The sequence below is a fragment of the Oryza sativa genome, chromosome 5 (genome assembly GCF_034140825.1).
Source record: "Oryza sativa Japonica Group chromosome 5, ASM3414082v1".
Taxonomy (NCBI): Eukaryota; Viridiplantae; Streptophyta; class Magnoliopsida; order Poales; family Poaceae; genus Oryza; species Oryza sativa.
In genome coordinates, this window is record NC_089039.1 from 8,469,453 (window position 1) to 8,599,974 (window position 130,522).

Consider the following 130,522-nt stretch of genomic DNA (forward strand, 5'->3'; position numbering starts at 1 on the left):
TATTATAGATCATGTAAATCTATGTGTTGAGGGCTGCTATACGTACGATACTCGTATGACTAACGTTTCCCAGCGAAAGCCCATAGCGTTTTTCAACTGTTTTCTAGTGATGCAACACACGACGTTCAAGTCATATGCATAGTATTTTCCATTTGTTTTGTACTTCGGTTTCCTGCCAAATAGGTAATCTGAACACCTATATATCCAAGTATGTGCATAAAATAATTTGCTAAAATAGAGAATGGATAGAATATAATATATAGGAAGATAAAAGGTCATGCAACAATGTAGATGATGATTGGTGATTTGGTGGTAAAGCGGTGGCTCAAGTACAAGCGAAAAAGACGGTTAGGGTTGAGCGAATAGGGGGAGGGAAACTCTGACAAATAAGATGAGCACAAACCCTAGCCATATCTATTGCACTAGCTGAAATCTTTGTTTACATACGAACTACTTTCAGAAAATACAATTGAACCTCAACGTATGTTTATAAAAAAAATAACATGTAAACACATTCGGTATAGAAGGAGGTTAAATTCACGCAAATGCACGACGACAATATACGGTAGTTTATTATACTGGAGCTTCAGTTTTTTAAGCAGCTACTTATAACTGCTTGTTGATGATTAGTGACATTATAAAGTTCATTTATTATCTCTGTCATAATGAGTCTTGTGATGAGAAAAATTGATGAGTTGCAACCCGACTAGTGAGGCTTGAAGAAATGCTAGTTTCCATTTTTGATTTTTCGCACATATTATTAGCCACATAAAAAGACAAATTCATCAATTTTGCTCTTGCCCCGGTATTACAAGGATTGAATGAATTTGATTGATCCATATCCTCTTCCACTACTAGGAAAAACATTATCGCAAGCGGCCGAAAACGGTCTTCGCAGGCGGGGCGGCCATCCGCCTGTAAGCAAACGACTGTGAAGATCGCCGATCTTCGCAGGCGGGGCGGCCGTCCGTCTGCGAAGATAGTTTTCGCAGGCGGACGTTGGCTAGTCCGGTCCGCCTACGAAAATAGAAAGTGGCCGCCTGCAAAAAAAAAACATCCGCCTGCGAAGATAGGTAGAAAATTTTAAATTTTAATAATAATTTGCCCGTAAATTATTTTTAAATTATTTAATAGAAGTTCTTGCAGGTAGATTATTATGTACATATATTGGAAGATTATCAAGCACTAGCAAAATGCCCATGCGTTGCACCAGGTAATGATAGGTCTGAACTATTTACCTGAAGAAAATAAGTGGAATTGAGCTGATGGCATATCTTTGCATCTCGTGCACATCTCAGGAACAATTATCCTATCCTATGTGTGAAATGAGTCAAAGTCCCACGACAGCTCCACCGCTAGTGTCTCTTGTCGCTAGTGTGTCTAATATATCGTCTCGTGGAAAATTTTATTTTTTTTACAATCCATAATTTTTATCACAAACAAATATTAACGTGCAAGTAAGCGGCCATGACGACTCTCTTATTTTGAAAGTGCAAGAAGGCTAGTCCAATGTTCTGTGCGACAGTGTTAACAGTAAAATTTGGTAATCGGCAAAGACGTCATCGGCTTAGAATCATTATCGACTGCAGCATCTTGGAATCAGCCGATGGGAGTTATCAAGTCACCAATAGTCGGGTTCCTGCTATATTCGGTTAAGGAAATCAATCTACTAAAGGAAGCTTATCCCTAAGTGACCGAGTTTAAAGAGGATGCGGCATGGCAGTTTATCTATTAATTAGGAATAGTTTGTTAGTTTTCTTTTATCTTTAGGTTAGTTTCTTTCTTGTCCGACAAGGACTTGTATCAACCCATGGGTATAAATATGTACACCCGGGGTCTATGTAATCTATCTTCATGATCAATACAATTCGGCGCATCGCCACCTTTTACCTTTTCTACTTTATTTTATCATCCGGCGGGACTTGGCACCTGACACGGGGCTGCATCGGTGTTCGATCTCCGGCGAAGGGGTAAGTCCAATGCTCCGCCGGCCCAGGCAATTGTATCGTTTACGTCGGCGTCGTTCAAGGCTGCATCAGTACATTCGACCTCTTGGATTACTCTGGTTTGGATGATATACTTGCCTGCCTATTTATCATATGTCTCTGTTAATCTAGTCTTAGCATATCAATTTAGCTCTATCGGCTACTTCTCGTTTTAGGGTTTCTGCCGGTATCGGCTAAATCGCGTTGCTAGATTAGACTAGCTTAGACATCTACCACCCTGAAAACTCAGTCAACGGCTTGATTGTCTAGATATTATGTTTCTTTTCATACTTAGTGCTGCATCAGTTAAGTTTGATCTACTAAGTCGTGCTTAGAACCATAATCTCTAGCCTGCTTCTTGATTGCCAATAAGGGTTTCATCGGGGTTTTAGCCGGTGATTTATCTGGACGTTGCATCGGCTCATAAGGATTGCATATACATATAAGTTGGATTTAGCCGATGACAACAAAGGCTTCACTGTTTAATCTAATCTTGTGGATTTCATGACATCGGACCTCCTGCCGATGTGTGCTTTGACCTTCGGATCGATGCTTATTTATCATATCATTATTTGCTGATTGGTTTATACTGGATTATATTGTTATTTTATTACATCGTCGTCAGCTGATTGCCTTTATATCATTATCTACATTGGACATATAGCCGATTGCTTAAACCCTATCGCTATCGGCTGGTATCGGCATCGACTATTATCGGCATCGGCTGGAACTACTCCATCGGCTTGTCAGCCGATCGGCTGTTTTGATCTACTATTTGCATATCTTGTCAGTTGCAAGATCAAACTGACTGGCACACTCACATCTCACCAATCTTTGGACCTGCACTGGAGTTAAGCAGATCTCCCAGGCCGGTGTGTTCGATTTTTTCGTCAACAGACAGTAATCAATTTCTCCTTGTGCAAGCCCTTCTTGTATTCAGCTATCTCTTTTGGAGTCTTGCCCTTCAGCTGGTCTGACCCTGGTGCTAGCCTCACGGTATGCTGTGTTTGACAGATCCGAGTTGGAGAAGCCGATAGGTTCTTTTTTCTTCTTAGCATCCATGTATTGCATCCTACAAAAGAAGCTTGTTAGTAACAATCACATGGATTTGTATTGTACATACTTTTCATATAATTAATTAAAACTCATCTACTCACATGCACCAAACACCAACATAGTTGACGTTCATCTTATCCTGATGATATATGGCGTGGAGATCTGAGAAATCTAGCCATACGTAACCTTCGGCGCTGAAACAATCTGCCGGTGATCGAGCAGTTATATGGCCGAAGCCTTTTTTGCTAGCATGCATGTAGAAGGTATGTAACCTTCTCATCTCCCATGGTCCTTTGTTTAGTGCCCAATCCGGCAAGAGTGCTTTCCCATGTTCGTACTTTTCCGGGCAATCGTCAGTTACCAAGTATGTTGGCCCGGCTAGTTCAGCGGCCTTCTGGGGGTCATCATCTCTGAGTTTGGCACGTTCCTTACACCCTCTGAAAACAGTTACCATGAAGACGGTTACCAATAACCAGTAGCAGGTTTAAATGGATCATAAGTAGAATTATTTATCCTTGGTCTGTGTGCGAAGATAAAATATGACTATCAAAAGTAGATGGAGGGAGTACTACGATTCATTAATATTTTACATTTCTCGATGCCCATATAGCCAATCTTGTGTGGAAGAATGGAGAGTCACGCATTAAATCCGAGAAAGTCATTAAGATGATAAGTTGTTGGATTGAAATATGCCTATCAAAAATTGATTATCAAAAGTAGATGGAGGGAGTAGTTTGTTACTTCCTTCGTATTATAGCAACCTAATTTTTCTTTATCTCTCTGCCATATAAACATATGCTTTGTCACTTTCTTCATCTCATAATATAACAACCTACTCCCTCTGTCCCATAATATAAGAGATTTTGAGTTTTTGCTTACAATGTTTGACCACTCATCTTATTCAAAAATTTTTGAAATTATTATTTATGTTATTTGTGACTTACCTACAGTACTTTAAGTACAACTTTTCGTTTTTTATATTTGCAAAAAAATTTTGAATAAGACGAATGGTCAAACGTTACAAACAAAAACTCAAAATCCCTTATATTTTGGGACAGAGGGAGTAGTATAGAATAAGGGCCTGTTTAGATCCCCGGTAAAATTTTTCACCCTGTCACATTGAGTGTTTAACACATGCATAAAGTATTAAATATAAACGAAAAAATAACTAATTACACAGATTGCGTGTAAATTGTGAGACAAATCTTTTAAAGCTAATTGATCCATGATTTAACAATGTGGTGCTACAGTAAATATTTGCTAATGATGGATTAATTAGGCTTAATAAATTCGTCTCGTAGTTTACAGCTAGAATATGTAATTTATTTTATTATTAGTCTACGTTTAATACTTTAAATGTGTATTCGTATAAGTTTTGGCGTATCACATCAGATATACGGACACACATTACACATTTGAAGTATTAAACGTAGACTAATAACAAAACAAATTACATAATCCGCATGTAAACTGTGAGACAAATTTATTAATCCTAATTAATCCATAATTAGTAAATATTTACTGTAGCACCATATTGTCAGATCATAACACAATTAGGATTAAAAGATTCGTCTCGTAACTCATACGCAAACTGTGTAATTATTTTTGGGAATTATATATTTTTTAAAAATATTTACGTGTGTTTCGATGTGACGGGACAAAAAAAATTACCGGTTCGTTTCCTTTGTTTATGTAGCCTATAGTGGCAACGCATGCTGACGTTACGGTGTACCGCCGTCGAAAACCACCCTCGCTATCTCTCCGCGTTGTCAGACGCACGCCTCCCACCCCACCCCACCCCACCCCAAACCAACAAACGCCGTGACAAACCGATTCCACGCACAGCACGGAGGTGGGAGAGGACGACACCCCGTCCCCCCCGTGTCCAGCCACCACCACCGCGTCGTCGTCGTCGACCCAGCCATCCATCCCACCCACACGTCACCACCCGCGCATCCTCCCCCCGTGCTGCGGCGGCGGCGGCGGCCGGCGGCCATGGACATGGACAGCGTGGAGTGCCTCTCCCTCCCGGACTCGTCCATGGACGTGGACGACGTCGACGGCGGCGGCTCGGTGCACCACCACCACCACCACCACCACGCCCTCCCGCCTCACCTCCCCGCGGGGGTCGCCGTCGGGGTCGGCCCCGGGGGGCGCGCGTTCCCCAAGGCGAATGTCGCTGGGGTTGGTGGTGGCGGCGCCGCCGGGGCCCCCGCGGCGGGGGGAGCGGTGGCCGGAGGTGGGGGCCCCGGCGGCGGGCCTCCCGCCACCAGCGTGCACGAGCTGCTCGAGTGCCCCGTCTGCACCAACTCCATGTTCCCGCCCATCCACCAGGTGGGTTTGCGCCCCTCTCTCTCTCCCCGCGCCTTCGATTTGGGGGGACGTTCTGTTCTGTAGCGCGCCTGGATTTGAATTGAAATGGGCTTGCGCTTGATTCAGTTGGGTGCGGATTTGTGGGTTTCGATTCGCAAACGCGGGATCTTTGCGGTAGCTTGCTGTCGTTTCGAGTTAATTGGCGTGTTGTTCGCCAATTTGATGCAGTTCGAATTGGGGAAATTATCCCCTCTATATGATTGGGTTGTGCGATTTGGGTAATCTTAGGCTGGGGATTTGAATTAGGCCCATTCGGTTTCGTCGACTCTATTTTCCTCAGCGATTTGGGGGCTTTTTTTGTGAGACATCCTTGCTGATGTGGTTTATTTGAGAAATATTTTAAATGAAACGTAATTTCCGTTTTGGATCTGAATTCGTGCGCGCTAATGTCCATCGTATTCCTTGTGTGCTGGTTAATTTGGACCCTTTTGTCGATAATTTATTGCATTTGTTGTTTACCCAAGCTCCAAATGCCTTGGAATACTGGGAAAGAATTGTCCCTTTGCATACTTGTTAGCTTATCGATGTCAATGTTCTGTCTTGTTGTTAGTAATAGTTGATTCTTCTAATTATTGGGACCTCGTTGAGATGCTCCCTTCACAAATGGGTGATTAACCAGTCTTGCTGCAAATTTAATGCCACAAAATTCTTCCATTTGATGCCTCGATACCTTAGTTAGTGATAGTGTAGACTGCATTAACAAGGGAGAACATTCATCTTGATGGAGGTGAGCTGGATTTCTAAAGATAACTACACAAGATTGTGGTCTGTTAGAAGTTAGACAACTATCCCATGGAAGACGCTAATAATTTATTTTACCTGATTAATTGTTATTATGGTTAGTCTGGCACTCATTTTATCGACTTGATAGGTTGGTTGTTCTGCTAGCTTCTTTAGGATGAACTTGTCCTTGTAATTGATTAGTAACTATATTCTTTTTCCCCTAGTTTGTCCTAGTGGGTGTAGCACTGATAGTAACGCAAGGGAGTGAAGTCGCATAGCTAATTTCCATTGTAATTTGGATACAGTGCACTGGGTTCATCTCCCTCAATGGCTAAGTTTTATGAAACAAGTTGGTTTAGGGTTCCTCAATCTATCATGTCTTTTCTATATGGTCCATTTGATCTGAGCTCTTCTTGCTGATGTGGATGGAGCATATCAATCAGCCATAGCGGTCACTGCATCTTCACTGGCCTTCTCCCTTGAGCCTGGCCTTCTTCCTTCAGTCCTTGCTGGCTCTGGCCTCCTGAATCATTTCTATATATTTCTCTGTAGCCAATGAATGTTTTGGAGGGCTCTAATTGAAGCATAATCTTGTGTATCATGGACATGGTGAGGTATGGTCCAAGGATTGAGGATATGGGGCAATGGGATACTGTAGGATTCCTCTTAGGCTGTTAATTCTTTGCTTGATTTGAAAACACTGCATGGCTTGATCTGCAAATACTAAACGTCCTATAAAATTGTAGTGGTTATGATATTGTGTCAACAACTAAAGAATGAGAAGCCAACAAATTTACATAGGGTGTGTTTAGTTCACGCCAAAATTGGAAGTTTGGTTGAAATTGGAATGATGTGATGGAAAAGTTGGAAGTTTATGTGTGTAAGAAAGTTTTGATGTGATGGAAAAGTTGGAAGTTTGAATAAAAAGTTTGGAACTAAACAAGGCCATAATGCCTACTAGTGATCTTTATCTTCTGCTGCCGCATGGGAATCTTACTGAGTTGCTGTGACTGCTGCTTTGCTAAACGCACCCTCTCTTTGTCCTCGAGCTATGACTAAGGTGGCTGCGATGGAAGCATGGCACCATGCACTAAACCTGTACTGTTGTTGGAAGAGGAAAAACAAAGTTTCAAGGAATGATGGCAGTTCAAGGGAACACCTCTAAGTGTCTAGACATTAAGAACTCTAAATTGACACAGCGAAGCAACTGCACCCTTGCTACCATAGCGTGGTTGTGGCAGAGCTGTGATGATGGCATGATACCCTAGAAGGTACCAATCATCTTCTACAGTGAGGCAGGTGATAATGGATGACAGTGAGGCAAATACTAAGGAAGCTCTTCCGGTTGTTACAGCCTCACCATTGTTATGACGCCCTGACATGATGCTGCATGGAGAACTGTCAAAATTGGCCAGTTAGTGGAGCATTTTTTTGCTCCATCTCATGATTCAAGACGCCACTGATCTCAAGATTCAATCTTCTTTTCAGGAGGTACTCCAAATTGGCCAATCCTTGTGTCATGAGAACTACTAGCAAGGTAGGATGCTTGCTATTTGTCAGTTGGTACGGATCTCTCCCCACATGATGGCCTACAACTAAAACTCTATAAGGCTCTGATTCATGGGTGGAGAAGAGTAGAGTAGATAACTCCTGTGTATTCAATGCCACAAATTTTTCTGTAAGCACCTGTCACCTAACAAAATAGTCACCTAACAAAATAGCAATCAATAATGTACCATCTGTCTGTGCCAACAACTACACGATAAAAGCCAACAAAATAGGAAAAGAATCCCTAAAGCACTAATAAGTAATAATCTTTATCTTATCTTCCGTTACTGCGTGGAGTTCTTTCATGTGATTGCTGTGCACCCTTTCTTGGTCCTTGTCGTAGGGCAAGCCATATCACCACCCTTACTAGTTTGGTACATTGTTAATCAATATTAGTATAATTTTATTTTGTTCCCCAATGATTATTGGTGACATACATTGTCTTATATACATTGCATCTGAAGTAATAGATGAGCAAGAAACTATGATTGAGGGTATGCACCTGATGTAAAAGGTACATTTCAATTTTCAATATGGGCTGTTCATTGTGAGAAAAAAACTAGCATAGCTAATCTAGTTTGGGTTGCGTGTGTTTTGATGGTGTTCTTATGTTGTTCATGCTTAGAGATGATCAGAATTAGGACTATGATCATGCAAAATTATAATGATGGACAGTACATCAACCAGCCATCTACTAAACATCTAGGGCCTATTTGGTAGCCCATGCTGCTGCAGCCCTGCAGGTGCACTGCAACAGCCATAGCACTAAGGTACAGCGCTGGTATACTAGTTACTGTTGGTATAGCTGCAGCCACAGCCCCATCAAGCTATGCTGAACAGCCCTCTAGTCTGAATATCCAAATACTACATTAAGTCGAATGGTACACATCATCCAATATATGCATATACAGTTGTGTCAACTCAGCTTATTTGCCTCATTTACCTGCATATATTTACATCTGCTAGCTACAGTCTTATTAGTTCCCTCGAACCTATAAAAATGATTATATATGTATGCAACAATTTATCTGGCAAATGATCATTATTGTCTTTCCTCACAATAGATTGATATGGTAGTACTCACAGAGTCACATATTGTTCTCTTACACGGTATTGTATGATCTTTATTCTACAATAGCTGTGCTAGGCACATACCAGAGATGAATTCACCATTCTTTATGTTTAAATCCTGTTGCTGCGTACACTCCTTTCTTTTCTTTTCTTTTTCTAAATTATATGTACTTTTTATGTATCGAATTTTGGAAAACTACATTCCAAAGGACAAGTTCCAATCTATTGTGCTGCTGTCGAAGCATCTTTTACAGAAAAATCGATAACGATTATGTTGCACTAGAAATATTGGGCCTCATCTAATATGTACTACTGGCATAGTTTTGTTACTTGGTTGTCACTAATTTTATTTTTTTACAGTGCCAAAATGGACACACTTTATGTTCAACATGCAAGGCTAGAGTCCACAACCGGTGCCCTACCTGCAGACAAGAGCTCGGTGATATTAGGTGCTTGGCACTGGAGAAAGTAGCAGAGTCACTCGAGCTTCCTTGCAAGTATTGTTCTTTAGGTTGCCCAGAAATTTTTCCATACTACAGCAAGATAAAGCATGAAGCACAGTGCAGCTTTAGGCCATATAACTGCCCTTATGCTGGTTCTGAATGTGCTGTGGCTGGTGATATTCCTTTCCTTGTTGCACATTTGAGGGACGACCACAAAGTTGATATGCACAGTGGCTGCACATTCAACCACAGATATGTCAAATCTAATCCACGCGAGGTTGAGAATGCGACCTGGATGCTAACAGTAAGTACTATAATAGCTCATAGTATTCATTTTTGGATACCTATTTACAAACACTGTTCTTATGATCTTTCCTCTCAATCAGGTGTTCCATTGTTTCGGGCAGTATTTCTGCCTGCATTTCGAGGCGTTCCAGCTTGGAATGGCACCAGTTTATATGGCCTTCCTCCGTTTCATGGGGGATGAGAATGAAGCGAGGAACTACACCTACAGCCTAGAGGTTGGTGGTAATGGCAGGAAGATGGTGTGGGAAGGCACCCCTAGGAGCATCCGCGACAGCCACCGGAAGGTGCGGGACAGCCATGACGGCCTCATCATCCAGAGGAACATGGCACTCTTCTTCTCCGGCGGTGACAGGAAGGAGCTGAAGCTGAGGGTGACCGGCCGTATCTGGAAAGAACAGACGAACCCGGATGGGGCCTGCATACCGAACCTTTGTAGCTGATGAGCAAAGCGTACGACAGATGAAACGATTTGTTGCTATTTGGCTGGCTTGTTATTTTTATCCATTGCCATGTCCTGTTTTCGATAGTCCAGTGATCGTGCCAGTGCTGTTGTATGTTAAGAAGCAAATTTTAGAGGTGTAAAACATTACTGTAAAGTAATATTGTGTATATCGAATTCAAGAAAATCCCACAAGTTGGCCAATAAACGTCTGTCATCCATCTGTTCTTATGCTGTTTACATCCTGCCTCGTATTCTTGCTTTCTTGAGGTAGAAAACAGGACAGTTTTGCAAGGAGACTGAAGTTCTGGATAATCTCTGGTGTTTATCTTGCAAGATTGGTCTAAAATAACCATGTACGTAGAATAACATTTATTGGTATGTAAGGAATTTTTGTCTTCTGGAACTCTAAAATACTCCTAGGAACAAAGCATGGCCATGTGGCCTGTATCTAAACTTCTGAAGTCCCAATCCGTGGTAGCTGAACTGCTACGGCAAGGCGCTACAGTGTATTGGAGTAGCAATTGAGCACTCAGATTAAAACCCTAAAAACAAACGGTTCAGATCAGCCAGGTACTGTAGCATCAATACTTCACTTTTCAGCTTGTACTGTCACATTTATATTGTAGAGGTTGATCATATCCCTAGGATTGTGAAGGGATGGTGCAGATTTCTCATAATTTAATTTACTACCTGTGCCTTTTGTACTCTAATACAGAGGATCCCAATCCGTGGTGGCTTTTGAGGGTTCGCATCTTCTGCTAAGAGCAACCACAATGTGGCATAGAGGCTGGTAGTAAGCAATAAAATAACCTTACTATTTAGGAACAAACATTGTGAAAGCTAGCAATAGCAATTACTAGGTAGTATGGCTACTACCAGCAATAAGAAACTAAACTATATTATTAGTACAGTGAATAGTGTAGGTGCAGGGTGTGGGAGGCTAGGGATTGGTCTTTTTTTCTATTGCGGGGCATACCTTATGTTCACCTTTTGCATTCACACATTGTGGCATATGTATTAGCTACTACCACTGATTCTTGGGCCCACCTTATTACCAAGTTTAGCAATAAGCATTTCTTTTTGCCTCTAGGGAAGAATGGCAAAGGCGCACTTATGAAATGTGAGGAGAGTTACATGCTATGCCATAGGTACAGTGATAAATATTGTTTGATTAATTTTTTGAGGCTGTTGTAACGATTGATCTCGTGCATCCAAACTTGATACAACTGCTGTAAATAGATAATGACATGGGGCACTGTAGCTCTCCGCCATTCCAACTCAGGGCATCTACAATATAAGGCACGGGTAGTAGTAGCCTTACGTAGGCTATACTGTCTAAAGCCACATATAGGAAACTCTACCCCCAATAAAGGATACTCTCAAATGGTTCTACAAAATCTGAGGGTACTAGTATCCCACAATACGTGTCTCAGCCCACAAAGCCACAGAGTTATTTTCCTCTTCTATCCTTTTTCTATTTAGCCTTTTCTTCTTTTGTTTTCTCCACCTCCTTGCCTTTTTCCTTTCGTCACCGTCTCTCTTTCTCTTTCATCGCCGCCTCTCTCCCTCTCTCTCGTTGCCGCGCGTCTCTGCCGTTCTCGTGGCCGCCCGTCTCCTCCGCTTCCGCCGCCGCCCGTCTCTGCGTGGTGGCCAACGGAGAGCCGCGCGCAGACGCGTTGGTCGACGGCGAGCGGCGCGAGGGGTGGGGTGGCCGACAGCGAGTAGCGGGTGACTGACGGCGCGAGAATGCAGGAGCGGGTGGAAGACAGTGTCGAAGCTTCTCTTCACTGCCTCTCTCCCAGATCTGTCATGCCGGCAGCCGGATCTGGCATGCCAGCGGTCGGATCTAGCCGACGTCGCCTCTCTCTCTCCTGCTGCCCGTCACCATCCACCACTCCGACGAGGGCGCGGGGCCTACTCCGACTCCGCCCACCGTTGGCTCCGCTTCACCATGCAGAGGTGAGAGGGGCAAGAAGGGAAAAAGTAGGGGGAGGAGGCGGGGGACGGGGCACCGAGATCGCCCAACGGTAGCATCGATTCGTGGCTCAAGAAAAGAGGATTGGAGGAGGTAGAGGCACCCGTTCCCCTCGTGAGGATCGCACCTCCCTCCAGTGGCACGGCTAGTGGACGGGAGATGAACGGCATGAGCAAGGATACGAGTTCAAGCTACGCATTGAACATGGCCTCATGGGATACGATCCCGGCTTTTGAACACTGTGCAGACAGAAACTGCACAGTAAGTTCCAAATACAATACCCAGCACAATCTTCACCAAGATCTATGGATAGATGCATTCCTGCAGTAGAACATAGTGCTTTACGCTAGAGATGAAAATGGCCAGAAATGAATATTACTTATATGAAAGCAGCTGTCGGGAATTTACTATATCTATAAATTTAATTATTTATTAACGTAAATTTGACGTTGACAGTAATTAGAAAATTAAAGTTTATATGTAACTATTACTAACCAAAAGATAGAAACGATATATATTTTATATTATGTTTTAAAAAAACCGTCTTACATGAATTTTCGTACTAACTCCATCCCCAAACATAGTAATTTTAAATTTATACCCTTGCCCTGTGCAGCCAAAGATTCGATGCACTGGAGGCACTTCAGAGTTCAGAGTTGCAGTCATTGTCCTCTACTGAGCTGCTCCGCCGTTGACTGCAGCGGTGACACAACGCAGTTACAGGTTCGGACGGCATGTCGGCACATCACCACAAGAGCTACAACCACAACAGGTACTCCTCCACTACGGACAGTAGGTACAAGTACGTAGTATTGCCTTGTAAGAAAAGGTTACACGCACACGAATACTAGCAGTATTCGTACAAGCCGTACAGGTACAGCTCGGTGTAAGGTTCGTTTGCCAGTGCCCACTGCCTAGCGGTGGGCAGCAGACATGCGCAGGTGGATGGATGGCTTTTTGTTGTTTTGCTCTCATCAGTGCCAGGGAACCTCACACGTTCGCCTCAACATTGCAAGCCTCTTGGACTCTAATGTCTCGTGCCTTATACTAGTAATTACTCCCTCCGTCCCATAATATAAAGTATTTTGAGTTTTCTTTTTTACTGTTTGACCACTCGCCTTATTCAAAAATTTTAAAATTATTATTTATTTTTTTGACCTATTTTATTATCCAAAGTATTTTAAGCACAACTTTACATTTTTTATATTTACACAAATTTTTTAAATAAAACGAGTGGTCAAACAGTGCAAGAAAAAACTCAAAATCACTTATATTATGGGACGGAGGGAGTACTACTCTCCCCGTCTCATTTTAGTGTAGCTATGAGCTTTAGTAACACCAATTATTTTATAATTAGTTTTTTCATTGTTATTAGATGATAAAGTATAAATAGTACTTTACGTATGATTTATTTTGAAAAACATTTTAAATAAGATGTACGGTCAAATGTTGAACACGAAATCTACAACTACATTTAAAATGGGATGGGGGAGACCCCATCCTAGTATGGACTAGATAAGGACGGTTCATTTCATCACCAAAATAAACCCGATTAAATTTTAGCTTTACTAAATATTTGATAAGGTATTAACAATCTAAACTTTGTTCGTATTAGCCTCCACTACTAAAGTTTGATAATTCTATAGCCTTTCTCGCAGAAAATTGATAAAAGTAGCAAGCCAAACATAACTTAAATATCTCAACATTATTAAATATTGACACTGGTAAAATTTATCATTGCTGAAATTTAGTAGGAATAAATCATGCATGAAAGTGAGCAACCCCATATAATAATAGTAATTGAGCGTATGCAATGCCGTAGTATGCCGACGTTCAAATGGTCTGTCCAATATTTGTGACACTTCCAAGTGGAAAATGACTCACATGTCTCACATGTGAGGAATCTCTTTGACTATGGTTGTGTTTGGATCCAGGGACTTTGTTCCTATCATATCGGATGAATTTAGAGTATTAAATATAGACTACTTATAAAACTAATTACATAAATGAGAGCTAATTCGCGTGATAAATTTTTTAAGCCTAATTAATTCATAATTAGCGCATGTTTACTCTAGCATCACATAGGCTAATCATGGATTAATTAGGCTCAATAGATTCGTCTCGCGAATTAGTTCAGTGTTATAGAATGAGTTTTATTAATAGTCTACGTTTAATATTTATAATTAATGTCCAAACATCCGATATGATAGAGACTCCCTATCTAAATAGGGTCTATGGCACCATAACGAAGTAGTCATTTATTAAAAAAAATGGGATTAACAGCACTATGTACATATTAAAAGTTGAGTAAATTGAGAAAAGATGAAAATTTTCATTTTACAGCTATGTACTTTTGTGAAAAATCTGAAAACCAATACTGAACTTCAAAACCAAATAATATTTATTTAGCCTGTGTTTACAATACTTTTTCCCCTAGCCCAAAAATTAACTGGTTTTGAATGGTATTGTGCTAACATGGCTACGTGTTCACTACTAGTGGTAAAATCAAAAGAAAAAAAATGAAATAATTTCACATGAGAAGGAAGAAAAAAAAATTCTCCATTGCAAAGGCAGCATGAATGTTACTACTACTCCATCCAAAAATACAAGAGGCTTTATGGGTAAAATCCCTAATCTTTTAGATAAGAGATATTACCATCCAAATATCGTACCTCTTGTCACCGTATGATTTAATCAACAAGTTTGATCATTGGGTAGGATTATTATTACCAGAGTAAATGAAGATGAGAAACGATTGGCCGCACTCGCACGTGCTCCATGGTTGACACTATAGTGAGTGTAGTGATCACCCAAGTGAGTGACCAGCAATGCACTAACCACTCCCCTCGTCTGTATCCTATCATTGTCTGATCTCTCAAGATCCAACAATTATGCTCACCAAACAATTCAGGCTACTAAAGTAAATTACAGCAAACTGCCGCGAGACACGGTTAAATGTCCAATCATGTCCACTAAATATCAGCTCAATCTGGCGAATATGCGAGAATAACATTTTCAACTTGCATTTCTGAGAATATTTCAACTTGCATCCAAAGTCATAAGCATCTAACTGGAACTGATTCCGATGCAAAAATGTCACAATTATTCTGCAAGAATGGATAAGATTACAAGTCCAAAACATAATTTTGATAATACATTGTAATTATAAGCTTTAATTTCCTCACTATGGTTGCTTAGCAAAACAAATTGTCCAACTGAACATCTCAAGAACCAAATCTTTCTTTGGCCTGGACTCTGAAAACACCTAGAAAATCTATTAAAATTACAACAAGAAGGCTGCAGAAATCTACCAAAGATGAGAAGATTCAAGAGAAAAATACACACTCAGAAAATCATCACAGAAAGAAGAAGAATTCTAAGTTACAAATCAAACTAACTTATCTTACAAATTTGACACGAATTCACTGAAGAGATTGACAGGGGACACCACCGATTAACCCCAAAATGGGCAAATGGAGGAGAGTCAGATCTTGGCCTGGTCTTGGTCAGCACCGGAATCCGAGCACGCGGCCGTCCGCCGGCGAGACGCCGATGCGGCACACCTTGGCGGCGACGACGTGGTGGGTGAACACCCGGAGGATGGTCACCTTCCCTTTCACCACCAGCAGCGAGTCCACCTCCATCACCGGCAGCGCCGCCACCTGCTGCTGCTGCGGCGGCGGCTGTTCTTGCTGCAGCGCCACCGCGCCCACCGCCGCCGGTGAGGGGCCGGAGGCGGGGACGGTGATTGTCTGCGCCGGGGAGGAGGAAGCGGCGGCGGTGGCGGAGGAGGTGACGGCGAAGGCCGGGACGGTGAAGCTGGTGGCCATGTACTGCGTGCGCCCCCCGTCGATCTGGCCGGCGGGGATGTACATCGAGCCGACCTCGCCGCCGGCGTAGGCGACGCGGAGCGAGCTGTCGTAGTGCGCGAGCGGGGAGCGGTTGGGGTTGCGGACGGAGGCGAGCTGCTGGAACGTGAAGGCGACGGTGCCGTTGCGGGAGGCGAAGGAGGGGAGCTGCACGGCCGTCACGGCGATGGCCGGCGCCTGCGGCCGGTAGAGCAGGAACAGCGCAGCCGCGGCGCCGCCCGCGGCGAGCAGGATGAACAGCGCCGCCACGACGCAGGACGCCGCCACGGAGGAGAAGGGCGAGGGGCGGTGGTAGCCCGCGGCGGCGTAGTAGCGCGGCGGCTCCGGCGATCTGGCCATGGCGAATCTTGCGGTGGTTCTTGGCCGGCGAGGCGAGGAAGGGAAGCGAGCTGAGAGAGTGGGAGGGTAGTCGCTAGTCAGGAGTCGGCTAAAGTTCACCGCTTCACACGACACGAGCGGAAAAGCGATGGAAGCGAGGTTGGTGTGTTTTGATGGTGTTTTTAGATGGTTTTGGGTGGCTGAAAAGGTTTGTTTTAGTGGTACCAGTAATACTGTAGCCGAGCACTTTGACTCGAGTTGACTTGAATTGACGCTTTACCAGGTTGCTATAACTATATGTTCCTTCTTTTCCCTTTTCCTTCATTTGTCTTCTACAAATCGAATGTTCGATATTAAGAGTGTGTTTGATTGTATCTGTTTAGTCTGGCTCATCTTTCTCATCCAGATTGAGCTCGTCCTAGTTAAGGGGATACACATCCAATTGTTTGGTTGTTTGTATTAGTCTAGCCTGGCTTGTATGAGATATTGTTTGGTTGTCTGCACGAGAGATACGGTTCAGAGGAGAATTTGTTTGGTTGGTTGTATGATACGCATGTATGATGATCCAGAACTTAACTTTTCATATATCAATCTTCTTATTGTTAGTAAAACAATTCATCAATTGAGCTAATGTAGTGGCGAACCACGGGTGGTGTTCTTTTCTCCTGAAGATGAAGATAAAGATGAAGATTAAATGTTTTACACAAAACAAGGTGGTATTAACATATAATTAATTGAGTTTTAATTATTACAAACTTGAAAAATATATTAATTTGATATTTTTAGAGCAACTTTCATATAGAAAGTTTTTGCACGAAACACACCGTTTAGCAGTTTGAAAAACGTACCACGAGTATCCAATTTTTGTTGGAGAAAAGAACGAGGTTTATATTAGTGACTAATTACGGGCTTAGAGAATGAGAACGGTAGAAAAAAAAGAAAAAGCGCTCTCGCGTCCCGTCGCACTCCTTGCCACCGAGCATGACCCCCACTGGCAGCCTGCTCTGGCGAGCCCGATTGCTCACCATCGTCGTAATCACCGCATCCATCACTTCCTGCCGCTCGCTGCACGTCTTGCTCCACTACTCTCTAGTCGCGCCGACACGTCGCTCCCTGTCATCGTCGTGGTGGCGATGATTGCCGCTGTTGCTCGCCGCCGTCGTGGTGGTCGCGATGGTTGTTGCTGTGCTCGCCCCGTCGCCGTCGTGGCAACCAGATCTGACGGGAAATGCTGGAGGTGTCAGATGCGAAAGGGATTATGTGGCAATAGCGCGGACACCAAGGAATGGATGGGGGAAGACATCGGTGATCGCGAGACAAGGTCGATTGTGAGCTTCCAAATCTAGAATCCTCTCCTAGTCTTCTCCTTCCTCCCGCCCATCTCCTTCCTCTCGAATCTAGCTGAGGTCGAGCCCGGCGATGAGCAATGCAGCAGCAACAAAACCTAGCCTTTTCGTTTTCGGGGAGAAATGAGAAAGGGGCAAGGTGGTGACCAGTGACCCCTTCGCACCGCTTGCACACGCGGCTGCAATACGTGCACGTGCGGGTGCAGCGTTGCTGCACGCGTTGGGCCAGGACAAGCAACGAAGCTCAATTCGCCCGTTCCTACTTAGCATATCTGAGGGGGCACTTTTGCATCTACTCGTCCTGGCTCCAAGACATTTACAGGCAACCAAATAGGCTGCAAGTTGCGATGAGGGTGAGATTGCAATTTGTGCAATCTCACTATGTGGAGAAAGTCTTAGCCAGCTCATACTCCTTACGATATTAGTGTACTATTAAGGAAAAACAAAGAATAGCATGGGATTAACTGAGATACTGTAACGTCCCGCCTCTCCTAGGCCGGGCCCGCTTACATCTGGCAGCTTTCATAGGTCATAGATTGCCCTCACAGACCAACACATGTCTTTTCTGCACACTTTGTCCTCACTCGGGAAGAATTTCCCGGTCACCCTCACAGACCAACACATGTCTTTTCTGCACACTTTGTCCTCACTCGGGAAGAATTTCCCGGTCAGTCACCCATCCTAAATTGCTTCAGGCCAAGCATGCTTAACCCTGGAGTTCTTTGAAAATCGGCTTCTGGAAAAGAAGTTACAACTTGTTGATATGAGTATTCTATTAATCCTATTAAGCCCTGTGCCGGAATGTTGCAGATACTCCCAAATCATTGGTTCATTAATGTATTTGGCTAGTGCAACGAGGCCTCACATCTCATTTGCTACGAGCAAGATGAGCCGGTTTTATTTCAAATCCGGGAGATGATCACTGGCAATACTCTGGAAAAGGTAATGCGCTATCTTAAAAGCACAGTGGGCTATGGAATTCACTATACTAGGTACCCAAAAGTACTAGAGGGTTATTGTGATTCAAACTTGACATATGGTGCTGATGAGAAAAACCACAAGTGGATATGTGTTCACACTTGGAGTTGGCGTTGTTTTCTGTAAGTCTTGCAAGCAGACCATCTTAACGAGGTTAACAATGGAAGCAGAACTCACAATATTAGACACCGCCACGATTGAGGCCGAGTGGCTTTCTTGAGCTCCTGATGGATTTGCCGGTGGTTGAAAAACCAGTACCAGCTATCCTGATAAACTGTGATAATCAAACATTGATTATTAAGGTGAACAGTTCGAAGGACAATATGAAGTCATTTAGGCATTTAAAAAGAAGACTGAAATCTGTCAGCAAGCAGAAAAACTCAGGAGTGATAGCGTTAGACTATGTCCAGATAGCTAAAAATTGGCAGACCAGTTTAGGGACTATCACGTAATGTGATAGATAATACATCGAGGGAGATGGACTTAAGACCCACTTGAGTTACACAATAGTGATAACCTATCTTATGTGATCGGATATCCTGTGAATTAGGATGACAAAACAAACTATTGAGTGACTGCGAGGAGAGACCCTGAAATGGGTCCATCTCTATGATGTACTTCTATCCTTTTCTGTACGGCAGGATGGTGTATACCTTAATGTCATCCGTGTGGTTTTCTTAGGCAGAGATATTGTCCTACAAAACATCTTACAAGCAACACAACTATATAAGTTCGACTGCTAGTCACAGTCTATGATGTTTGCGTGATCTCCAGAGAAAGGCTTGGAATTTGAACATAGGGGACGCAAATGGTAGCCTAGTATCAGTTAAGGAGTTGAGTAAAGCCTGACTACACAAGACTAATAATTCAAGGTATAGCCCATTGTTCAGTTGCGGTCTGGTGTATCTCCTTTTCTAGGTAGAAGTTCAACTTAACAGTCTCCACCGAAACACTGGTATAACAAATAAGTGCAGAACTGAGAACATTTCCTGTGAGCCCTGAAATTTAGTAGGGATTGTTGGAATAAATAGGCTAAGCCCAATTTATTTCCAGTAAATTTCATTGGCTCACAATTAATGTTATAGCATTAATACCACCTTAGAAATTCAAGTGAAAAAATCTCAACTTAAATACGGAGTTATTAGAGAGCCCATATTGACCAATTGAGGTGGTGGTAGGACTGCTACACGTGCACGCGCGTGCCGATCCGGGTCGGCCGGGGCGAGGACGAGGCTTGGCTTGCGTGGCCGCTCTCTCGTTTTGCAACGGCTGATTAATTCTGTACTAACAAGCGACTTGATTTCGCTATTAACCATATAATTGAATCGGATTGATTTTGAGATTACTCCTGAACGTTACTCGTTGGTGCGCAGTATAAAAATGCCCACCAGGACAGATAGAAGGGCTCATCCCATTCTGCTCAGTTCATCTCTTGCTTGATTCTCCTCGAACTCTTCCTTCTCTGTACATGTGTAGCCACCACGTCCCCGGTTCTGATCACCTGCACGTATTGGTGCTCATGACGAGCAGGTGCCTCCAGAACTCCGTCCGCTTGCATACCTGCACGGGTAGGTGGGCGATCAAGTTTTTAGGAGTGTCTGGGCATGACTGCTCCTATTCCCGATCTGCTTCTACTTCCTCGACTACATTGCAACCTCTTCGTCGGCCTCTTCTTCCTCTACATCAACATGCCGAACACTGGTACTGGTGCTATTGGTGGAAGCATAGGAAACGACAGTGGCATTGCTGGAAGAGACGGCACTGAGAACGACAACACCAATGGAGACAATACAATTGCTTTGTCATCCACTGGAGCGTTCTCCAAGTATTTCTCAATTCTTCTATTGGTGCTGAACATGTTGTTAGAAGCTTTTCTCTCTTTAGCATTTTCATGTTTATCACCATGATCGCTTTCTTATATGAATGTCATGATTATTACTCAAATTTTCTAGATTAAAAATACCAATTTATGACCATATTTTCAACACAGTATTGATCTACAACAGGTAGTATGTGTGTTTATAGATCTTCAGTGAGTTCAACATAGAAAGGCAGGAGTATTGGAGTAAGAAGAGGATAAGAAAAAAGGAAGATGAATCAGGAGAAAAGAAGTTAACGGGATGACTGGTGACCAGTGGCGGAGGACGGCAAAAAATCTAGGTATGGTGGTGTGCCCATGAACTAGCACGAAAATTAGATCATGACAAGAAGAAAGGGAAAAAAACAATCCCAATGCACGAAATTATATGACGCAATCTCAATTCTCAAGCATGGCAATAAGCACTAGTCATAAGTTCATAATTCATCACCCATTTGTAAAAAGTGTAAATAGAAGAGGCACTCATAAATACCTCAAGATTGCAGTTGTCAACAATACATCACATGTAAGAACGAACTAGTGAGGATAGATAGACATGTAGTGATGTAGAAACTGCAAAATACTAGTAAATAGCAAAGATTGATTAGTATACTATAGTCTCCTCTGCCTGCCTCACTGCCTGGATGCCTGCTGGCTGCTGCCCTTCTGCCGTGCTGTGCAGCTCAGCCTGCGCTGGCCGCCTGCGGGCTGCGGCCTGCCTCCCGCGGCCGCCGCACCGCTGCCCAGTGCGGCCGCGGGAGATCAAGGTATGGCGAGCGCCATACCTCGCCATACCGACTCCTCCGCCACTGCTGGTGACGTTTAGTCTTCGTTAAACCTCCGTTACATGATAATTACGTGCGGTTACCTTGCTACGTGCGGTGCGGTGCCCTGCACGGCTGCACCTGAGCCGAACTGGTACTACAAGAGGTCGACGCGACGCGCTGTGCAGAGGAGGCGCCAAGGAGAGCCGCGTCGCGTCAGGGCGTGCAACACCGGAACCAGGACGAAGGCGAGGAAACGCGGTTCCCTTCCCTTTCTTTGGATGGACTGGACGGAGGAGAGTTGGGCTTATGGGCAGGATTTCAACAGTGAGGACGTATTGGGCATTGGTAACATGGGCCTGCGGCCGAGATATTAAAACTGGGCCACGATTGAGCTGCATGGTGGAAAGAAGATCGGACGGAGGCTGATGGCTGGAATAATTAACAATGGCTTACTCCATCCGTCCCATAATATAGTAATCTAGGCCTGGATAGGCTATATTATGGGAACGGAGAGAGTAGTTATATATGTTTAGAAATAATAGATTTATATGTTTAAATAATATGAAAATGATGTTGATATAATAATTTGACATTGCTTGCATATTAAGTTCTAAAAATAAAAAAAATGTAAATAATATGTCATGTTTGCATGACATTTAAAATACTCGAGGTAACAATTGCTAATGGATGATGATGTGGTACAATTGCATCTTGAGCTTTAAAAGTTAGTGGATATCAATTTTATAGTAAGATAGGATGTGGCTGCACAGAAAAGAGAGAGTCGGTATTGTATCAGTTAGTGAGAAGTTGTATAGATATATAGAATTCCTCATTACATAACCGCCTGGGAAAACCGTGTGGCCTTATTAAAAATCATGACCCCGTTCGTTTCAGGATAAATTTTTGGATTAAAATGATACGCTTTTTAAACTGCTAAACGGTGTATTTTGTGTGAAAATTTTCTATATGAAAGTTGTTCTAAAATATCAGATTAATCCTTTTTCAAGTTTGTAATAATTAAAGCTCAATTAATCACACGTTATTATCACATCGTTTTACGCTAAACACTTAATTTTTATCTTCACCTTCAGAAGATTCAAGAACCACTCCAAGTGTCCACGTTCACTATACAGCTCTCTTGCTTGTCTGTTCTCTCTCTCCACACTTCCTCTCTCCCTCAACTCCTCTTCGCCTCTCGCTTTCCTGATCTTTTCCTGCATTGACCTTGATTCTGGTGACGAGATAGCGGCACCAAAGGGGAGGTTCATATAGGCGGCGTAGGGGAGGGGCACCCGTGTCCAAGGAGAGGGCCGACAGTGGTGGAGGAACAGGACTGTGGCAGCATGAGAGTTCCAGCACCCGACCACTCCTGCTCGTTGGTTTCGTCGGTGACGATATGGCTTGGGCCCGACGGTGGGGACGATGAGAGTTCTTGTTTTTTTTTTTTGTGGATTTTTTATTTGTGGATTGTGGCTTCCCTCGTTGTGATTGTGGCTCTTTTTGTTGGATTTGTGGATTTGCTAGAAATTGATGTACTGATCTAGAAATCGATTTGCATATGGATTTTTTTGATTTGGCGGGAATTCTCAGGTTTGGTATGAATTTTATTATTTGTTCGGCAAAAAGAACTTTGCACATCGGTTCTCTTAACCAAGCCGTTTGAAAAAAAATCAATCTATTAGGTGTTCCTTTCAAAGAATCACATTTAAAAATTTAAATCGATTTTTAAATACGGTTTGTTATTAAGAGGGCTGTGTGAAAAAAAAATCAATTTCCAAATGCAGGTGTCGAACCGCCGGTGAAAATATTGATTTCTAAAGTCGTTGGCTCATTGCAGAGGGGGACGGTAAAACCCGCCTCAACAAATCGGTTTTGCCCACCCAAAGAAATCACATTTGTAGTGTAGGATTGATAAAAACCAAATAAACCTACCAGAGGAGGAGGGGGTGAATGGTAGGGAAACAAAAACCCAAAATCTTTTGCGAAATAAAATATTTATCTCAAACGGAGTAGATGACGAAGTCCTGTCACCGCCAGTCATACTGCCCACTACCCACCGATCAGATCATCGTTGTATGACTGGTCAGACCGTGCGCACACCTGCGGTCAGACCGCCGCACTCTCGCCGGTCAAATCGCTACCTTGCCTGCTGTTAAACCGTCGGAAACTAGAAAAAACTGGTAGATGATAAACTCAAAGATGTAGATTGAATCTTGACTTTATTGCATTAACTAGTGTTTACAAAGTGCACCAACAGTAGTCCTCACTAAAATCTCGAACTAAACTCGAAATCCTAACTTTCTCTCAACTCAAGTCTCTCCAAAACCGATACTGGAAGGCTACACCCTCACTATCTATTTATACACGAGGTAGGTTGTGCAAAGCCCACGAATCTAACACAACTTAGGACTCCCAACCACGTGGGAAACCCTCTCTTGCAAGTATACAACTTATCCCTTTACTTATCTCCATCAATCTTCCCAAATTTAGACTCCCTTCCAAATTCGACTCCTCTTTCTATACACACACAATCCCTCTTATATACCATATGGATTCTTCATCACCACGTGCATTGTTCTCCAGCCTTTTAGCATCCCGCATGATCTCTTGATCTCTAGACGTCTACTTCTCCCAAGTCAACTCTAATCTATCACCGACAACACTCTCCCAAGGCCTCAAGCAACACCTGCACATACAACAACCAAGAACCCAACTTAACTGACATTAGTATAACAATATTATCCATATGCATAGGAACCATCTATAAGTCAAATCCCTGAAGGAAACATCCAAAACCGATAAGACAACCTGAAACCGACAATGAACAGGAATCTGCCGGTTAGGCCGTCAGGCTGGCCAGTCTGACCGGCGGCACCACCCGGGGTCAACAACAACATCACTTCACAAAAGCAATCATCTATATAACTCTGAAATATCATCGCAAGAAACCAATCTTTCACACATGAAACATTAAAACCACCAATGCTTTCATCACACAAAATCTAAATCAACTCCTTGATTTTACATATAGTAGGGCATGTCGATAGCACCTGCTGTTACGGTAGATGTCATGCGTCCATCCGCTGTCAACGTGTTTAGGGTGTGTTTGGAAAATGGGTTAGGAGAGGTGGGATTGGGAAATGGAAATGAATAGAGACATAGTATGAAATAGGGTGAGAAGAATAAATGGCTTACCCTTTAAGGGATGGGAAATCATATCCCAAAGTCCCAAACCCATGTCCCAAAGACAACCTTACAGCTTAGTGACCAACAGTAAAAGAAGACACCAAGGACAAGCCCATGTTGGATGGCTATAAAGAAGGAAACTTGATTATCTTCCGATACGAGGAGCAAAGCGAAAGTTTAGAATCTAACAAAAAAAAATCTAAGCAAGCAAGTTTAGAATCGAACAGATCACCACCAAAGCATGCATTGGATCCATGCATGGCATAAGGTACTTGCTTGCAGCATGCAACTCATGTCGGCCTACTGAGCACAATATATTATACTATATATTTTTTCAAAAGGAAAAGCAGCCTCCAACTCTTTTTCTTCCTTCTTCCTCTACGTTGTCGTAGTGTCATCGATATGATGTTTGGGCCACCGCCGTCCGCCGGTGATAGCATTAATATCCCCGACATGCCAACCATTCGTACCATTTTCCCTTTCAAGTAACCCCACTTACGGCCTTACGGGCATCTGGAGCCGAACAAGCTATTGTGCGCATTATTCGTGAAGCATTTGAAGTCGTACATATCATATCCTTGGTTTGAATCTGTCTTTCCTCTTGGTTCCATTCCATTCGGCATGCACATTGGTCTCAGTGATTCTCTGGCTGCTTAATTTGTTGCAGGCGGCGGAATGAATAATCGCAGGAGCGAGCTGGGAGGATCGGCGATGCAGAGCGTACCGCGGACATGGAGTCATCAGCGGTCTGATTCGACCATCAACGATGTCGCGATAACCCAGGCAGTGATCGGGAAGCTCGTCACCGGTGTGGGCTACCTGTCGCTGACGTGGTCGACGGTGGTCCTCCTCGGCGGCTTCGTCTCCACGGTGCCCATTAACGAGTTTTGGTTCCTCACAGCTATCAGCCTAGTGCTTGCATCCACGTAAGTGGCCTCTCATTCATTTGAAAGCCCAGCCATTCGTATATGCCTGTGATTCGTGCTTTGACAAATGTTCAGCTGATTTATTTAAACATATATATACGCCTATGATACATCTTTTTTAGGCAAAACAAGTACTTCCTCCGTTTCACAATGTAAGACTTTCCAGTATTTCCTCCATTCATTTAGATGTATGTTAAGATTCATTAACATCTAAATATACGTGAGTTCTTACATTGTGAAACGGAGGAAGTAACAAATATAATCGGCAATAATGCTTTCTGTTAGCAACTTTTTTTTTTGTCACGCCGAGCAATCACATTAATGTTGACACCTAATGCTTTGCATTGTTACGGAGTTATCAACAGCCTCGAACTAAACCAAATCAAATCAAGATGGGTTTTGTAAAATTAAACCAGCTAGCGGAGCTTCTTAGTTGGGATAGGGATAACCACTCGTCTCATGGGCAAACGGAATATTTTTTGAACAAACCTACGAACGGGTAATCACACTCTCGTGACAAGGACGGACGGCTTTCAACATAAACCGATGAAGATGGATGAAAACTAGACTAGAACTAAGTAAAAAGTAGATGTGATAATGAAAAATGATTCAATTGGCTAATTGTGTTAAAATTAGATTGGTGTCTCAATTGAATGGGCCTTGGCCCTTATAAAGAGGTTGGTCTTGTCTCCTACAAGACCTCCTCCATGTTAAAATCAAGGTAGAGACCAATTAGAACTTAGAAAGTACTTTCCCAAGCAAGAAAAACCAAGACCCGATGATATTCTAGTCGGAGTAAGACTCAGCCGGTCTTATTGGCCAGATGCCGCTGGTCAGACCGACCACATACCTGCGGTCTGACTAGCCTCAAGGCAATGGGCAGATCGGCCTCCCGTGGTGGAAACCGGGTACTTCCAAATCTGGCCATGTTTTCCTATTTCGTGTTTAGGTGTCAAATTTGGGCGTTAACACTTCCATCGAGTGTTAGATGAGAGGCACACGAGCGGATGTCACGCCCAGAAATTCATTATCCGAATTTCAAGCAGAATATGTATTAAAATCTCTGTCCAGGACCAGCCAGAGTACATAAACGACAAATTAATAAACAGATCCACATCTTACAAAAATAGTAAATAATGCTTACAAACTCAGCAGAAATAAAGAAATAATCTAGACTTAATCTTCACGACCAAAAGCGTTGCATCCTCCATAAAACCACAGGCATCCTCAATGTCCGGAACAAGCTCAATCCTCATAGAACTCACCATGTGAACCATTCTCTGTCTCTGTATTAGGAAAAATAAAGCAAGACTGAGTACCAACCACCGTACTCAACAAGTCATACCAACGGGAAGGTATGATGCAAGATATTCACAAAGGAATGGCCATAAGATATTTGTAATAAAAGCAGCATTTATAAATCATAATTTGAATACAGTAAAACAATATATAATTAAGCAATATTAAAATATCACTGCCCAACGCTAAACCACATTGCAATAGGCCCAACCAAACCACCTAAACTACACCAGTTCATTAAGTCATATTATTAAGAATGAGACTAATCACGGTGAGCTGGTTGACCGCCCAATAACCGGCACGACTATTCGAATAGTTTTAACTCTGATCAGAGGTGTACAATTTTATCCACAAGACACGATTCCACACATGTTACCATGCGCTGAAGACTACCGCGATACTGCAAAGGGAGAAACCGTGACAAAACCCTTCATATAACTCTCCCTAACCGAACATACCCACCTCAGCTTTCACCCCCTCCTTTTTAGCCAAGTCGGGCAGTCCCCTCTCGTGCCTAGGTAAATTCGGAAACAACAGAGACCAGAGCTAGGTCTGAACTTCACCATCGCCTCTACCCTTGCCATGGTATGTCAGCTAGGTTAAGTTATACTCTAGATTTAGCTTGGAGCCCACGCTAGCCTGTGATAAGTACGGTTATATCTTCCAGGGATTCCCGAGAACCAATCCTTAATTGTCATGGCACGACTTCCAAAACCATACACCCACAACCCACCATTAAAGCATATTTTTGTTTAATTAAACCTTAACCATGGTGGTACATCATCATATAGTTAAGGACTAATTATAGTGAATCTCATTATGAACTAATTGATCTAAGCATGGCTAAGCATTCCTAAACCAATCATCTAGTCAATTATATCCCAAGCTATCAATGGCATAAGATATCAACAGGCTGAGTACGATAGGCATCCATCCCACATGACATTCTAAAATAATGCAATTTAATAGAAAGCATGGGATTTTATAAAATAGGTTCAACATGATCAATGTTGTATGTATGACTTGCATTGCTCTTGAGCTGACGGAACCGCAGCAACCACTTCAAAATAAACTGGAGCGTCGGAACTGTCGGAATCTAAACGACAAACAAAGCATACAATAATACATCAAATAAGTCTGTGGTGGATATTTTAATGAATTCACTGCAACTTTAATGGATTAAAACGGAGCTCAGATTATTTAGATATGAATTTTAGAATATGAGATGTGTATTTACTATTAACCGAAAAACCTTAGTCCATTATTACACATTAAGAGAAATAAGTCAATGAGTCAACACCAGTAAGCAAGCCTCACGGGATATCAACTCAATGAGTCAACCCACCGTGACATGGGACCACTCAAACGGTCAACTGAACCGACGAACGGAACTGATGGCTTAGAACGACTCTAAAACTAAAGAACGACTCGGGACGACCGAACGAACGAGGCTTTGGACTATACTTCATGCGAACGAACGATTAACGACTAGCGAATGGCTGCGGCAAGACCGGTAGACTTAACTCGGTTTGCGGCAACGACCCGGTACGGCAAACGGTAGGCCGGTAGCGACTCGGGTTGACGACTGCGGCTAGGCAACTCGGCTACCGAGCGACAAGTGGCGGTGTCACGATCTAGCAGCGATACGACTATGGCAAACGGTGATAACCGGCGGCAGCGGTGGCAGCGCGGGACAGCGGCGACGCTCAGCGGCTGGCACGACAGTGGGCGGCAGCGGCGCACGGTGGTGGCACTCGGCAGCGGGTGGCTGCGGCTAGTGGTTGCGGCAGCACAGCACAGCGGCGGCGCGACTGCGGCTAGCGGCTGCGGTGGCACGGCACAGCGGCGGCGGCTTGACAGTGGTGCAGCAGCGGCGGCGGCACAATTAGGATTAGACCCACTACGCAAATAGGAAATTAAAAACCTAAACTAGGAGATCACGGTTAGGAACCTCACCAAACCTAGATGATCGGGGAGGAGGAGATGGCAACGATGATCCGGCGGCACACACGGAGATGACAGCGACGCTAGACAATGAGGGATTAGGTTAGATTAAACCCTAGGAACCTCACACAATGACAAACCATACCGGCGGGAGAGGAGGACGGCTCACCAGCGACGCAATGACGACGACGGCGGGAGGCAGCTAGCGGTGGCGACACAGCGACGGTGGTGGCTAGGGCGTAGGGGAGGCGATGGCTAGGGTTTTGCGGTGAAGGAAAATAGAAAAAAACGGAGGGGTATGGGAACTTAAATAAGAGGATGCGGAATTAGAGTAGGTTTAGATTAGGTGGGCCCGGCGGCGCGCAAGGGGAGGGGGAAGGCGGCAGCCGGCCGAGACTGGGAGGGGAGACGCGCACGTTTAGTAAGAGGGGGAGAGGGACTCAGCTAGGGAAAGGGGATGGGATTTGGATACGAATAAGAGGGGACCAAAAAAGGAAAGGAAAGGAAAACCAATGCGGTGCCATTTTGGGAAAGGAAAAGGAAACAGGACCGGAAAAAGAATATGACTCGGTTCAACATACAAAACGAAACCGTGGCGGCAACGGGGTTGGTGGATACTGTCGACGAGTGATACTCGCAGACCGGAGGAATAGGGTATTGGGGTACGTTGGAACAGGGATCTACGTAGTATGATATCAAAACAGACAAAAGACAAGGATTATACTGGTTCAGGCCCCTTATCAGGTAATAGCCCTAGTCCAGTTTATATGGGATTGATGATGATGAGAACAGATTACAATTCAAAGAGAGTAACCGAACAGGTGATACCGATGAGATCGTAGTCGAGGGATTCGACGAGATCTCCTGGTGAGTTGGCTCTGTGGACTCCGGCTTCGTAAACTTTGGTGGGTGTGTTGGCGATGAGATGCGATGCCCATAGCCTATCCCTAGGGGTCCCTTTTATACCGTGGGATACCTTGACCCTCAAGTAAGACTTGGAGATTATGTAAACCGACACGATATACTAGAGATTTTACCCCTTCCGAGTAAGATTTCAGCAATTCCTTAACTCGTAGAGATATTTCCGATAATTTGAGGTAAATTTCTAACGGCATATCCGGAAACCAACCGTATACGTGAGGGTATACCTTATTGGTATATTCCGTAAGTCGTAGGACAGAGGGTATGCCTTATCCTTAACACTGACAGATACAGCATACCACAAACGGGGAGAGTGAACTGGGGACGGTTCACAACCAAAGAAGAGTGGGGAAAGAATTATTAATTCAACTCCTAACATTTTAAATTAACTTCATTAATTCCTTTGCTCTGAATATTCTGTTGAACATCCTGTTAGTGATTTAAAGCAAAGAAAATTCGAAAAAAAATCTCCGTGACAATTCTGATTATTAAACACATTGTTATTTAGAGTTTCCTCCTGGTTAAGAAAGTAATTTCTATAGATGATTTAGCAATGATTTAGCAAATACGGAAAAGGGGAAAACTCCGGGTGTGACAGCGGTCGCCCTGACCAACGCAACAATGCTTGTCCGCTTGGGGCCGACTTACAATAGACTCATTAGCGTCAACTAACAAGATGTTATATATCTATCAAGATTTCTTGTTAAACTTTTTATGTACCCAAGGTTACCCTATCATGGGTGATATTAGTTAGTGATATTGGTGAACTACTTTTCTAGCTAGTTCCGCCCAGGGTTCCCCTAACCGTTTTCGGGGTGGTTACCAACCCCCCCCTATGAGGGATGTTCGGTTCCGATCTTCCGATAGGTATTAATAAACAGTCGATTTGGGCGGAGTCGTGACACAACTCGATCCGGCTTCTGAACGAACACGCTACTGAGCCCCGCAATCGCAGCACCACGTCTCTTCTGGTTATCAACCATGTCGAAACCTGGTTGACCTCGCCGAGAAGGCTAATCCCTGCAAGCGAATCGAAGAACACAACCAAGAACAGGATAGATTGCAACCAAATTGCATATGAATGATTAAGCACTCGAATTTGGGGTTCCACAAACCGATCTAGCGGCGAAATTGTTCTTGACAGAATAATCTAAGCAAAACTCAACTCTAAACGATGACGGCTACCGAATTAATATGATTAGGAACGTCCTAGGGTTGCCCTAGGGCGCACACCCCCTTGGGCTAAGCCCACGACACAATTACAAGGCCCAAAACCCGAGTCAGATTCCGTCTGGATGAGATACGTGGCTTGTTTTGCAGATTCCTGGCAGCTCGGTAGGTATTTTGACGTGGGACAAAAACCATCTGAAAGTAGACTCCATAAGCTTTCCAACAAGTACTCGTGAACACCGAAATTCCTTCTAGATCAGCGGCTATGTTTGTTTGAAGTTGATGCTGTTAGGAGGCCCAAATCCGAATACAAAACGTGTACAACTTGATCTCTTGTCTTCTATGGACCAAAAGTGACGTGGTGAGGTAGAAGTAGACTTGGAGAACGTCTTGGTTTTGGTCCCCAATCAACTTCTTTAATCATCCATGCATCAGTTACGCTCGGTCTCTTTTCCTTCGCCCAAGCAAGTACCTCTGCAAACGAAAACACACAAAACTCATTGTGTAGCAACGTTTGTTCAAATATATAACAAGTAAATCTAATGTAGAACATATGCACCTTTATTTGATTAATACATAAGGTAGTCATGGTTATATCCGAGCTAGTTATATCCTCATCACCCCCCTCCCGCGGTAACCGTGAAAAAACCGCGTAAATTTCGGTTTCAAAAATTTGAATTCAAAATCTGTGGTAGCACGGTTTTGGCACGGTTACCGCATGGTTTGGAGCGATTACCGTGGTATTTTCGTGGTAACCGTGAGATGTTTGGACGAAAGAAGAACAAAATGAAAAAAAAATGTAAAAAGAATTGGAGAAACACTTAAATGTGTGTAGAATTTGGGGATAATAACAAAAAAAATAGAGAGATGAGAGTACTTGGTGATATTTTCTCCACGTATGGGTCTTAATGGGCCACATGACCAGTGCAAGCTTAGGCCCACTTCATTATTTCTTTTTCCTATGTCCTAATTGACTCTTTTTCATGAAATTTCTTCACCATAATACACTACAAATCAAGCACTACATTGCTTTTTTTTTGATTTTTTTCGAATTTTTGAATTTGCTCAAAATTTGGCAAACCCTACTGCCGGTAAGGGTTACCGAACCCCCATGGTAAGCCTGGTAACCGCGGTTACCGGCGGTTTTGCAAACCCTGGTTCCACCAAGCATTTCTTATCTTTCCCACCACCTGCTCTTATTCAAATACTATGGACTCCTTTGGCAAATAGGATACGGAAATGATATTCCACTCTCCAAAGGGTAAACATTTTAGGGGCAATTGCAAATTTACCACTACTTTGAATTGTTATTGCAAAACTGCCACTAGAAAATTGCAAAAATGACACTAGAACTGTCATTCGAGTGGCATCCTTACAATATTGAAAAAACCGGTGGCAAATTTGCAAATGCCCCATATCCTAGTGTTGACACGAAATTTTCCGTCCGACGTGCCGGATGTGCATCGATCACACCAACAATGAGGCATGAGAGATCTACTTAGTTCCAATACAGGTCCTAGATCTTGATGAGTGTCACGCCCGGAAATTCACTAGTAATTTCTGAACTTATTTGTGCATAAAATCCTCGTCCAGGAATCAGCCGAGATACACAAACTGACAATTTAATATACAAATCCATCATAATAATAACGTTACATACTTAGAAAAGAAAAGAAAAACAGCAGCGGAATTAACGGTCTAGCGATGGCTTTAGCTCCACTCCCACAAGCAGCTCAACTGGGGTATAAGCCAAACGTCTTCTCCTTCCGGATCCTTTTTCTTCAACTAAGGTTTGATGATTATTGCAAGGTGAGCATATGACATACTCCGCAAGCCATACAGCAAATATGCAAGTGCACAAGTATACCAAAGGATGGCATAATATAGGCTCATTTGCGAAAGCAGCATTTAGCAAAGAGTTAAGAGTAGTAAAACAGTAGAGTAATTAATCAGAAATTTTAATCAACACTGAACAGCACACCCATGCTGCTCAGGCCCAACCAAACCTGAACAACCAACCCCGGTCGTACAGATCAAACCTCCAAACCAGGAATTATCCATTCCAAACCAGGAGTCAAATTTATTATCACATTATTATTATTAATGAGTAGTGTGAGACTAATCACGAAAAACATTGCTCAACCCGCCCATAACCGCGGGCACGGCTATTCGAATAGTTTTACTCTGGCCAGAGATGTACCACTGTACCCACAAGACATGATTCCACACATGTTACCATGCCCCGAAGTACCACCAAAGGGGGGAATCGTGACAGTACCTTTTGCACAATACAACTCACCACAGTGCACTATTTCTGGATCATAATCACTCCCTCAAAAACCAGAGGCATGGACTCCCCAGCGACCCCCACGGACTTCTCGCCGCTTCTCAGTCTGGCACCCTGTAATGAACTATGCTATAAAAAAGATAAAGCCGTTGCCCACGCTGGCTTATGGTTAGCACGGTAAATGTTTCACAACAGTAGCTCGCGAACCGGTCCTTAATTGTCATGAGCACAACCATCAAAACCATATGCTCACAACCCACCTTTAATTAGGTTTTAATTATCAATTAATTAACATAACACGATTAACCATCGTGAGCTACCATTAAATATAACCATAATTAATAATGTAGTATGATTCATCCCATTAATGAGCTAATGTTTCTAAGCATGGCTAAGCAATTATATATATAGCATTTAGCTGAACCAAACCAATATATAAGGTTCTAGCTAATTAAATTATAACCCATAGGAAAATAAAGTCATCTTCGGCCATTAATTAATTGGGAAAGGCTCACCACCCGATGACATTTGAAAATAATGCATAAGTTGAAATAAAACAATAGCTTTAAATAAGTTCAATATGCTCCAAGGGTTGTTTGGGATCTGTGTGACTTGCCTTGAGCTTCTTCAAACGCTTCCGAACCTTCCTCAACGAAAACGCTCTCTTCCGGAACGTCGGAAACTAAAGCAAATGAACAAAATTAACAAAACAGTACAAAAACAAGCATAAACAGTACACATAGATATTTTTAACATGTAGATCTTGATTTTAGAAAAATTTAGCAACTTGAACCACTCAAATCCGAGTTACGATGATTTAGTTATGAATTTCCAAAGTTTAATCGATTTTCATCTAATAAAGAAAACTAAGAAAAGGGATTAATGACGTCATCGCTGACGTCATCGCCGTCCATGGCACGGCTTCCACACGACCACCGGCAAAAGAAGGCTCGGTTGGGCTAACGGAGGACATCTACGCGTAGAGGACGATGACGCGAACTCACCGGTGCAAAGAACAACGACGGACGACGACGAACGACGGCCGGCGACGAGGTTCGACGGCGGCTCGGCTCGGGTCAACAATGGCGACGGCGCTCCGGCTGTCTTCGGCGGCTGCGAAGGGGCGGCCGGGGTTCCTCTCCTCCGTGCGCACCCAACGGCTTCGACGGATGGCAACGGCGACGGCTACCGCGGCGGCGCGACGCGGCTGGAAGGTCGCCGGCGACGGCGGCGGCTAGGGCAACGTGGCGGCAGCGCTACGGGCGACGAGGGAGCTCGGGACTTGGGGCAAACGGAAGAGGACGACTAGGGGATGCTATTTATAGGCATGGGTGGAGGAGATCGGCTCAGGAACGGATGGATTTGGTGAAGGAAGTTAGGATTTATCCGAGTTCACCCGAATAAAAACGGCCAAAATTCGTGAGATAGATAACGAATTTGATGGGGGTTTCTTCGGGATTAGGTAGAGGAGATAGAGAGGAATCCGTTTTTGCAATCAATTTTGGAAGGGGATCAACAGTTCGGCCGGATCGAACGGAGAAGGTGGCGTTGCAACGCACGGCATCGGGCAGAACAGGGGCTCTGGAGGAAGAAGATGACACTGTTGTGAGAGGGAGGTAATGCAGACTTTAGGATGGGCTGAGGAAGGGAGAGAGAAGAGGAAGGAATGGGCTGAAAAGGGCCCAAGCTGAGGAGGAGGATTTTTATTACTTTTCCAAATTAAGAGTTGAGCTCCGAAAAATCCGAGAAAATTCCAGAGAGTATAATTAACCATGGAGAATTTAATAAAACTTAAATCCAGCCATGCTTTATATTTAGGAAATTTTATTTCTCACATTTAACTTCACTTGTAAATTAATGAACATTTAATATAAATTCTAATAATAATTTATTAAATAATTTATAAATCCTAAAACGAAAATCAGGATGTGACAATGAGGTACGGGCATGCCAGTCAGTTTAATTCTGCAACTGACAAGAGATGTCAAGTAGCAGCAATTAGCTGATAGATTGAACGATCGGTTGTTGGAGACTAGGAGACCCGGGCGCGGATCATGATAATCTCAAGTGGGCCAAAAGTGTGTGTCAGCCGATAGCGGATAAATGATGGTTTGGTGTAGAATCAGTTGAAGGATCCAATGCTAGTACTTAGCACTGAATGCATTTGGTCATTGAGGCCAGCCGATGTTGATGGGACTGAACGGTCGGTTGTAAGCTTGTTGCAGAATTGGATCGGTTGGAAATCCGACACAAATAGACTCAAATAGTTAGATAAACAATGAAGCCTTTGTTACAATCAGTTAGCGAACTTTTCATTATCAAAGACAATCGTAATAGATTAGACTTAACCGAGACGGTATAAGATTGAAGTTGATATAGATAGATTTATCCAACAACTAACTAATCCATATAAGCCGATGTAACACTTAGAACTAGTAACCAGATAACTCATCGGTTAGCACTCCAATGAAACATAAGCAAGAAACGTATCGGCTTAACAAGACTTAGATTATCAATACAATCTAAAAGATCAGACCTAACCGAGACAGTACAAAATTGCGTGTGATAATCTAAACTCGATGAATCGATAGATCTATGCAAACCTGATGGATATAACAAATCTATCTTAAAATAGCATTATCTTTAAAGAGACGCCAACTTGATCAGAATATCGGACCGAACGAAGGAAGTCCTAACTAAGTCAATGTGACTCTAAACAATAATGCAATCAAAAGTAGAGACGATATACCAGATAGGCAACACTTGCTTCGGTCCGAATAGAATATCGGACCTAACCGAGGAAGTCCTAGCCACGCCGATGCAAGCGAAGATGACGGAACTTACTTCTCGCCAGAGGTCTCGGACTAAACCGATGCAGCCCATGCTCGAAATTAAGAACTCGACAGGAGTAAATTAGGGTGGCGATATGTTGAAAGTTGTATTGATCTAGAGATAGATTAGAAGAACCCTAGATGTACATATTTATAACATATTTATAACCTCGAGCCAATATGAATCCCCATCATAAATGACTCATGTTTCCTAAAGATAAAACACAAGTCCTAATCAGACACTAACCAAACTTTTTAAAGATAAAAAGAAAAAAAATACTAAACCCTGCATAATTAATAGATAAATTAAGCTGCCATGCCATGGTCTTCACGACTCCTTCTTGAACTTGGTCTCTTCTGGACAGACTTTCCATCGGTTGATTGTGTTCTTTCCCTAACCAAATCCACTAAAGAATCTTACCATATTTTGGCATTAACACCTAGCCATCCTTTTTTTTACACCTCAATCTTAGCCATTTACCCATTTCCCTTTCTCAATCCCATGTCTCATAATCCTTTTGCCAAAATATGCCCTATATGCATCTCTCTATGATCTCTTATCACGTTGTTGTGCCTCTTTCCCCATCTTTACAAACTCGCTTCCCAATCTCGCCATGTTCTCTCTCTCCTAAGGTGTGTCACTCTCTCTATGTGCTTTTTATCTGCTCTTCAGTGCCTTACAACCTATAAAGTGAATATTGGACTCTATGCTGGTCCTTGGGCAAGCAAGTAAACCCCTTTCTCATTGAAAACCAACCATGTGCCTTTGCTACAACTCATGTTTTGCAAATTACATAGAGTCCATGTCGTTTGCATCTCTGTCACGAATCATGGCAATTGCTTTGGCATCTCGCCAATTGGTAGAGATTTCATGGGGATTTCATGGAGAAAGGAGAAAGCAAGACAAGGAAGCTAGAGGCAGAGGTAAGCGGAGATCGGTAGGGGTATTCAATTTTCTCTTCTTCGATACCATAGCCCGTCGAGTCAATAGGTCTTTTACCATTTACAACTGGGTTTCGCCCAAGACAACCCACGAGGCCCATGGCCCATACATCATTTGACCCCAACAACACAACTCATGCTTCCAAGGACACAAAAATTCCCCCCTCATAAGAACCGGCTTGTCCCTAAGCTGGTGCATCTTGGAATCGTTGTCATAGCTGGCACAGGTTTTCCCAGGTTGCCAACTCCATTGGCAGTCTGGTCCATTGTATCAAGACATGAGGAATCATTGCCCTACCACTCTTGATCAGTTGGTGTTGAAGCACTTCTTCAGGCACGACTTCAGCTGTAGTATCAACATAATTTAGGGAGATCAGTAATTACTTGCGTTCCAACCTTCAATGCCTTTTTTAGCAACCACAAATGAACAACCAGATGTATCTGACTACACACTAGGAGCTCCAATTTGTATGCCACAGCTCTCACCCAATCTAACACTCTGTAGGGGCCATAGTATTTGAAACTGAGTTTATGATAGGAACGTCATGCTACAGTTATCTGCATATAGGGTTGGTGTATCAAGAGTTGGTGTTTCAGGTATACTAGATCCCCCAATTCTAACCACCTCTCAGTTCTGTGTTTGTTGGCTTGATGAACCACCATTGTTGTGCCTTGATCAGTTGATGACGTAGAACCACATTCAACTGTGAGTATTCCTGTAGCCAAACCTGCACATCAGGCATTATGCTCTGCCCCAGATTCACTTCACCAAAATAAGTGTGCTTTCTGGCAAATAAAATTTCATATGGTTATTTTCCAAGGGCTCTATGGAAATCAGTGTTGTATCAATGTTGAGCTTGAGAGAGCTATTGTGATCATTTAGTCAGGCAAGCATGAACATCACACCACAAAAATGCTTCAACGCATTGATTTAGCATTTCTGATTGCCCATCTGTCTAGGGATGATAGGATGAGCTCATGTTCAATTTCACATATGCCAATTTAAATAGTTCTTTTTTTACGGGAAGTTTAAATAGTCCTTGCCACACCTATCTCTATTAGATATAATAATTTTAGGCATGTCAAAGTCTCATAAATATTGGACATGAAAGCTTGGGCTACAGTAAGTGTTGTGAAAGGATGAGATAGGGGAATCAACTAGGCAAACTTTGTGAATTTATCAATGACCACTAGAATAATATAAAATCTGCCTGACTTAGGTATTTCCCAAACTTGTAGGGGAACATGGAGTGGTCGTAACAAATCTGGAGCCATGCCATGTTCAGCTTTTGCTTGTTGGAAAACTTCACATTGTTCTAAACATCCTTCTTAAACCCTGGCCATGTAAACTTTGATCCTTTGGTAAGCTGCTGCCATGATAGAGTGGCCACCAATTCCACTTTTCATGTGGAGACATCATAACATCATGTTTAGCCTCTGTATGTGCACCTAGCCAGATTTTACCATGGAACCTAATCACCCTTTTGACCAACTGAAACCAATCCTTTCCCACAGGACTCAAACTCAATTCAATCAGCAATTGTTTTGTCACTAGATCCTTAATGTATCCTTCTATCACACTCTCTAGTCATTTAGGATTCATGCTTTCCGCGTGTCCTCCCCTCTCTCTCTCTCCATCTTATCTCCTCACACAATCACACGCACCCTTCCCTATCTCTCTCCACACAAGCCCGACGATGACACCCCTCCTCCGGTGATGGCCTTCCAGCGAGTCTCCTCCTCCTCCTTATTGCGAGCTCCATCGTTGGAGAAAAGGAATCACAGTCGAGTTGCCTTCCTCCTTCGATGACGGCGGCTGCAAAGACCTCTATCTAGCGATCCCCCTCCTTCCTCCCTCCGAAAAGCTTCCTCAATCAACCAAGTCAGTTCCTTTTCTCGCTGTCGATCCTCACTATGCCATCGCCTGGTATCACCGGCGCCAAAAGGCATCAAAATGATGGTGCTGTCCCGCTCAGCTGGCCTCCTCCCCCCCCCCCTCCACCTCGCTTTGCCCTTGCCACCAACACTAGCCTACTGCCCGTTGCCGACCCCACGGCTCCGGCGATGCCGCTGCCGCCGCCTTGCAGGCCAATACTCTAAGCCCGATCCCCCACTTACCCCTCCCTAACAAAACCCTTCGCTCACCCCACCCTGAAACCCTAACCCTACCCCTACCCCTACCCCTACCCTGAGCTTGTTGTCACACAGCAGAAAACTGTGCGCAACTTGCGCCCCTTGCGTGCACACGAATTAGGATTCCTGGAACGCGACTACAAACTATGCATCTTCCTCCTAGAAGAGGGGTCGGAGGTGATGGAACTATGTTTTTCAATCCTACCGCCTCGAGAGTTCGAGCTACCTCACGTGGGTTTCTTCCCACCATCTCTCGTTCATGTTGTGGTGTGCCTGTTCATCAAAATACAAGAATTAATGAAGTGCATATGTTGTGCTTGTCGTATCGTTAAAATTCACCACTACAAAAACATTTTTTCTGCACAAGAACCCTTATAAGTTGCAGGTGGACTGTAAATAAACCTGCCTCCAGCTCGGGAGGGGCGGATCTAGAGCCTGGTGGAGGAGGCAAGGGGCGACGGCAACAGCGACGGGCCCTCCCCCGCGCGGATCTGACGGTGGCGGTCGTCCCCTAAGCGGATCCGGTGGTGTGCACGGGAGAGGCCAACCACGAGCAGGAGCAGCGACAGTAGGCTCGGGAGCAGCCGACCGCAGGTGGGAGCGGCTGCCTCCGGGTTCGGGAGGGACGGATCGAGAGCTTGATGGAGGAGGCGTGGGGCAGCAGCGGTGGGGCCCTCCCTCATGCGGCCCTACGTGGATCCTGCGATGGTGGCAGGAGGAGCCTGACAGAGGAGGTGAGGGCGACAAAGAGGAGCGGTGGTGGACTGTTGCGACGATGTCGCCGGCGGATAGCACCTAGCTAGGGTTTGGAGTTTTGATTTTTGGGGATTTTTATTTTTTTTATTTTATTTTTACGTGCAGACGACATAAACACTTGTACGCAAAAATAGTGATTTTCATAGACACTTTCGGGTAGACGAGCGGCCCACCCACACGCAAAAATAGGTTTTGGCCGTATGAAAAAAAAAACTTTTTTAGTAGTGACTCTCACTAAGTTAACTTACGAGTGTTAGCAAATATATATGGTCTGACCTGTTTAGGAGGCTTATTTAACATGCCCCCACAACTTATGAAGCATTTTGGCCTCACTGGCAAAAAAAAAAAAAAACTTGCGAAGCATTTTTCCCAGTCTTGTTATTTATCAGTTACCTGGTTTTCTTTCCCTACATGTCCGGCATTTCAACATACGCAAAGTATAGCCTAAACTTGCACGGTTTGAAAAACTCTTTTGTTTCCTTTGTATTTTTATTTCCTGCATTGAACTAAATGCGTTTTTATGCTTATTAAGATCAAATTGTTTATTCATGCCGGTAAGGATCCACCAAAATACAATCTTTGAATTTTGAGCTATAGCATGTTTTGTTTTGTAAAAAAAAGAATGGCATATGATTCATTAGTTTGTTGGATGTCGATCAAATATAACAGTTGAAGAAAAACGATTGATAGCTAATGATGTTCCTCGCTAAACCCAATGCAACAGGGTCTTGACCGTCCACGATTACAGCATCGAGAGTGTTGAGGCAGTGTTGAACTCCACAACTAGTATGATTGAAACCTTTACGGCTTTCCAAAAGTCTGCGAAAAAGCATTCCACTGCTGCCTTCGTGTTCAGTTCGATGTGTGGTATTGTGCTGATGGTGCTCGCGCAAATAGTAGTGGTATTCCTCGCACTTTTAATTGAAGCTGTGCTGATCATCAATATGCTTGGGCCGATGGCATCCATGGTGATCTCAATGACCCGCCTAATACGGCACGATTATGGTGATGACAATGGAAATCTCAGAGCAGCCTTGTTCATATTTTACTCCCTAGCTCTGGCTCATAGTGTGTGCTTCTACTGCTGGTTCCTGCTTCAGTATTTCCTTGAGAAGTTGTCCAAGTCGGCAAGCAAAGAATTCGGCCTTAACAAGGACTTTGGGGGCCAAAAATTGCTCCTTCAATACCTCCGAGAAACCAAAGCCAAGTGTGCAGATGATCTGAGCTTGCCCGGTGGCTGGAACATGGTCACATATGCTGTCGGATTGCTGAAATCCGTGTCCCGGGATGATCATCTGGATGGTTTACGGATGCTTGATGCATTCGTCGTCAACAAGAGGCCATCCATAAGACTGGAGCTACTGTCCTCCAGCGAATCCATCCAGAATCTGATCAAAATGCTTCAGTGGACTGACCCGGCACTGGAGGACCAAGAGATGAGAGAACGCGCCGCAAGGATCGTGGCAGATGTTGCCACGGGTGCATTACACATTGTTCAGATACCAGGTGCCCTGCAGTGCATATCTTCTCTGCTTCAAGTATCTCCACTAAGACAATACTGCCAAGAGGTTGAAAAAGGTCCACAGAAACAGGATCAAGACAAGGAAGGAGGAGAAGAAGAAAAAGACAAGAACATGAATACTGCAATAGATGAGCAGATAACTGACAGGCTTCTAAGGATGGACAGAAGAGCGAAGAAATTCTTATTTGGGACGATGGATGACAAGAGCTCCTTCAAGCCCCAAGGCACTAGAGAGTTGATTCATCAGGGCCTACAGATACTTGAGAGGCTCGCATGTGACGACCAAAACTGCAGAGAGATCTGCTGCAACCAACGGCTGCTTACCAAGATCATTGCGCCAATCACTTCTCCTGCTTTACTTCACACAGATTATGACAATGCATGGGTTGATATACTGAGCATTTTGCTGAAGCTGGTGAGGCTGCTCATCAGTGCTCCTGGAGAAGCTGGCACAAGGGTATGCCATGATATCTCGGCTTGTGAGGACGCGGTCCGCAACTTGTTGGGGATTCTTGGCCAAAATGCAACTTATCCCATGCAACTTCAGGAAAATGCCATGGAGATTCTTACAGAAATAGCAATTGGTAGCCCTGCAATCATGGCGGAGGATTTCATCAGGAAGCTGTGGTGCATCTTCCTTTCCAACAGAGGAACAAGCAGATTGAGGAGAAAAGCAGGAGAACAACTTGCAAAACTGCTTTCTGCTCAAGGTGCAAATGGGCAGGTATTTGTCAAGGATGTATTTTGTGAAAATGATACAGTTGTTGCTCAACTCATTGATATACTTGTTCAAGACAAGGAGTGCCAGATAAGTGCGGCAGCAATATTGGAGCACTTATGTTGCCATTTTGTTAGGTACAATGAACTATCAGAGCTATGTGTGGTTAAACTGTTGAGAATGGTAAACTTCTACTATTTTCTTTTACTAAAACCATTAACACGAATTAACCAAATGCAGTTATATGACACTTGATTATAAGTATACTGTTAATATATTATTATTCCTGCAGATACTTGATCTAATTAGTAAAATGGAAATAAAGGAGGAAACTGTACCAGGGGCAGGGGAAAGCAATAGTTTTGACGTACATAACGATGAAGAAAGCAAGCCTCCAAAACAATCTGGTCCGAAGAAGCCCTGGGTTCCGAAAAATGATGAGCTATCTGAAGAAACGAAATTTCTAGCAGCTCTGATGTCCCTTCTTGTGGTGATATGCAACAAAATGGTTGATGCACATGTATTTTGTTATGTCACATCAGTGGATGCAGCACTGGTGAAGAAGCTCAAGAAGATAATCGAAGCAAATAACAAAAACACAGCTGACTGTCTAAGAATAGTGAAACTTGCCTGTCAGGTGGTTATAGCGATAATTCATCTCAAACCTAGCTGCATCAAAGACTTCAATGGAAATCATTTCGATGCTGTACTGTCCACGGCTTTGAAGAACATGTCAGACATCGATAACTGCATGCTCTTTGCAGTCCAAGATTGTCAGATAACAAAGCCTGCCAGAACTCTCTCTTCTCTTGTAAAAGAAGCCCAGGGACTCCTCCAGAATGCACAAGATGTAACAGTCCTATCTGATTAAAATCATGTATTGCATCTCCAAGAATAACAGATCATCGAGTGTACTACTTGTCATCTGAAGACTGAAGTTATCTATTTTCTGAACTACACGAGCAAATGGAGTGTGCTGCCGTGTCTATTTTCTGTACCTAGTGTGCAAATGGAGTGTACCTTCTATATTCTGTACTATGCATGTCAATTGTCGAACATTGTATGAATACTTTAAAAGTGTAGTATCTCTGAAACATTTATTGACATAAGTACTGTTATATGTTTGGAATGGCAATGTTATTATTGATTGTTTCAAAACTATGGTCTGAAGTTCATGTTGAGCTCAAATCTAAATTGGTGGATCCAGCCCATAATTGTAAGTATGCCATAGCAGTGAGTGAGTCAATATGCATTCTGTAAGATATATAACAGAAATTCTTACAGACAGAGCGGAAGATCATTTCATATATTCAACACATGTATTCTCTCTTACGGAAATTCTTACAGTTAGAGCACTAGATCCATTTCAGTCCAGAAATTCTGTCTTATTCGAAACAAAAGCAATAGATCATTTCATATATTCAACACATGTACTTAGAATTTGAAACAATTTAGGATTAAAAATACACCGTGCTAGGACGTACTTACAGTTAACGCCTGCTGCTGCGGCTTCTTCACCTGTTGCCCGATGCTTTTGTCGACGGGCACGGCAAGCCGTCCGCAAACCACCACCGCATGCTACAAGCCTACAAAGGATGATAATTAAGGGAAGTACGAACATAAGGCACCAACTGATACACATTACGCAGCCAGCGCACACACTACATGCAATGTCAGGTACAACTCTGATGGCATACTACAGACAAAGCGTACATAACAACATGAAAGAGTTAACAGAGTTCAATACAACAAATTACACCCTAGGAGGATAAGCTCAGATCACAATCAGTTCATAATCCCTGCCTAAAATACACATAAGATGCTGTTGCTTCACAAAAAGGGGGAATCACGGCGAGCCTATGCTGCATCCACCTTGACCAGCGCTGTACTCGGTGCCTCCGGGGTAGCTGGTAAATACTGAAGCCAGTCTTTGGCACAAACGAGCGCCTCCACAATTTCTGGACGCGATGAGCTTCTGTAGTCATCAAGCATGCGAGTTCCAGTTCCAGCAGAGAAAATAGAGTTGCCGCTGCTCACCATCGACATCGGAATGGCCAAGATATCCCGGGCCATCTTTGAGAGAGTAGGGTACTTGAGAGTGTTGAGCTTCCACCAGTTCAGAATGTCAAATTCCTGGATGCGCGGAGTGAGGGACTCATCCAGGTACTGTTCCAGTTCAGATTTTGTTGGCTGGCTTGTAGCTATCTCAGAAAGGTACATATCGAAGTCCACAAGTCCATCGCCGGTTGAAGGAGCAGTTGCTTGAGTACTATTCTCGCTAGCAGGTGCATTATTACCTCCCCCTTGCTCAACGTAAGCCGGCGTTAAGGGGAGGGGCTGTGCAACATACTCGTTGTAGAGCTCATGAACAGCATCATCCACCACCTTAACATATTTCGCAGCTTCAACACCATAAATTTTCGAGTAGCTGAACTCAACGAGCTTCATCTTGAAGCGCGGATCCATCACAACAGCAATAGCTAACACAAGGTTGCAATCTTTCCAGTACTTGTCAAATCTCTCGTGCATATCCTTGGCAATGCTGCTGAAAACAGGGTCTTCACGCCCTGTGGCATTTGACAGCTCGAGCTGAAGTTTCCATGCCTCATGGAAAAAGAGATTTGAAGTTGGATTTGCTGCAGCCATGATGCTATGTGCTGAGTCATACAATAGCTTCAAGTAATTGCAGGCAGCCTCAACTTTTTTCCAGTCCTCAGCGGACGGTGCCTCGTTGTAGTTATCATCACTTGTCTCTAGAGTAGAAAAGGCCTGCTTATAATCCAAGGCAGCCAGCAGCATGAGATAGGTAGTGTTCCACTGTGTCGTAACATCCAGACAAAGGGTCTTGGTACTTGGGATCTCTAGTTGCAGAGCAATCTCTGCAAACTTCTCCTCACAGCTAGGAGAAGCTTTTATGAACTTAATGCTTTCGCGGATATTATAGATGACACCATGAATTGAAGCAATGACATCCTGAGCAACTGCATTCAGGATATGGGCATAACACCTTACAACAAATAGTTGGCCCTTGAGCATGAGGTTGTTCTTGTTGGAGAGATAATCCCTCAGATTCGCACTGTATATATCATGTGATGAGCAATCATTGTCCAATGTGATGGTGAATAGTTTGTCCTTCATATTCCAGTCTGAAAGGCTTGTACTAATAGCTTCACTAAGTGCATTCTCTGAATGAGGAGAAGACACCATCATGAAGTTTAGCATTCTTCGATGCATCTTCCACTCAGAGTCAATAAACTGCCCAGCAAGTGAAACATAGCCAAGAGTTTGGCTAGTTGTCCACAATCCAATAGCGAGGCTGATCCTTCCAGGCATAGTGTTGAATGCTTGCATGAGGTTTTCCTTTTCTTTCTGGTAAACAGCATACACCTCCCACTCCATTGTCTCAACATCTACAACCCTGAAACGTGGCTGCAGACTGTCAATAAAGGTAGTGAAGGCTGGCTGTTGAACAATGTGAAGTGGATAGTCATGCAAAATGATCATCTTCGCCAGATATGAGCAACTGCGTTCTTGATCAAAAGCAGCATTTGCATAACCAGTATATCTGTAACGCCTCTTAGACGGGCGCTCCACAGTACCCTCACCATCATTGTCAGTCCCTCCAGCTGGAGTCAGTAATAGCTTGTGCTCTTGGTTCTTAATTTTAGGACATGAACCCAAGGTAATGTGCCTCTTGAGATGGCTAGTGCCCGCAATTTTTGAACCAGAGCTGTAAGCAAAAGTTTGCTTGCACAGTTTGCAGCACGCCCGTGTAGCCCCTCCAGAGACAGCTTCAATAGTGAAGTGCTCCCACACTAGAGACTTCTTCCTACGGCGCCTTGATGTTGGAGGGATACTCATCTCAGCACTGACCAATTCATTTCCTTGGACCTCGTCACCTTGAATTAAGTCCTCCGCAAGGACCAATTCATCACCCTGAACTTCCTCAGCTAGAGCTTCCCCATTGCTTGGAACAATCTCGTTGCCTTGAACCACCAGGTTGTCGTTGCTGGTTTCCTCAGCCATGCTTCTTGGCTAGTAGCTAGAACTCACAAAATCTATTAAATAGTAACATGGTAACAGCAGAAGTCAGTATAACAATCATTTGGCCAAAAAAAAATTATCGAAATTGACTTATACACGGTTGTTTCAATAACAAACCAGTGTCACTACAGTGGCCTATTTAACAAAACAGGAAGACAAAAGAAAGACAACACGATTTCTTGATAACAAATTAGCAAACCAGGTTATAGCAACTGGAGCACAGATGAAACAACAAAAATATAGATGTCATAGGAATATATGGAAACTTAGACTGGGAAACATCTCTTCTCACTCCTCAGTAAAAATGCTTAAAGTACACAATTTAAATTAAATTTTATTTGCCACCGAAAGTGCAAACTTCATGAGCAGATACATGTGCTACGTTGTTTCCACAGTTGAGATATATTGACCCAACCATTAACTTCACCTATCAAGTTCATAACCTGAGCACCACATGTGTTTAGCAGAACACAGTGGCTGCTGATAATGAATTGCAGTAGTTGAATAGCACTGATAATGATATCTCACTAATGAACTGCATTCCCCAACCAACCTGATGAATAAACTGAAACAAATCAAGACCAAATATGATAGGAATAGGTTCATGAGTGCTATAACCACACAGCACTATAAATCTTTTTTGAGTTTCTAGTTTCATGAAAACAAAAACATCTAGTCTAAGATGATGAAAAACAAAAAGTAAGGACAATAAATTTAAACCTATTTCCAACTTATTTTTCATACTTGAAATGCATCGCTTGGGTAATAAAACTTCGGATGGTTTCTTTATTTATAAACTTGTAAAAATTCCAGGCATGATTAAAATTAACTCTTCATTTATAAAAACATCTCATTGCAAGTTAAACACTGAACTAACAACTTAGAGTTCTATGATATATACCATTTCTGAGTTTTTCTTTTCTTTGATCAGACTTTTAAGATCTTAACTTAGCAACAGATGAACTAACATACGCTCTGAATAGTGAAAGAATCAAGAAAATCACTTTGCAGCGAACTTAACCATACAAGTTCTAACAGCAGGAGAAAAGATATCCATGTACATATATGGAACTAGACAAGACATTGATTGAAAAGTATATACAGTTAAAATGCAGTAGAAATCAAGCATCTCAAACAGAATGTATCAAGCCATTCCACCAAAGAACCCCAAAGAAGGCATGTATGGCATATCAACTGCTATGCTTCTGTCCACACACGAGAAGCGGGTGAGGAGAGGATCAAGGTGTACCTGGTGCCGTGGATCTGGGCTTGAAGAAGACTGTTTCGACTCTGTGCAGCACTGTACAGCGGGGATGAAGGGAGGAGGCGCCTGCACCGAGGATGGAAGGGAGGCGGCGCCGGCACTGGGAAGGAAGGGGATGCGGTGCCTTAGGGGAAGCAGGCGGATGCGGTGGGAGGCGCTGGCGCCGCCGCCGGTGCGCGACGAGAGGAGGCGCCGGCGCGCGACGAGACAACAAGGAGAGGCGGCGCGGGAGCCGCTCGAGAAGAGAAGACGGGAGGCGGCCCGGAGTGGTGGATTTCCACCGGTTAAGTTAGTGGATGGATTTCTCTAGGGTTTGGGGTGTAATGGGCCGGCATATCCACCTTCCGGGGCCGAAATTTTACCAGGATTAAGTTCACCGGTAGTACCTCAACTTTTATATTGAGTTGTTTGACGTCCCTTATCTCCAATACCAGAAATCTTCAGCCCTAACATATACAATACCGTGTATTTTGGGTCGTGTAGCAGTATGGATAGCTGGTTTCGCTGACGTGATATCCTAGTCAGCAAAATAAAAATAGAGTAAAAGTTGCAGTCTTGTGATAATTTCCCCACGCTATTGTTGCAGCAAACCGAAATATATTACATGTTACAGCAAACTGATAGTTTTATCACTATAGTTGCAGTTTTCTGAAATACACTCATAAAAATAATATGTGAGTCCCACATGTAAGTGAAGTGAGAAGAAAAAATACGGGGTCTGCTTGTCAATCCCATCATCTTAGAGAGGGGGAGGTCGGCAAGCCTGGGAGAGAGAGGAGGATAGAGGCGGCTGGCGATCCTGGCAGCCATGTTCACTGCCACACCCGATGACAACAAAGATGACGATGCACATGTACCATTGCAGCGCCCACCCTTCCAGCACCAGCCCATGCACATGAAGGCGGTGTCACTCAGCTTCATCCTCGCGCGTGTTGACGAGAAACACGGTAGTCTGGGAGATATGCTTAACTTCAGTGCAGGTCCAAGACTTGTCTTGAGTGTGCTAAGGGCGTGTCAGCTGGTTTGATCCTGCAACAAGCAAGGAAAAAATAAGCAAAGTGAGTTAGCCAATAGCCGATCAGCCGATAGGTCGATGACGTATTGTTGATGGACTCAGCCAATATAGTTAGACCAAATCGGCTATAGGCTAAGTAGGTCAAAGAATATAAAACCCTAAATATGTCGCATCGGCTGTAATATCATCTACTTAGCTTGATAAATAGATTTCAAATGATATCATGAAAATAGTTGATGGAACAATATTTAGAGCAAGATATAGTTAAAAATAATGTACCAGCTAGTACTCTATTACATACTTATATAAACAAATCAATCTATAGAATTATATCAAATAGAGATCAATTACCAGGTATTATGAATGAAAGTGTTGATAACGTATTATGAGTCATTCATTTATTGATCAATGTGGTACAATTTATAGATGGGAAAGGGGTGGCAACCGTAGACGCGATGGTTGTTGCCAAGGAGTGCCAAGTGGGGAGAAGGCGCGGTTGCGATCCTATCTTTATATGGACGAGATCACCCTATAGCTAGTTTCTTAACACATTTGAAAGATTATTTACATTAAAAACAATAAAACAAAAATATTTTGTATAGCATATAATAGATAAATTATATTTTTAAAAAGGTAAAATGAAAAATCTAAAACTTATATACGAACTTTCATATTGTGTAAGGAGGCCATATGAAAAAATTTAAACTTGGATATATCAATTGTTAAGCTTATATATTCATAAGGCAATTTTGGGTTTTTTGAAAAAAGGCCCAACCCAATGATGCACTGTAAAACAATCTTCAGAAAAAGCTAATAATTGTTGAACTAAGATAAACTCAGTTGTATAAGATAATCCACTCCTATAATTTTTATAAGAGTTATTCTTTATATGCGGTAAGACCTATACTACAATTGCAACATTAGATATATAACAAAAAAAAAACTCAGCCTAAAGTTGAACCACAGCCACCGAAAGGGCGGGATCCATGGCATAGTCTTTGCTTCATTATCCAACAAGAGAAAGAACTCAGTGCTGGGTCCACTGGAAGAATAAAGAAAAAGGAAAAAAGAGCATTGCTCTTCTTTGTCGGTTCGTTGCTTGAGCAGTGAGCCAGTGAGTACATGTTCCTCTTTCTCCTCTTCACGATCTAACGCCATGGCACGATGGCTTGGCCTTGGGGATGGTAGACGGCAGACCTGTATCCATATTGAATGAGGGTCTGTTTGAGGGAGCTGAGATTCTGAGAAGCTAGCTGGAGATTCTGAGAAGCTGACCTGAGCCTGATTGGGGAGCTTCTATGGGTTTGCTGATTGGTGTGCTAAGATGCTGAATTCCCTGAAATACCCCTGAAGTAGATGATCCTGATTGTTTGATAACTATTTGTTGTGTAGGGTAAACCCATGTACATACAAATTTTTAAAAGTACTGTTGTGAATACTGAACTCTCATAATTGTAGCTAATAAAAAAGTCATTGCTCCAATTTTTTAAGGCAATAAGGAGGGTCAAATTAATCACTTAATGCAAACACATACATTGTACTTTTCCACCTAAATGTGTTCATCAAGCACATACAAAAGCCTAATTTGCCATCGCTATATATGCAAATAACAAAGTACTAATTAATTAACCACTACCATATATACATCAACCACATAGCAAAATACAACCTGAACCATATGCATAGTTTTATGTACCGCGTCGTCTATTTGCCATCAGAGAGTTTGCAATTAAATCCCGAAAGGTGCACATGTCACCATCATCTGGTGCTGTGCTAACATACGGTTCTTCTTCTTCTTCAGATGAATCGATTGGTGGCATATAGTCTTCATCATTGTCACTCACTGTGCAGCAGTGGGGAATAGGGTGCTGTAGCTCGGCAGGGAGGAGGGGGATCCCTCACGGCGACGTTGGACCGGCGAGCTGATGGGGGCGTCGCGCGAGGAGGGACAGAGGAGCTGACGGACGCGAGGAGGGACAGAGGAGCTGACGACGAGCCGAAACGGAGGGGAGGAAGGGCCGTCCGCCGGGCTCCGGCAAGGAAGGACCGCAGGAGGGCGTTGGTGCGGACCTCTCACATCTGGCGCGGCGTCGGCGTCGGCGCCGCCCCCCACGTGCGCGCGGCGACCTGGGGCTCGGCCTGGGCGCGACGAAGGACAGCTCGGCGGCGACTCCGGCGAGCGCGCGGGGGCTGGTTCCGGCGGGGAGGCGCTGCGCCGCGCCGCTCGCCCCTGCCTCGTCTCTCTCTCTCGCGCGGCTCGGTGTGTTCGACAGGGAAGCGTTGGATGAGGGGGAGAGGGGTGTACCTCAGTGGCAAAGGTGGGTAATTTCCTACAACTTTAATGGGCTCATCCCTTAGAATCTCGGGAAGCTGAGAAAAGCTGGGAATCCCAGCTTCTACCCGGTAGTTCATTTTTGCAAGCTAGCTTTTTCAGATTGTACAAGAAGCTGGCCTGTTTGGTTGGGATTATGGCTTTTGGGACTAGCTGGAGAAGCTAGGGGGACTTATAAGCGCCCCCCCCCCCCCCCCCCCCCCCCCCAAAACAGGGCCTGGGAATCCTCCGCCACGTATGGCTGGTTCATTTTTTTTATGAAGTAAATTTTAGAAAAACTGTAACTTTGGCGATAAAACTATCAGTTTGATGTAACATTAGCGACATATTTCAGTTTGTTACAATAATGGCGTAAGAATTTATCACAAAACTATAATTTTTACATTATATGCTGCTACAGTACATATAGGTGACAACTGTAGCAGCATATAACGTAAAAGTTACAGCAAACTGAAACATGTCACTAATATTACAGCAAAAGTTACAATTTTCTAAAATTTACTTTATTTTCCGTAATTGATTATAAATCATAATACTTATTAATAACTTAAAATATATTGTTCTTAACGAGTTTAAAGATAATAATAAAAAATAGACTGCGGTAGAAAAGATATCAAATCAGCAATAACATTAAATTTTAATATTTAATTTTTGGCTACGATTGATAAGCTGAAGAGTGTCCATTAATCCCTTACACAAGGGTTGAAAGAGATTTGGAGGAGAATAATTCTACACCGATTAATTCCCTTAATCTCCTCCCATCTCTTCAATCTTTGAGCGATGCTCTGGTTCTCTCTAATACTACCGGTATTATTAGGGGTAAATTAGTAATTTACTATAATATCATGTCACTTATTATTAGGGGTAAATTAGGAGTACCTGTCACTTATTTATGTTTCTCCCCACCTAAATCAATCTACGATCATCCATTGCACCGCCATCGCTCATGTTCCATAAAAAAATCTAAAAAAGAAGGAAACAATATTTATTCACTACTAAATGACGATTATACCCCTCCGCACATTTTTTTGACAATAATGTCCCTCCATATTTCTACTACTACTAACTGAAATGGTAGTATAAATAGATCTAAACCCTTTGATCAAATTAGATCGAAAGTCTACTAGTGAAAAGCATTGTACTGGGGCTCAATCTTTAGGCCATTTCCAACCCAAGACATTAGACATAGTTTCTATAAGCTCCACATCATCAAACTACTATTCCAATACAAACACCACTATTTCATACTTAAATTTAATACTACTTATCTCACATGATGTCTTGGATATTGCGTAGAAACCATGTCTCATGCAAGACATGGTTTCCTTCTCTTTTCTCATTTTTTCGCTTGCCACATCATTTTCTATTCTAGGTAGCAGCTTATTTAATACTATAGACACCATTCTAGTCATTGAGTTAGGAATGACATTAGGGCTCATCGAACAAGCCCTTGCTACATAATAAATTGAGCACAAAAACCACAGCTGTGTTCGGATATAGGGAGTTGGGAACTAAACTCCCCGCACGGAAAACGGAGCGGTCCATTAACTCGTGATTAATTAAATATTTGCTAATTTTTTTAAAAAAAATAGATCAATATGTTTTTTAAGTAACTTTTGTATAGAAACTTTTGCAAAAAACACATCGTTTAGTAGTTTAATAAACGTGCGCGTGAAAAAGGAGAGGGGTGAGTTGGGAACTCTAAGTTCCGAATACACCTGGCTAACCGAATCTTGTGCAACGAGGACCGAGGAACAAGCTTTGGGCGTTTCCATCCTCATTGCGCCACATCCTCATGCAATGGCTGCAATGCCGACCTTAGCTCGAACTATCAAGTACTCCCTCCGTTTCAAAATGTTTGACACTGTTAACTTTTTAGCACATGTTTGACCGTTCGTCTTATTGAAAAACTTTTGTGAAATATGTAAAATTATATGCCTACATAAAAATATATTTAATAATGAATCAAATGATAGGAAAATAATTAATAATTACTTAAATTTTTTTAATAAGACGAACGGTCAAATATATTTAAAAAAGTCAACGGCGTCAAACATTTTGAAACGGAGGGAGTAGAGTTTTCGCCGTTGGTTCGATATATATATATAGGTGCAGTATTTGGTTGGAACTTAACCCATGCCAACTTCTTCTCTCTCTCTCTCTTCTCGCTTGGTTATATCGGGCATCATATCCCACTAGAGATAGCCGCTACATATTACAGCTACCTATTCGATTGCAGGAGAAGATATATATAGAAGCAATTAGCAGGGGGAAGATCGATCAAATGAGAGAGAGCAACAACAACAACAACAGTGTCATACAAGGGCAGCATGAGGGAGGATCATCGGCGGCGGCGCTGCAGGCAGGGAGGCCGGAGCCGGACGCCCTCATCAACAGCATCGCGATAATCCGGGCGTTCACGGCGAAGGTCGTCGCCGGCGTGGGCTTCCTGGCGCTGACGTGGTCGACGGTCGTCCTCCTCGGCGGCTTCGTCTCCGCGCTGCCCATCAAGGAGTTTTGGTTTCTCACGTTTATCAGCATGATTCTTGCCTCCACGTAAGTCATCGACGAAATTAACCCTCCCCTTTTAACATATCGACGAAATTCCCTAGCACAAAACTGCTTATTTAGCATGAGTGCTAGCCAGGGTTCACTCTATCGGTTGAGTCCTTTTGATCGAGGGTCATCGAAATCCCGAAATTTCTGAATTTAGTTAAATTAATTTGAACAAATATTACCTAAATTTATAAAAAAAATTGAAAAATTTCAGCCGAAGTTATATCGTATCGGAGGTGCGGAAATTTCGGTCCGAAATTTCCAACCCTGCTGCTAGCACGGATGCCGGTTAATTAGTGAGTGGTCTAATTCCATCACAGTTCAGTCTTCGCTATTGACATGATTAGATATTAGTACACGTTAGTTTATCACTAATCGTTAAATAAATTGTGACTACGTCATAAGTTATCACACATGAGTCGTCACAGTCGATATGTTTAATAAAACATTTTTTTATCACTAGTAATACGATAAAAATGATTGAAGAATATCTAGTCACTAGATATATCTAAAATATAATGGTGACAACAAGATAATTAGTCACTATAAAGACGCTTACTAGCTAGTGAGGATCAATGGCTTCATCGCACATAAAGAAATCACTGGTAATGCAGGAGTGGTCCAAGGGGGAGGACAAAGGAAAAAGGAGAGATGCTACGGATACGAGGGAGAGAGAGAGAGAGAGAGTGCATGGTCACAAGAAGAAATAAGGATTAGGCTTCAGCTAGCTCATGATGAATTGTATCATTTGTGATTTCGCCCGGTTCTTCCGTCCAGGAATGGGGCCAGGTGAACCCGCAAGGGAGCGGCGCGGTGCCATTCCCGTCGAATTGATCTCCTGTTCCATCCCATTACCAACCCTAGTCCACAATATATAGATCTTGAATTCAAGAAGACACTATTTCATCCTTTTTTGACAAATTGATCTTTTCAAAAATTTATTCCGAAACTAGACTGTGAAAAAACTTTAACCAAAAATAGATCGTCGGCTTAATGCCAACCGCCTTAGCGCTGAGGTTAGACAACTCAGCGCCATGCCCGTTGGCACTGAGCAACCTATCCACGTGGCAGCCAAGCCGATCCCCAAGTGTACATGGCAGCGGATCAGCGTCAATCGGAATGGCGTTGAGTCAATAATCTCAGCGCCACTGTGATTGGCGTGGAACTCTGGGACTTAGCCGCTTGCGCCCTGTCCGCCCAACACAGCTCCTGTGTTGGGCGGCCTGCATCCGCTGAGCCGTCAAACCTCAGAGCCAGGGTAAATGGCACTGACACTTTGGACCTTAGCGCTAGCTAATTTGGCGCTGAGCTATGGGACTTAGGGACTTAGACGTCACTTGCGCTTGGGCTACCCAACACAGCTCCTATGTTGGAGCTCTGTTGGGCTCTGCTCTAGCGCTGAGGGTCAACGCCAATATCTTTGGTGCTGAGTTTGTTTGTTTGAGGAGGTAGGGCCCTAGGCAGAGAGATGACATTCTAGGTCTTTGTCCAGCCTTCATCTAAAACCTCACAAACAGAAATGCATGCCGGCCAAAATCATCCCCAAGAATCAAAAGTCATTTGCCTATCATCAGGTTCATCTACCATCTTATTCTCCATTTGAGTCACATCCAAGCCATCATCTGACAAATCCTTCCCTACGTTCACATCCTTCTCATCCGGTACTTCCGACCATACCTCTGCATTCTCCTCAACCTGTACTTCCTCTCCTACCTCCACTTCTTCCTTAATTGATTCTAACAAAGCCTTCCTACCTCCACATCCTTCTCATCTGGTACTTCTACCCATACATCCACATCCTCCTAAACCCTACCTCCATATCTTAATTAATTAATTCTTCCTTCCGATCAACCACAAACACATCATTCTTCGGTTCATGACTGTATGCGTGGATTTTCATTGAGGTCTGAAATTTCTTTTTTCGATTCACTGTGGTCTATCTTTCAAGCAAACACCTCAAGCGATTTAAACTGTGAGCCCAATATTATATCTACATATGTTTTCCATTCCACCTGTCCATTCAAATCTAACACATACTTATGTGATATGGGATCGGCGCCCACATCGTGTCTCCCTTGCATACCAACCGACTCATGCTCCAATCCAATTCATCCTTCATGCGGAAAATTAACTCCTCAAATGTAGGTTTGGCACGAAACACTAACGGCCTAATTAAGAGTCATCCTCTCAAATTGGCTTCCACCGATACTTTCGTCAACCACACAACCACCAAAATGGAGTCGTACCAATCACATCAATTAACTGATAAATAAGAGTGCATGATTCTAAAATAGTATGTCGTTTCAAAGATAGAAAAATGACATGGGTACCCCAAAACTACCTACAATTTTTTTGAAATTTTAACGACTAACCACCGGCCAGAATATTCCTAGGATCTATACCTATCAACATGAACATGAATCAATATGAATCCCCAAAATATTTCACAATACAAAGGCACTATACATCCCTCCCAAATTCACCCGTAGCAAAAGAGTACAAAACTTGCAAATCAATACGAATCCTCTATACCAACATCAATATACAACTACAACATGACATACTTACCCACATTCCCTAATTCAACCACATCCCGAGCCACATTCAATAACCCACGGTTTCAACCAAAATACTCAACAAAAATGAGGGAAACATTGAGGAAATTAGGGTTTTTGGAGAGGATTTACCTTACAAATCAACCTCCAAAAGCAATGCCCACAAAATAACGTTCGATTTGAGGGAGATTTGAGAAGATTTTGGGAGGGAGGAGAGAGGGCTATGTGGGGTACGAACGAACCCTAGCCGGGCCTGGAAAAATAAGAGAGGAGTGCCTAGGCCGGGGCGACTCAGCCACGAGGTATAGGCCGCTAGGTTAGCGCCAACGCGGTTGGCGCGGAGATTAGTGGGCTTAGCGCCAAGGCAGTTGGCGCTAACCACCTCCCACGCCAGCAGGGGATCGGCTTGGCCGCAACATTGGCAAGGGGGTCAGCGCCAACCGTTTTGGTGTTAAGCCGGCTAATCTCAACGCCAACATCCCTGGCGCTGACCTAGGGACCTATTTTTAGTTGAAGTTTTTTAAACGGGTTAGTTTCAAAATAAGTTTTTAGAAAGGACCAATTTGTCAAAAAGAAAAAAAAATGGCAAGCCTCGCCTCACTATGGAACACAGCCTTATGAATCATTTATTTTCATATTCATGTGTTTTATTAGTAGCTAATTAATGATCTTCCTCGCTGCATTTACTCCATTTCTCAATACCTGACTTTTTTTTTACCTTCCCCTTAATTGCCCTTAGACCAAAGTGAATAAAAGTTTTATGCTTATATTTAGGGCATACCTCACTTTAGTGTTTACAAATTTTAAAAAAATAAGTTGTTAAAGTTTGAAAATATATAATGTTTGATGTCAGTTATTAATGATCTTAATCGCGGTAACCCAATGCAACAGGGTCTTGAGCGTCTACGATTACGTTAACGAGACTTACGCGGCACGAGTGAATCCTACGTTTGGTATGATAACCGGGGGATACTTCACGTTCCTCTCGAAGTTCGAAGCCAACCTCTCCGCTGGCTGCGCCGTGCGCTGCTGGAGGCTGTGTGTCATGCTCTTGGTCCTGCTCATCGCGATGGCACTGCTTATAGGACTGCTTCTGATCGACGCCGTGTTCATCGTAAGCTTGGTTGGGCCGATGGCAACAATGGCGATCTCGCTGACGCGCCTGATACAGCACGACTACGATGGCTCAGACGCGTCGAGCAAAGGAAAGCTCAGGGCAGCCCTGTTCATCTTCTACTCTCTGGCTCTGCTCCATAGCCTGTGCTTCTACTTCTGGCTCCTGCTGCATTTGTCCCTCGAAATGTTGCCGATTCCGGCGAGCATAGAGGAGTATGGGCACGGCGACGGCGGCTACTACCAGATGCTGCTTCGTCAGTACCTCCAGGAAACCAAAACCAAGTGTGCGAATGATCCCAAGCTGCCAGGTGACTGGAACCTGGTGACATACGCCGTTGGGTTGCTGGATTCTGCATCCCCGGATGATCATCTGGATGGGCTAAGGATGCTCGACGTCTTGGCCATCAACAAGCAGCGCTCTGTACGGCTTGAGCTGCTGTCCTCGAGACACTCTGTCCAGAATCTCATCGAGATGCTTGAGTGGGATGGTCCGGACCAGGAGATGAGAGAGCGTGCCGCGAGGATTGTCGCCGATGTCGCTGCTGCGCTGCGCGTAGCCCAGATGCCAGCGGGAGCTCTGCACTGCATATCTTCTCTGCTAGAAGCCTCACCAAGATCTGACACCTTGAAGAAGCCGAAAGGCGGTAAGGAGTTGATTCATCGGGGCCTGCAGATTCTTGAGAGGCTCGCACGCGACGAGCACAACTGCAGGGAGATGTGCAAAACCAATGGCTGCTCCCCAAGATCACAGCACCAATCACTTCTCCCGCGTTCCTCGAGACAGAATATGACAGTGAATGGGTTGATATCCTAAGCATTTTGTTGAGGCTGGTGATGCGGCTTATCAGTGCTCCTGGAGAAGCCGGCACAGTGCTGTGCCATGAAATCTCAGCTAGCAATGATGCAGTCCACAACTTGCTGGGGATCCTTGACGGCCAAATCAAGTTTTCCTTGCAACTTCAGGAAAACGCCATGGATGTTCTTTCAGAAATATCAATAGGTTTATCTGCAGCCATGACCGAGAATTTAGTTAAGAAGTTGTACCACATCTTCCTTGCCAACAGTGGTATGAGATGATTGAGGCCAAAAGCAGGGGAAGCGCTCGTGAAATTGATTTCTACTCAAGGTGCAAGTGGACAGGTACCTGTTATGGAGATATTCTGCAAAAGCATGTCCATGGAGCAAATCTGTGAAAGCGAGTCCACAGATGCACTGGATGTGAAGAGATATGGAACAGTTGTTGATCAACTCACTGATATACTTGTTAAAGACAAGGAATGCCAGATAAGTGCAGCAGCAATATTACAGCACTTATGTTCTCGTTTTACAAGGAGCTACGAACTATTAGAGCAAGATGTGGTTAAGCTGCTGATGTCGGTAAACCTCAATTGCTTTCTCTTTCTAACATCATTAGCATGAATCAACCATATGCAGTTATCTGAATAATTCAGTTAATGTGATGCCCGATCAAACAATATTAACCCTAAATTAGTAGTTCGCTCTAGATTGTTTGTTTTTAGAAATTTGAATAGTGGGAGGTTATCTATATCAGATTTGCTATTTATCAATCATCTAGCATTCCCCTAAACTTGCATAATGCATAGGCTAAACTTATATACTTTAGAAAAGTACAACTTTAGTCTAGATGCATATTTATGCTTACATAGACCATAAACGTTTTCTCCATTTCAGTGGGGGATAAACAGCAAATTACTTTTTTTTCAATGTTTAGGTTAGAATATTCTTTGTTTGACAGAATAAAGGAAAAATATGAGTTATTGGACATTGACCTAGTGTTGGAAAAAAAGTGATTGATAGCGATATAGATACACTCACATGGTTATAACTTATACTAAGTACATTGCTAATATTTAGTTCCTTCGATATAAATTTTATTATTTACAATACATGGTTATAACTTATACTAAATATATTTGCTAGAAGTCAGTTCCTGTGAGATGAATTATATTATTGTAACTGTTGCGGATTCTTGATCTTATCCTATACGGTAAAACGGAAGGAGATGAGGAAACTGTATCAGAGGCAAGGGAAAGCAATAATTCTGAAATGCATAATGATGAAGAAAGCAAACCTCCAAAACCAGCTGGTCTGAAGAAGTCCTTGGTGGAGAAAAATGATGAGCTATCTGAAGAGAGGAAACATCTAGCAGCTCTGCTATCCCTTCTTGTGGTGATATGCGACAATTTGGTTGATGCAGATCTTTTTTCTAATGTCACATCTGTGAATGATGAACTGGCGAAGAAGCTCAAGAAGATAATAGAAGCAAATAATGAAAACACAGCTGACTGTCTGAGAATAGTGAAACTTACCTGTCAGGTGGTTATAGCGATAATTCATCTCAAACCTAGCTCCCTCAAAGACTTCAATGAAAGTAATTTCAATGATGTAGTGTCCACGGCTTTCAAGAACATGTCAGATATCGAAAACTGCATGCTCTTTGCAGTCAAAGATCGTCAGATAACAAAGCCTGCCAAAACTCTCTCTTCTCTTGTAAAAGAAACCCAGGGACTCCTCCACAATGCACAAGAAACAGGTAACAATTCTATCTGACTAAAATCATGTACTGTATCTCCAAGAGTAACATTGTACTTCTTGTCATCTGAAAATATTTTCTGAAATACGCGTGCAAATGGATTGTGCAGTCATGTCTATTTTATGTACTAAGTGTGCGAATGGAGTGCGCCTTCTATGTTCTGTACTATGTGTGCCGATTGTCGAACATTGTATGAATACTTTAAAAGTATAGTATCTCTGAAACATTTATTGGCACAAGTACTGTTATATGTTAGGAATGGCAATGTTAATATGTTATTATTGATTACTTCAAAACTATGGTTTGAAGTTCATGTTGAGCTCAAATCTAATTTGGTGGATACAGCCCATAATTGTAAGTATGTCATAGTGAGTGAGTCGATATGCATTCTGTAAGATATAACAGAAAATCTTAAAGATAGAGCGGTAGATCATTACATATATTCAACACATGTATTCTCTCTTAACGGAAATTCTTACAGTTAGAGCACTAGATCCCACAATTTTTGATAATTTGACCCTTTGCAAAAACTAATTTTACAAATGAACCGCCGCCAAAACTTTTTTAAAAAATGACCCTTTTGTTCAGTGCCAAATCGTGTGGCGCTGAACTTAGACACCTCAGCGCCAAATAGCATGGCGCTGAATGTACGTTGGCACACTAACTCAGCCTTCCATCCGCGTTGGCACAGCATTCAGCGCCAGTTGACGTGGCGCTGAAGTGTCTAAGTTCAGCTCCATAGAATTATTTGGCGTTGAAAAAATGGTCATTTTTTAAATAAGTTTTGGCGAAGGTTCATTTGTAAAATTAGTTTTTTCAAAAGGTCAAATTGTCAAAATTTGTGACTAGGTCCAGTCCAGCCCAGAAATTCTGTCTTATTCGAAACAAAAGCAATAAATCATTTCATATATTCAACACATCAGAAAACATAATGTTGGGCGGGTGCTGCTGCCGCTCAGGCATGCCACGTAGGATAAAAATAGTGCGCGGGGGTGGAAATTTTGCCAAAAAAAACCCTCTGTTTTGTGTGTAATTTGATGTAGGTTCCTCCTACGTGGAAACCCTTCTAAAAGCTGTATATTCCATGAAAAGGAGAGAAAGATCACGAATTAGGACCGCGCTGTGATAAATGGAAGCATAGGGGCTTTTACGCAAAACGACACCCACTAACCTTAACCTCACCCCAAAACCCTAGCCGCCGCCGCCACCCACGTCCCCTTCTCCCACTCGTCCTACTCTCTCTGTCTCCGTCTCGTGCCGCCACTGGGCGCCGCCTCCACCGTTGCCAAGCGCCTTCCCCTCGTGGCACGTTGTCGTCGTCACCACCGAGCGCGCCACCTCTACCTCTGCCTCGCGTTGCCTCAGGCCGTCTCCGACGGCCGATGTCCGGATCCGATCTCCATGTGGTCGGGGCAGGCGGATTTGACCGTCCACGTCCCCTCCTCGCCTCACTCTCTCGCTCACCTTCTCCTTCTCCCTCTGACCACCCCCGTCCAGATCCCATTCGTTGCCGCTCCAGGTGCTGCGGATCAAGGGGCAGCTCAAGACAGCAAGCTTCGTGGTGGCACACATCGGCATTGACTTGGGCAGACAACATCCATGATAGCATGGGCTATTGGCGGCGGCAACCGAGCTCTAAATCTTGTAGTGGCGAAGTCTTCCTTGTGGCGGCAGCGACCGCATCTTCCTGGCAGCGACGGGATCACGGGATGTTCCTGGCAACAACAGCGGCGGCAACTTCTCGGAAGCAGCGGTGTGTTCCCGGTGACAGCAGCGGCTGCATCTTCCCTGCAGCGACGGTGTCTTCCCTGCGACGGCAACGTCGGCGATGACATCTCTCCTGGTGCAAGTTCTTCCTTCATCCACAAGAGAAATTTGCATATTTACCATCGCATAAAAGTGGCTTCGCTAGTATAACATCACTTAAATAGTCTTTGCTGGAATACCATTCTCAACTGGGTGCGGTCTGACACTTTGCCTTTTTCATCGTTTTTGGCTAATGAAAAAGATTTTGCTCGCTTTCAAGTTTTTTTTTTTTTTGCCGAAACTGCCCTTGGATTTTGTTTTCCTCTCTATCCAAACCATACCGTTCTTTTTTTTCCAAGTTCTTTCGCTCGCTCGCATCTCCTCCTGTCGACCGAGCGGAGGCGGAGGCGCGGTCTTGCCGGCGTCGAGCCACCTCACCGCCGCCGTCCTCGCCTTCTCTTGCCCCGTCCCCCATCCGCCCCACATCCCGCTCTCTCCTTCCTGTCGACCGAGCGGAAGCGCGGTCTCGCCGGCGTCGCCTTCCTGTCGCCCCGTTCTGCTCCCGCCGCCGCTTCCCGTCCCCCATCTACCCCAAAAGCGCCGCCGGGGAACGGGGAGAGGCGGCGCGGCGGTAGCTGACTCGGCAGCTAGCGGCGGCGGTGATGCCTGCGAGGGGAGCAGCGGGATTCGGGGGTGGTGGGGAGAGAGGCGGTGCAGCTGGCGGCATGGTGGGGTAACGGGGAGAGGCGGCGCGACGGCGGCAGTGGTGGGCGGCACCAGCGTCGCCGCTTCACTTTCTCCTCACGCCTCCGTCCTCAAGCAACCGAAGTCTCGAAGCAGCAAGAGGTAGAGAGATTCAGCATGTTGACCCCGGGCCCGGGGCATAAACGTCCGAGAAAAAGTGTAATTGAGAAAAAATAATAATTTCGAAATGCAAAAAACCACAAAAATGGCATCGCAGCGAATACCCACGACTTAGGAGTAGCATTCCAGCAAAGCCCTTTTAAGTTATGGTATTCTAGCAAAGCCATTTTTATACTATGGTAGATATGCAATTTTCTCCCTCCCTGCATGGACCACCTTAGCACCGTGTGACCCCCAACTCTGAGGACGACTAGCGGCGGCGGAGGATGGGGTCGTCACGGCAGAAGGCCTTCCACATGGTCCGGAAGCGTGGCAGGCGGCAGCATGTCGATTTCCGGTACCCGGCGGCCATGTCAATCGAGGAAGTCTGTGATCCCGACGAGGAACGCGTCGTCGCCGTGTTCCACGATTGCCTCGCCGCGCACGGCCTGCTCCTGGACAACCACGATGACTACCATATTATGCTAAAGGTTCACCAAAAGTTGCTTTGCTAATGGTGACTTTGCCTTCTCTTCTGATGCAGGTTTCTGAAGGTTAATCGAAGACGATGCAAATGTGGGCAGAGATGCTGAGATGGAGGAAAGAGATAGGAGTCGACATGATGTTGAAGGTGACCAGATAACAAAGCGCATTTGATTTAATAAGTTACAGTGTCTGAATAATATTTGGTTTGATATATTGATGAACTCCAGTGCTATGTTCTTGTGGTTAGGAGTTCTGCTATGTTCTTATGGTCAGGAGTTCCGAACAGGGATACCATGCTGTTGATCAGGAAGGCCAGCCGATGTACATCAAGAAGCTTGGCAAGATCAATCGAAACAAGCTGATGCAGATCACCACAGTGGACAGTTACAACTTACATCAATTAGCATGTTGTAGAGATTTAATTGCAGGTTATTTGCCGATTGCCATTAATAGGTTTTTTTTTGGCAGATTTTTTGCTACCTACAGTTCAGTTGACATGCTTTCTTACAGCTAATGTTCAGACTACAACCACTACCAGTTCAACTAGCCTGTTTCTTGCTTCTTTTCATAAAGTTACACATATCTACATGGATTAAGTGTATTGTCAGAATCAAAACCTGGTAATTTTTTTAGCCTTTAAACCATTTATCTACTCCTAGCTATTTTGCTCATGCTCGATGTATTCTAAAAGCAAGATTGCAACCTTTGTCTTTGTTGCTATTCTAGGGTCATGGTAGTGAATTCATGGTAACACACTTGATCGTTAATTTTCAATTTCGGGACTTACTTTCTTAATTGAGTCGTCCTGTCAATTGGTTTCCAGGGAATTGATGGGGATTTCATAAGTAGTCAAGCTCGCCTGCCTTTAATTCTAATTATTGTATCCATGACGAATGGTGCGGCTTTGTGCACACATTGATGGCCATCTCCAGCATCATTCGTGTTCTTTGTGCATCACACATACATACCCCTCATCTTATTCTGTCTGCATCCAAACAAATTGAGGTTTGGATTGTAGGTCATTTCTATCATCTTAACAAATACAACTATATTTATCTAAAAAAGTGAATTCAACTATATTGGATAGGTAATTCTATGTGTGTATTGACCTCATTTTCAATGGTTTACATGCAAAGGTGAACACCAATTCTTAGTTTAATACAATTATGCCTGTTTGATGAAGCTACTGAATAATAAAACAGTCCATTTTAAGCGCAATAAAACAAGCCATTTTCAATTTTCTAGCACATCATGCAGGTATAGGACAAGCATTTCTTGTGTTAATCACTAGATTATGTTTACTTCTGGTGGCTCGGCTGTTTTGGTCTTTCATATCTTACAGCAAGCAGCTCGCTAAGTTTTTTTTTTCCTTTGCAGCCCTATTTACAGAAGAAAGATCAGAGTGGTGTTTCTAATATGACTGCAAAGATGAGCTATTTTATCATATGGTAAGAGCAAAGTATAAGGTCTAATCTATCTAGCCTTGCAGAGCACATTGCCGATTTCTACTAATGTATTTTTCTTTTCGTTGGTGGTCACAGAGTGTCCATAGGAGCATAGTTGCAGTGTTCCTTCAGTTATGAACAGGAACATGCTTATCTAAGCTGTTCTATTTTAGCTCTCTTTGTATGACTTGATTTCTTTTATCTAGCATGATTTATTTGTTCTACCATTCTTTAAAACTTGTTTTTTGCCTATTTTTTGGTGATTGACAAATACCACAGACATAAGACCAATTCAATATACACCATGCTGCATACAGGTAAATGTTAAAGGCTTTCTTCTCTAATTTAGTTTCCTCTTCTTAAGTTTGAGATTTTCTAAGAGATACTAATACATTATCTCCTCCTGGCCATTAATACATTTAGGCCCCTTAAGGAATGCTAAGTTAACTCTTTAGGGGCATTGATGTGTTCTGTTTTTCAAGTTCGCTTTAAAAAAAACTTATGCTTTTGTTGGCATTTTTTTTCATTATACAGATGATAAAATATGTTTTATAACATAAATATGCTTGCAATTCTACATCACAAACCATAAAGCCTCTCAGGATGTGCCCTTTTTTAGCTATGACACGTCAGGTTACTGTAGTAGAAGCACACTAGGATTATACGGTGCCATTAACTGTTGTTGTGTGCTTGCATGTGCAGCTCTTGTTGGATCGTGTCTGCCCCGCTGCACGGCGCCGCCCCTCCGCTCCTGCTTGCTGCGCCTGCACTCACCAGCAACCCACCGCAACCACCCCACCCCCCCCCCCCCCCCCCGCCTTCACCACTCTCCTCGCCTTCCCCATCCGCTGTGCTGCCCCGCTGCACGCCGATTCCCCATCCACCGTTGCTCGATTTCTCTCCTCTCCCGCGCCGCCCCTCTGCCTTCGTTGCATCCCTCATGTGTCGCCCCTCCGTCGTCGTCGGATTGTCATGCCACCCGCCGCCGCCGCTTGCTCGTGGAGATGGCGATGACCGTTGAAGGTGAGGGTCCCTCGGAGTTTTCCTCTCTAAGATTTACTCAATTGGTCTGGTTCTGTACTGTCCTGATTTCGGCATTGTTTGGGCTCCGATTCGAGTGTCGCGGTGCGGCGATTGGGCGGCTAGTGTTCCGGTTCGAGTGGTGCTACGATTGGCTGGTGCTTGTTTACGGATTAGGGCATTGGGTTCCCAATTGATCGCGCAAGATTTGTTGTAATGCTTGCGGCAATTCAGCAGTTGTCAAGTTAACTTTCCCAGATTAGTCTTGGCATTCTGTGAACACGACTTGCCCAAAAGCGTATCTGTTTATATCATTATATGTCACTTCAAAAGAGAGAGAGAGAGATAGAGAATAATCAAAGTGAATTAGATCCTCCAAGTTAGCACCCTTGTGTTGGGTCTTATGTTTTTGCCAGTAGTTTTTTAAGGGTGATTGCATTGATGCAGTCTGCCATTGTTTCCCTGGATTTCATGGTCACGACTGTAGCAGAAGTGAGTTCTATGTCTCTATGCTATCCATCCGTTTATCTAACTATTTTTCTTCGTCATCTATTAAGCTTTTCAGCACAGGTTCTTATGTGAAAAGATTTTTGTATGAGCCGGAATCCTTTAATGAATACCTAGATGCTAGAGATACATCTTTCTTAACTGATTGGGAGTTTTGCAGCATTTTATTGGGAGTTTATTTATATCTTGTTTTATGTTCTGCTTTTTAGGATTCAAGCACAGCCAATTCCAAGGGGTATAAATGGTATAAATAGAAGACCTTGAGGGAACAGAAAGAATCACCTTGCTTGTGCCTAATTGCTCCAAATTAAAAGGTAAGCACATATTGAATGAATAATTCTTGTTTTCAAGGAAGTTTCACCATCTTAATCGGGAATGTATAGCTCTCATAGCATTAGGTATATTTCTATGGACCTGAAACAATACACTGTTGTATTGATGTAATATGCCCGCTTGTCAACTTGTTTGAAGCTGTATTTGAGACGTTTTACTTTAGAAAATCTTGATAAGCAATATTGCGTGCATAACTTATGCCATATAGCACCCTAATTTTATCGGTCAGAGGATAAAATAATAAGAGGAGATGGGTGAAGTGATTCCACACTAATTAACAGAGTGGTGTTGTATAGAAACCAAATAATAATCAGTTACACCTACTGAGTTTCACAAATAAAAATGACAGACCTAGCTACAATGTACATCTACTGTAAACTAAAATGCAATCTTAAAAATAAAATCATGTTTACCTTCAAACCAGGGCAGATGGATTGAAATTCAATCTTTATGCTTCATAAAAATATTGTCCCTCAAATAATACCTAGGGTGACAAATACACTAATTATACAGAAATAACTGGAGTCATTGCCTCATCTTTTTTGGAGAAGGTTGAAAAACCTTAGGAGCAATTTAAGTAACAAATATTCATTCAAACTCATTTCCTTTTCTAAATCTATGACCAAAATAAAAATGGTTTCTTTTTTTCACAGTCCACAATAATTGTATTGTCACATGCTATAGCTAACAAATTCAGTGGAGTGTACATTTTATGGGACAAACGGTCTATGGGAGCACTATTCATTTTAATGTGCATTTTAATGAAAAAGGGATTTAAACAGCTGTATTATAGTCACTGGTGTAACCTGTATGCTCATAAAATGTGTGCATCTTAAATTATGTTATATGGAATCATGTTTCTCTCTCAGAAAAAAAGGTGAAACACAAATTTCTGAGTTTGGTTTCTATACTAAGGGCTCATTCGGAATGCAGGACTGAAAAAACATAGGAATAGAAAAAATATAGGAATAGGATAGGAATGCAAGTGTAAAACAGAGGATTTGAAAACATAGGAATTTAATGTGAATAGGTGTGGATGGAGTAAAGGAAAAATATAGGAATCTTTAGAAGAAAATAGGTGCACTATTACAAAATTATCACATACTACTAGTGAATTAAACAACATTAATCAACCTAATAATGTGCTTTAGTTGCTTGATGGCATGATTTGCCTCGTTCCCACGCGAAAGGAGAGAAAAAAGAGGTCAGCATGGATGTTTTTCTTCCTGTGATCTTCCAGTGATATGGCTAGCGCAGGAAATTTCCCTATGTATTTCCTACGAATGTTTTCCTGTGATCCGAATGACGCCACAGTAAAGCAATCCATAGGAACTCAATCCTTCATTTTTCCTGTGTTTCTCCTCCATTCCAAATAAACCCTTAGGGTATGTATGCATATTCTGCAAACCTATTCTGTGTGGTACTCATGCGTATGTATGCATTGATGGCTAAACATTTTCACATGCGCATTTGACAGCTCAGGTACGACTTGCAGCAAACAGGAAGCTTTCTCCATTAGAAGGAATCAAATCGATCAAGAAGGTAGCGGGCACTCTTATAACTGTCAAAGATGCAAGTCTAGATAAATAGTCATCCATGTGAATTGCCCGTTCTCAACTCTGGATTTATATAGATGAGAATGAGATAGCTCATTTCGAGAGTAGATGCCGTGATCGGTTCACTCTATTTTGCTTATCCATTTATAGATAGCCGTCCCTTGTAAATGCACATTTCATTGAATCCAACCATTGAACTTTGACTGTGAATGATTGAATCATGATTTCTTCTTTTTTTTTTTGGCCAGTCACTTGAATCAGGACCTAGCATACATATTCAGGTAGGAGGTCTACGATGGGCAGCGGTGTGGTCACGAGTTCCACAACGGTGAGTGTCTATATTCTGTACAAACGACATAGAACCATACTTATTTCCTCAAATGCTGTTAGTCTTAAGTATATTTCCTCAAATGCTTATCTTTCTAATTCTTAAGTATACTTCTGAAGTGCTGATCCTGACAGATGGCTACCTGGTAGCTGTAGCAGTACTTAAGTACAAAATGTTAAAGAGTATAATCTATTTATATATCTATTAATTTTTACGATGTGAGCTCTTCAATCTGGATATTTCTGAGTTTCATCTATTTCTGATATTCAAATAACTGGAGCGGGGCATCAGTAGCAAAGTATGAAAACTAAGTCTGCCCGACACAACAACGTGATTCTGAAATTGACAAGGCTAACCCCATATTCTTCTACACTACTTTTTTTATTCCTGCAAACTAATGCTACATTGTTATGCCGACTAATGCTGGGAGCACAGGCCGCGTCTTAACTGAACATGAGTATGCAAAAACTGAAGGTGATTCTTATTTTCTAAATCTTTATCTCAATATTTCCTCTAGGGGTTACATTGGAGCGGGCCAAATATTGTATAGGTAAGCATTTTGCCTCTTGGCTATTACAAGTTTTCCGTCTTATATATGTATCTAGAAGTTCATGTTGCCGTGCGCTGCTTTTACGCATGCTGCCATGTACACATGTTTAGTTTTAGTAAAAATAAGTAAGGTTTCATTGCACGGTAAGTATTGTTTACAGGTGTGCAAATTGATAGGAGCTAATTCATGCAATGGCTTCTAAACATAATGTTACTTGATAACTAGGATATAAATTAATAATTACATGGAAGAACTAATTTATATCTATAAGTTGCTTTCAATTTTACCATGAGTTAGTATGTGCTACCATAATCCTTGGAATTGGAGGGTTTGTAGCAGATCTCATCAGTTGTAAGGAAAGTGGAAAAAGTTTATTTGGTCAGTGTTAAGCTATCTTACCGTGCAATGTACATTAGGTAATGTATGCTGTTAACAGTTATTTTTGTTGTTAAATCCAATCCATTTTCTTAAATTCAATAAAGTATTGATGAAACAACTTAGATGCATCCAAACAATGCTAGCAATGCTCTTAATGGGGAGCAGCAACCTGAAGGGTAGAGTCACCCATATATTCTGGTATATTTTTTATAATGGAAATGTGTTAAGGGGTAAATCAACATGTACCAGACCTTTAGATAATTCTGTATCATTTGCCTGCACAATGCAAATCATGAAAATTTTGCTGTAATTTTTATCATTAATGCCTTTCAGGAATTTAGGATGAGTTCAGGAAGTCATAAGATTGATCAGAATTACTACCACTTATGCCATTAGGCTTTAAGTTTATATGGAAGGGGTGTGGATTGGCAGCATGCGTTGAATAATTCCTCCTAAGGCCACAAAACAATTGGCCTTCCCAGTTTGATTGATTGGTGGTCCAAGGATGAAAGGCAATTACAATTTTGTATATGGAGTTTTTTCTTTGAATTTTCAGTATTTACCATTTTTGTCATTGATGAGTAAATGATAGTACGTATCATATATTAGTGATAGTGAGATTCAGAAGCCGTACGTGCTAGCAATCTCAACATGTGTTCCTCGATTCGAGGAGCGACCTCGATCGTTGTCTGTGTTTTCACTGTCTTATTGACTTGGCAATGGATCAACAATGTAACAAAAGTACTTTGTGTGATAGATATTTTATTAATCATTTTAGGTTATGAACTACCAGACCTTACAGATACCATATTCTAGACAAAGGTGATATTTACACAATGCATGTAGATAAACAGATTCTGTGCTTATAATATGCTCAATTCAATTTATATTGATCACAACGTGCATTGTACGTGCACGATTACTAGTCGGATCTTGTAGTTGTAGTTTTTAGAGTTTATTGTCTTGTTGGTGTTGATGCAAAATACACACTGACCTGGGAGATTGTCACGTCCGGAATTTCTATCCAAAATTCCAAACGTTTACATGTGTATTAAATCCTCGTCCAAGAATTAACTGAGGCATACAATAACAAATTGATAATAGAGTACTATCAAACAATTATTAATACTCGCAAAATAATAAATTATTACAGAGGTGGATAGTTACTCTCAAAAGAATAAAATTATACGCAGCGGAAATAAAAACAAAAGACAGAACAGCTATGGCGACTCCACTCCACGAGCAACTTGACCCGGACAAAGCCTAATCCTCCAAACCATCACCTGCACTAAAGTACTCCTCCTCTGACGAATGAATATTGTAAAAATGAGCATATGACATACTCAACAAGCCACACAGCAAATATGCAAGTGCACAGGATAACAAAGGATAGCATAATACAGCTCAATTGCATAAACAGCATTTAATTAACATTTGAGAGAATAGTAAAACAGTTAAGTAATTAAGCAATATTAAATAAACACTATACAACACACCCGTGTTGCATAGGCCCAACCTCATCTGAACAACCAACCCCGGTTGTACAAATCAAACCTCCATACCAGGAATATACCATTCCAAACCAGGAGTCAATTTAATTATCACAGTATTATCATTAATAGTGAGTAGTGTGGGACTAATCACGAAAAACATTGTTAAACCCACCCATAACCGCAAGCACGGCTATTCGAATAGTTTTACTCTAGCCAGAGATGTACCACTGTACCCACAAGACACAACTCCACAACATGTCACCATGCGCCTCAGTACCACCACAGTACCTTGGAAAGGAACTGTGACAATATTTCTCACACAACACAACTCACCACAGTGCACTGTTCCTGGATCATAATCTCCCCCTCAAAACCAGAGGCAATGGACTCCCCAGCGACCCCCACGGACTTCTCGCCGCTTCTCAGTCTGGCACCCCATAATGAATCATGCTATACAAAAGGTAAAGCCATTGCCCACGCTGGCTTGTGGTTGGCATGGTAAATGTTTCACAACAGTAGCTCGCGAACCGGTCCTTAATTGTCATGAGCATGACCATCAAAACCATATGCTCACAACCCACCTTTAATCAGGTTTTAATTATCAATTAATTATCATAACACAGTTAACCATCGTGAGCTACCATTAAATATAACCATAATTAATAATGTAGTATGATTCATCCCATTAATGAGCTAATATTCCTAAGCATGGCTAAGCAATTATATATAGAGCATTTAGCTGAACCAATCCAATATATAAGGTCCAAGCTAATCAATTTATTACCCATAGGAAAATAAAGTCATCTTCGGCCATTAATTAATTGGAAAAGGCTCACCACCCGATGACATTCGAAAATAATGCATAAGTTGAAATAAAACATTAGCTTTAAACGGGTTCAACATACTCAAAGGGTTGTTTGGGATCTATGTGACTTTCCTTGAGCTTCTTCAAACGCTTCTGAACCTTCCTCAACGTAAACGCTCTCCTCCGGAATGTCGGAAACTAAAGCAAATGAACAAAATCAACAAAACAGTACAAAAACAAGCATAAACAGTACATTTGGATATTTTTGACATGTAGATCTCGATTTTAGATGAATTTAGCAACTTGAACCACTCGAATCCGAGTTACGATGATTTAGTTATGAATTTCCGAAGTTTAATCGATTTTCAACTAATACAGAAAATTATTACGAATTAAATAAAGGATTGATGACGTCACGATGACATCATCGCCGACCATGGCACTGGACGACGCGACCACCAGCGATAGAGGGCTCGGCCGGGCTATCCGAGGACACCTACGCGAAGAGGACGACGACGCGAACTCACCGGTGCAAGAAATAACGAAGTACGGCGTCCGGTGACGAGGACCAATGGCAGCTCGGCTCGGCTCGATGTCGACGGTGGCGCTCCGGCGGTCTTTGGCGGTTGCGAAGGGGCGGACGGGGTGCTCCTCCACCGTGCGAACCCGGTGGTGGCGACGGACGGCGATGGCGACGACGCTGGCGGCGGCGCGGCGCGGCTGGAGCGGCGTCGGCGGCGGCGGCGCTAGGGCTACGCGGCGGTGGCACTACGGGCGACGGCGAGGCTCGGGACTTGAGGCAAATGGAAGAGGATGACTAGGGGATGCTATTTATAGGCTCGGATTAAAGAGATCGAACTCCAAACGAGAGGAATCGAAGCCGAAAAATCCTAGGGTTAGTTTGGAGAGATAAACTCAAAACGAATTCGATTCGGTTTATCCGGGCAAAATTGATCTCCGAAACTTTAGGGAAAAGGGAGAGGATAAGGAGGAGATGATTTCCCCTCAAGCAATCGAACTCGGAGATGGCCGGTTGGGGCGGAATCGAAGAGGAGGCGGTGGCGCTCGGGCTCGGCTCAGCCGGCCGGAGGTGGAAGAAGGCCCCGACATGTGGGCCCCACATGTCGGCGGCTGAGAGGAGAGGGTGGGGCGGCGGCTCGGCTTGGGCCGGCGTGGGCCGCACAGCTGCGCGCGAAGAGAAGAGTTGGGCCGGAAACGGCCCAACGGCCTAGGGGAGGGTTTTAAAGACTTTTTCAATTAAAATAATTCGTGAAATGATGTTTCATTTATTAAAAATACCTTCCTTGTTCAAATAATTCCCAGAAAAATCTAGAAAACAGATAAACAAGCAAAGTATTTAATGAAATTTTATCTAGCTCAATTTTATGTTGAAATTTTCCCTAGATTATTAGAGTTCAACTTGTAGGCTTTTAAAAAAATAATTTCTAAAAATGCATTAATAATTGAATTATTAAATTAGGCGATTTTCAAGGCATGACAGAGATCTGGTTAGCTCCAGTGCAGGTCCAAGATGTTGATGAGATGCGGGCGTGCCAGTCAGTTTGATACTGCAACTGACAAGATATGTAAACAGCAAATAAAACAGCCGATCGGCTGACAAGCCGATGGAGTAATTCCAGCTGATAGCTGATATTAGCTGATGTCGATAAGGTTTTGAGCAATCGGCTATATGTCCAATGCAGATAATTATATAAAGACAATTGACCGATGATAATAAAATATAATAATAATATAATCCAATAGAAACCAATCGATAAATAATAATATGATAGGATAATGTCACGTCCAGGAATTTAGCCCAAATTTTCAGACTATTTTGTGTATTAAATCTCTGTCCAGGAATTAGCCAGGGTACACAAAACGACAAATTAATATACAGATCCAAACGTAAATAAAGAGTAAAATACTTACAGAAGAGGCACTTAGTCCTCACACCGAAACAAAAGTAGCGGCAGCGGAAAAAGGCAATCCTAGCGGGGCTTCAGCTCCACTCCATAGGCAAAACTCAACTGGGGTCTGAGTCTTGGTCCTCTAACATCGTCTTCGGCTCAGAAGCACTACACTTTTGAAAAGGGGGAATAATAGCAAGGCTGAGTACAACCACCATATTCAGCAAGCCACACCAATGATGCAGACGTACAAGGGGATACAAGAAGGGTTGTGGCTATTTGCATAAAGGCGGTTGTAAAGCATTTATTGAGCAAAACAGTAAAACTGTTGATTAGTTAAGGTAATATTATATCTCCACTAAACAACGCTACACCACGTTGAATAGGCCCAACCATCCCACCTAAACTAACCAGTGCATTGAGTCGATTTATTAGGGGTAAGACTAATCACGGTGAATCTGATCGATCGCTCATAACCGCGGGCACGACTATTCGAATAGTTTTACTCTGGCCAGAGGTGCACAACTGTACCCATAAGACACAATCCACCGGCATGTCACCGCGCCCGGCCGGACATATCACAATGTCGAGTGATTGTGACAAGACCATTCATATAACTCCCTCTGACCAAGCACACCACACTTCAGGTTTCGCCCTCACTCCTCAACAGGCAGCGGGCAGCCCCTTCTCGTGTCTAGGCGAATCAACGAGCCGCAAAGGCCATCGCAGGGCCCATCCGAACTCCATCACGCTCACCCTTGCCTGGATGCATCAGCCGGAGGAAAGCTATACTACAGATCAAGCAGTTACCCATTCCCGCTTCTGGTAACGTTGTATGTCTTCTAGGGTTTCCCACGAACCGGTCCTTAAATTGCCATGGGCGCAACTAGCAAAACCATACACCCACAGCCCACCACTCAGTTGTATTTTAGTTGGATAATTACGACCAATGAAACATGGCCGGATGTCCCGAGCATGCAGCTCATCATGATACTAAGAGGTCTAATATTGTAATTATCCCATTGTGTGATGAGGACCTACCTAGCTCCTCACATTCTTCTACAACTGCCACTCCCGATCCAACAATCTCCAATGCGTATAAGGGACCTATCACACGAGCACGTGCACGGGAAATTCAAAATAAGGTGAATATGTTCCTAAGTACTTTGAATTATGATATTAGTGAGCATAATTTACTACCTAATAGTTGCTCTTTTCTTGTGCTCAGATTTGAAGGAATGATATCATTGGAGACCGAAAGACAAGAGGAAGAGCTCTCTGATCCAATATTTTGTTTAATGGCACAAACCCATACCAATATTACCGAGAGGGAGGTGTGGAGGGATGGCACCAGCGACAAGATAGAAAAAATCAGCACCAACAACAAAGGAGAGTTGCTGTACCGGAAAACTGAAGATAAGAAGGAGAAGGCCCAACTCGGACTCGGGTAGCAGTCTGAGGTTGCCATACTAAAAGAGGCCCAAATCAGTCATACGGACTCCGATTGGGTTGTATGAGCACTTGTTGGAAAGATAACTTCAAGCCCGATCCAGATTATGCTCATGGGCTACAAGACTCGAAGCAGTCACATCACAATCATCAAAATAATTCGTGCCTGTAATATGTAGTTTCCAAATTGACTCCTAGTTTGTTTCCTAGTATTTGAATTGTATGTAAGGCCTTGTTGTCACGCCCTGAAGTTCCCCTCCCTTGCTATAAATTCATAAAATAAATCGTCCGAAAAAATTGGTTCAAATTAACCTAGAGTTGAATCCTTAATTAATAAACGCAAATAATAATCGGAATCGGCATGTGGAATTTTTCTTGGATTCTACATGTCAAAATATGCTAACATGATTTTTAGTGGAATTTTCAGAGCCTTGGAAATAATTTTATACCAATTAAAAATGAGCATATGCTTTAAAAAAATCCCTAAAAATCCTTTTATTTTCCTTTTTCCCTTTTTCCTTCCTTTTTTCCCCTTTTTTTTTCTCCTTTGGGCCGTCGGCCCATTCCTTCCTCCTCCTCCCGCGCCCTCCCTCCTTGTTGGGCCGGCCCGCGCCCCTTTCTTCCTCCCTAGGGTCGCCGATAGGTGGGGCCCACCTGACGGTCGTCTCCTACCTCCGGCCGTTGGAGCCGGAGCCCCAACTGCCCACGCCGCCGGCGCCCCACCTCCTCCACTCTGCCATCCCGCGCCCACTCCGCCACCCGCCTTTCCCGCGCCCACGTCGCCGTGACGCCGCCCTTGCCTTCCCGCCCGCGCCGCGCGCCCACAAAGGGCGGGATTCGATTTGAATCCCTCCTAACTCTCTCCCCACTCCCCCACGTCGCCGGCCAAATCAGGGGGGTTTCCCGGCTGTGTCCGCCCCTCCCAAGCCCCTATAAAGCTTCCCCACAACCCCCTCTCTCGTTTCCCTCACTTGCCGGCCTCTCCCGAGCTCTCCACCGCTCCCGCACCGTGCACCCACCCGCCGCCGACTCTTCCACTACTCCGGCCGCCTCTAGCCGCTGCTAGGGCCGCCACTGCACCACACCACCGCCGCCGTCGGGTTCGCGCGGCCGAGGTCCACCTCGTCCACCTCCCCTCCGTCGAGTTCCACCGCCGGAGCCCGCTTCTTCCCGCGCTCCGGTGAGGTTCCACCATTGCCGCCGCCTTTGGCCATGTTTTCCTCTCGCCGTGGACCACCCTTCTCCCTCTAATCCCTCCCATTGTGTTCCCTAGGTGGTTCCGGAGCTCGTCCGCCCCTCGCCGCCGTCTCTCGGTCGCTCATCGTCGCTGTTCGTCGTCGCCTCCCTCCGGCCGGCCGAACACCTCGGTGAGAACCCCCTCCCCCTTTCCTTCCTCTCTCTAGCGCCGCCGCTCCTCGCATCCGCGCCGCCGCGATGCGCCGCCACCCGCGTCGCCGGCCACCCGGGTCGCCGGCCGGTCGCCGGTCGCCGGTAGCCGGACGCCACCGCCGTGCGCCATGCCCGGGCCGGCTTGGATGACGCCCATCCCCAGCCACCCGATCTGCCTTTCGGCGGATCGTGGCCGTCCATCCTGTGGCCCGCATGGCCGACCACGTGGTGCCACGTCGGTTCCACGTGTGCGCCACATGGTTCACCTCTCCTCGGTCCCGTGGACTCGGTCCACAGTGGACCGGCGCCCTTGAGTCTATGACAAGTGGGGCTCATCTGTCGGCGCCACCACCCTCCCTTGGATGATGTCAGCAGGGACCTTTATTGCGCAATAATTAATTAAAGACTTTTTCTTTTATAGTAATAAACACAGAGAATCTTCTAAAATTCATAACTAATTCATGCGAGCTCCGATTAAGTCCATTCAAGTCTCAGTAAATTCATAAAAATGCATAGAATCCATTAAAAATGGTTGTGTTTCCTGTTTTAGTAGACTTATAACATGTTTTGCTTGTGTGCTTTGTTTGTCGCGTAGATTTCGGCCGTTTCGTCGATCCACGGTTCCTCGAAGACGTTGCTGTGGTCTCATCAGTGCGAGAGCAAGGCAAGTCATGCATTCCAATTGATCATATTGTACCCAATTTACAAATGTCCCGTATTTCTATTAAATGTTGCATTCTTTTACAATATCATGTGGGATGGGTCCTACTACTCAGCCATATATTGTTTACCTTATGCCATTGATAACTTGGGTTTTAAAATGACTAGATGTTGGTTTAGGAAATGGTTAGCCATGCTTAGTTCAACTAGTACACAAAGGGGGATCACATTAATGCATAGACTTTGATTATTGGTATAGCTTTGGATTAATGCCACCGTAATGGTGTTAGTTAATTAAAATACACTACATGGTGGGCTGTGGGTGCATGGTTTTGCTAGTTGTGCCCATGGTGATTAAGGACTGGTTTGCGGGAAACCCTGGAAGAACTTATCGTACTTACCACAAGCCAGCGTGGGCAACGGCTGGGCTTGTAGTGTAGCTTTCCTCTAGCCGACGTACCCAGGCGAGGGTGGGCGTGATGGAGTTGGGTCGGCCGGGGTGTCCGGTTGATCGGCTTCTGGATTCACCGCGGCACGAGAGGGGGGCTGGCCATTGCCTGCTGGGGACGGGGGCGAACCCTAAGGTGTGGTGCGATCGGTTAGAGGGGGTTATGCGAAGGGTCCTGTCACGGCCTCTTTCCGGTATGTCGTGGTGGCATGTCGGCGCACGAAAACGTGTCGTGGGGCTATATCTTGTGGGTACAGTTGTACACCTCTGATCAGAGTAAAACTATTCGAATAGCCGTGCCCGCGGTTATGGGCGGTCGACCAGATTCACCGTGATTAGTCCCACCCCTAGTTAGCTAATGAACTGGTGTAGTTCAGGTGGTTGGTTGGGCCTGTTGCAACGTGGTGTAGCGTTGAACAGTGATTGGTTAATATTGATTAATTACTGCAACTGTTTTACTGCTTTCAACTACTGCTTTTAAATGCTAGCTTTATGCAAAAGAACCTTTAGCCTCCCTTGGATATATCCTGCATCATACCTTCTCTTCCGGTATGACTTACTGAGTACAGTGGTAGTACTGTCTTGCTCTCTTTTCCCCCACACCAGAGTTGAAGTTCTTCTCAGTTGGAGATGTCTCGAAGAAGTTAGTTTCGTCGCTGCCGTCAAGGATGCCTGTGGAATGGAATTGCCGCTGCAGGAGTCAAGTCTTCAGGCTTAGCTCGCTTTTATCTTTTCCGCTGCATTTGTAATCTTTTATATTTTTGTCAGACGTGGATCTGTATGTCAACGATTGTCGTTTGTGTACCCTGGCTGGTCCTGGACAGGGGTTTAATACACATTCAGCTTAGAAATTCTGGTTCGTGAATTTCTGGGCGTGACACTTGTGCTCGACTAGAAAGGTTAGACCACATTTATTCTAATGAAAATTGCAGCAAATTTGCTCTTGTTCTTCTCCTAGGTTTTGTGCCGCCGCTGCCAAACTAGAGAGAGGGATTGGGAGTTCTGCCATAGATTGTTCTTGCTTTTCCTTGCAGGGAATTGAGAGGGCAATAGATCCACTTTTGCGTGGTCAAGTGTATCAACCTATCAAAGCATGTGGTTTTGCGAATTCATGGTGAAAGGTGCGTTGCACGGGCAGCGTGTTGTTCATCCAGTTCGTGAGGTTTCACGGTGTATCCGGATCCTACGTCGAGAAGGTCAGGCTTTCCCCATATCATCTTGGTATCAGAGCACGATTGTCTCGGTAGGATCTTTTACCCTAGCTACATATTTTATTTCTATCCTATACACAAAAACGCTAAAAAAAATAGCCCATAGTTTGCAATCTGGTTCTAGTGTTTTTTTTGTTAGGTTTTAATCCATTAGACTTGTGTTTGGTTGCTGATCTTAGTGTTCCTTCATGTTACACTTGAGCCTATATCAATTTATCTTGTTTGCTTGATTTTGTTTCTTGTCGCGTTCTGAATTTTCAGTGCATATTTCGTTCAGTAAAATAGTCATCAAAGTTGCATAGAGGGTTGGAAATCAGTGTTTAAATACTTTTTGGAAAGAGCACGTGGTGTCCTACAAATCATTATCTCTGGTTGACATCTTAATTCGGCCATTATCTGCGTGTTTCGGACACAACAAAGTTAGTGGCTGTTCTGAGTTTTGTTTGAGTCTTATTTCAGTTTGTGTGCTAGTCCATATATCAATAATACAAAAAAAAATAGTGAGCCTATTCTATCCTTTGCGAATACTTTTGAACCCATTGAGACTAGCTGTAGGAAGTTGCTTTTGGGCTTTGCACGGTTGTATTTTTACAGTCATACCCGTATTGTTCAATCCGGTGTGCTGATCGTAGTGGCAAAAAAAAAGAAGTATAAGAGTTCAAAAAAAAAAAGAGAAAGCAAAAAAAATAACAAGAAGGATTAAAAAAAAAAGAGAAGTGCTGCGTCACCACATCTATTGTTTATTTCAGAAGTTAGTCTTTATTTGTTTTGTGCAAATCTGGTAGCCCAATTCAGATTTTGAGCAATCAGCTAGCGTCACTCCTTGTACTTTTGAAACATGAGCTTTTGATTTCATATCCATTTTGTGTAGCTCTCTTCTTGGTTGCATAGGTCCCATTATCGTTGCGTGTGAGTGCTGTACACTTCATTTATATCTTGTGATTAGCAACTAGGCATTTTGTTCTAGCTTGGATTACTACTTAACAAGAAAATATCTTGAATTTAGAATTGCTAGGACCAACACTTAGCCCTCCAAGCTCCACATATTTACTACTTGTGCAATTGCTCCTGAACTGTGAATTCGCCTAACCATCACCTTTGAGTTGTCTACTACCATCAGGGTGTAATCAGCCCCTCATCTCAAGAAAGGAAGGGTAAGAACATCAATTGGTGGGTGTAGTTGAGAGATTCCACAATTTTTTTTCTTTCTATTCGCTGCTGCATATAGGAATTTTTTCATAACTAACCATGGCAAGAATAGGAGAAACTGAAGATGTTGAAGAGGATGGTAATAACAATGAACCAATCACCCGTCTCCAATACAATGCATTAAGAGATGTGTTGCGAAGGGAGATGAATTCCAGGATGGACACTCTAGAGGGGAGAACAGATGAACTATCACAGAAGTTCGAAAAGACTATTCAAGATTTTGAGGTGCAAGTGAACAACAATATGGAGCAATTGAGGCAAAATATTGTTCAAGATCTTGAACATCTTCTAAGGCCTGATGTTGAGGATGATAGTGTCCATGGATCCTTACTTGATGAGACGGATGGTGATGCTGCTACTTGTGAGAAACGTCAAGCACAACAAAGACGCAATATTGCTGCTGCACACGCCATGCGTCCACATGGGCGTGGACATGGTAATGGTGGCAATGGGAGGGGCCGCGGCCGTGCTGGTCGTGGCCATGCTATCGGTGCACATGAAGATGATGTTGATGCAGACTTCGCGTTGGATCAAGATTGTCACGCCCGGAATTTCTATCCAAAATTCCAAACGCTTACATGTGTGTGAACCCTCGTCCAGGAATCAGCCGAGGCACACAATAACAAATTGATAATAGAGTACAATTATTACTCTAATTAATAAGCGAATAAAATGTCATTACAGAGGTAGATAGTTCCTCTCAATCAATAAAGATCTAAGCAGCGGAAAAAATAAGATAAACGGCGCAGACGACTCCACTCCACAGGCAGCTTGACCAGGGCTACACCTAATCCTCCACACCATCAGCATCACTGTAGAACTCTTCCTCTGATGAATGATTGCAAGGTGAGTATATGACATACTCAGCAAGCCACGCAGCAAATATGCAAGTGCACAGGATAACAAAGGATGGCATAGTAGGGTTTCATTTGCATAAACAGCAATTAATAAACATTTCAGAGTTTAATAAAATAGTTAAGTAGTAATTAAACAATATTAATCCAACGCTATACAACATACCCTGTTGCATAGGCCCAACCATTCTGAACAACCATCCCGGCTGCACAGTTCTATCTCCAAACCAGGAATATACCATTCCAAACCAGGAGCTAATCAAATTATTACCAGTTATAGCATCTTTTATTATGGTGAGAAGTGTGAAACTAATCACGAAAGACATTGTTAGACCCGCCCATAACCGCGGGCACGGCTATTCGAATAGTTTTACTCTGGCCAGAGGTGTACCACTGTACCCACAAGACACAGCTCCACAACATGTTACCATGTGCCTCAATACCACCATGGTACCTCGGAAAGGAGCTGTGACAGTACCCCTCGCACAACACAATCCACCACAGTGCACCGTTCCTGGATCATAATCACCCCCTTATAAACAAGGCATGGACTCCCCAGCGACCCTCGTGGGCTTATCTCCGCCACTTCTCAGTCTGGTGCTCCGCAATGAACCATGATATACAAAAGGTAAAGCCGTTGCCCACGCTGGCTTGTGGTTGGCACGGTTAATGTTTCACAACCGAAACTCGTGAACCGGTCCTTAATTGTCATGAGCACGACCATCAAAACCATGTGCTCACAACCCACCATTATCAAGTTTTAGTTGGCAATTTAATTAATTAACCAATCACGATTGACCATCGTGAGCTATCATTAAGCCATCATTAAATAATAGTGAGTCATAAGTTATCCCAATAGTGTGCTAATGTTTCTAAGCACGGCTAAGCAACTATAAATAATATCTAGCTGAACCAATCCAATATATAAGGTCCATGCTAGTCAAATTATAACCCATAGGAAAATAAAGTCATCTTCGGCCATAGTTAAATGGGAAAGGCTCACCACCCAATGACATTCGAAAACAATGCATAAGTTAAAATAAATCAATAGCTTTAAACAGGTTCAACATGCTCAAAGGGTTGTTTGGGATCTGTGTGACTTGCCTTGCTGGCCTTGGAACTCTTCAAATTCTTCTCCTGCGAAAACGGACTCTCCGGAAACGTCGGAATCTAAAGAGAAAAGAGCAAAACACCAAAACAGCACATAAACAAGCATGAACAGTATATGTGGATATTTTTAACATGTAGATCTCAATTTTAGAAAAATTTGGAGACTTGAACCAACTAAATCCGAGCTAAGATGAATTAGTTATGAATTTTCAAAGATTAAATCGGATTAAATCATTTATTTAGATTTTAATTGAATTATGACGCAATAATGAATTATTTTTGAAAAGGAAAAAGGGGTTTATTGCGTCAGCGGCTAGGGTTCGCGGTGAACCGGGTGCATGGCGGCGGCTCACGGAAACGAACGGCCGAGATTGATCCATCCAAAACGGACGGCCAAGATCGATCGGTCCACGGCCAGACCACGAGAGACGACGACGATGACGTCAGCGGTGACGTCACCACCGGCGGCGGCTCGGGCGCGCAAACTCGCCGGCGAACGACGGTGCGACGACGCGAACGGAGGACACCAACACGTAGAGGGCGACGCGGCGAACTCACCGGTGACCAAAACAACGGCGGAAGATCAACGGACGGCGACGGCATCGAGGAAGAAGCGGCGGCAACCTTCGGCTTGACGACGGCGACAGTCCTCCGCCTACGGCGACGACGGAGGGGCGGACGAGGATGGCGACGAGACGGCGACCACGACGGTGACCTCCCCGAGCGACGACGACGACGGGAGCGGCGGCGGCGCATGGCTGGACGAACGGCGACGACGGCGGCGCTAGGCTACATGGTGCTAGGGCTCTACCGGCGACGAGAGGCGAAGGCGAGGGTGGCGGCAGGTAGCGGCGGGCTTGGGGGTCCTTTTATAGGGGCAAGGAGGTGGCGGCGAAGGCCCACGGCGACCGGCGACATGAAGGAAAGTCTAGGGTTCGGAGGAGAGAGATCGATCCGAATCGAACTCGAATCCAGGGATTTCCAAACGATTCTAGCCGACGATTCCAAAAGAGAAAAGGTAGAGGAGATCCCGAAGATCATTTCCCCTCTATTGATTTCACCGGAGAAGGAAAGGCGCGAGCAAATTTGGAAGGAGAAGGCGGCGCGGCTCGGCTAGGGTTCCGGCCGGGAGACGGCGCGAGGAGGACGACGAGTCCGACAGGTGGGACCCACCTGTCAGCGGCCGAGCGCGCGCGCGGGCGGCTGCGGGCTGACTGGGCCGAAGAGGAGAGAGAGGGAATGTTTTGGGCCGACTTTCGGCCCAAAGCCAAAAGAGGATTTTAAAAACCTTTTTCAATTTAAATTATTCATTAAATGCAATTCCATTTATTAAAAATACTTCCTTAGCTCAAATAAATCCCAGAAAAATCTAGGAATTATAGAGTTAAGCAAAGTATTTAATGAAATTTTATCTGGCCCCATTTTATATTGGAATTTATTAATTAAAATTAGATCTTCTCGTCTAGGCTTTTAAAATAAATTCTAATAATTCCAATTAAACAACATTTTATATATTTAGGATTTTTAGGGTGTTACAAAGATGATGGGCACCAACGGCATTGTGCTCGCAATGGCGAGCGTGAGGACAGATTTGGAAAACTCAAGGTTACCATACCAAAATTTTGTGGTACCAATGATCCTGAGGAGTATCTCACTTGGGAATTTAAGGTTGATAAGATATTTCGTATGCGCAACTACACAGAAGAAACAAAGCTACACATGGCATCACTTGAATTTGATGAGTATGCTCTGATTTGGTGGGAGCAAATGCTGAACCAAAGGGAGGAACACGATGAACTTGCTGTTGCTACATGGGTAGAGATGAAGCATGAGATGCGTGCACGATTTGTTCCTAGTCACTACAAGCGTGATCTTTTTGAAAGATTGCAGAATATGAGGCAAGGAACACGCTCTGTAGAAGAGTACTACAAGGAGATGGAGAAAGCCATGATTCGAGCCAAAGTGAAGGAAGATGAAGAGCAAACAATGGCACGTTTCCTTGTTGGTCTAAATCATCCCGTCAAACGCATAGTCAATTTTTAGATATACAACACTATTGTGCAATTGGTGCACCAAGCTACAAAGGCAGAGCATCAAGTGCAAGAAGATGCAAAGGTGGCACACAACACCTCATTTACTACTCGCTCTTTGTCCAGTGGGGGTAGACCGACCCCAAAGTTTAACTTGAGCAAGAACTTCATCTCCAGCAACTCTCCTTCTCTCAATTTAGCAAGTAAGAAAGAGGAGAGTACACAAAGTGCAAGCAAGAAATTTGTTGTTCCTACAGGTAGCAGCACCTCTTCGGTGGGTTCTACACCAAAGAGTAGCAATATTCAGTGCTTCAAATGCCTTGGACGTGGTCACATGCAGAAGGACTGCCCAAATAATAAGACAATGCTGATTTTGGAGGATGGTGAATATGAATCAACAAGTGAAGATAAGGATGATCTAGCTGCTGATTTGACGCATTTTGATGATGCTCAAGAGGAGGATGAGGAAAATGGTGTTGTGTATTATGACTTTGAAGAGGGACCTTCACTTGTTGTTACTCCAAAAGTTTTGACGGTTCAGCCCAAGATTGATCATGAACAACGATGCAATTTATTTCAGACCAAGGCAAAAGTTGATGGCAAGGTATGCAAAGTAATCATTGATGGTGGTAGTTGTCATAGCCTAGCTAGTAAGGAGATATGCAACAAGCTTGGTTTGAATCTGGTGCGTCATCCTCATCCGTATCATGTACAATGGTTTAGTGATTGTGGGGAAGTGAAGATACAATTCATGGTGCAAGTAACATTTCAGATTGGGGACTATTGTGACACTGTGGAGTGTGATGTGGTGCCAATGACGGTGTGTCACTTGCTGCTTGGTAGGCCGTGGCAATATGATCGTGCGGCGCAACATGATGGCCGTACAAATCAGTACAAGTTGAGGTGGAAAGAAAAGGACATAGTGCTGCGACCTATGACTCCTTCACAAATTATAAATGAGAATTGCCAAAAGCTAGAAGTTGTTGTTCAGAGTGATAAAAAAAGAGAGCAAAAGATTGTTATCCACAAATCGGTGAGTGAGAGCCACAAGCCAAAACAAAATGGTAAAAAGAAAAGTGAAGGAGAGAAGCTTGTGATGTTAGCCACAAAATCAGAAATGAGAGAAATGAGAGATGATCCCACTATGTTGCACTTTGTCTTGCTATACAAAGATGCACTGATTTCTACTAATGAGTTAACATCTCTTCCTAGTGTGGTCTCATGTTTTGCAGGAGTATGATGATGTGTTTCCATAAGAAATGCCAGCTGGTTTGCCACCAATTCGTGGTATTGAACATCAAATTGACTTGATTCCTGGGGCATCTCTTCCCAACCGTCCACCTTATCGTACCAATCCAGAGGAAACAAAAGAAATTTAGCGACAAGTGCAAGAACTTCTAAACAAAGGGTATGTACGTGAAAGCCTTAGTCCTTGTGTTGTCCCTGTTATTCTTGTTCCAAAGAAAGATGGTACATGGCGCATGTGTGTTGATTGTAGAGCAATTAATAGCATTTCTGTTAGATATCGCCATCCTATTCCTAGGCTTGATGATATGCTAGATGAACTTAGTGGTGCTGTCATATTCTCTAAAATTGATTTGCGTAGTGGTTACCATCAAATTCGAATGAAAGAAGGGGATGAATGGAAAATTGCCTTTAAAACAAAGTTTGGATTGTATGAGTGGTTAGTAATGCCTTTTGGTTTGACTAATGCACCAAGTACATTCATGCGTCTGATGAATCATGTTCTAAGGGCTTTCATTGGGAAATTTGTGGTAGTGTACTTTGATGACATTTTGATATATAGTAAAACAATGGAGGAACATCTTGCTCACATTCGGCAAGTGCTAGAGATGCTTAGGTCTGAACGCTTGTTTGCTAACTTTGAAAAGTGCACTTTTTGCAGAGAAAAGGTGGTGTTTCTTGGATATGTTGTTTATGGACAGGGTGTATAAGTTGATGAATCTAAGGTTGAATCAATTAAAAATTGGCCTACACCTGTGAATGTTAGTCAAGTGCGTAGTTTTCATGGCCTTGCTGGTTTTTATAGGCGCTTTGTGAAAGATTTTAGCACTATTGCAGCCCCGTTAAATGAGTTAACAAAAAAAGGTGTATCTTTTGAATGGGGAAAAGCACAAGAGGATACTTTTTGTGAGCTGAAAAGAGGCTAACTGAAGCACCATTGCTTATTTTACCTGATTTCACTAAAACTTTTGAGATTGAATGTGATGCAAGTGGAATCGGTATTGGTGGTGTTTTGATGCAGGAAGGTAAGCCCATTGCATATTTTAGTGAGAAGCTTGGTAGTGCACAATTGAATTACCCTGTTTATGATAAAGAACTCTATGCTCTTGTACGTGCTTTGGAAACTTGGCAACATTATCTTTGGCCGAAGGAGTTTGTTATTCATTCTAATCATGAAGCTTTGAAATATTTAAGAGGCCAAGCTAATCTGAACCGTAGGCATGCTAAGTGGGTTGAGTTTATTGAGTCCTTTCCATACATTGTGCGATATAAGAAAGGAAAAGAGAATGTGGTTGCTGATGCTTTATCTCGCAAGAGTGTGCTTTTGACTCAATTAGACGTGAAAGTTTCAAGTTTAGAGAGTTTGAAAGAATTGTACTCTAAGGATAGTGAATTTTCAGATCCATATTCTAAGTGTTTGGATGGGAAAGGCTGGGAGAAGTATCATGTGCATGATGGGTTTTTATTTCGTGCTGACAAGCTATGTGTTCCAGAATCGTCTGTGCGTTTGCTTTTGTTGTAGGAGTCACATGCAGTAGGTTTGATGGGACATTTTGGAAGAGAAAAGACCTAAATGCTGCTATCTGAGAATTTCTATTGGCCTAAGTTGAGGCATGACGTTGAGAGGTATGTGCAAAGGTGTGTCACTAGTCATAAAGCAAAATCGAAATTGAATCCCCATGGTTTGTACACTCCATTACCTGTTCCTAATGCACCTTGGGAGGATATTAGTATGGACTTTGTTCTAGGATTGCCTAGGACAAGGAGGGGGAGGGATTCAATATTTGTAGCTGTTGATAGATTTTCAAAAATGGCACACTTTATTCCCTGTAACAAAAGCGACGACGCGTCGCATGTAGCTGACTTGTTTTTCAGGGAGGTTGTACGCTTGCATGGAGTACCTCGCACTATTGTATCAGATCGTGATGTCAAGTTCATGAGTTATTTTTGGAAGACTTTGTGGGCTAAGCTTGGGACTAAGTTGTTGTTTTCAACGACTTGTCACTCCCAAATTGACGGACAAATGGAGGTGGTGAATCGAACACTTTCTATGTTGCTGAGAATGATGATTAAGAAGAACTTGAAAGAATGGGAAGATTGTTTGCCACATGTGGAGTTTGCATATAACAGGGTGGTACATTCTACTACTCAACTCAGTCCGTTTGAGGTCGTGTATGGCTTCAACCCAATCACACCACTTGATTTGCTGCCCCTGCCACTTCAAGAACGTGCCAATATGGAAGCAACAAAGCGTGCAGATTATGTGAAGAAAATGCATGAGAAGACGAAGGAGACCATTGAGAGGATAATTCAGTCCTATGCTGCAAAGGCAAACAAAGACAGAAAGAAGATGCTATTTCAACCCGGTGAATTAGTTTGGGTGCACCTTCGTAAGGATCGTTTTCCGGAGAAGCGGAAGTCCAAGCTTATGCCACATGGAGATGGGCCATTCAGGGTTTTGGAGAAAATCACTGACAATGCTTACAAGATAGATCTTCCCGGTGATTACACAGTTAGTAACACATTCAATGTGGTTGATTTGTCACCATTCTTTGGCACGGAAGAAACAGATTCGAGGACGATTTAAATATGAATTTTAGAAGTTTTGAGCTATTTAAATGAATTTCTAGAATTATTACCGATTTATTACGCAATAATTATTTATTTTCTTAAAGGAAAAATAAGGTTATTGCGTCAACAGTGGGACGGTTGTGGATCGAGTCCACCAAATGCGGGCCCCACGCATCAGCCAAAGGGGAGGGGCGGTCCACCGTGGACTAAGTCCATGGCGGCGATCGGCCACGCGGGCACGCACCCGATGGCCCAGATCGGCCGAGGGCGGCTGGGCGGCGCGGCCGGGCAGGCGCACACGGAAAGCGGCCAGCCTGCCGCCGGCTAGCGGCGACCTGGCCCAATAGCGCCGGCGGCGAGCAGCGGCGGCATGAGCGGGGCCGAGAGAAGGCGGTTGAGGCGGGGAGGGAGGAAGGGGACGCATCGAGCGGAGGTGGCGGCTGTGTGGCAAAGGAGAGCGTCGGCGTTGAGGGGTTGGAGGCGGCACCCGTGGGTCGACGGCACTGGCGGAGTTCCAGCAGTGATTTCCAAGGGCGGAGGGGTGGACGGGGCGCGGCACGACGTTGCGACGCCAACGGAGCAAGCGGCGCGGTCCGGGGTGGTCGCGGTCGATGGCAATCGTCGATCGGAGGCGACGAATGCGGCGGCAGCCTCGGGTTGGCGGCGGAATCGGCACTACGGCGGTGTTTCGCGGCGAGCGAGGGACGGCCGAGGTAGCCCTCGGTGCGGCGAGGCCGGAGGTCGTGGCGGCACAGCACGGCGGTGGCTAGAGCGGCGAGAAGCGGCGGCCGGAACACGGCGGATTGCAGTGCCGGCTCGGTTTGGTGGGGGGAGTGGTGCTACGCCGGTGGATTGCGGGAATGGAGGGGTGGCCGACGGGCGGCGCGGGATGGCGGAGCTGATGGTGGCAGCGGATTGGCGGGGCGGTGGCTAGGGCGGCAAGAAGCGGCGAGAAGCGGCGGCCGGAGCACTCCGGTGAGCGGCGGCGCACGGCTTCACGGGGAGGAGGTGGTTATGGGCATGGGGAAGCTTGGGAGAGAGAGGGAAACAGATGAGGGGAGCACGAAGGTGCATTTTATTGAGCTCGGGGGCGGAGGTCGTGGCCGACGGGGTGGCAACGGCCGGCGACGTGGGGGAAGAGAGAGGGGGGGCGGCGGATTGGAAAACCGAATCCGCGCCGATTCACGGGTGCGGCGCGGCGCGTGCGGAGTGGAGGAGTGGGGCGGGGATAGCGGTGGCACGCGCGAAGTAGGCAGCGAGGCGCGCGGGCGGAGTGGCGATGTGGGAGGAGGCAGCGACTGGCGGTTGCTGGCGAGGTGGCTGGAGGAAGGGGAAAGGGATGACAGGTGGGGCCGTGGGTCCCACCTATCGGCGAGGGAGGGTGAGAGGAGTCCGGAAGAGGGATGCAAAGTAGACTTTGCAAGGGGGGCGAAAGGGCTGGGCCGAGGGAGAGGGATAGGCCGGCCGGGGAGAGGGGGGGCATGGGCTGCGAGAGGGAAGGGGGATTTGGGCCGAAAATGGCCCAAGGAGAGTAGAAGGAGTTTTAATTTGTTTTCTATTTAATATAATTGATTAAATGAACTTTGTGTCTTTAAAATTACTTCTTGAGCTCCGAAAATTCGCAGGAAATTCGAGAGAATATATTAGGACGCAGAGAATATTACAAAATATTCCCGGCCATGATTTTTAAAGGAAATTTTAATTCCCTCTATAATTTCACTTGATTGAATTGCTTTAACTTTTAATATAATTTCTAGAAATGATTTTTAATCCCGAACGAAAATCAGAGCAGTACTGATCCGATGGTTAAAGCATACATCAGCTAAAAATCCGATGTCATAAAATCCAATCGATTTAGATAAACAGTGAAACCTTTGTTGCAATCAGCTAAATACAATTTGTATGTAATCTTTGTAAGAAGATGTAACATCCAGATAACTTATCGGCTAGCACCCTGATAAAACATTAGCATGAACCTATCGGCTTAACAAGAATTATATTAACAATAACAATCTAGTAGGTTGGATCTAACCGATGCAGCACGAGATTATATATGATAATCTAATACTCGATGAGCCGATAGATCTGTCTAATGTGATGGATATAATAAATATATCTATAACAACATTGTGATTGTAGAGATATATCGGCTAAGACAGAAGATCAGACCTAATCTAGACAGTCCCAACTAAACCGATGCATCTCTAAACACAATGCAATTAGAGATAGAATTGAGATATCAGGTAGGCAAATATATCAAGCAAACCAGAGCGATCCAAGAGATCGAAGCGATGCAGCCTTGAACAACACCAATGTAGCCGATAGATTCAGGACCAATGGAACGTAGGACTTACCCCTTCGCCGGAGATCAAACTGAACCGATGCAGCCCCGCGTCAGGTGCCAAATTCCACCAGTTGTTAAGTAAAACCTCAAAAAAGAGGGTGGCGATGCGCCGAGAGTAGTATTGATCGAGAGATAAATTACAATGACCCCGGGTGTACATATTTATACCCTCGTCACCTCCGCTGCGGCATCGCCTCTCGCTAGCCGCCAAACCTTTTCATCTCCCTCCTCGCCCCGCCGACATCCTACCGACCTGCCGGCCTCCTGCCTTCTCAAGCGTCGCCACAGTCACCGCCGTTGCGTTGCCCGTCACCGGCCGCCGACGCCCTCCTCTCCCGCCTCGCCCCGCCGGCCAGCCTGCGCAAAGAAGTGAGAGAGAGATAGAGGAGGAAGGGAGAGAAGAGGGGAAAGAGAGGTGCCGACGTGGACACCCTGACGTCGGACAAAACTGGGGCCAAACCACCTATGGACCTAAAGCGTGAGTGGGCAAACTAACTTGGGACTATAGGTGATGACTGGTCTAAAAGCTTTATCTACCTATTATTTTAGAAACTTAAACGTTTGAAACCTAGTATTTAAACTACCATGTTTGTATAAATGGCTAATTCTTTCAAACAAAACAGATAAAATAGGGCAAGCATTGTAGGCTTAGCATTTAAGATTATGCAATATAAATATAATCACTAAATGCCCAATGCATGTTAGCTAAAATAAAATGACAAAGAGTGATCGTTTGGATCATACAAATTCCTAATGTTTAACAAAAAAAATTAGAGTAAAAATATTTAAATCATGAAAACAATCATACCACACTACATAATAATCACGCATGCAGAGTTATTTTTAGCTATGAAATTATGTTCTTGTTAAGCTATATGGAGTCTCACACACTCTGCACGACAATGAGCTCTCTCATACTGCGAAATCAATTAAGACTCGAGAAGGCTTTTTAGAAGGCTTTTTATTTGAAATATATATAGTGTCACATGCACCCAAGGCATCCATTAATAAACAATGAGACAATCTAGCATATAGAAAAATAATAGTAGGTGTATCCCAACAAAGGACAGTAAGTTATAAAATATGTAGCCAATTTACTACATACCTAAAGGAACACAAAAATAACTGTCAAGTTCTATTGATTGCTGAAAAACAATGATATGGGTACAAATATCATTATTTTCATAATCAATCAATGTAAAATGACAATTTTAAGTCACTTATCCCACGTTTTAATTGAATGAACAATTATGCTCATCACACTCCTACACAAATAATTTTCGCAAGCATTCTTTCCACATGTTCCTCAAATGTGCAGCCTCATAGTTAGTAAGTCTTTTGCCTAAGACACATGCGCCACCTTTAGAAATAACTTTTGTAATGTTTTTAGACATAGGAGTACTTAACCCTTAACCCACAAGGTAGCGTTGAAGGTTTTACATATAGAAGTATTTTATCGGAGTACTTAACCCGTAAAGGTAGTATTGAATCGATCTACTCTCTTGGCTATAGAAAAAAAAAGGGCTCATTTTACATCCTAACAACATTTTATTCTTTTAAATTTATGCTTCTCTACAAGTCATATTTCACTTTGACACATCAAGAGACGAAGGTAAATGATAATTAAACGAATTCACTTAGTTCCACGCTTTGCACGTAGAAGCCTATAAGGTGTCAATACAAAATCAATAGCATATCTTATAACAATATGATTAGAAGTTTCCTACTAAATTACGTTGTAAGACTAATATTGACTAGGTAGTTTTCTTAAAAATATTGTAGGGTCCTACGTATAAGAAGCGCTATCTAATATATGTATATTTAGGGAAAAAAATACATTTATGAGCAATACGAGTTTCTCAAGATTTTTTTTTTAAAAAAACAATGAACAATCAATTAAAAAGGGAAATACCTAACATTAATTTAAACTTATTTTGGTAGACCTGTTTTTAAACAAAATAACAAGCATGCCCGCGCATTCACGCGGGCTACCTTTCCAGTTTGCTTTCTAGTTTGTAGTAAGTACTTCTTCCCTTGATGAAATTTGGTCTGCTTTCTTAACCGGCTGGCGAAAAAAATAATCTATCACCATAGGCCAAGCAAGTATTGCCATCCAGCCTGCCAACCGTATTGAGCACCCTGTCCACACATCATCCGCTGTCACCAAAACGCCCCTGCTGAATTGAATTGCTGATGATATCATCGGGTGTGTCCAACGGCTCCAGCACATGAACTGCACCATCGCTCATGCCGACTGCAAACTGGTTAGGCTTCCAGGGATGCGCAGCGACAACCATGGGATACACAATTTCACCACCGCTGGAGTTGATAAGATGAAACAAGAGGGCAGCATTAACAGGTCACCAGCATTAAAATTACCAGACTCGAAACAAAAACAGAATTAAACTGTTGGAGTTGGACACTGCATATACCTAGAAACTGAAGATGGTATATAGGCAGAAGGTGCAATCCTGCACTGTAACATGAGAGATTCCACTTGAAATATTCCAATTGCACCATCACAGAATCCAGCGTAGATCAATAAGCCATCCGATGAGTATACTGCACTCGAAACTGGAGCAGAGAGTGGATCACTTGGGAACCACTGCACATTGTCAATCAATGAAAGGTTAAATATCAGTGATGATTACAATATATTGTGAAGGTTAGGAGCATCATAAATATTTATCTCACTGCTAGCATGATGTAACATGTTTACTCAAGACCGAATCAAGACTGCATATAGCAAGTGATAGATGCAAATACATTGATATATAAATTTTGTGAACAACTTACTGAGCACAAGCATTCTAGCTCCTCATCGTAGATCGCCAATTGGCTCTCATGAACTACTAAAAGGCGCTTTTGGTCATAGTGAAACTGCACCATTATATCACCAACTAAAGCTCCAGAATGATTAGATGGAGGTTGGATATATCTGGATTTCTTCTTCGCCCAATCTTCCATACTCCAAACACATAGCTGCAAATTCCATTTCATTGCACACACAAAAAAAAATGATTCAGAAAAAAACAAGTATAATATACGTAGTTTTCCATGCAATCAAGCATGTAATTTTTTTTAATTTCTTATCTTTTGGAAAATGGACTAAAGAATGGCCTGAAATGGGACTCATATAAATATGGATTTTGAAGCTATGCTTATATGCACCGAGCTTACATTTAACTCAGCATCCATTCAATAAACAACAAAATTGCCAGTCCAAAAATCTTTGATATATATTAGAATTTACACCTGAGAATCAGCACCTGAAGATACAAGCACATTCATTGATAGCGAGAATACCAGTCCAGTTATCTTTTTCTGATGGCCCTTGAGCACCCATTTAACCTGTGCAATTCGATTAAGATAAGTCAATATTTTGTCATGTTGCTGCCAAATATAAACAAACGGTAATTAGTATATTAAGTATAGGACTCCACATAGGAAGAACCGAACAATCAATTACCATTGTTGGGAAAATTGACTCTCGGCATGAAAACTTTGAGGCAATTGCGCACTGCCGTTTTCCACCCATTGCCGCGTGATTAACATGTTTTAACTCATGATTATTACCATAATTATGCAATCACGTGCATTGATTGGTAGCGCCCAAAACCTTATGTTTTTGGAAAGCCCCCGATTCCCCTCAGTGCAAAATAAAATGGGAGGCCGACCCTAGAGGAAGGTGACAACTTTTTCTCTCGGTCTCAAATCTCACCAACACAAAAATAACGTAATCCCGATCAAGCTAAACCGCTGGAGGGGAAACATGGTACAGTCCAGGCCGATGCAGGTGGAGGCCGGAGGACGCTGCCAGCCTGCCACATCATCTCTGCTTAAACTACTACGCCGCCAACGAACACCAGAGCAGTTCAAGAGACTCCATCCTCTTCTTTCACTCCGGTTCCAAGAGAGGAAATCGCAACAAGTGCAATGGCTTCAAACAATGGTTAGCGCCCCTAATATTCCGCATTAGGTGATCTTTTAGGCTTAGCATATTATGAATCTTAAGTAGATTATGAAATCTACAATCATTATGACTTCCCATATCTTCAAATGTCGAGCTGACAATATATGAGGTTTTTGGGTCATACTGGGTACCACTTTCTTCATACTGTTGCCAAGAGATACCACAAAATAGCTATAGAATGCGTGTACCTTGTGGTATCTCCTCAAAGACCATAAAAGGCTCACAATTTATTATGTAAAAAAGAACATATGTAAAACAACATTTAGAATCTCACCAGATCCTGATACATAAGTAAAAGATGAGGAGATATATAGTCTGAAACGAGAACATATTATTTCACAATGGGTACTGCACTTCCAGTGGGAATCATAGATAGTGAGTTTTGCCAATACTTTTGAGATTTATGCAAACAGGGGACAAGAGATGCACGGCTAACACTCACCTCGTCAACACGGATATTGTAGAGTAGAATCGAAGAGTCATCCGTTCCAATAGCTATGATGTTATTGTCATGCGGGTGGAATGCGAGGAAAGTTGCAGAGGGTGGAGGTGCTATGAAAGTAGTCATGGTCTGTGAGTGATTCCACAAAATCAGTTAAGTAAAAGAAAGGCCATGATCGATGCAACTATGAAATAAAAAATATTTTCCGGAAGTAGTCATGACCTGTGAGAGATCAATCATGAAATTACCAGATTATTGTGTTACATGACTGAAGAAGACATACCTTGAAATTTAACATGTTGAACAACGAAACTTTGCCACCAGATGCAGAAATTAGATAGCAGTCATTTTTGGATAGTAGACTGCAGGCAGCTGCTTCTTCAGGGTTGCCATTAGCAGTGTCATTCATTAGAATGTCACTTTCCGGTTGCCACACTTGAGGTGGGACAGATGTGGTGGACTAACAAAAAGTAGTGATGGTTTTAAGAAAACAACCAAACAGAACTGCGCTGTTGAAATCAAAATAATTTAGTTCTCCTGTCTAACCATGCCAGCAGGATTCTTGTCATTGCTCTCCCATTTCCACAGCTTATGAACAGCATTTGAGCTGAGAGCTAAAAGTCCCTTCCCACTTTTTCTATAAAGCAGACAGATAACCTATAAAGAAAAGAAATAAAACACAATGCTTATCAGAATTGTATACCGATCTGAATATTCTAGTGAACTGCCAGAATTGTATACCGCTCTGAATACAGCTTATAAGTTATACCACTATCGCTTTGAATTCTAGTGTGCTACATCACAAAAATGAGAAATCACATCCAATGTCAATATCAACAAATATAGACGCTTGTGAAATATTTACATGCAAATATCAACAGATACTGTGATCTTCCTTGCATTAAATAGAATGTAAGGTCCTATGTTTCAGGTTGATAACTTGATATTTCATGGTCAACGTACTAATACGAAAAGATGCACGTGCAAACATCGCTGAACATACTTTGCTTGAAGATGCTTCTGTAACTGGCATACGCAGTGCTCGAATACGGCCAGAGCTAACAATGTTCGCCTTCCAGGCCTCATTTACCAACTCCGGGGTTCTGCTCACATGCATATATGCCTGCATTTTCAATACAATTAGCAAATAATATTGAACAGCAAACGAACAAGAAAGTGCAGCAAACTCAGCTGGCCACTCATGAGTTCCTGGCTATAACTACAGTACACACATTCCAAATGGAACCAAGGGCATTCACAATCAGGGGCTGCATGGTAAAAAAAACAGTGGTTATTTTTCCTCTTTCTCCCAGTTTCTTCATCCAACGGCCAACCAAGCTCAACAGCAGCAACGGTCTTCCTGTGGCAGGACACGGCAGTAGATGGGTGTCGAAGCATCTCCACGTCATGAAGAAATCTGCAGTGAAATGAATTGGCACAGAGGACAGTGATGGTGGGGAGACGTCAACCAGTACTAGAGAACACAGTCAAGCCAGAGATACTCAGAGTTTTCAATTTCGGAAATTGTTATTCTGTGGGAGAGAACAATAACTGAGGCATCAGCCAAGTTAGAAACATTTGCATGGTGGTGTATCTCTGAGGAATCGGCCCGGCACCCACTGACAGTTTAAACCGATGGAGTCACTACCAGGTCACCAGTGCACACTTGCTACTGCAGGCTAAAGTAGCATACCTCCGGTTTGCTCGCTCATGTGTATATTGATTCACGAGAACGTGAACTCAAATCAAGAAGGAATAAGTTTAAGGACCATTGGTAACTTAACTCGAATATAAACATGGTGCAACTAGTAGCATAGGCCCTCAAGAGGCCTGTACCTCATAAAGATATTGTAATCAAATTGAAGGCCAAACATGCATCTAGGTACGTTTTTTGCAATATCAAATGATAGACAGGACATGAATTTTTCTACTCGTATAAAAGAAGGGAAAGGAATGGATATAGGACTAATTAAAAGAAGAGAAACTAGAAGTGGCTAGATTCGACTCCTAGTTTGTGAGGCATAATATAGGGGAAGTAATTACCTTTACTACAAAAAGCAACATGGGAATGAATTAATAAGATGAACCAACGTTGGTCTATCAATGTGCATGCATGATCAGTTCCTACCTCTTGGTAGGGTGAGAGCACAGCTTGTTCGTCTTGCCATTTGGTTTGAACAGTTGGGTGTTTGGGATGGACCGCAGCTGAGTTCATCAATGCAGCAGCCACTTCCTCCACCTCTGACAGACGGGCATCTCCACATTTCAGTACTATGGTGACTTTCTGGAGCGAACTTCTTCCAAGCTTCTCGAAGCTAAGCAGCTTGTCAAAACCAAGCTGGGTTGCATCTTTCAGGAACCGCATATGGACAGCAAACTCGAGGAATTCAAGACTTGGCATGATAATAGATGCTAAGCTTCTATTGTCTGTGATGTTGCACTTGCTGCCGTGCAGATCAAACCAGATAGATGTACCAAGTATCCTTAAGATTCTCAACTTCCGAAAGTAGCCAACATCTTCAGTATGAATCTTTATGCTAACCAATTCGGTCTCATGCAAACGCAGCACAAGGCAGCGGAGCTCTGGCAACCTCGCAAGGGTTTCCATGTCCTGCTCTTTCACAATTAGCACAACCACATCCAGACAGGAGAGGTTCGGAGCAAGCGATGATTTAATCCATGCTGGCAGTCCAGAGAACACAAAGCAATTCAGACACAGGTATCGGAGATGCAGGCAGGAGACAGATCTTGCACTGCTTGTCACTCTCCTTGTCACTAGGGGTGGGCCCTCAATGTGCAGGTCCCGGATATTGTGCAGCTTGCTTAGGGATTCCAACAAAGCTCTCTCCATGCTCTCATTCAAATCCTCAAAATAAGTCCGGAGCACCCTTAGTTCCCTCAGTAGGCCCAGCTCATTCACAAACTTCATCGTAGACTTCGTAGTATCATCAACAGCAGCAGCATCATCATCATCATCAACAGAAGCAGCATCGTCATCATAAACAGCAGCAGCAGGCTCTATCCAAAGCTCTTGCAATGAGGTCAACTTACCGATCAAACCAATCTTCACCATTATTTCCCAATCAGCTCGTAGGCAAACAAGTTGTGTCAGCAGTCCCACCTCCTCTGGCAGCTCCTTTATGCGACTTCCCCTTAAATCCAGTGTCTGCAGAAACTTGAGATACCTTACTTCCCTGGGCAGCTTAGTGATATATGTATCTACTAACCCGAGGTACCTCAGGTGAAGTAAACTCCCAAGATGGCTTGGCATAGTTTTGTCCCTATCTTCCAAAACATTAGGCGTCTCACTTTCTGCACAGTTTATCACATCTAATACACGTAAAACCGGAGTGTGTAGGCATAATGAACCGAAGCACTGACTGGCAATAAGGGATCTCACATTCTTCAGAGTGATATTAGCTAGCTGACCATCCTTGTGCACTAGAACACGCTGCAGGGCTAACCTGCGAGCAATGCTCCCCGGAAGTTTCTGTCGCTCATCACCATTCAATACAGTGACAAAATTTTCTTCACTCGATAATGAGTGGATCATATCAAGAACCATATCATGAACGCAGCAACCATCTACATACCCTTCATGTTTTGTCTCCACTGGCTGGATCATGCTTCTATTTATCAACTCATTGAAGCACCTCTCCCCGAGCTCAAATAATCCTAACCCTGCTGCTAGTTCCTCATGGATGAAACCTTCAGCTATCCACTTCCATATCAAACTATTTTTCTCTATCACATGATCTTCGGGAAATACACATAGATACAATAAGCAATCTTTTAAATGTGAAGACAGATCATAGTAGCTAAAAGACAATATCCTTCTAGTATTACCTACATCATCATTGTCTTCATGCCCAAAACCGACAGAGTTGTAGACCTCAGACCAGTCCTCCCCTGGTTTACTGGCCAACAAACTAGCTATTGTAATGATAGCTAATGGTACACCACCACATTTCTTCAAAATTTTTTCACATGCCTTAGCTGATGGATTATCGAAATACTTCCATTCACCATCAACTATTCTTGCATACAATAATTTTTCAGAGTTATCACGAGAAAGTGGCTGAATTTTGTAAGCTTCACCAGCATGTGTGGCAACTTCAGAAATACGAGTAGTTATGACAAGTCTACTTCCACAATCACTTTCTTGCAGAGCACATCTGATTAATTTCCATGACTCCTTGTCCCATATATCATCAATAACAATGAAACACCTATGTCATGATTGGATAGAAGTATCAGAGCAGGAGGAAAACCAGTGCAGTTCAAAGTTAATCTTGGTTCAGTCAGAGTTAGGGGTCAGAATCAAATTCAGTTAAAATTGAGTTTAGAGTTTGAATCTGATTTGGCTAAGTTCTTTGAAGTTTGTTCAGACTACAATTCAGTTAGTATTGGAGTCGGTTTGAATTGGGCTTGGCTATATTAGCTGGTTGTACATCATGAATTGAATCATGCACTTATATTTTTGCAGGATAACTGACATGTACTTACATCTCCAATGTTTGTATGTGATGTATGTCTTGTGCTTAGTGCTAAAATACAACTGCATGTTGTTATATAAATATAATTTGCAGTAGCTCTAACAAATAACCAGTTAACCTACATCATTAATTTATTATATAGCTTGGGCCTACCAAAATCGACATGATGAATGTCTCTCTTTTCTCATTAATGTGGTTGTTTTTTGCAACTCTTGGGAGCAAATGAGCTTGATATGTTTAAATTTGTTTGAATAATATGACTAGCATGATTTTCTTGCGATTGCGTGGCTAGATAATAAATTAATAATACTCATTTGTATGAGAAAATATATCTGAATATTATACAACTGTTTTTGCTTGCTGAAAACACATTTACATTTTTATGCATGACTGTATTAAATCAATCTGCATCGATTAGCGTTGTACTATTTTCTAGACTTGAGATGTAAAATGTGCTCCTTTCATCCTTTATTTAATAAAGTAAATAGATATAAGGAAGGAATTGTACAGATACTGGAATTCAAAGTCACAACGTAAGCAGTGAGTCATTGGATTGGTGATTACACTCATACCTCTTCTCCTTGACGAATTCCTTGAGTTCGTCCATGAGCTGCTTTTCATCCAACACCATCATATTCGGATTCGTGTACTTTTCCTTGTCAAGATCAATGAGAATGTCTCTAAAGACTTTCTTCATGTCAGGATTCCGACCCACTGGAACAAAAGCTCCGCATTCGAAATGCGGTTCAACCTGGTCATCGAATGCTTTATTCATGTCAGGATTCTGGTCGACTGGAACAGAAGCCCTGCACTTGAAATGCGGTTTGAAGTGGTCATAGACAGCTTTGGCAAGAGTGGTCTTGCCGAGTCCTCCAAATCCAACGACAGAGATGACTTTCATCTTCTTGTCGGACACATCAACATCACCCCCCAGGGATAGCTTGTTTATGAGATCGTCCCTTGGCCCGTCAATGCCAACAAGCTCTGTTGCCCTTTTGTACAGATTCTGGAGACGAGGATCGATGGTCGTTGCCGCTAGAGACTTGAGGACAACGCTGTCGACTGTGTACTTGACATGCCTTGCTTTCACCTGCTCGAACTTCTTGTTAATGTCTTGGATCAGGTTAGAGATCTTACGGCGAGCCTTGCTCTTCTTGAACAGCTTGCCTAACTTCTTCCGGAGGCGCAGGAGCATGTGTGGATCGGTGGGGTCAGGGCCATCGTCGTGCACCAAGAATGTGTCGACGATGTCCTCCATTTCGTAGGATGCCTCCCTGACATCGCGCGCCCAAAGCTTGACCAGCTCATCGACCTGCTCCGATGGCACATCGCCGATCTTGCGGAGGACGGCGTGCACGACATCGAGCTCCCGTGAGAGACTTGATCTTCTCCCTCACGCCCGTTTGCAGGCCGTACTCTTTCTCGAGCAGCTGAAGCAGCTTGGGCAGCAGGCTCCTCATCGCCCCCGTCGCCAGCTCCATGCTTGCAAACTGGGGGTCGGGAACAAGCCTGTCGTAGACAGCAAGGAAGGCCCGCCCGCCCCAGATCCGCCGCCTCCTCTTGGCCTGAAGCAGGAGGGACGCGCAGCTCTGCTGTCCCTGCCGCTCGCCGGCCAGATCCAGCCCCTGGAAGGGGTTGGTTGACTTCTGTGAGACCGGAATGGAAGTCACTCCGGATGGCTAACGCAAAGCAGCAGGGGAGTGAGTGAGTAGTGACTAGTGACTACTGACTACTGAGTACTAGTCTGTCCCAAAAAAAGCCAAACTCTGGCTATGAACCTGGACACATGTGTGTCCAGGTTCGTAGCTAGGATTGGACTTTTTTTGGGACGGAGGGGGTACTGACTAGTGAGGACGACAGCATCTGCAAGGGTGGACCACCTCACTTGACTGGCTGACTCTGTGATGTTTGTGACTGGAGTCTACTTCCTTCGTCCTAGATTATAAATATTTTTAATTCTAACATGATTTTTGAGATACTATTTTAAGTAACAATATATATAAAAGTAAGATTTTTTAAATAAAAAGTATAGCATATTTTAATAATTTATTTAATGATAAATCTATTAACATCAATTTTATATGATTATCTTTTTTATTTTTTTAGTAATGGTCAAAGCTAAAAATATTTGACTTATTACTGTATTGAAAATGCTTATATTTTAGGACGAAGGGAGTACTTTTGTTTAAACAATCCGCACATGACAATGCGATGTTTCGTATTGATAGAGCAGGAAAATAAATTACAAGTCTGCAACCCTAGAAGGCGATATAGTAGGAAAAAGAAAAAATAACAACCACACCGTGTGTCTATAACCAGATCCCGCTACATCCCTAAGGAAAAAAGAAGCAGGAACACAACATCCCTAAGGAAATGAATATTCTAAACGACACCTTTAGGAAGGATACGACACTAAAAGTGTCATCGTCGCCGACCTTGAACCCTCAACGTGGTTTTCACTTGAAGAAATCCATCAGGGTGAGCAGAGAAGATCACTCAACAATGCCCCAAGGGAAAACGGCGCTCTCAAGCATCACCATTGCTGCCCTGGAGGGGCTGGGCTTCGCCTGTAATCTCTTTGTTCGCCCGTGTTGTTGCCTGCTGGAAACATAACCACTATCAACTGTGCACCTTCAACACGTAGCCACCGCGCTAGCGCCTTGCCGCTGGCTAGCCATCAAGTAGGACCTCAACCTTTGGCGCACTCCAAACCCATCCACGCGGATGGGTTAGAAAGGGAGAGGGTGAGAGAGAATAATGGACCAAATGTGGCCACCTTGTGGCGGCAAGGTGCCACCACAGGAGGACTAGCGTCTGGATAGAAGCCCATCGCAGGCCTACTCACCCACCTCACGGCACGACCGTCATCGCTGCCTCAGTCAAACTACTCGCATGCCTTAGGCCGCTTGCCCGCATCACCGTCGCCTCGTCCTAATGCCCATGCCTCCACCGAGACTCCAACCGGAGCGCCGACCGCAGCAGACCCCGCTTGTGCCACACCAGCCAGCCACGGCTCCTCTTACTCGCACCACGCCGCTCCCACCGCCATCATCATGCCTACTTCCTACCGCTCCTACCATGCCAACCCGCGCTAGGTCAGCCTCCCGCCAACCTCCTTCCGTGCGCGACCTACCACCGATGCCGACCGCGCCACATTGGCCACTATGCCCTTGCCCCACCATGTTAGATGCTCGGTGCCAGCCAGAGCCAACCACGGAGTTGCCAGGCGCCAAATCTAACCATCGTCTCGGCCCTCGCTCCACACCGTTGTCTCCTTGCGCCCGACGCCGCTGTCTCCCTGCACCCGGCGCTGCCTTTCCCGCACTTCGCCGCCTCTCACAGGACCACCCCGCCACCATGCCCGATCTGGCTGCTCAGCTGCTAGATCTGCTTGGTCGACGTCTCAGCTCAGCCGCGCTGGCCGGATCCGCGCTACCGCGGCCTCCCATGATGCGCAACCGTCATTGCCACTCCTCCATGGCCAGCTCGTCGCGTCGGCATTGTCCGCTGCCCTGGCAACTCGCCGCTATATGCCCGCACCGTCGAGAGCGCTGCCGGAGTGTTCTTCCCGCCGCCTGAGTCGGGGGTGAGCGGCGGCTAGGTTTTTCGCCACCTGGTTGCCCATGCGGGGAGCGACACTTGAGTCCAAAGTGGTCTCGTTAAACCAGCCATGATATTACTTTGGAAACTCAACACAGAATAACATCGCGAAAAGATCTAAACTGGTGACGATATCGGGGCTCGATATTTTTTAAAGAGACATGATTACATCCACTTCTCTTTAATCTAGCATATTACAGTGTATCTAGGCATTCATAACCCTCGATCGACTAGGCCACTAACTAGTCAAACCCACACCTATATTACTATCGTCTTGTAGTTATATAACTAGTATGTCTCTCTATGTACATAGAGAGAACTTAGGCTGCGTTCGGCAGCTGTGGTTGGGAACAAATCCCCTCCTGCATGCAAAACGGGGCGGTTCACCATTAACACATGATTAATTAAGTATTAGCTAATTTTTTTTTAAAAAAAATGGATCAATATGATTTTTAAAGTAACTTTCGTATAGAAAAATTTTAAAATACGGACCGTTTAGTAATTTGAAAAGCGTGCGCGTGAAAAAGAAAGAGAGTGAGTTGGGAAACTAAAGTGCCAAACTCAGCCTTAGGATAGTTTGACTCTAACTTTATACTACACTGTTACAATTTCAAACCGTCAAACTAACTTTATACCCATATTCGACGATAGTTTTTCTCTTATGTTACAGTACTCTGTTGTACAATTTCGGTTTTGCGCGTTAACGGTGGAGTGAGATTTGTACATGGCCGTTAGGCAGCTAATATGTAGTGGCTGCCATGTAGGCAGCTAATATGTAGTGGCAACCAGACAACCAGTCGATGGACTACTAATCTATTTTGCACTGAAGTTAATTACAAGGCCACTAGCCTGAATTTTAAACGAGCTATGTACCGGGTACAATCACATATTGTTACCCACACGATCGCTTTATCCGACTGGTGGGCCAGGTTCACATATTATGTAATAGATTAGGACTTAGAAATTATATTGTCTTGTTACCTAAGGCATAGCTAATAGTCCTAATTGGATACGATTATGTAAATAGAAAAGGAAACTCGTGCCGTGTCCAGCAGGGTTTTTCTCCTTTTAACCTTGTCTTTGAACCTGTATAAGAATGGTAGGAAGCCCCAAGAACATAACCACAACTCGATCATCAGATCAATAAACACTTGACGGATCCAATCCTGAAAACAGGAATATAATATTTCTTCTCACCTTTGCTCATCCACTTTATCTCGTGTGCTACGCCTTTTCTCATTGCTAATTTCTAGAATCGGCACATATGCACGTAAACACAAGTTTGAAGCTATAATATTCGGTCTGGACACATACTTGGTTATCTTAATTTCACTAGACTTGAACAAACGAACTACAGTCTTTTCTCTTAGGGCAAATTTTATAGTAGGGGTAATTGTCACGTCTAATTTTATTCATATAAGATAAGAGGTGATATATACAATACACCACATCTACACCACCTCTATCATTGTAACCTAAATAATTTTATTTTATTTGTTTGTCCAATCCCCTATTTCTTTCATCTCATTTTCCTTGGGGTTTGTGTGGAGGTTGCTCCTTGCATGAGGGGTGGCTCACCTTCTCTTTCCTCAATTATTACTCCCACCTCATCATCTAATCGTATATGGTATTTTTAGAGAGAACACATCAAGCATCATAGTACTTGCCCTTAGGCTGTGTTCGGGAGCCCCACTTCCTTGCACGGAAAACGAACCAGTCCACTAGCATGTGATTAATAAAGTATTAGTTTTTTTTTAAAATGAATCAATATTATTTTTTAAAGCAACTTTCATATAAAAGTTTTGTTTGAAAAAAAACACGCACCGTTTAGTCGTTTTAAAAACGTGCGGGCGGAAAATGAGATGAGTGAGTTGGGAACTTAAAGAAACGAAATCAGCCTTAGGTAGTCTTCTTTTAGGCGGTGATTTTCCCCCACGTTTCCAACTTCAACTATCTTGTTTTTCACGCACATGCTTCCTAAACTGCTAAACGTGTATTTTTTGAAAAAAATAGTTTTTCACATAAAAGTTGCTTAAAAATCATATTAATCCATTTTTCAAGCTTTTTTTTTTGCTAATACTTAATTCATCACACGCTAATAGGTAACATCGATTTCCATGCCCAGCCTTAAGCCATTGCAAATTTGTCATATTAGAAAAATGCCACTACTGTTTACAATATCGGCTAGATGCCATTAGAATTTTGTCAAATTGGATCTATACCATAGCCATCACGTTTTTAGTTCGGGATGAAAACGGAGTGGACACGGATAGATAACGCTCGTACCATATTCGTTTTTTTTTTTTTGCCGAATATGGATTATCTCGAATATGATCGGACACGATCACACGAATACGGAAACATTTTTTCCTCAGAACACAAAAACCAATTCAACTTCTAATATAAACAAATATCAACATATATAATTAGCTCATTTTATATAAAATATAGGATAATTTATAAATAGTTTTAAATAATTAAATAATATTAATAGTGTGGACTAGTGTCAAGACATAACTACTATTAAAATCTAAAAAGGTATATTGAAGGTCATCGGACATCCGAATTATTATCTGTATCCGACGGAAACCCCGATACCATATTCGTATTCATATCTGGGAGAAAATATCCATAGCTGTATCTATATTCGAAAGGTATCCATATTCGTTTTTATCTGGAGCGGACGGAAACAACTATCCGCTTCATTTTCATCCCTATTTTCATTCTTCATATGGACCAAATACCCTTGAACTTGGGACCCATCTGTCAGTTTCATCTCCTTCCTCCATCCCTCCTCCAGCCTCCCAGCGCCTCTCTTATGTTCGTCTGCAACCTCCGCGCCCGTGACAACCGCTTCAGGACAGCTTCAAGTGGTCCACCATGTCGGCGAGGTGGGCCAGGTACACCAGGAGCACTGCCGCAGCGTACCATAAAATTCGATTCGAAGTTCTCATATTTTAAAATTAATTTTTAATGACTATTTTCGCATGCGGTCCTATTAATGAGGCGCATGCAAAAATCTATTTTCGCATGCAAACTCTTAAGTGGTTGCAGCGACGGCGACGGCATCGGTGGGCGGCAGCGGCAGGCGGCGAGGGCGGCGGATCCGGCGGCGCCGTCCTCGGGAGGGATGGATCCGCCGACCTAGGGAGCGGCTGCATCGACGGCGTCGGTGGGCGGCAGTGGCAGGCGGGGCGGCGCCGCCGGATCCGCCGCCATAGGGATGGGCTCGGCGCTCTGCGATGGGCGGTGGGCACGGCGCCGCAGAGGCGTGTATCTGGCACCGGCCCCACGACGGCCGGCGGCATCGGGCGGCGAGCATGGGCCTGTCGGGCACCAGCCACGCGACGGCCAGCGGTGGGCGGCGTGAAGCTAGAACTGCAGGCGGCGGGCGGGAGGCTAGCGTTTCGGGATTATTTTTATTTTTATTTTTTTCACTGAAAAATATCTTCGCATGTGGTTGGCTATATAAACCGTATGGAAAAATTCCTTTTTTGCATACGGTTGCGTTGCCCGCATGGAGAAATAGCGATTTTTGCAGACCTTTCCGTGCATGTGGGCCGGCTAACCGCATGCAAAGATCGATTTTGCCTGCACGCAAAGATTTCTTTAGTAGTAGTGTGCTTGGGTAGCCGCAGCGAGAACGACCTCCGCTCCTCGAGCGAGTCCTGGAGCGTGTCGGCGTGGTGCGCGGCGCGGTGACCGTTGAAGGGGTCGGCCACCGAGTGGTTTGGGGAGAGCGACACGGACGGCGTCGCCGCGGGCGCTCCTGCGTCATGCCCGCCACCGCCGGAGTCAGCAATGGAGCGCGGTGGCGACAGTGTGAGGCAGAGAGGCAACGGCGAGGAGAGGAGGAGGATCGAAGCGGTGGAGAGAGAGAGAGAGCAGCTGCGTCGGGAGCATGTTCTGCAGGATGGTGAGGAAGGCCCAGCAGCGACCATATCTACGATCCATTGCCGTGAATTGGAGCTCTAAGCTCTGAGCTGTGAACTCAGCTAGCTTCTTGCTGATCTACTGCCTGAGCTGCTAAGCTGGACAGCAGCGGGACTGATGCCATCGCCATCGCCCCGATGCCGAGCTGCTTGCTGCTGCTTTGGCTGGCCATCGGGAGAGGAAGGGAGGGAGAGGAGAAGAAGAAGAAAATATATACGGGAGTGGAAAGGGATAGAAAACGTGATGGCGATGGTATTGTTTAAATTTGATAAAATACTAATGGTATCAAACTAATATCATGAATAGTACCTAGTAAAAAACGGATCGGACCGGCGATTCAACCGAATAGTCAATAGTAGTGGTATTATTTCAATGTTTTTTTTATATTTTAGACATTTTTAATAAATAATTTTAATAAAAAAAGCTTGCAGTAACTTATTAACTTATTTCCAAAAATGAACCAGCCACACCATTGTAATCGGTGTGGCCAATCTGAACAGCCATGCCATTGGTCACGCGTGGCATGTCAAAGGGTGCCTCATGGCAGACGTTGTCGTTGACAAGATCAATCTGGCGCTGACGTGGCACTTCTGCCACGCCTAGCTCCTTGGCGTGGCAGGTGTAGTCTGCCACGCCCGACTTGTTGGCGTTGCAGTGCATCTAGCCCAATTATTTTATATTTTTGAAGAAAATAATTATGATAAGAAATTTCATGTGTTAGGAATATTTTTATTAATTTCATGACCATTGTGGTTTATGATGAACATGCTAGGTTTGTATTTAGAAAATTGATACTAAACGGGTAAAGATCGGATAAAGTTTTTCCGGTATTTGTGAGGTATTACTAGAAAACTTCTTGGGGTTTTGATTAAGCAAGAGATTTGATCTACCTAGCATTCGCCAAATTAACTTCAAGACGATAATCATCATGGCAACAAGTTTAGAACTAGGCAACACTTCAATATATTTTGTGAACAAAATATTCATGAAATATTGGTTGCCACACTTGATGAAGATATTCTCCCCAAATTCAAAGGTATTTATATTAGCAAGCATACGACAACTGCATACGTCGAAGGACGTGGTTACTCAACAGTTGTTGGGAACAATAAAGTGTATTAATTCAAGGATTTTTCTTAGGATCCTCCCTTTACATGGCCCTAGGGGTCTAGTTATAGTCCTATTACAGATCCCCCTATTAGGGTTTAGATTTTACAGGGGAATTTACATGGTTGCCCTTATGAAAGGGACACTTGTATGGGTATACAGTGTAATTGAGATACATGGGCCTCTAACGGGCCAATTAGCGAACGCTGGCCCACTGGCCAATGGGCTAGAGCGGCTGGGATGGCCCCTTGGGCCTCCTTGGAGCTGGGGTTGAAACGGCGAAGTCATCCTCCTTCGGCATGCACCCTTCGCCATTTAGTCTTCGCCCAGGACGCATTTGGACTTGCGGGGTCCCAACGCGACTCTTCACCCTTCGCCGCCTTTGCCCCATAGTCTTCGCCACGAGGCTTCGCCCCGATGAATCTTGACGTCTCGAGTCTGAATCCTCGCTGGTTGCATGGTTTCGGCAAGTCTGGTCGAAGGGTCTCATGACATACCGCCAACAATAGTTATATCTATTAAGCTAAAACCGCGAGTGAACGGAATGAAGACCTACAAAAGGAGTCTAAATGGATGAACCTGAGTTATAAGACGGCATTGTATAGAGAGAATAAAATGAAGGTTTACACAAGAAGGTAGAATGATGACTTATGTGCCATATTAACTACAACACATAGGCACAACTATTCATAATTTGAAGGCTACAAACTCAGGTTGAGACAAAGAAGACCAAGGATGACCAACTACAAATGTCTGAATAATAGAGATATTTTATTCAAGACCTTGATCTGGAGAAATGGATGTGAACCAACAATTATTCAAGATAGTAGTACTAAAGAAACATATTGTACTCATTTATCCTAAAAATATAAATGGGTATATCAGACTAGGAGAAAATATATGAAGAAATTAAATGATACAAAAATATATGTTAGAAATATACAAGATCCCTTCAAGGCATGACAAACCATGCTACTACTCGAAGACGTATGACTGAAGGAAGAAGTTTACAATTTTGGCAAGTGCCAAGAGTTTGATCGGATATTGACAATGTATTTGGATAAAAAGGGTGCGAGCCATCTACGACAAATTTTCTTTAAAGATTGAATTCCCAATTTTCTCTACACTAGGAGAATCAGCATCGAAGTTTATGAATCAACAAGGAGAAAATAATTAGAGGACACAAAATTATTGGTTGAAAATATACCTTGAACAAGATCTATCCAGGGTATTCATTGTCAGATCCAGCGTATTCAGACCTGAAATGGACTCCCACTCTCTCACGATGTGGCCGCCGCAAGACAAGAACAGGAGAAAAACTAGGGTTCTAAGTTACTCTAGGACAAATTAATTTGCTTTTTCATGCCTTCTTCTCCTTACGGCGCTGGGTTATATACTCCCAGTCGCATTTTCACCCACATGTTCAAAATTACAGCGCTGCTGACATAATCAGAGTAAAAATCGTGCTCGCAGGCAACGACAAATACTAAATAGTGAATAGTACAAGATAACTCCTTCTACACCTTTGGATCCTGCGGTAAAGTTTAATTTCCTTCATCCGGCCGTCCATCTTCACTTACGTTCTCAGCGAAACGATATGTCCTGAACTCTGCTTCTTCTCTGCTTATCTGAACTTCTCTGCATGTCTGAATATTTGATCTCCATTTCCTACTCTGAAACTCCCCATCCTGACATTCATGACCATAAAAATTTGGAGATTCATGACTAGAGCTAGAGATTTGTACTTCCGACAAGTGCAAGGAGTTTGAATTTATACCAGTGGTATATCTGGATAAAAAGAGCATAAAGCGTATATGGCAAATTTTCTTACCCACAATAGAGGAATCAAGCTACCAATTTTCTGGACACACTCGATAAACACTTTCAACTCCAAGAGCTATATTACAGGCCAATCATTTGGAAAGCAAGACTATTGACGTACAACAAGAATAAAACGACGAATAAAAGTGCGACTGAATGGAAATAGGTCAATATAAGTAATACTTGTACGCAACAATGGAAAAAATTCAAGAATAAATTCACTACCATCTAAATTCCATGGATTTTGAAATATCTCACAATATTTCTTAAGCGAATGTAGTGAATCATACACCCTGATTGCTAAGAAAAACTTTCTTACTCCCTCCATCCCAATATATTACAACCTAGGATGGGATTAGACCCATCCTAGGACTACGAAGTCCTAGGTTGTAATATATTGGGATGGAGGTATGTGACTCGCAAATAAGCAACCAAGACTTGGATTTCTAATGAAGGAAATGGGTAGATATAGTTAAAGAATATGACTTCAATGTTCGATCCTATTCAAGAAGGGATAATGTAATAATCGCCATAAGAATACAACATCTGGTTATGGTATGAAAAGTAACGAAGAAATATATAAGGAGATGATCAGTTACTATGAACAAAGTATTATTCATGGACATGTGAGACAGTACAAAATTAGAAGTCAAAAATTTAAGTTAAGGCGTTACAAAAGGTTGGAAGAAAATAATGTTCAAAAGAAGATCCTGCAGCCGACAAAAACAGATGAGAATCATGCACCAGTTTTATCTCGAGGATACTAGAAAAAAGTCTGACCTCCTCAATAAGTGTATATATATATATATGCTCGAAAGATCGAATCCTATGCAGAAATACCCTATGACATGTCTCTATTTGGAAAGGCTGTCAAGTGTCGGATTTTCAAACTTTGAACCACATGAAGTTAAATCAAGTAATCTACAGCTTTTTATTACCCAATGCATACATCCAAGAATATTCCAAGAATACAAGTTATCTACCAGCAGATTAATCAGTCGGATATCCGGAATTTTGGGAAGGACCAAAGAAAGAATAAAATTCCCACACTACTACCTGGACTCTTCAGAAATCTCGAGGATGAGATTATTTAATGGGGTAGGTTTGTAACATCCTAAAAATTAACTATTTTCTAGTCATGTGTCATGCCGATTCTTATATTTCTAATAACCTTCTAAACCTAGAAAAAAATAATTAGAGAGACCTCCTAAAACTAACTTGCATAAAACCTCTCCTTGGTATTCAATCTCTTTTGTGGTTTTTATTTAAAAATATATTTTGTTAAATTGAGGAATTTCTTGATTGAAATCTAATTTTGAATATTAAACTTTTTTTATTAAAAATCCTTTATTCAAATTATTTGAAACCCTTTTATGAATTATGGTCCAAGAAAATCCTCCAAACCAAATCCTTGCAATTCCAATTTTATTGGAATTAATTGTTGACCCGTCTCTTGATATTAAAGCTATCCTTAGTTCTCCTTCCAAATATTCCAAATTCCTCCTTTTGATTTAGCTACTAATTTAATTCATATGGCTTGATTCCTCTTGGGCATAAGAATAGTACTAGAAAGGTCTCGCGCGCTGCGCCGCACGGGTGTAATAGACGTGTCTAAGAGCCGCACGGGTGTAATAGATGTGTCTAAGAGCCTAAGACACATGTTATTGGAGCTTACCTGTCACATCCTGATTTTTGTTTCAGGATTTATAAATAATTTAATAAATTAATAATAGAATTTATGTTAAATGTTCTTTAATTTACAAGTGAAGTAAAATGTGGGAAATAAAATTTCCTAAATCTAAAGCATGGATGGATTTAATTTTTATTAAATTCTCCATGATTAAGTCAACTCTCTGAAATTTTCTCGGATTTTTCAGAGCTCAATTCCTAAATGATACAAAGAACAGTTCAGTAATTATTTGATCATTAATGATCTAATTATAATTGTTAAGAGCTTTTCTTGTTTAAAAATCCTTAAATTATAAATTGTTGTTTAAAAGGAATTATTAGAAATGATTTTAAAAGCCTAGAAGAGAAGATCTAATTTTAATTTGCTAAATCTCAATATAAAATTGGGCTAGATAAAATTTTGTTAAATACTTTGCTTAATTCTATAATTCCTAGATTTTTCTGGGATTTATTTGAGCTAAGGAAGTATTTTTAATAAATGGAATTGCATTTCATGAATAATTTAAATTGAAAAAGGTTTTTAAAAGTCTTCTTTTGGCTTTGGGCCGAAAGCCGGCCCAAAACCCTCTCTCTCTCTCTTTCCCTCGGCCCAGTCCGGCCCAATCCGCCGAGCCGCCGCTCTCCTCTCTCTCTCAGCCGCTGACAGGTGGGGCCCGTCTGTCAGGCCTGTCTTCCTCCTCGCGCCGCCGCCGCCGCCCGAAACCCTAGCGCAAGCCGCCGCCGTCTCCTTCCAAATCCGGCCGCTCCTTTCCTTCTCCGGCCGAATCGATAGAGGGGAAACAATCTCCTCGATCTCCTCTTCCTTTTCCCCTTTGGAAACATCGGCTAAATCGGCTTGGAAAGTGTTGGATTCGAGATCGAATCGGATTCCTCTCTCTCTCCCGAACCCGATCTTTCCTTCTCGTCACCGGTCGCCGTGGGCCTTCGCCGCCGCCTTCTTGCACCTATAAAAGGACCCCCGAGCTCTCCTCTATCCGCCGCCACCTTTGCTTTAGCCTGCCGTCGCGTCTAGCGCCGCCTCCGCGTAGCCCTAGTCGCCGCCGTCGTTGCCGTTGGTTCAGCCGCGTCGCGCCGCCGTTGCAGCCGCCGTCGTCGATCGCCGTCGCCACCATCGGGTTCGCAAGGTCGTCGCCGTCCCCGTCTGCCGCTTCACCGCCGCCGAAGACCGCCGGAGCGCCGTTGCCGCCGTCGACCCGAAGGTTGCCGCCGCTTCTTCCTCGTCGCCGGCGCCGTCCGTTGCTCTTCCGCCGTGGTTTTGGTCACCGGTGAGTTCGCCGCGTTGTCCTCTATCCGTTGGTGCCTTCCGTTCGTGTCGAAGCGCCGCCGTTCGCCGGCGAGCGTGCGCCGTCCGAGCCGCCGAGCCGCCGCCGCCGGAGGTGACGTCGTCGCTGACGTCATCGTTGCCGTTCCCCGTGAGCCGGTCGTGGACCGATCGATCTCGGCCGTCCGTTTTGGATGGATTGATCTCGGCCGTCCGTTCGCGTGAACCGTCGCCCGTGCGCCCGGTCCACCGAAACCCTAGCCGCTGACGCAATAATTCTCTTTTCCTTTTCAAAAATAATTCATTATTGCGTCATAATTTAATTAAAATCCATATAAATGCGTCATAATTTAATTAAAATCCATATAAAGGTTTTAATCCGATTTAATCTTTAAAAATTCATAACTAATTCATCTTAACTCAGTTTAATGTGGTTCAAGTTGCAAAAGTTGTATAAAATAAAGATCTACATATTAAAATTGTCCATAAATTGAATTAAATTTATTTAATTCTTTTTAAATGGGCTTTAAATAGATTTAATCTTGTAAAATTCATAATAAATTCATTTGAAGTCAGAATGAGGCCGTTCAAGTCTCATAATTCATCTAAAATTATGATCTACATGTTTGTTTACTTTTTATGTACTGTTTATTTGGTTTTTATTAGTCTTTTTCTTCGTTTTGCGTGTTAGCTTGTCGTTTCCGTCGTTGCGAAGGTTCGCGAGTGCGCCGGAAGTATTCAAGAAGATTAATTGAAGACCGATTATTGCAAGGCAAGTCACACAGATCCTAAACAATCCTTTGAGCATGTTGATCCTATATTTAAATTCTCTATTTATTTCAACTGTGCATTTATTTTCGAATGTCATTGGGTGGAATTAACCTATTCTTTGTTATGGCCCTTTTGTTCTTGATTACTTTATTCCTTGTTACCTTGGGTTATTATAATTGGACTAGTTGAGCTTTATATATATATTGGTTCAACTAGATATTAGATATAATTGCTTAGCCATGCTTAGAAACATTAGCACACTATTGGGATAATTTATGACTCATTATTATTTAATGATGGCTTAATGATAGTTCACGATGGTCAATCGTGATTGGTTAATTAATTATTTGCCAACTAAAACTTGATGATGGTGGGTTGTGAGCACATGGTTTTGAGAGTCGTGCTCATGACAATTAAGGACCGGTTCGCGAGCTACTGTTGTGAAATATTAACCGTGCCAACCACAAGCCAGCGTGGGCAACGGCTTTACCTTTTGTATAGCATGATTCATTGCGGAGCACCAGACTGAGAAGTGGCGGAGATAAGCCCACGGGGGTCGCTGGGGAGTCCATGCCTTGTTTTATAAGGGGGTGATTATGATCCAGGAATGGTGCACTGTGGTGAGTTGTGTTGTGCAAAGGGTATTGTCACAGCCTCTATTCGGGTACTTTCCAGTATCGCGACGCATGGTAGACATGATGTTGAGGCTGTGTCTTGTGGGTACAGTGGTACACCTCTGGCCAGAGTAAAACTATTCGAATAGCCGTGCCCGCGGTTATGGGCGAGTTGAGCAATGTTTTTCGTGATTAGTCCCACACCTCTCACCATAACTATGGATGTTATACCTGGTAATAATTTGCTTAGCTCCTGGTTTGGAGTTAGATCTGTTCAGCCGGGTATGGTTGTTCAGAATGGTTGGGCCTGTGCAGCATGGGTGTGCTGTTCAGTGTTGATTAAAATTTCTGATTAATTACTCCACTGTTTTACTTCTCTTAAATGTTTTGCTAAATGCTGCTTTTGCAAATGAGCCTATATTATGCCATCCTTTGGTATCCTTGTGCACTTGCATATTTGCTGTGTGGCTTGCTGAGTATGTTATATGCTCACCTTGCAATAATCAATCAACCTCAGTTGAAGAAAAAGGATCCAGAAGGAGAAGACGTTTGGCTTATACCCCAGTTGAGCTGCCTGTGGGAGTGGAGCCGGAGCTTCGCTAGATTTTATTTTTTCCGCTGTAGTTTTCTTCATGGTGAGGACTAAGTGCCTCATAAGTAAGTATTTATCGTTTTAGTTAATTTGATGAATCTGTATATTAAATTGTCAGTTTGTGTACCTCGGCTGATTCCTGGACGAGGATTTAATGCACAAATAAGTTCGGAAATTACTATAGAATTTCCGGGCGTGACATTACCGAAAGTGTTATATTTAGCTGGCTATTTAGCCTGTGTGGGAACAACAGAACAAGTAACGCATTTCAAGCTGTAATGAGCTTGATTGGTTTTTTAGATCGTAAAGAGTCTTTCCCACCCAAAAAGCTAGCCAATGAGATGAGGGGCTCCCCCACTTATATCTTAGATCCTTTTTTCTTCCACAACCAATGTGCGACTATTCAACAATCTCCCCATTCACACATTGGTGTCCTTTAGCCCTTCACCGCCCCTTCACCGTTTCTCCACAGTCCCTTAGGTATACGGGTCCCGCAGGCACCCACGATCCATCAAGCCAGAGATGTTGAACTAGCCAGGCTTTGATACCAGTTATAGGATCGTAAGGGCCTTTCCCACCCCAAAAGCTAGCCAATAAAGTGAGGAGCTCCCCCACTTATATCTTAGGTCATTTGCCCTTCCACAACCAATGTGGGACTATTCAACAGTTTTTTGTTTAAATTTGGGCTCTTACATACTGCTATGATTTAAGGATGTACACCTCCTGTTAGATTCAGGCACTCAGTAAGTTAGCATGTTCTCAAGCTTGGATTACATACGGTATGTTCATCTGTTAGAGCCGTTGTTTGCACCCAAATTTAGCACCTATGGATGAAATAGGGGAAAATTGTCAAAGTTTGGAAAGCGTCGGGTTTCCTTCACAGGGCCGGTCAGACCACAGGTATGTGGGTGGTTTGACCGGTTAGTAGGGCCGGTCTGACCGCAGTCAGGGTCCGAGCCCGAATTTGTTTTCATCGGGTCTCGGTTTCCTTGCTCGGGAAGGCTATGTTTCGTGTTTCCTTTGGTTTCTATCCCGAGTTGGATGTGGACAAGGGTCTGTAGAGGGCAAGACCAACCCCTATTTAAGGGACAATGCCGGTTCATTGTAAATCCCCCGAATACAATTTACTTGAATTGTTCTTTTATCATGTTTTCTATTTTACCCTAGTTTTAGTCCATCTTTGTCGATTTGCGTTGTAAATTGTCCGCCGCCGCTGCGAGAGTGCTGCACCTCTTTGTAGGTTTGTCCTGAAAACCTTCTGTTTTGCCCACGAGACGGGTAGTTATCCTCATATCGATCTAAATCAGCTTAGAGGCTGATTTTAATATCTAAATCGGCTTTTCTAGCCGGTTTAGCTGTTTTTCTACAAAACCATCTTCATTTGGCCCTTTGGCTAGATCGAGGTGGTTGGCGACTCCATATCACCGCAAGGCGTTTAGGTGTTGTGATCGTGCTTGTTGACTTGTCACAAAAAATTACCAACACACAATTTTTGACGACTCCGTTAGGGAACAATCTAATCGGCCATATCACGGCCTAATTTCGTTTAATCTAGTAGTTTTCGTCAAACCGATAGTTTCGGCCAAACGGCCGAAATCAATCTATGCATATACTGCCGTCGTTGCATTGTTTTGTCATCTAATCGAGTGTTTCGGCCGTACAGCTGAAACCGATCTATACTCGCGTGCGTCAAGGCAGCAGTAGCAGGGCCGGCAGCATCTTGCTGTACACGGCCTGAAAGTTTTGAGTCTCAATCCTATTCGGTTTGCTGTGTACAAATTCCTAAAAATAGAAGATCAGGCTTACAGTCAAAGCCGATCTATTACTGTTAAAAAAAAATCAAAGCCATCGCATTGCATCGGCTATTACCTTGAAGATTCTGTTTTCGGAATTGGTTAGGTACAGTGACATATATACACAAGAAAAATCAAGACCGTATATTAATTTATTCAGTCAAATATTTCGGCTATAAGCTATATGGCTGGATTTAATCAAGGAATTTCTTCATCAACTATAACGAGCGGAAACAGGTTCAACAATATTACTACACAATACATTAGGACCGATCAAGGCGTCATGGAAGGAAACGTCCCGCTTCCTCAAGTTGTAATTTCACCAAAAGTAACCTCCGATTCACCCAACCCATCTTTTGCTAATAATCGTTATGTAGATGCATATACTACTTCTTTTTTGCTTCTATACAATATGCTCGTAATGTTATGGGGGAATCAATGGGTGTTTATACAGCCGATTACACAGGAATCAGCTATATGCAGAACTTAGCTAACGGTATGACTGGTCGTGACACCGGTTTAACCGCACCCTATGCCGGTCAGACCGTGCCTACCATAGCCAGTTAGACCGTGCCCTATCCTGGCCAGATCGCGCCTCCTGTGGCCGGTCTGACCGCACCACTGACCACCGGTCAGACTGGGCCATGGGCCAGTCAGAACGGGTGCTTGGCTGGTCAGACCGGGCTATCTATAGCCGGTCAGACCGGTTTCCTGGGAATTTCTCCAGGTTTTCATACCACGACTAGCAGTACTAATTTTAATTATTATTCATCACCTGTTAATACTATTAGTCATGCTACTCCACATATCCCTAATGCTTACAATGATCCTAATAGAGGATATTCTCATGACACCGGGTATGGCCAATATATTATATTGCGCCGCAACAACCACCTCTTAGGCCACCAAATACACCACCAAATCTATATAGGCCTAAAAATATGGAGGAGTTAATTAGTATCATTATTAGGAACATATTTGGGATTGAAACGAAGGATCGTGCTAGGGAGTACCAAAAGTCGTATCCTGATTTTTATGACATGATCCCACATCCTCGTGGTTATAGAATTCCTGAATTTACCAAGTTTAGTGGTGAGGATAGTAGGACCACATAGGAGCATGTAGATCAATTCTTAGCGCAATGTGGTGAGACTAGTAATATGGATACATGTAAATTGTGCTTGTTTCCTTTATCTTTGTCTGGTACTGCTTTTACATGGTTTACTTCTTTACCAGCAAATTCTATTTTTACCTAGGCTCAATTAGAATAAAAATTTCATGATTATTTTTGCACTAGTAAAACTTGAGTTTAGGTTATCTGATTTAACATCGATTAGGCACAAATACAATGAATATGTTGCTGATTATATTGAGAGGTTTAGAGATATTAAAAGCCGATGTTTTAGTTTGAAAATAACTGACAAAGATTTGGCCGACATTGCATATGATGGATTGCTTGATTCTATTAAAGAGAGATTGAATGGCCAAATATTTCTTGATGTTGATCATGTGTTGCATAAAGCTCTGGATCAGGAAAGCCGAGTGGATGATAATAGCTTAAATGCTAGTTTAGATGATAGTGCAATATCATGTATAGCCAAACCAAGCGATGGTTCGAATTGTGTTAATAGTTTGGACGATGATGCTATAACGAGTATAGTCGAATCAAGTGTTGGTTCAGATTGTTTTATTAACTTCGATGATAACGCAATAACCAATATAGCCGAACCAAGTGATGGTTCGGATTGTGTTACTAGTTTAGACGATGATGGAATAGCCGTACCAAGTGATGGTTCGGATTGTGCTGTTAGTTTAGAGAATGACACCATTGAAAATATAGCCGAACTAAGTGACGGTTCGGATTATATCACAAGCGAAAGTGAAATAGCGTTGTCACCTAAGACCGAGTCAAAAATTGATCATGTGGATGTTGGAAAATATGATAATAATGTCTTGCGGGATAGTAGTGAAATAGAATCCAAAGAAGCTATGCATACATATCAAAGGCCGTATCTTGAACACGTAGATTCGGTCCCATACCTGCAAGGATTTGAGGTGCCCAACTTCACAAAATTCACAGGTGAGGATGCTAGAACAACAATGGAGCATATCGGCCAATTTATTGATCAATGTGGTAAGGCCGGTAGTAATGATTTGCTTAAGTTAAAGTTGTTTCCTCTTTCTTTGTCAAGTTTTGCATCTATATGGTTTAGTTTACTTGCTCCTAGCTCAATTTCTACATGGTCACAAATGGAGCATGAGTTTCCTGATTATTTCAAAGATGCAAGCTTGATGGAGCAAAGACCGATTGATACTTCATCGGTCACTTGTGAGACTATTTCGGTTACGCTTATGCCTAAGACCGGAATTGTTAGTAATCCTCTCCCTATTAGTACTATTGATGATGATAAAATGAAAGGGAAAAATGTTATTATTGGGGATCCTCGGCCCGAGACAATTCGGATCAATAATGCAAAGGCCGAAGATCGTAAGGTTACAAAGGATGAGTCATCTAGTTCCATAGAGACTAAAAAGCTGAAGCTCACTTTTGAGATGCTTATGGCTAAGTATAAGAAAGGATTAGCCAGTCAACGATTTGATAATCAAACTAGTGATTCAAAAAGACCAAGATCATCTCGTAGGAAGAGATTTGGTCAAACATCAAAGCAATCAGAGCCATCAACTATACCAACTCCATACAAACCTCCAGTTGTGATGCCATGGTATCCATATCCAATGTCACCATTTGGTTATCCTTTTATGTATTACATGCCATGGATGCATCAACCACCTATACCGTATTATCAAGAGTGGAAGGAATCACCTAGGTCAATACCAAATCATTCATCTAATTCAAGACAAAACCGTTTCTCACAAAAGAATCGGTCCGGTGGATCAAAGATGAAAAAAGTAAAGAAGGTGTGGGTGCGAAAAGAAGCCAAAGCTCCGGAGGTCGTTACTATTAAGGAGGAGTCTCAAGATGTTCGAGTACCTACTGGAGATGCGGCGAAAACTATACAAGCGGAGAAGACTGAAGCCGACGCCGTTACTGTCAACATCGGCGGCCTGACCAAAATAGCTGGCCGGTCTAACCGCTAGACAACGGCCAGTCTGACCGATGGTTTGCAGCCGGTCTGACCGGGCCCAGAGGTCGGTCTGACCGGGGGGCATTGGAGAAGAGTGGGAAAATTGAGAGCAACACAGGAGCATCAACTTCGACCAAAAATATCAAGAATCATTGCTTAGCTCCTGGAAAATAACCATAGCCGAAGTTGATACCTTCTGGCTTATTTCGCTCTCAAAAGAGGAGGCTACAGCATCTTCGAGCCATAGGTCAAAAAGAAAAAGAGGTCGAAGTTGTAGAGAATAAAACATGAGCCTTAAACAACATCTAAACGAGTGTGGAGACCTAAAGAGATAAAAGTTGAGGGACCGGTGATTTCCCATAGAAGCAATAGATCCAATTTGATGAGAGAAGAATCATCGGTCATTTCAGATAAGTCTCCTTCACATGACGCTATGGGTATTAGTGCGGTATTGATCCTGCCTTCGAAATCGTGCAATCAAGAAAGCCGATTTTGCTTGGGGAGCAAGGCTTTAGTATGCTCATCAAGACATAAAGAGAGACGAACGGCGATGGATACAACATCACATCTTTGAGCCGCCGTTTGTTGGATGCTAATGCAAGGTATGAGTTTATTGTGTTCATCATCATATTATATGCATATGCCATGTTGGAACATTGCTTGATATTTAGCACATGTGTGTTTTGCTTATCAAATCCATATTATACATACATGTTGCAAATGCCAGTTCTAAGTAGTGGAATTGGTAAATTGGCATATAATTTGTTTAAAGTATGATTTGGCTCATGAATCTTTGATATTTATTTAAAGCCAAATCATATGTGTTTTTATGGATCACCATATAATATATAGATTTCATATTTATTGCACTATGAAAGTTTTGCTTATTAGTAATTCGGCTAATATCAACGGTCAATGTGATGATTTGTTCTAGAGTTGCTTTCTTTAGGAACATTGGCATTGTTAATATTTTGCATACATGCTCAAGCCGATTACTTACATTTATAGTTTATTGGAATCTATGCATGTGACACATGACTTTGGTGATTCATTGTTGATCATACTTCAATTGGCTAAGTGTTCTGATGCTATGATGATTATTATTTCAAAAGCCACTTGAATTAGTATTCATCTAGACATATTAGTTGGATATTATAATTTTTCATATGTCTAGAGGGAAGGAATTTTGGTTCAATAATTTGATACACCAAGCATCTGGCTATTATGTGAAGAAAAATTTATATGCTAAAAGCCGATGCTTGATTTCAAAAGGTTGGACGAAATTGGCAAAATCACATACTAGGGGCGGTTTGACCGGTATTGCACGGCCGATCTGATCGGTGGTACCGACGGTCTGACCGGCTCTGCATGGCCGGTCTGACCGAGCAGACAGGGTGGTCTGACCGGCATTGCGTGGCCGGTCTAACCGATCCCAGATAGGAAGCTGGGAGGCACGTTACAATTGATTCAAAGGCCGAATTAATCGTGAATTCGGACATTTGTGCCCATGAGTCAGAAGAAAATTGGAGAATCCCTTTGAATAGAATATTTGAAAGATCCTAGTCTTAGGGTTGATCGGAAAATTCGGCGGCAAGCATTCAAATGTATTTTGCTTGATGGGAGTTGAATAGCCGAAATATGGATGAGGTACAATTAAAGTGATTAGATAATGATTACTCTAGAGCTGCTATGGGAGATGTTCATGAAGGGATTTGTGGAATTCATCAATCGGCCCATAAGGTAAATTGTTTGCTTAGAAGAACGGGGTTTCATGGCCGAAAGTGATTGATGATTGTTTCAAATATTATAGAGGATGTGAAGTTTGTCAATGGATCGGCAATGTTCAATTAGCGCCTACCGCTGTATAGAATCTTATCATCAAACCATGGCCGTTCCGAGATTGAGCTTTAGATTTTATTGATCAAATTTATCCTTCGTCATCAAATGGGCATCGGTTCGTGCTAATTGCTAAGAATTACTTCACCAAGTGGGCCGAAGCCATGCCGTTCATGAATATTACTTACAGAGAGGTAATTGACTTTGTTTTGAAGCATATTGTTCATAGATTCGGTATTCCTTAAACTTTGACCAAGGAGCTTCTTTTGTGTCCAAAGAGGTGAGAAGTTTTGTCGAATCATATGATATTAAGTTGTTTAGTTATTCTCCTTACTACGCTCAGGATAATAGATAAGCCGAGTCGAGTAACAAAATATTATTGAAATTAGTCAAAAGGAAGATTGAAGAACACTCAAAAAAGTGACATGAGGTGCTTTCCGAAGCATTATGGGCTCATAGAATATCTAAACATGGTGCCGCTAAAGTCACTCCTTTTGAGTTGGTTTATGGTCAAACAAGCCGTTTTGCCGATTGAGGTAAATCTTGGCTCTCTTCAGTATATCAAGCAAGACGACTTGTTGATTGAAGATTACAAGATCTTGATGGGAGGCAATTTTTAAGACGTCATCGACAAGCGTTTGAAGACTTTGGAAGAGATGGAGACACTTCAAGACAGTGTTTTCAGAGAGTGATCAATGGGAAATACTTGAAGAAATACTTCCCTAGCGTTTGGCAAGATGCTTAGGAAGTCCCGTGGCCGGTAATTGGATTATCACCCTAAGACAACATGTTCTATGCTTTTAGATTCACGATGTTCATCAAAAAGGCAGGGGGGCATGTGTTTACACCCAAATTTGGCACCTATGGATGAAATAGGGGAAAATTGCTAAAGTTTGGAAAGCGTCGGGTTTCCTTCACAGGGTCGGTCAGACCACAGGTTTGTGGGCCGTCTGACCGGTTAGTAGGGCCGGTATGACCGCAGGCATGTGGGCGGTTAGATCATCAGGGTCCGAGTCCGAGTCTGTTTTCGTCAGGTCTCGGGTTTCCATGCTCAGGAAGGCTAAGGCTATGTTTCGTGTTTCCTTTGGTTTCAATCCCGAGTTGGATGTGGAGAAGGGCCTGTAGAGGGCAAGACCAACCCCTATTTAAGGGACAAGGCCGGTTCATTGTAAATCCCCCGAATACAATCTACTTGAATCGTTCTTTTATCATGTTTTCTATTTTACCCTAGTTTTAGTCCATCTTTGTCGATTTGCGTTGTAAATCGTCCGCCGCCGCTGCGAGAGTGCTGCACCTCTTTGTAGGTTTGTCCTGAAAACCTTCCGTTTTGCCCACGAGACGGGTAGTTATCCTCATATCGATCTAAATCGGCCTAGAGGCTAATTTTAATCTCTAAATCGGCTCCTCTAGCCGGTTTAGCTGTTTTTCTACAAAACCCATCTTGATTTGGCCCTTTGGCTAGATCGAGGTGGTTGGCGACTCCATATCACCGCAAGGCGTTTAGGTGTTGCAATCATGCTTGTCGACTTGTCATGAAAAGTTACAGCATCCAATCTACAAGACGAAGCACTCTGTAGTATGATGAATAGCGGCTCAACCGGTGAGGATGCCAGCAATCCAATCTACAAGACTACAACATGGCAAGCCAACATTGTCTCCCGTGCTCTTCCTAATTCGTGCCGCTCACCTCCTAACCCATTTTTCTTAAGTTGTGCATGGCTCGTTTCGTGCTAGGGATGTTGACGAAGCCACATCCATAGCAACTAAAGGTGAGGAAAAAAGGCAAATCTAGATAAGTAGGACTAGGTTCTTTTTTTTTACCCCTAGCATATATACTAATAAGAACTTCTTAGACTGATATTACACTTCTATAAGACTAAAATAAATCCCTTTCATATGACCTTTCATATGACTACCGGAGAACATCCTCTTACTATAAAGTTACAACCCACTAAATATTAAAGCTTAACAAGAAAAGATGCCACATCATCTTCTACTAACAAGATGACATATCATTATCCACTAACAATTATTACATTTAAACATCACGAAAACATACTATATTATCTATGTTTAAACATTATGCAAACATGCTATATAATCTATAATTTTATAATTATTAAATTTTAAAGATTTTAAAATGCAAGCATGTTAAATCATCGGAGAAGACTAGGCGTCGAGAGCCCGATGGGGAGTGGTAAATCGGGCGCCCACGTCATGCTGACGTCAACAAGATGCATGCATGTTTTTTTCTCTTAAATTATCTATCCATTCATGATCCGATTGCACCATTAAATTTGTTGCAATTAAATATTTAAAACAAGAACGCACATGGATATTTTCCAATGAAAAAAATATTTAGCTTATTATTGAATTATTTTTAAATGTTGCACGTTGTTACACCAAGTATATCGGAATTGTTTTACTAAGTAGATCAAAAATGTTTCAATCGTTTAAATCGGGCATTGTTTCACCTTATATAAAAACAATGTTTCAGCAAATAGCGAAAGAATGTTTCAAGTCACTGCAACATTTGATTCATATATAGTGAAACATTACAAGTACATTAGGTGAAACATTTTTTGTGGAACAAAAAAACAAACGAATTCCCTTAACAGAGAGTTTCTATAAGATGTGGGTAATTTGTTACAACAGAATGTTTGAATTCACTACAACATTAGATCTATTTATAGTGAAGCATTATGAGTACACTAGGTGAAATATTTTTGTGGAATAAAAATTGAAACGAATTCCCTTAATATACGATTTCCAAAATATGTAGGTAATTTGTTGCAACGAAGTATGTGGTGGGGACATGTGGCGAGTGTTTACAGGGGCACACGTGGTGCGTGGTGGGCTAGCGCGGCATGCGCGCGTCGTGCGGCGGGGGGAGCGCCCGATTTTTGCTCCCCCTGCAGGTCGACCGATCCCTGGTGTTTCCGCAAACCATCATGTCACATAATTAACATAATATTTCAATGAGTAAATTTCAGAAAACTACAACTTAAGTAACAAAACTATCAGTTTGCTGCAACATTAGCGACATGTTTCAGTTTGCTGAAACGATAACATGGGAAATTATCATAAAACTGCAACTTTTATGTTTTATCCTACTACAGTACATATAGGTGACAACTGTAACAGCATATAACGTAAAAGTTACAGTTTTGTGATAATTTTCCACGTTATCGTTGCAGCAAATTGAAACATGTCGCTAATGTTGCAGCAAACCAATAGTTTTGTCACTGAAGTTGCAGTTTTTATGAAATTTACTCTATTTCAGTATGTTGCTTCATTATTTTTTATAATATCCTATGTACCTATTTAGTTCATCTTCACTTAGTTGTTATTTCTCCCTTCTCTAATTAAGCCATATAACATCAATTGCTTTTAGCGCTTAAATGATTAATCTATGGTCCAATTATCTCCCTCCTTTTCTTCTCTCGTTAAGTTATATCACCTCAATTGTTTTAAGCCCTTAGATAATTAAAATATGGTCCAAACTATCTCCCTACTTTTATTCTCTCGTAAAACCATATCATATTACTTTTATATTTGAATTATCATTTTATATAATATTTAAATTTAAATTATCACAAACCACATCAACTTACATAATCTTATATAGTGTAACTATCTTACACATTATTTTTACTTATTGATATCCTACTGAACTTCCACAGCAACACACAAAGTTTCACCTAGTTTAACTAAAGCTAGGTGACAGTGGTGACATGTGGTCACATTGTTATGGACCCACATATTAGTGGGTCAAGGGCACCTACCGTTACGATAGAGGAGCTGCTTCCGGAAAATTGAACACACTCAAATAGTGTCAGGTTAATTTCTTTGTACTAGCTATCATCGTTAACACTGAAACATATCAAGACAAAATTATAAAAATTAAAGATGTTTTTGCCGGTATTTTGCTACGTCATCCGTGTATGAGTCGGTTTTTAAGTTCGTTTGCTTTTGAAAATACATATCCGTATTTGAGTTGGATTTTAAAATTGTTCACTTTTGTTAATACAGAAAGAATTATATAAGAAATTTATTTAAAAAAACTCGCATGCTAACTTGAGACGATCGGAGTCCTAACTGCAGCTCATGATTTTCTAAAAAATATATATCCAAGCGAACTCCCACAGTGAATTTCATCTTAACTAAACCATATAATAACAAGATTAAAATAAATTTTACCCGTTGCAACGCACATTTTTTTCTAGTCATCAAGACAAAAGTAAAACAACTACTATAGTTATTAATTTAGATCCAGACAAAAATGAAACAACGCCCATAGCTATTAATTTTATTAACTTGTACTCCTTCAGTACTAAAATATAAAAATCTAAAATCGGATTGGATATTTTTTAATTTCTTATATTTTGTGAGGGAATATAAATTTATAGAGTTACATATAGAATACTGAAGTATATACTAGTTGCGTAATTGTGACGCCCCGATTTTCGTTCGGGATTAAAAATCATTTAATAAGGCATTTTCTAGAAATTAAATAAAAGTTAAAGCTAGTTAATCAAGTGAAATTATTGAGGGAATTAAAATTTCCTTTAAAATTCATGGCCGGGAATATTTTGTAATATTCTTTGTGCCCTAATGTACTCTCCGGAATTTTCCGTGAATTTTCGGAGCTCAAGAAGTAATTTTAATAGCACAAAGTTCATTTAACCAATTAGAATAAAAAGAAAAGAAAAATAATTTTCCCCTTCCTTGCTTTCGGGCTCGGCCCAAATTCCTCCCCTCCCCATCTCGGGCTCTCTCTCTCCCTCGGCCCAGCTCGCCGCTCGGCCCTCTCCTCCCCGAAGTCTACTTTGCCTCCCCAGCCGGCCTCCCTCTCCTCTTTGGCCGACAGGTGGGACCCATGGGCCCACCTGTCATCCCCAACCTCAGGCCGGCAACTGCCGTTGCCGCCATGGCCGCCGAAAACCGCCCACGTCGCCACCATTCCCGGCCTCCTCGAGCCCTCTCTCGCGTGGGACCGGGAGCCACCCCTCTCCTCCACCTCCTCCCCCGCTTTTCCCCAAATTTTGGCGCCGAATCGAGCCCCACTTCGCCCACGATGTCGCCCACGTCGCCGGCCGTTGCCGCTTCAAATCCGCCACATCCGGCCACGATTTCTCCTCCCCGAGCCTATAAAAATGATCCCCGTGCCATCCTCCCCCTTTTCCCCAATTTTCCCGAACCCGCTGCACTCCCTACCGCTCTCCCCTCGTTGCTCCCGCGCTCTGCTGCTTTCCGGCGAGCTCCGGCTGTACGCCGCCGTCGCTGTAGCCGCCGCCGCGCCGCGCCGCTGCACCGTCGGCTCCGCCGCTCTTTGCCGCACACCGGCCACCGCCCCGTTTCCACAAAACTCCGCCGAAACACCACATCCACCGTGCACCCGAGCCACAGCCGCCTCTCGTCACCTCCAGTCGCGCGCCACCACCGCTCCCGTCGCTGCCGCGCTGCGCTACCACCGCCATCGGCATCGCCGTTCCTCGCCGCACCCCGGCCCCTACTCCGTTTCCCCTCCCTGCCCCTGGAACGCCGCCGCCGCGTTCACCATCTCTCTCCGCCGCCACCGCCGACTCCAGCCGCGTCGCGCCGCCGCTTCGGTCGACGTCGACTCGCGCCGTTGCCTCCCTCAGCTCCGCAAGGACGAGGAGGACCTCGGCCGCCGCCCCTCTTCGCCGGAAATCCGCCGGAGCTCCTCCTTCCTCGGTCGCCGGTGAGCTCTACCTCTTGTCATCGCCATCGGCCTTCGTTTCCAGTCACCCCGCATCGGTCCTCCCCTCCCTAACTCCCTCTTCTCCTTCTGAAGGTCAAGGGCGACCCCGTCCGCCCTCCGTCCTCGCAAGCCGCCATTGGGCAATCGTCGTCGCCGTCCTCTTCCTCCGCGTCGGCCGCCGCTTCCGGTAAGGATCTCTCCTCCCTTCCTTTTTTTTCCCGTCCCCCTTTCTTGCCGACCGCCGCCTCTTGGGGTGCGTCGCCGTCCCCGTGCGCGCCGCTGTCCTCCGGCCGCCCGCCGCCGTTCCACGTCGCCGGCTGCTGCAGCCGGTTGCCGCCTCCCCCTTGCCGCCTCCCCCTTGCCGCCGCCTCCCCCTTGCCGCCTCCCCCTTGCCGCCGCCTCCCCCTTGCCGCCTCCCCCTTGCCGCCGCCGCGCCATGTCTCGGCCGAGCCGGCTTCATGCCGTGCCCGTGCCCCAGCCGCGCCGCCTCGTGGCCGTCCGATCGGCTTTGGGCCGATCCGGGCCGTCGGTTCCTGTGGACCGCCTCGGTGGTCCCAGTCCACGGTGGACCGGCGCCCTTGTGCCGCTGACCGGTGGGGCCCGCTTGCCGGCGCCGCCCCTCCCCCTTGATGACGTCAGCGAGTTCCATTTCCTTTGTAAAAATAAATAATAATTGCGCAATAAATCGAGTTTAATTCTAGAAATTCATTTAAATGGCTCAAAACTTCTAAAATTCATATCTAATTCATTCGAACTCCGAATTGAGCCATTCAACTTGCAAAATTCATCTAAAATTGAGCTCTACATGTTTGTTTACTTTTTATGTACTGTTTTCTTGGTTTTTATTAGAGTTTTTCCTCGTTTTGCGTGCCAGCGTGTAGAATCCGTTGTTTCGGAAGTCCGCGGTCGCGAGGAAAAGAGTTCGGAAGATTGTTTTGAAGAAGCAAGGCAAGTCACACATTCCCCTTGAGCATGTTTATCCTAATTTATAAATGTTTTACCGTTTACAAATAAATATGCATGTTTTGCTAATTACATGGGATCTGGGTATTACCTATCTGCTCGCTTGTGCCATGTTTACTTGATATCTGTTCTTTGTCAACCTTGGGTAATAAATCGACTAGCTCATGTTACTTATGTGACCTAGCTAGAACTATATGCTTAGCCATGCTTAATTACTACTAGCTCAGTTGATGGGATAATTACAGTATTAGACCTTTTTAGTATCAGAATGAGCTATGTGCTCAAGACATCTGGCCATGCTTCATGGTTATAATTATCCAACTAAAATGCGACTGAATGGTGGGCTGTGGGTGCATGGTTTTGCTAGTCGCACCCATGGCAATTAAGGACCGGTTCGCGGGATGCCCTGGAAGAACTTATCGTACTTACCACAAGCCAGCGTGGGCAACGGCTGGGCTTGTAGTGTAGCTTTCCTCTAGCCGACGCATCCAGGCAAGGGTGGGCGTGATGGAGTTTGGATGGGCCCTGCGACGGCCTATGCGGCTTCCGGATTCACCTAGGCACGAGAGGGGACTGCCCGCTGCCTTGCGAGGAGTGGGGGTGAAACCTGAGGTGTGGTGTGCTTGGTTAGAGGGGGTTATGCGAAGGGTCCTGTCACGGCCTCTTTCCGGTATGTCGTGGTGGCATGTCGGCGCACGGAAACGTGTCGTGGGGCTGTGTCTTGTGGGTACAGTTGTACACCTCTGATCAGAGTAAAACTATTCGAATAGCCGTGCCCGCGGTTATGGGCGGTCGACCAGATTCACCGTGATTAGTCTCACACTTAATAAATCGACCCAATGCACTGTAGTACAGGTGGGTTGGTTGGGCCTGTTCAACGTGGTGTAGCGTTGATCAGTGGAGATTTTAATGTTACTTTAATTACTCAACAGTTTTACTGTTTTGTTCAATAAAATGTTTTACAACCGCCTTTATGCAAATAGCCACAAACCGTCCTTGTGTTCCCCTTGCACGCCTGCATCGTTGGTGTGGCTTGCTGAGTACGGTGGTTGTACTCAGCCTTGCTATTATTCCCTCTTTTCAGAAGTGTAGTGCTTCTGAGCTGAAGATGGAGTTAGAGGACCAAGGCTCAGACCCCAGTTGAGTTTTGCCTGTGGAGTGGAGCTGAAGCCCCGCTAGGATCGCCTTTTTCCGCTGCTGCTGCTTTTGTTTCGGTGTGAGGACTAAGTGCCTCTTCTGTAAGTATTTTACGCTTTATTTACGTTTGGGACTGTGTATTACTTGTCGTTTTGTGTACCCTGGCTGGTCCTGGACAGGGATTTAATACACAAAATAGTCTGGAAATTTGGGCTAAATTTCTGGGCGTGACAGTAATCATGTACGACTTTGCATTCTAGAACCCCTTTATCCCAGTAGCACCATCCCATTTGCTGCCCATGCTAACCTCTCCTCAGACCTAGCTTCCATCTCTACCTCCGCTGGCGCACCGCCCTGAACATCAGCCTCCTCTTGCTCGTCGACGGCATCCCCATTCTTCTCCTCCGGCAAAGCCTCCACAACCGCTAATGCTCCTCCCGATGACAGCGACGATGATCAATTTGTTAGTGTGAACGCAAATATGATCTTGCGGCTAAACCAAGTCGGCAGAGAGATTTTTTTGGACGATCGCTACAGTGATCGACCTCTCAAGAACATCCCTGATCGGGGGATTTACCGCCTCTTCTAGTGCCGGTTCCCCCTGTGTATAGTGGCTATAAATAGAGATAAATACCTAAGTATTAAACCCTAAGTTTTCCTTTGCTACCCGATCAAGCAAAACCCACTGAAAACACAGGGAAGAACCGAGACACGATTATCTCTGTGCTTCCAAACGAAAAGAGAAGAAAGAAGAACAAAAGACAGAGACATGGGAACTCCTGGAGATCAAGGTATGACCCAATCCCATTCCAATTTGTAGTTCCATTTTGTGCCAAACCGATCCAAATCATGCAATCCAACAATGGTATCAGAGCAAGGTTGGCCTCAAATTGGAACTCAGTAAGTGTTCTGTGCAATCCAATTAAATTTGTTTTAGTGTTTATGTTCAAGTTGTTCTTCGTGTTCATGCCCAAATCCCTCTGTTAAAGTTGAATTGAGCCCAAATCATGCAATCCTGAGGTATAAGAAACGAAATTAGGCCTACTAGGGTTTCGGCTTGAAGAAAATAGAAGAAGGGGAAGGCAAATTTCATGCAAATCTCAGAAATTCCCCAAGAACCAAAACCCTAGCAACAGTAAACCCCCCCCCCCCCAAAAAAAAATTCCCCAAATCATGGTACCCTAACCCTAAAATCATGGGGAAAAGGAGCGCGGCGGGCTTACCTAAGGGCCATGGTGGCCGGTGGCAACCACCGTGTCGCCACCGACGCTGTAAGAGGCGAGCGTGCGCTCGAGGACTTGGTCCCCGAGCGGCCTCGTGACCCGCCGTGCTGGCCCGGCTCCTCCTTGCATGCTTGCTGTCGCTGAGGTAGCCGTTGCCGGCCCCGTCTCGCCGTCGCTGCCGCAGATCTCCCTTGCGCGAGCGACCGGCGGGTACATTAGGGCACCGTCGAGCAACGCTCAACGGGGATGCGCGCCAGCTATGGCGGCACGCAGCCCCGGCGAGCAAGGCTCGGTGGCACCATCACCGACCCCGTCGTGCGCCGTTTCGCCGCCGTCGTCGTCGTCTCGCTCACGTCGCCGCGGGTGTGAGAGAAAGAGAAGAGGAGAGAATGGGGGCTAGGGTTTCTCGGGGGGCGGCCGCCGCGCCGGTTTTGTCCCGCGCGGGAGCGATCCCGGCCGTCCGATGAGATGGACGGCTCGGATCGGCTCGCTCCCGACGCAGGCTGACGAGGCCGTGCGTAAGGGGTCGAACGCCGGCCCAGGCCCAGGTTGTTGGGCCTGGAGCCCAGGCGGGAGGCGGCGCGGCTGTGATGGGCCAGGCCAAATGCGGCCTAGCTCGGGGAAGAGGCCCAGCTAAAGTTTCAATAAAAAAATTAAATTATATTTGGTTTAATTCTTAAATTGGCTGCATAGTAACGGGCTGCATAGTAACGTGTCTAAGAAAAGGATTGGGCTAAAATGATATTACAATTAAATTTTTCTTTTTAAAGAATTATGATTATGATTATTGTGTTTAAACTTTAAATATATTTTATAATGCTTTAGTTAATAATAATAAAAATAATAAGTGACTTTATTATATGGTAAAATTCTCTTTTATTTATCTGTTTATTTTATGATCATTACATTATGTTTATTACTTAAAGTTATTATTATTTTATGCATTGTGAGTTTATTTGCGCTGCAAATAAATATTGTAATTAAGTGTGACAAACAATTGTCATTCTGGCCAAAGCTGATTGAATTTTATTTGATCACAAAATTTTATTAATTCAATTCAAATCTGGCCAAAGTTGTTCTGATTGAATTAATAAAAGGAGTTTTTTTTAAACAAATTAATAAAGTGTGGTTTGTATTTATTATTCTGGCCAAAGCTGTTATGGATTTGACCAGCATCTTATGCCTCACAAATTGCTGGAATAATGGGCAATATTGAACAACTTAATGGAAGTAATTATGCTTCATGGAAGGAGAAGCTGGAAATTACTCTAGCTCTGTTGGATATTGATTACGCCCTCCATAATAATCCTTTGATTGAGCCTAGACCGGAAAATGAGAATTATGAGACCCTTAAAAAGGAATATGATGAAGTAAAGGCAAAATGGGATATTTCAAACCGTAAATTCCTTAT

At 43.5% G+C, this 130,522-nt stretch overlaps 5 protein-coding genes, 2 long non-coding RNA genes and 2 pseudogenes across 10 annotated transcripts; 6 read left to right on the forward strand and 3 right to left on the reverse strand.

The window, feature by feature from the left end:
- The first annotated feature begins 4,842 nt into the window (after positions 1–4,842).
- On the forward strand, positions 4,843–10,184 carry LOC4338181 (E3 ubiquitin-protein ligase SINAT3). Of its 2 annotated transcripts, none has more exons than XM_066310473.1 (3): positions 4,843–7,674; positions 9,117–9,503; positions 9,586–10,184. In XM_066310473.1, exons 1-3 carry the CDS (start codon positions 7,657–7,659, stop codon positions 9,943–9,945), a joined length of 765 nt encoding a protein of 254 aa, XP_066166570.1. In that variant the 5' UTR covers positions 4,843–7,656; the 3' UTR covers positions 9,946–10,184. The 2 variants fall into 2 exon arrangements, with proteins under 2 accessions (XP_066166570.1, XP_015640384.1); XM_015784898.2 differs by having other exon boundaries at positions 4,843–5,375.
- Positions 10,185–15,047: 4,863 nt separating this feature from the next.
- Positions 15,048–16,259, reverse strand: LOC4338182 (uncharacterized). The gene has a single exon (XM_015782978.3). The coding sequence runs from the start codon at positions 16,128–16,130 to the stop codon at positions 15,429–15,431; it is 702 nt and encodes a 233-aa protein (XP_015638464.1). The 5' UTR covers positions 16,131–16,259; the 3' UTR covers positions 15,048–15,428.
- Positions 16,260–24,594: 8,335 nt separating this feature from the next.
- On the forward strand, positions 24,595–42,851 carry LOC107277150 (uncharacterized). Its single transcript, XM_015782879.3, has 4 exons — positions 24,595–24,825; positions 24,912–25,170; positions 40,178–41,876; positions 41,986–42,851. Exons 2-4 carry the CDS (start codon positions 24,920–24,922, stop codon positions 42,562–42,564), a joined length of 2,529 nt encoding a protein of 842 aa, XP_015638365.1. The 5' UTR covers positions 24,595–24,825; positions 24,912–24,919; the 3' UTR covers positions 42,565–42,851.
- Positions 42,852–43,299: 448 nt separating this feature from the next.
- LOC9267589 (zinc finger BED domain-containing protein RICESLEEPER 1) lies at positions 43,300–47,252 on the reverse strand. The gene is made up of 2 exons (NM_001424239.1): positions 46,987–47,252; positions 43,300–45,751 (listed from the first exon to the last, which is right to left on the reverse strand). The coding sequence occupies exon 2, from the start codon at positions 45,717–45,719 to the stop codon at positions 43,551–43,553; it is 2,169 nt and encodes a 722-aa protein (NP_001411168.1). The 5' UTR covers positions 45,720–45,751; positions 46,987–47,252; the 3' UTR covers positions 43,300–43,550.
- On the forward strand, positions 47,051–57,389 carry LOC112938995 (uncharacterized). The gene is made up of 3 exons (XM_026025428.2): positions 47,051–47,284; positions 52,588–52,904; positions 56,351–57,389. The coding sequence occupies exons 1-3, from the start codon at positions 47,051–47,053 to the stop codon at positions 57,387–57,389; spliced, it is 1,590 nt and encodes a 529-aa protein (XP_025881213.2).
- A 4,563-nt stretch (positions 57,390–61,952) lies between these two features.
- On the forward strand, positions 61,953–69,110 carry LOC9267375 (uncharacterized). Of its 2 annotated transcripts, XR_010741612.1 has the most exons (11): positions 61,953–62,349; positions 62,432–62,632; positions 63,582–63,652; positions 63,746–63,830; positions 63,929–63,966; positions 64,352–64,672; positions 65,386–65,490; positions 66,987–67,051; positions 67,314–67,393; positions 67,829–67,943; positions 68,655–69,110. It is a non-coding gene; the product is annotated as an uncharacterized lncRNA (long non-coding RNA). The 2 variants fall into 2 exon arrangements; XR_001546265.3 differs by lacking the exons at positions 61,953–62,349; positions 62,432–62,632; positions 63,582–63,652; positions 63,746–63,830; positions 63,929–63,966 and having other exon boundaries at positions 64,075–64,672; positions 67,911–67,943.
- Positions 69,111–78,934: 9,824 nt separating this feature from the next.
- LOC136356609 (uncharacterized) lies at positions 78,935–86,721 on the forward strand (annotated as a pseudogene).
- Positions 86,722–90,869: 4,148 nt separating this feature from the next.
- On the reverse strand, positions 90,870–99,610 carry LOC4338187 (putative disease resistance RPP13-like protein 3; annotated as a pseudogene). Its single transcript, XR_010741481.1, has 10 exons — positions 98,533–99,610; positions 95,593–97,693; positions 94,468–94,587; positions 94,011–94,121; positions 93,748–93,924; positions 93,465–93,593; positions 92,305–92,400; positions 91,846–92,031; positions 91,482–91,654; positions 90,870–91,368 (listed from the first exon to the last, which is right to left on the reverse strand). The product of XR_010741481.1 is annotated as a putative disease resistance RPP13-like protein 3 (transcript).
- A 26,049-nt stretch (positions 99,611–125,659) lies between these two features.
- On the forward strand, positions 125,660–126,736 carry LOC107281074 (uncharacterized). Its single transcript, XR_001545969.3, has 3 exons — positions 125,660–125,788; positions 125,882–125,975; positions 126,663–126,736. It is a non-coding gene; the product is annotated as an uncharacterized lncRNA (long non-coding RNA).
- The last annotated feature ends 3,786 nt before the right edge of the window (positions 126,737–130,522 follow it).

Bases quoted from the DNA above. Each gene is read 5' to 3' on its own strand.
- LOC4338182 (XM_015782978.3), bottom strand. From the start codon at position 16,130: ATGGCCAGATCGCCGGAGCCGCCGCGCTACTACGCCGCCGCGGGCTAC.
- LOC9267589 (NM_001424239.1), bottom strand. From the start codon at position 45,719: ATGGCTGAGGAAACCAGCAACGACAACCTGGTGGTTCAAGGCAACGAG.
- LOC107277150 (XM_015782879.3), top strand. From the start codon at position 24,920: ATGAATAATCGCAGGAGCGAGCTGGGAGGATCGGCGATGCAGAGCGTA. The intron at 25,171-40,177 runs GTAAGTGGCCTC...CCAATGCAACAG, and splicing joins AGCCTAGTGCTTGCATCCAC to GGTCTTGACCGTCCACGATT. The intron at 41,877-41,985 runs GTAAACTTCTAC...TTATTCCTGCAG, and splicing joins TGGTTAAACTGTTGAGAATG to ATACTTGATCTAATTAGTAA.
- LOC112938995 (XM_026025428.2), top strand. From the start codon at position 47,051: ATGAAGGGAGGAGGCGCCTGCACCGAGGATGGAAGGGAGGCGGCGCCG. The intron at 47,285-52,587 runs GTTAAGTTAGTG...ATTCGATTGCAG, and splicing joins GGAGTGGTGGATTTCCACCG to GAGAAGATATATATAGAAGC. The intron at 52,905-56,350 runs GTAAGTCATCGA...CCAATGCAACAG, and splicing joins AGCATGATTCTTGCCTCCAC to GGTCTTGAGCGTCTACGATT.
- LOC4338181 (XM_015784898.2), top strand. From the start codon at position 5,037: ATGGACATGGACAGCGTGGAGTGCCTCTCCCTCCCGGACTCGTCCATG. The intron at 5,376-9,116 runs GTGGGTTTGCGC...ATTTTTTTACAG, and splicing joins TGTTCCCGCCCATCCACCAG to TGCCAAAATGGACACACTTT. The intron at 9,504-9,585 runs GTAAGTACTATA...CCTCTCAATCAG, and splicing joins ATGCGACCTGGATGCTAACA to GTGTTCCATTGTTTCGGGCA.